The following is a 143661-nucleotide window of genomic DNA, read 5'->3' as shown; positions in this document are numbered from 1 at the left end:
AATTTTTTACCCCATATCTTCCGGATAGGGCTGTGCATTATTCGGTTAAAACCGAATTAACCGCCCGAACCGAATTGGTTCGGTTAATTCGGTTCGGTTTCTGGATCAAACGGTTCGGTTTCGGTTTTTGGACTCTCATGATTTTGGTTTTTGGTTTCGGTTTCGGTTTCCGACGGAAATTAAAACGGTTTAACCTAAAAACCGAAGTTGGATTTTAAGGGTAAACAAATCGGTTTTCGGTTTCGGTTTTAAACCGAAATTATGTTATATTTATAACTTTAAAAGGGAAATGATATATACACTCTTTTTTTACCTGGGACAGCCCTCGCTAGAGTAAAAGATTAGGGTTTGTTGTTCTTTACTTCTTTCTTCTGTCTTTACTCTTTAGGGTTTTGGGTTTGTTCTGCAGTGCCCCCGCTTCCTCAACTCCGGCGAAAGCTACCGGCAACCACCACAAACCCACGACCATCATCCACCTCAGCCCCTTCTCCACCAAATCGAAAGGCACATAAAAAGGGTTTGATCTGTGAAGCCTATTACTCTGAATCTGTGATTTTCTTGGACTTTACTTTGAATCCTATTCTCGTTTTGGCCATCCAATTGTCATTCTCCTCATCTTTTTCTTGTTCTTCTTCTTCACAACCCAAAACCCAAATCCGACCAAACCCGCCCATCTGGCCATCTCCTTCAATCCAACCCTTCGATTGCTTCAAATGTAAATCTCTTCTTCTTTTCTTTCATTTCTTATCAACAGAGCATAAAACTTGCTTAGATTATGATTTTTTTATCGATTTATTTTGATTATGATCCATTTTTCTTTGTATTTTGCAGTGCGTTGCTCATCCGGAGAAGCTAAATACCTGGTTTTGATTTGCTCTCAGGTTTTTCTCTCCCCCCCCCCCCCCCCCCCCTCCTGTATTTGTATGTTATACATTTTTTCTGGTGGATTTAGAGAATGGTTTTTTTATATTGTTGTGATTTAGGGTTTTTTTTTTTTTTTTTTTTATTGTTTTAGGGCTTTGACCTCTCTTCTTTTATTAGGGTTGTTTCACTGTTCGTTATTGGGTTCTAACCGAACTAACCGGGGTGTTGGTATGATATGACTTATTCCCTTGATTAGGAATCGTGTCTCTTGTGTTATTGTTTAAATTTCTACGAAAACCAAAATGAAATGGCCAAAGTGCTTCATTTCCATCCCCAGTGAAATGCATACCGAGACTGCAACACATACTCAACTCACCAAAGCCTTTTGTCCCAAACTAGTTGGGGTCGGCCCACACCAAAATCGTAAGCGTACCAGCGGTATACCACAACAAAAGGGAAAGGAATTTTTTGACAATGAATAGACCGAACCCGTTTGGAGGGCTGCCTACATATCCGGCGAGGGAAATCAGGTCAAACATAGTTCAGGAAAATGTTCAAAGACTGCGGCAGATTTCTTGGGGCGAATGCATTAGGACTGCAGCTCTATAAGTAAGTGTTACATAATTATATTTACATTATTTGCATGTAAAATGTGGTGTATGTATTTATGTATGAATATTTATGTGAATTGATCTTGTGGAATATCTCCTTCCTTGCAGTGATTTGGGTGTTATGGAAGGAGAGAAATGCTAGATTATTCAAAGGGGTGGCGAAGAGTACTTCTTATCTATCTTTTAAGGTGTTGGCGTTGTCCATTTTTTGGGCCAAGTCCCTTCCTAGCTTTAAGTTTTTCTGCCTTTGAATTATGGCATGAGTGGCGTGAAGTCTGTTTTAGACTAGAGTTGAGAGCGACGGTGGTTCAGGATTGGGAGCCTCCCGATAGTGGGTTTTTAAAGCTTAATTTCGACAGGTCAAGCTTGGGCAAACCAGGTCCGGCAGGGATTGGGGTGTTTTAAGAGATGAGGTTGGCTTAGTTAGGTGGGGTTTCTCGGGCCCTATTGGTCCGGCGGATTCCAATGAGGAGGAAGTGCGCACAGTACATCAAGGGATTACGCTTCTTATGGATCTAGATTTAGACAAAGTCGTGGTGGAAGGTGACTCCCTCAATGTGATTCGGTGGATGTCAGGATCTCATCTTCCTCCTTGGAGATTCACTGGCTTTTTTAATGAGATTAATTACATCGTTGCCTCATCGAGTATTTCTTTTCGCCACATCAGGAGATCGGCTAATGGGGCAGCGGATAGGGCTTGCTAGGGTTGAGGCTCGTAAGAAGGCTTTTGTGATGTTTGAGTATCTTCCCCCTTGACCTTTCTTTTGTGTTCTCTATTTTTTCTTATTGTTTATTGTATATTCCTTGTCTGTTTTTTGTATTTTTGACCATTTCAGTCATTCTTAATGAAATTTTCTATCATTCAAAAAATAAAAAAATTTATGTGAATTGATGTGAAATGCGGTATGTACTGAATTACCAGACATGTGCAACAAGTCAACAACACATCACCTGGTGTTCGATATTGTTAACCATAATGAGTGATTGTCTTGCTTATGTTATCTGATGGTTTTTAAGTGTGTATTCGTGCTTATTGTAGCATTTCATGTAGTTTCACTTTAAAATTCAATCATGTGCTTATGCTCCTTATGTTTCCATCATTTTACAGTATTTCTACTGAAATATCCGACTGAAACCAAAACATTTCCGTTTCCATGGTTATCGAAATTGAAACCAAAACAGAAATGTTCTGTTTAGTAGTTGCAATTTCTTCCAAATTTCTTAGGGTTGTCCTGCACATCTAGTCACACCTTCTCGGGGCCCAGACACAACGATCTCTAGGACTACGCTACCAACCCACTCACCTATGTTGAGGCTTGTAATCTATGTTAGGTCTTGATGGCTCCTCTGTTAGGTCTACCTGCCCAACTTACACACGGATTTTAGTAGCTCGTGGTTAGAGCTAAAGTTTGAAAATTTGTTTTCTTTTTTCGCAGTCCTTTGAAACATAGTTATAAATTTCGGCCAAAATATTTCGTTTCAGCCGAAATATTTCGATTCCGGTTGCTATTGAAACAAAATCCACTTTTTTTTTTCATAAAATACAAGATTTTGCCTGAAATTTCTGGGTTTGATCCGAAACATGTAAGTTTTCAGATAAAAAGGCATAGTTTATGTCGACATTTCGACTGTTTTTTTTTTTTAAAATCCTGATTAAAATAAACTCCACCCACAGAAAAGAGAAAAAAATGAGATTCTTTAAGTTATTTAAAAAAAAAACGAAAAAATAGCGGTGAAGAATCTTACCTGGATTTCGGTCGTGATTTTGTATCGAAATGTTTTTTTTACAAGATTTTTGCTGAAATTTCGCACCGAAACCAAATTGTTTCCATTTTGCGATGGCCGAAACCAAAACTGAAATTTAAAACCTTGCTTTGAAACTCCTTTACTTTCTAATTTTTTAAGGATTTCATCCTAATGCTCTGTTTGGTTGCTTGTTTTGGGGAGATTGTAGGAGTTTCAAATGCATGAGATCTCCCAGAGATCTCCCCAAAGCATGTTTGGTTGTCATTTACACCTTTGACCACTAAACAACTTCTAGACATCATTATTGGTTTTTATCTTAGGTGGCGCCTACGTGGTGGAGATGTTCCCCTCCATAATCTTCTCCCTTTTTTTCACCAAAATGGAGAAATTTATTGGGGGAATTAGGAGAAATTCTTGTCTTATTCTTTCTCTCTTTCTCTCTTACTTTCTCTCTCTTCCACCTATATTTTGATAATGACACCCTACATCTTCCGCTAATTTCCTCGCGCAACCAAACACTACTCGCAAATCTCCCTCCTAATATTCTCCCCTCTTCCATTCTTGTCTAATTCTCTTTGACTTATTTTTCTCCTATTCTCCCACCCATCTACAAGCAACCAAACAGAGCATAAAGGAAATCTCTTACATAACACTTGAGATTAGTTTGAGAACTTTCGAAATTTCTCATAGAAATTCCCAGTCATACACAATTACAGACCTGTGAATTTGTAGCTCTCGGTTCATCCTTGTGATAATGATTTGGAATAGCAACACTCTCCTTTGCATATGTTAGTCATTTTTTGAGTATAATATAGCTCTAAAACTGTAAGATCTATCTCCTTGCCTCTACAAATTGAAGAGAATTCAAGCCATATAGCTCACGGTTCTCAGGCCTTGTGACAAAAGTCACAAAACCTGCAGAACTCATTTTCAGTTTCAGTTGGAGCTAGATTTCGTAGATCCGATTGGATTTTATCAGATCCATCTCATTCTAGTTGAGTTCTATGAATTTTAATATCAATGTCTATTGATCTTCTGTGAGCTTAATTCGAAATTGGTTGAGACTTAGTCATGGCTGAGACACGTGTGGCTGTGATCGAGCTCAGTTCATGCATTTTACATCTTTCTTGCTTAAGTTCGTTTGATATCTCTGGTTAGATCGCCTCTTGCTTTGTGTTTGTCACTATTCTCTTCACTATTCCCTTCTGCTTTGCGTACTCCACATCAACTTAAAACCTTCTAGAGCTGTCCATTTGGCAGCCAGCTTATAGATAGCTGTCATGCCATCTGTTGACAGCTCATAGGTGATTAGGTGGCAACAATTGACACCTAAATGACAGTTATGGTCCCAGCTTGCAACTTGATGCTGTGGCAACACACAATTCAGCGCACACATCAGCCACATATGCATACTTACACCTTTGTGAACACACACACACACATCTCTATGATGTGGCACCACACAAAATTTACAATTATATACATATGTTACAAGATTTATCATATGCCAAGTCAAAGCTTCCTTGTCCTTCAAGGCTTCTTTGTTGCCAACACCATGTATGCCAAGTCATTGTCTTCCACTATATTGGAAGCCTTTGATAGCCCTTTATTCCAAAAGGAAATCTACCTACTCTACTCTATGCCCAAACTTCCTTGGTCATGTTCCATGTCCACATCAGACTCAGCCACATGAATACAACCCATTCTCTTCCCCTTCTTCCCTGGATGGCTAACAGCCTGTATTCTCCAACAACGTCAAAGTGAAACCATGCCACAAAATATCGATTCTCCTTTTATTTCAGTAGCATGTAGCTCTTTTTCATCAGTTTTTCCATTTACTTATTGGATCAAAAGATATCAATCTTTTTTCAAACAAATTTCCCTTTCTTGTATATATGTTCTATGATGTTGTTATTTTGGAAATATGAATAATTCCGAGATTTAAAGCGAAAAAATGAGGAGATTACAAGTAGAGACCGATTGTTCCATTGGGCAAGACTGGTGTTTGATCCCTTCTAGTCCCGTTACCAGGTTTACTTATCCAATGTGGAATTTGCAGACCTCAGTAGTCAAAGTCATCGTACGGGCCGTAGAACCCTGAAAGATTCTTGATGGTGACTCTTAAAGAGCATGGATTACCCATTCCTATGGACCATCCATGTTCTCTAGCAACAATGAAAGTGCCAGAACACCATTTTCTCACTTGGTGGGCCAGTATTTCATCAGGAGTGCCAAAAGGAACAAATGCAAATCCCTATTCTCCTGAAGGAAGTATAATGCAATTGATTCAAAATAAAAAACAATAAGAGTGGAGGAGGAGGCCATAGGATGCCATTTGGGGCTATCCACAATACCCATGTATGGTGGAAATGACAAAATATTTATCTCATGGAAATCGACCAAACTATCCCTATCTCACTGTAAAAGGGCAAAGTACCCATATATCTTAAAATGACTAAAATACCCCTATCTCATAGAAAATGATAAAAACACCCATATTTTATAGAAAATGACCGAAATACTTTTATATCATGGAAAATGACCATAACACCAATAGCGCATAGAAAATGAATAAAATAGTCATATCTCGGAAAAAACTTTATCCCTTGCCACATAATGTCATTGGAATACTGAAAATTGAGTTTCGTCTTATTTACCCTGCAGGTTAGAACAACGGAAAATTAATTGAAAACAAGATTATCCTTAAATTTTTCACCTGCTCGTACGTGGTAAAAGGTGCAAATGCTTCTCTTCGGAGAATAGACCTAAACCCATTTTTGCTTCTAGATATCGTTGGTGCTGCTGTGAGGCGTGGGTGCTCCTGCGGCCTTGGATACCTCAAGAACTCTAAGATCCATTTCTCCTCTCCTCTCGAGTTTGTGAAAGCCTAATTGTCATCTCAAGAAACCAGGACAGGTAAAAATCCATCTCCTTTTGATTATTTCATTTTTCATTCTCTTTTGACATTTTCAGCTGTTCCCTCACATATGTGATCTTCTTAAGCTCAAGTCATATGAAATTTTACTTCACATTCTATTTTGGTCGCTTTTTTCTTTGCCCTTTTGGTCGTCTCCATTTTTCTTGGATTCGTTGTTTCTTTTTCAGGGTTAGGGTTTGTGGCCATGTATTTATGGTTCGTGTCATCTTACAAATGGTTGGGTTCATGTGATCTTAAAAACGAGATATTTTTCCTAGTCTATGTTTGTGGGGTTTAGCTGTTTAGGTATGTACTACGATTAGGGATTGTTTGCTATCTTTCTTCTCATGTTTCTATGTCCTCTTATTGTCTCCTTGAAATGAAGGAGCTATCAATGTTTTCTTGCAACCGTCTTTTGTCCTTCAGGATTAGGGTTTGTGGCTATGGTTTTATTGTTTGGGCAGGTCTTGAAAACAGATGTTTTTCCTAGGTTATGTAACAGGTTCTTAGGGTTTAGCTTTTATGGCTAGGGTTTGTATCTATTGAATTTTGTTGTTTCATTGCAATGAATTTCTTTTGATCCGATTCTGTATTTTATTGAGCCCTCTTCTCATCTCCGATTCTTCAGCTTCCTATTACTGTTTTTTTTGAATGGTTCAAATAAAAAATTTCCATAGAAAGAAAACAAATGACAATGGAAAGAAACATGGTTCAGCTTCCTATTACTGTTAGCAGTTAAAAATTTGTGAATTATAATGCTCTGTAGAGGTTTTGGCCTTGTTTTTTGGGATTGGATAGATATTTAGTTTTGAGTTTGTGTTTTTCTAAGATTAGTTTTTGCAATTAGGTTTGGAATTTTGGATTGGTAGTACTATTTGTCCACTGGCATATAAGTTACATGTCAATCCATTCTTCCTTTTTTTGCGTAGGTAAGTTGTGATCGAACCTTCGACCTCAGGGTTGAAGAACATTGTCTTTACCAATTGAGCTAGAGGTTCAACCTCAAAATGTTGGTTGCTGTAGGACCATCAGATTTGGTATTCCACTTTAATCTCAGATTTACAAGTTGAATGGTGCTACTTCTCATTCACAGGGCACCACCCAATCATTACAGTGGTGACCCTAGTGTCTTGCGCTGGACTTCTGCTTCCTGATGTGAATCATATACTATTCTCATATTAGCTTTTAATTTATAGTCTGCCAATCATTATGGCCGAGAGCATGTGACTGTGAGATTTATCTAGGGACAAAGGGCAGAACTACTTTGGTAGTGAGTGTGCTACCGACTAAACCAGGCCTCAGTTCGTCTGATTTTCTACTCTGTTATTTATAAGGCTTTAGGGTTTGCAAATTTTGGTTTAGTTCAATATGGATCATTCTTTTTAAAAAATAAAAAAAAAAAAAAAATCTTGTTTTAAGTTCCTTTAGTTGTGTTTATTAGATGGTTTAGTATTGAAATGATTTCCCCCCTATTTATAGACTCTATTACATTTACTTGCCAGACTCTTCCACTTGTTCTGTATTATTCGGTACTGTTACGACTGTCAATTAGAATTGGTATGTAGTTGTGGTTTTGAGTTGATATATCTTATTGTGTTTAAGTTCTTGAAATGGTGAACCACATATACATTTTTCTTCCATTTTTATTAGCATATGCATATGGTTACATTATACTTTTGGTTTCATTCCTGTGTTCCATGGAGACTGGTATGTGTTCGAATACATCAAATATTCGAGGTGTCAGATTTGGCAAACCCAGAAAATAGGATCTATGGATTTGGCATTTTAATTAAATATTAAATATTAAATATTTTAAAATAATAAAAAACTGTATATCATAGAAAATTAGAGCAAGAACAAATGCAAATAATCATTCAATTAATATAGAGACTTATATAGCAAATAAAAAAATTAAAAAGAACCACAAAACTCATAAACACACTCGAATTTAATAAATTGATTCAAAATTTTAAAAACTAAAAGCACACCTCGCAAATCATAATTGTAGACATGTTGAGGTAGTGGCATTTTTGTGTAGGACTTTTGCAGTTTGCTCATAAGTTTATTGCTTCTATTTTATAATTTAAACTCGGACTATTTACAACTTTCTATGATTGAACCATCATATTGAAGCTGAATTTTCGAACAATTGATATATTATCAAGGAAAAGATAATTATGGATATTACTATTTGATCCACATATAATAAATCCCAACTTCTGTTGCCAAATTTTCGTAATGTACGCACACATCTTCATTTTATTTATTATCAATTTGTTATGGTCTCATTTTTCATCAAGTCAAATACATGAAAGTATTGTTATTTGTGATATTTCTTATACCACACTCAACTGATATCATGTTCAACTTGTATGGTCTATCTTAGTGACTTCTTTTCCTGGTCATTTTGCAGAAAGTTGCACTACAAAAAAGGAAGTATACACTCTAGCAAGTCTAGTCATTTTTGCTTTCAAAATCCGAATTCAAGGTAAAGATCCATATGGCTGGACTGTTACCGGGGGATCCTTCACACCATGGAATAGTGGAAAGTGGGCCATATAGTCTTTCTCATGACAAGCTGGAGGAACTTGATCATTCTAGTTCTAAATGGTATTTCTGTAGGAAGGAAATTGAAGAAAATTCCCCATCTAGAAGGGACGGCATTGATTTGAAGAAAGAAACATATTTTCGCAAATCATACTGCACATTTCTGCAGGATTTGGGCATGAGACTTAAAGTGTAAGTTCCATTTCATATTTCTTGGTTGTTGCAGATTGCTAGTTTATCTTCTTTTAAGTTACACGAGGTCCTTGCCTTTAGCACAAGATCTGAAGTGAAAGTTCCAGCTCGAGTACTCTGCCCATTTCAAATTTATTCTATTATCTTTCTCGTCCACATGCATCCTTTTATCTTTTGTTATTTTGAGTTCGAGGTCATTATTTATTGCCCACTGATATATATATACACACACACACACACACACACACACACACACACACACACACACACACACACACACACCTGATTTTGACTGCTGCCTTATGTGCTACTTTTCACCCTTTATCCTTTTAATACTCTAATGGTCTGTGGAATACAAATAGGATACAATTGTCTGAAAGTTCCGTTAAAACTAGTGTTAAAAAAACCGTTTCTTAGTCATAAAAGATCGTAGCATTGGGCTTTACAAAGCATGTTCACTTTCCTTTTTTAACAAAATAATTGATTTCCATATTGAGTGGCCTAATTGTTCTATTGTAATTCTTTTGTTTCTTACGTTAGTGGACAAATAGGGGTGATTTTAAGGAATTGATTTGCCTATATTTTCTTTGGACCGTTTTTCTTTGCTAGCGTGCTATTGATTTCAATAAGACAGTTAGATATCAATTGTGTACATTTTTGGTGAATGATTGGGTTTGAACATAGAGATTTGATTCCTTGGAAGTTTGCTTTTTAAGTCTATTTATGCTCCGTTTGGTTGCCGGAATTTTTTTGGTTCTTGGGATTTTTGTGGAACAAAAAACTTCCTGGGAGATTGGTGGGAAAAAAAACTCCATGGAACTATCCCGGTAAAATAAAAATCCCATGTTTGGTTGATCGGACTATGGTAGGAAAAAAAAATGCTTTGTTTGGTTGCTTGAACTGTTGGGAAGAAAAAAAATTCTTCTGCAAGCTTATTTTTGGTTCCTGGGAGTATTGTTTTTTCCTTCTTGGGGTTTCGTGCAGGGTTATTTTGGTTCCTGGGATTATTTTGGGCCCACCAACCAAACGTGGGTTTCCTGCGGAAATTCCACAAAAGTCTCAAGAACCAAAAAAAATTCCGGCAACCAAACGTAGCATAAGGAACTGATTCAATTTAGTTTCTTCTTGTCAGGAGTATTCTAATACATCATTTAATAATAGAAGATCTTTAGAAAACTATAAATTTTATATTTTGAGCCGACTAAATCTTTTCTATAGATCTTTTAGCTTGTTTTCCATATTCTTACTTGACGTTACTCCCATTTTATTATTTTTGTAAATTTTATTATCTTTTTTATATCCTTCCAACAATCATATTAATGTCTAGGGAAATGATATTGCGATCCCCTTTTCTAGCATGTCCACCCTGTCTTGTTTGTCCTTTCCTAAAAATGTCTGCATTTCAACCTCCTTTTGTTTGTCTTTTCCTGAATTCCATTTTCAGCAAAAGACAAACAAAAGGGGGTGGAAATATCATTTTTCTAATCTGTAAAAAATATCATTTTTCTAATTTTTATTCTACGGAGGCCTTAAAAGTTTTTCCGATCTTCTAGCATTTTTTTTATCTTTTGGATTGCTTGAATATATTTCATAATAAAAGAGGCATGGGAAGAAAAAGTTACACATTTGTGATGTATTGGCGGATCCAACCAATTCTCGGCAGATTCAAGAAAGCCTTGATTTTGACCCTTTGTAAAAAACACGTATTTGTACTTCAGAGGTTGGTATTGGAAATGCTATTATGCCTGATGGGGATTGAAATTTCTAGGCCTTGCATGCTCATCATCACACACATGGCCATTGCTCTGATGCATGCCTACTGGCTGTGATGGAATGATCCTAAATTGTTTGATCAGAAAAAAAAAGGCTTGCTCTGATGGTGCATGTCTACTGGCTGTGGTGGAATGATCCTAAATTGTTTGATCAGAAAAAAAAGACTCCCCATTGAATGGTGAGTGGTGTCCATTGGGAGGGCAAGATCATCCAATTGTCACCATTTTGGGGATACTAACCATGCACGTGGTAGACCAACATATCAATGACCCTGATCCGTATAAATGGTGGGGATGCCAATGCTAAAGTGGATAGCCCTTTATGGCTTCCTAGTAAAGCTCATCTAATATCATCTTATGACAATTTATTTCACTGCAAGTCTTCCTTGCTTGTACATGCTCCTTTTTTTTTTACCTTTGTTGTGAATGTTGATGCCAGTTTGTTTGCTTTAAACATACATTACAATGGTTATCTTCAACTTTTTTATTCTATTTTTATCATCCATTTGAATGACAAAAGATCTTCAATTTATACTATTGCGAGTATTTAACATGGTTTGTATTTTAAAGTTATCATGCATTGTTTATTGTACTTTTTTTCTACTTTGCAGTTGGTTTGATACACACACACACACACACACATATATATATATATATATATATATATATATATATATATATATTCCTGTAAATATCCATTTTATGTTTAAATTTAGTTTGTATTTTAAAGTCATGACGTGTTGCTGTTTTTGTATGTTTTTTTGCTTTGCATTTGGTGTGATACTTGTATATTCTTGTATATAAATCCTATAATTATTCATATTTATGTTTACATTTATGACTGAAGTGTTGTCGAATTATTTATGTGCACATGCAAGTAATGTACAATGGTTTTCGATGCAGACCTCAGGTAACCATAGCTACTGCGATAATATTTTGTCATCGTTTTTTCCTTCGCCAATCTCATGCGAAGAATGATAGGAGGGTGAGTATTTCTCTTTGTGTAGATTTATTTATTATTTTATTTCGGCAAGTTACAATTACTCATCATATGCTTTATTTCTCGTAGTTGGAATTGTAGCTAACATTTTTTGCAAGGATAAATGGTGGCATATGTTTGGTTTTATGATCTAAGAAAATTGGATATGGGTGCTGTTGTAATTATCATTCAACGCACGGGGTTCAAAATTTGGACTCGATGAGAACTTGACCTAAGTAAAATTGAGTCAACTCAGCCTATTCAAACGATTATTTTGACTGTTTCAGTTCGTCAAACTTGGAAGAGTGCTTGGGCAAGGTAAAATGAAGATGACTTAAGGCGAGTCAATGATTGACTCTGGAGACTTTAAAAAGTGGTTTGAACAATAGACATTTTGTTCTTATATTTAATTTTTTTATTGTTCTCTAGATTTCCCTTGATACCAGCACTCACCTACCCCCAACAATTTGCTTATCATTGGGAATGAGAGAATGCCAGTTCTGTTGTCTTAAAAGTGGTCAATCTTATAGTGTTAATTAAAGAACTTACTGTATTGTTTAGTTTAAAATTCTGTTCTCTTAAAAGTGGACTATATTCTAGTGTTATTTAAAGAACTTACTGTATTATATAATAGAAAATGTATGTATTTTCTATAATGCTCAGATCCTTCAAAGCTTGAAATCTCCTAGTACAGGACGAGTATGCTCGGGTAATGGCAGGGGATATGCTTTGGATACTCACAATTCGTATCTTTTTTTATTTTTTATTGATTTAAATAAGACTATTTCCAGATCCTTTTATTGTTGCATAGTATGCGACACATTAGATCCTTTTTGCCTTGGGAAAAAGAGAAGGGGTTTTTACATAATCCTCCTTATAAGGCGATTGAATTTCACTGCATACTTGCTGTAAAATATCTTCAATCTCCCCACTTTATTAGCCTACTTACTTTCACTGCAGTTTTTTTTCCTTCCACCAATCACAAATATTTATCATTCTCAAATACCCCCTGTGAAATGCTCTTTCTTTCTCTGTCTACTGTAACAACCTTATGTAGACAGAATATGGAGCTTAACAATAAATGCTAATGGTAGTTTCTACAAAGGATTCTTGTATTGAGAAATAATCTTCTTGTTCTGGTTTGTTGTATGTCGATATTTTGTGTAATGGATAGAACCAGGGAAAGCCCTAACAAAGATGGTGGTTTCATTTGTGTTTGAAATATCTAAGAAAGATGGTGGTGATGTTGTTGCCCTCAGGCGTGATCAGGTTTTTGGGTTTTTTTCATCACCAGTTGTTGTGTGAGCTTAATTATTCGCTCTGTTCTTTTTTTTTTGGCCGGATTGTGGAGTTTAGCACTCAAGAATTCTATGTTTGGGGTTTTCTTCTAGTTTTCATGCTTTATACCATGGTCGACTACACACCCCTCTCTTTCTCTCTACATTTTTTCTTACTTTCTCAAACCTCAATATTCAAGTGATTTAGATTTTATTGCTGATTGATCCTCGACTCTTGATTGTGATTTTCTTGTGAGGGAATTTCCCATTCTTTTCAAATGCGTCTTCATTTATTAAAGGCCTTTGTGAAAACATATGATCTGTGGGATTTAACAGAGCATTGGCATGCTCTATTAGGACTGGAATTGTATCAAAACACATGTTCTAGGTGGTGGATCTTGGTTTTTTTTTTTTTTTTTTGCTTGCCACGTGATTGAATGGAAGCCTTGAAATCCTAGCAAGAAAACATGACTCTTTACCATCTTAGTGTTCAAATTCTATGAATAAACAGACGATGGGTATGAATCAGAAGCTCTAAATATTATAGAAGAAAGGGGTGGTTGTTGTGGAAATGGAAATGGGTTCTTCATATGAAGCAGTGACTTTTGTGTGGAGAAAAGGATTTTGGAAATAAGGTTCTAGGATTTTTGACAAAATAGATAAAGTACTAGTGAGGTTCTCAACGATCTTCCTTCAGAGTGAGCTATCCATTACAACGCTTGATAATTGAGGAACGGATTGCTGTCATATGTGTTGTCGATCGTGGATCTTAGGATTGGATAACAATCATGATTAGAGTGGAATGACTAATGGGATCACTTCCCTGTATGTCTTCTTTTACATTGGAATTTTGAACATATTTTTTCCTCATTGTAGAAGCTTGTCAATTCGCTTGACTATGTAATTGGTTGTAGATTTGGTTCCTAACCTTAAAACCATGCCAGGTTCAACGAAGTTGGATGCCTTGTAGGGCTAGATTCGTGTCTGTTGCCTTGATGAGAATCGACTAAGGTGGAGATGAGAGAGGAGGAATGTGCCATGACTATAGTATCACTTTCTTCACTGCCAATTACTTCGAGTAAAGAAAATGTGGGAAAGGAACCACCATTCTTGATGGTTCAACAAGCCTTTTGGATTCTCATCTAGTTTTTTGAAAAAAAAAACAGTTATCTCTTGCCTTTATCTCAAAATCCAGAATGCATGTTTGGAAAAGGGAGAGACAAAGGGGAGAGAAGAGGTGGTGGGCAAGAACACTTAGTATGTGTATTTTGGAAAATAACAAATCCATAGTAGGGGGGAGAAAAGGACTGCGTTGAAAGTAAAGTAATAAATTTAGGGAGGTTGATGATATTTGGAGCAAGGGATTGTATTGTATTTTAAGTGCTTTATAAGGAGAACCATGTAAAACTTCCAAAAAGAAACACAGGGAATTCATTTTTTTTCAAAAAAAGAAAGAAAGAAACACAGGGAATTGTGTTTTAATTTAGTATCATAATGTTTTCGACTATGCTATGTCCCTAACTTCTTACTAAACAAATTATGTTCCATTAGTGACGGTCTCCAGAGAGTAGATAACTAAGTCAACATTACTATTCTTGTTGCAACCTAACCTATGGTATTTGCAGCCACATTATCTGATAAAAAGCCAAATTTAAGACTAATATAATTTAAAATACATATTGTTGAAATGCGTAATGTGCCGGGTTAGTTCTTTGTTGGATCAGTTGAGGAGACCAAGGTTTTTTTCATCTCCCTAGAACTGCAGGATGTACAAGAATATTCCCCTGCCAAAAGTACAACAAAGTACTTCTAGGATGGACAGGAAGATGTCGAGGTTGGAGTTCAATGTGAATTAGTGGCAGGTTAAGGTAGAAATTACTTAAGCAACTGAGCCTCTTTCGGTGGAATTCTACCCTACAATCGAGGATGGCTTGAGGTTGTGACAGAAACATCAAATGAACCACCCAACAATGAACGAAATCAGTCCATGGGAGTCTTGGAAATCATTTTTTTTTCAGTTCGTGGGAATCTTGGAACTCATTACACATACAATTCTGTAACAGAAACTTGTAGAGGAGTTTGTCTAGTCGGTTCATGCATCCAATTCCAGCACCATAAAGAGCATGCACCAATTTTCAGCTAAATAGCATTGAGCTCAAAAGTTCCAATAACAAGAGTTAACCAAGCATCTAATTAATACTGAAATGCCTTTAGAAAATGGAGCCTAGAATGACGATTTTGGTCAAGGAGGCCCCCAGAACTAGAATGATGAAAAGGCCACTTATCTCTTAGAAATAATCAAAAGATCAGAAACGTAAGTGTCCTTGCTTGTAAGTCAACAAGGTAAAGATACCTTTTGGATCTGAACCGAAATTGTGCAGGAATGCTTGATTTCTTCACTGGTGTGCAGTGCTGCCTTATTTATCTCAGTCAAACAGAAATTTCAAAGGTAGCAATTGGATCCAAGAGAAAACAAACACCGGCAACGAAATCACTATATAAGCATGGAGATCCAAAAGGCATAGGGGCTAGGAAATAGAAGGATAAAAGAAGTCAACCAAGCACTATTAGGAAAATGGTTATGGAGATATAGGGAGGAGACATCACAGCTTTGGGTTAAAGTTATCGACATCTAGTATGAACACAAGTGGGGCATTGGGAGTCAGGAGATTGGTTCTGGCAATCTGGGCGGACTATGTGAAAGGACATTCTGAGCTATAAACAACTCTTTCTTCAAGGCACCATATTCAGAGTTCAATCAGGCGGTAGAGTAAGGTTTTGGTATGATAAGTGGTGCTTACCTGTTGCTCTAAAGGATATGTTTCCAGAGTTGTTTGTGGTGTCCTCATCAAGAGAGGCCTTAGTTAAAGATTGGTTCGAGGGAAGAGGGGATTGGGTGGTGTGGATGCCAGCTTTCAGGAGGAATTTCTTTGATAGAGAACTTCAATCGGTTAATCGACTCTTTGAAATGTTGGAGGGATGCTGCATCAAGGGAAACATATCAGATAAAAGGGTATGGGTATGGAACACTTTCGGGAATTCTCCGTAAAATCTTTCTACCATGACCTCGTGCCTAGCCCTCCAGCCCCCAGTTTAGCAAGAGTTTGGTCCATTGAAGTCCCCCAAGAGTGGGAATCTTTGAGTGGGCCTCACTTCGCAAGCGCAGTCAGACGGTGGATTTTCTACGGGAGCGGAAAGTGTTGATAGTTGATCATTTCACCTTATGTATTAAAGAGGGTGAATCGTGGACCACCTATTTATACATTGCTTCGTAGCGAGGCAGATATGGATTATGGAGTGGTATATTGCAACTTTTTGGGATCTCTTTGGTATTCCCTAAGGATTTTAGCGCCCTCTTGAAACGTTGGCAAGTTAGCCCTTGGAGGATAAAAAGGCAAGATTCTATGGAAAACATCCTTCCTAGCAGTCATTTGGGTGTTATGGAAGGAGAGAAGCACTAGTCTCCAAAGGATTCGCTAGGAACCCCCTTTCCTATTCAACAAGGTTATTATAGCCCACACAATTTCCTGGGTAAGAACCCTTCCAAGCTTTAAATTTGTTTTTGCCTTTTTGTCGTGGCATGGATGGAGAGAGGTGTGTGAAAGCTCGGAGATGAGAATTTCTATAGTACAGGAATGGGAGCCACCACCTCTGGGTTTCTTGAAGCTTAATTTCGATGGATCAAGTCTTGGTTATCCGGGATTGGCAGGTATAGGGGGGGAGTTCTTAGGACGATGGAGGGGTCATTTCCAGCCCCCAGTTTAGCAAGAGTTTGGTCCATTGAAGTCCCCCAAGAGTGGGAATCTTTGAGTGGGCCTCACTTCGCAAGCGCAGTCAGACGGTGGATTTTTTACGGGAGCGGAAAGTGTTGATAGTTGATCATTTCACCTTATGTATTAAAGAGGGTGAATCGTGGACCACCTATTTATACATTGCTTCGTAGCGAGGCAGATATGGATTATGGAGTGGTATATTGCAACTTTTTGGGATCTCTTTGGTATTCCCTAAGGATTTTAGCGCCCTCTTGAAACGTTGGCAAGTTAGCCCTTGGAGGATAAAAAGGCAAGATTCTATGGAAAACATCCTTCCTAGCAGTCATTTGGGTGTTATGGAAGGAGAGAAGCACTAGTCTCCAAAGGATTCGCTAGGAACCCCCTTTCCTATTCAACAAGGTTATTATAGCCCACACAATTTCCTGGGTAAGAACCCTTCCAAGCTTTAAATTTGTTTTTGCCTTTTTGTCGTGGCATGGATGGAGAGAGGTGTGTGAAAGCTCGGAGATGAGAATTTCTATAGTACAGGAATGGGAGCCACCACCTCTGGGTTTCTTGAAGCTTAATTTCGATGGATCAAGTCTTGGTTATCCGGGATTGGCAGGTATAGGGGGGGAGTTCTTAGGACGATGGAGGGGTCATTTCCAGCCCCCAGTTTAGCAAGAGTTTGGTCCATTGAAGTCCCCCAAGAGTGGGAATCTTTGAGTGGGCCTCACTTCGCAAGCGCAGTCAGACGGTGGATTTTTTACGGGAGCGGAAAGTGTTGATAGTTGATCATTTCACCTTATGTATTAAAGAGGGTGAATCGTGGACCACCTATTTATACATTGCTTCGTAGCGAGGCAGATATGGATTATGGAGTGGTATATTGCAACTTTTTGGGATCTCTTTGGTATTCCCTAAGGATTTTAGCGCCCTCTTGAAACGTTGGCAAGTTAGCCCTTGGAGGATAAAAAGGCAAGATTCTATGGAAAACATCCTTCCTAGCAGTCATTTGGGTGTTATGGAAGGAGAGAAGCACTAGTCTCCAAAGGATTCGCTAGGAACCCCCTTTCCTATTCAACAAGGTTATTATAGCCCACACAATTTCCTGGGTAAGAACCCTTCCAAGCTTTAAATTTGTTTTTGCCTTTTTGTCGTGGCATGGATGGAGAGAGGTGTGTGAAAGCTCGGAGATGAGAATTTCTATAGTACAGGAATGGGAGCCACCACCTCTGGGTTTCTTGAAGCTTAATTTCGATGGATCAAGTCTTGGTTATCCGGGATTGGCAGGTATAGGGGGGAGTTCTTAGGACGATGGAGGGGTCATTTCCAGCCCCCAGTTTAGCAAGAGTTTGGTCCATTGAAGTCCCCCAAGAGTGGGAATCTTTGAGTGGGCCTCACTTCGCAAGCGCAGTCAGACGGTGGATTTTTTACGGGAGCGGAAAGTGTTGATAGTTGATCATTTCACCTTATGTATTAAAGAGGGTGAATCGTGGACCACCTATTTATACATTGCTTCGTAGCGAGGCAGATATGGATTATGGAGTGGTATATTGCAACTTTTTGGGATCTCTTTGGTATTCCCTAAGGATTTTAGCGCCCTCTTGAAACGTTGGCAAGTTAGCCCTTGGAGGATAAAAAGGCAAGATTCTATGGAAAACATCCTTCCTAGCAGTCATTTGGGTGTTATGGAAGGAGAGAAGCACTAGTCTCCAAAGGATTCGCTAGGAACCCCCTTTCCTATTCAACAAGGTTATTATAGCCCACACAATTTCCTGGGTAAGAACCCTTCCAAGCTTTAAATTTGTTTTTGCCTTTTTGTCGTGGCATGGATGGAGAGAGGTGTGTGAAAGCTCGGAGATGAGAATTTCTATAGTACAGGAATGGGAGCCACCACCTCTGGGTTTCTTGAAGCTTAATTTCGATGGATCAAGTCTTGGTTATCCGGGATTGGCAGGTATAGGGGGGGAGTTCTTAGGACGATGGAGGGGTCATTTCCAGCCCCCAGTTTAGCAAGAGTTTGGTCCATTGAAGTCCCCCAAGAGTGGGAATCTTTGAGTGGGCCTCACTTCGCAAGCGCAGTCAGACGGTGGATTTTTTACGGGAGCGGAAAGTGTTGATAGTTGATCATTTCACCTTATGTATTAAAGAGGGTGAATCGTGGACCACCTATTTATACATTGCTTCGTAGCGAGGCAGATATGGATTATGGAGTGGTATATTGCAACTTTTTGGGATCTCTTTGGTATTCCCTAAGGATTTTAGCGCCCTCTTGAAACGTTGGCAAGTTAGCCCTTGGAGGATAAAAAGGCAAGATTCTATGGAAAACATCCTTCCTAGCAGTCATTTGGGTGTTATGGAAGGAGAGAAGCACTAGTCTCCAAAGGATTCGCTAGGAACCCCCTTTCCTATTCAACAAGGTTATTATAGCCCACACAATTTCCTGGGTAAGAACCCTTCCAAGCTTTAAATTTGTTTTTGCCTTTTTGTCGTGGCATGGATGGAGAGAGGTGTGTGAAAGCTCGGAGATGAGAATTTCTATAGTACAGGAATGGGAGCCACCACCTCTGGGTTTCTTGAAGCTTAATTTCGATGGATCAAGTCTTGGTTATCCGGGATTGGCAGGTATAGGGGGGGAGTTCTTAGGACGATGGAGGGGTCATTTCCAGCCCCCAGTTTAGCAAGAGTTTGGTCCATTGAAGTCCCCCAAGAGTGGGAATCTTTGAGTGGGCCTCACTTCGCAAGCGCAGTCAGACGGTGGATTTTTTACGGGAGCGGAAAGTGTTGATAGTTGATCATTTCACCTTATGTATTAAAGAGGGTGAATCGTGGACCACCTATTTATACATTGCTTCGTAGCGAGGCAGATATGGATTATGGAGTGGTATATTGCAACTTTTTGGGATCTCTTTGGTATTCCCTAAGGATTTTAGCGCCCTCTTGAAACGTTGGCAAGTTAGCCCTTGGAGGATAAAAAGGCAAGATTCTATGGAAAACATCCTTCCTAGCAGTCATTTGGGTGTTATGGAAGGAGAGAAGCACTAGTCTCCAAAGGATTCGCTAGGAACCCCCTTTCCTATTCAACAAGGTTATTATAGCCCACACAATTTCCTGGGTAAGAACCCTTCCAAGCTTTAAATTTGTTTTTGCCTTTTTGTCGTGGCATGGATGGAGAGAGGTGTGTGAAAGCTCGGAGATGAGAATTTCTATAGTACAGGAATGGGAGCCACCACCTCTGGGTTTCTTGAAGCTTAATTTCGATGGATCAAGTCTTGGTTATCCGGGATTGGCAGGTATAGGGGGGGAGTTCTTAGGACGATGGAGGGGTCATTTCCAGCCCCCAGTTTAGCAAGAGTTTGGTCCATTGAAGTCCCCCAAGAGTGGGAATCTTTGAGTGGGCCTCACTTCGCAAGCGCAGTCAGACGGTGGATTTTTTACGGGAGCGGAAAGTGTTGATAGTTGATCATTTCACCTTATGTATTAAAGAGGGTGAATCGTGGACCACCTATTTATACATTGCTTCGTAGCGAGGCAGATATGGATTATGGAGTGGTATATTGCAACTTTTTGGGATCTCTTTGGTATTCCCTAAGGATTTTAGCGCCCTCTTGAAACGTTGGCAAGTTAGCCCTTGGAGGATAAAAAGGCAAGATTCTATGGAAAACATCCTTCCTAGCAGTCATTTGGGTGTTATGGAAGGAGAGAAGCACTAGTCTCCAAAGGATTCGCTAGGAACCCCCTTTCCTATTCAACAAGGTTATTATAGCCCACACAATTTCCTGGGTAAGAACCCTTCCAAGCTTTAAATTTGTTTTTGCCTTTTTGTCGTGGCATGGATGGAGAGAGGTGTGTGAAAGCTCGGAGATGAGAATTTCTATAGTACAGGAATGGGAGCCACCACCTCTGGGTTTCTTGAAGCTTAATTTCGATGGATCAAGTCTTGGTTATCCGGGATTGGCAGGTATAGGGGGGGAGTTCTTAGGACGATGGAGGGGTCATTTCCAGCCCCCAGTTTAGCAAGAGTTTGGTCCATTGAAGTCCCCCAAGAGTGGGAATCTTTGAGTGGGCCTCACTTCGCAAGCGCAGTCAGACGGTGGATTTTTTACGGGAGCGGAAAGTGTTGATAGTTGATCATTTCACCTTATGTATTAAAGAGGGTGAATCGTGGACCACCTATTTATACATTGCTTCGTAGCGAGGCAGATATGGATTATGGAGTGGTATATTGCAACTTTTTGGGATCTCTTTGGTATTCCCTAAGGATTTTAGCGCCCTCTTGAAACGTTGGCAAGTTAGCCCTTGGAGGATAAAAAGGCAAGATTCTATGGAAAACATCCTTCCTAGCAGTCATTTGGGTGTTATGGAAGGAGAGAAGCACTAGTCTCCAAAGGATTCGCTAGGAACCCCCTTTCCTATTCAACAAGGTTATTATAGCCCACACAATTTCCTGGGTAAGAACCCTTCCAAGCTTTAAATTTGTTTTTGCCTTTTTGTCGTGGCATGGATGGAGAGAGGTGTGTGAAAGCTCGGAGATGAGAATTTCTATAGTACAGGAATGGGAGCCACCACCTCTGGGTTTCTTGAAGCTTAATTTCGATGGATCAAGTCTTGGTTATCCGGGATTGGCAGGTATAGGGGGGGAGTTCTTAGGACGATGGAGGGGTCATTTCCAGCCCCCAGTTTAGCAAGAGTTTGGTCCATTCAAGTCCCCCAAGAGTGGGAATCTTTGAGTGGGCCTCACTTCGCAAGCGCAGTCAGACGGTGGATTTTTTACGGGAGCGGAAAGTGTTGATAGTTGATCATTTCACCTTATGTATTAAAGAGGGTGAATCGTGGACCACCTATTTATACATTGCTTCGTAGCGAGGCAGATATGGATTATGGAGTGGTATATTGCAACTTTTTGGGATCTCTTTGGTATTCCCTAAGGATTTTAGCGCCCTCTTGAAACGTTGGCAAGTTAGCCCTTGGAGGATAAAAAGGCAAGATTCTATGGAAAACATCCTTCCTAGCAGTCATTTGGGTGTTATGGAAGGAGAGAAGCACTAGTCTCCAAAGGATTCGCTAGGAACCCCCTTTCCTATTCAACAAGGTTATTATAGCACACACAATTTCCTGGGTAAGAACCCTTCCAAGCTTTAAATTTGTTTTTGCCTTTTTGTCGTGGCATGGATGGAGAGAGGTGTGTGAAAGCTCGGAGATGAGAATTTCTATAGTACAGGAATGGGAGCCACCACCTCTGGGTTTCTTGAAGCTTAATTTCGATGGATCAAGTCTTGGTTATCCGGGATTGGCAGGTATAGGGGGGGAGTTCTTAGGACGATGGAGGGGTCATTTCCAGCCCCCAGTTTAGCAAGAGTTTGGTCCATTGAAGTCCCCCAAGAGTGGGAATCTTTGAGTGGGCCTCACTTCGCAAGCGCAGTCAGACGGTGGATTTTTTACGGGAGCGGAAAGTGTTGATAGTTGATCATTTCACCTTATGTATTAAAGAGGGTGAATCGTGGACCACCTATTTATACATTGCTTCGTAGCGAGGCAGATATGGATTATGGAGTGGTATATTGCAACTTTTTGGGATCTCTTTGGTATTCCCTAAGGATTTTAGCGCCCTCTTGAAACGTTGGCAAGTTAGCCCTTGGAGGATAAAAAGGCAAGATTCTATGGAAAACATCCTTCCTAGCAGTCATTTGGGTGTTATGGAAGGAGAGAAGCACTAGTCTCCAAAGGATTCGCTAGGAACCCCCTTTCCTATTCAACAAGGTTATTATAGCCCACACAATTTCCTGGGTAAGAACCCTTCCAAGCTTTAAATTTGTTTTTGCCTTTTTGTCGTGGCATGGATGGAGAGAGGTGTGTGAAAGCTCGGAGATGAGAATTTCTATAGTACAGGAATGGGAGCCACCACCTCTGGGTTTCTTGAAGCTTAATTTCGATGGATCAAGTCTTGGTTATCCGGGATTGGCAGGTATAGGGGGGGAGTTCTTAGGACGATGGAGGGGTCATTTCCAGCCCCCAGTTTAGCAAGAGTTTGGTCCATTGAAGTCCCCCAAGAGTGGGAATCTTTGAGTGGGCCTCACTTCGCAAGCGCAGTCAGACGGTGGATTTTTTACGGGAGCGGAAAGTGTTGATAGTTGATCATTTCACCTTATGTATTAAAGAGGGTGAATCGTGGACCACCTATTTATACATTGCTTCGTAGCGAGGCAGATATGGATTATGGAGTGGTATATTGCAACTTTTTGGGATCTCTTTGGTATTCCCTAAGGATTTTAGCGCCCTCTTGAAACGTTGGCAAGTTAGCCCTTGGAGGATAAAAAGGCAAGATTCTATGGAAAACATCCTTCCTAGCAGTCATTTGGGTGTTATGGAAGGAGAGAAGCACTAGTCTCCAAAGGATTCGCTAGGAACCCCCTTTCCTATTCAACAAGGTTATTATAGCCCACACAATTTCCTGGGTAAGAACCCTTCCAAGCTTTAAATTTGTTTTTGCCTTTTTGTCGTGGCATGGATGGAGAGAGGTGTGTGAAAGCTCGGAGATGAGAATTTCTATAGTACAGGAATGGGAGCCACCACCTCTGGGTTTCTTGAAGCTTAATTTCGATGGATCAAGTCTTGGTTATCCGGGATTGGCAGGTATAGGGGGGGAGTTCTTAGGACGATGGAGGGGTCATTTCCAGCCCCCAGTTTAGCAAGAGTTTGGTCCATTCAAGTCCCCCAAGAGTGGGAATCTTTGAGTGGGCCTCACTTCGCAAGCGCAGTCAGACGGTGGATTTTTTACGGGAGCGGAAAGTGTTGATAGTTGATCATTTCACCTTATGTATTAAAGAGGGTGAATCGTGGACCACCTATTTATACATTGCTTCGTAGCGAGGCAGATATGGATTATGGAGTGGTATATTGCAACTTTTTGGGATCTCTTTGGTATTCCCTAAGGATTTTAGCGCCCTCTTGAAACGTTGGCAAGTTAGCCCTTGGAGGATAAAAAGGCAAGATTCTATGGAAAACATCCTTCCTAGCAGTCATTTGGGTGTTATGGAAGGAGAGAAGCACTAGTCTCCAAAGGATTCGCTAGGAACCCCCTTTCCTATTCAACAAGGTTATTATAGCCCACACAATTTCCTGGGTAAGAACCCTTCCAAGCTTTAAATTTGTTTTTGCCTTTTTGTCGTGGCATGGATGGAGAGAGGTGTGTGAAAGCTCGGAGATGAGAATTTCTATAGTACAGGAATGGGAGCCACCACCTCTGGGTTTCTTGAAGCTTAATTTCGATGGATCAAGTCTTGGTTATCCGGGATTGGCAGGTATAGGGGGGGAGTTCTTAGGACGATGGAGGGGTCATTTCCAGCCCCCAGTTTAGCAAGAGTTTGGTCCATTGAAGTCCCCCAAGAGTGGGAATCTTTGAGTGGGCCTCACTTCGCAAGCGCAGTCAGACGGTGGATTTTTTACGGGAGCGGAAAGTGTTGATAGTTGATCATTTCACCTTATGTATTAAAGAGGGTGAATCGTGGACCACCTATTTATACATTGCTTCGTAGCGAGGCAGATATGGATTATGGAGTGGTATATTGCAACTTTTTGGGATCTCTTTGGTATTCCCTAAGGATTTTAGCGCCCTCTTGAAACGTTGGCAAGTTAGCCCTTGGAGGATAAAAAGGCAAGATTCTATGGAAAACATCCTTCCTAGCAGTCATTTGGGTGTTATGGAAGGAGAGAAGCACTAGTCTCCAAAGGATTCGCTAGGAACCCCCTTTCCTATTCAACAAGGTTATTATAGCCCACACAATTTCCTGGGTAAGAACCCTTCCAAGCTTTAAATTTGTTTTTGCCTTTTTGTCGTGGCATGGATGGAGAGAGGTGTGTGAAAGCTCGGAGATGAGAATTTCTATAGTACAGGAATGGGAGCCACCACCTCTGGGTTTCTTGAAGCTTAATTTCGATGGATCAAGTCTTGGTTATCCGGGATTGGCAGGTATAGGGGGGGAGTTCTTAGGACGATGGAGGGGTCATTTCCAGCCCCCAGTTTAGCAAGAGTTTGGTCCATTCAAGTCCCCCAAGAGTGGGAATCTTTGAGTGGGCCTCACTTCGCAAGCGCAGTCAGACGGTGGATTTTTTACGGGAGCGGAAAGTGTTGATAGTTGATCATTTCACCTTATGTATTAAAGAGGGTGAATCGTGGACCACCTATTTATACATTGCTTCGTAGCGAGGCAGATATGGATTATGGAGTGGTATATTGCAACTTTTTGGGATCTCTTTGGTATTCCCTAAGGATTTTAGCGCCCTCTTGAAACGTTGGCAAGTTAGCCCTTGGAGGATAAAAAGGCAAGATTCTATGGAAAACATCCTTCCTAGCAGTCATTTGGGTGTTATGGAAGGAGAGAAGCACTAGTCTCCAAAGGATTCGCTAGGAACCCCCTTTCCTATTCAACAAGGTTATTATAGCCCACACAATTTCCTGGGTAAGAACCCTTCCAAGCTTTAAATTTGTTTTTGCCTTTTTGTCGTGGCATGGATGGAGAGAGGTGTGTGAAAGCTCGGACATGAGAATTTCTATAGTACAGGAATGGGAGCCACCACCTCTGGGTTTCTTGAAGCTTAATTTCGATGGATCAAGTCTTGGTTATCCGGGATTGGCAGGTATAGGGGGGGAGTTCTTAGGACGATGGAGGGGTCATTTCCAGCCCCCAGTTTAGCAAGAGTTTGGTCCATTCAAGTCCCCCAAGAGTGGGAATCTTTGAGTGGGCCTCACTTCGCAAGCGCAGTCAGACGGTGGATTTTTTACGGGAGCGGAAAGTGTTGATAGTTGATCATTTCACCTTATGTATTAAAGAGGGTGAATCGTGGACCACCTATTTATACATTGCTTCGTAGCGAGGCAGATATGGATTATGGAGTGGTATATTGCAACTTTTTGGGATCTCTTTGGTATTCCCTAAGGATTTTAGCGCCCTCTTGAAACGTTGGCAAGTTAGCCCTTGGAGGATAAAAAGGCAAGATTCTATGGAAAACATCCTTCCTAGCAGTCATTTGGGTGTTATGGAAGGAGAGAAGCACTAGTCTCCAAAGGATTCGCTAGGAACCCCCTTTCCTATTCAACAAGGTTATTATAGCCCACACAATTTCCTGGGTAAGAACCCTTCCAAGCTTTAAATTTGTTTTTGCCTTTTTGTCGTGGCATGGATGGAGAGAGGTGTGTGAAAGCTCGGAGATGAGAATTTCTATAGTACAGGAATGGGAGCCACCACCTCTGGGTTTCTTGAAGCTTAATTTCGATGGATCAAGTCTTGGTTATCCGGGATTGGCAGGTATAGGGGGGGAGTTCTTAGGACGATGGAGGGGTCATTTCCAGCCCCCAGTTTAGCAAGAGTTTGGTCCATTGAAGTCCCCCAAGAGTGGGAATCTTTGAGTGGGCCTCACTTCGCAAGCGCAGTCAGACGGTGGATTTTTTACGGGAGCGGAAAGTGTTGATAGTTGATCATTTCACCTTATGTATTAAAGAGGGTGAATCGTGGACCACCTATTTATACATTGCTTCGTAGCGAGGCAGATATGGATTATGGAGTGGTATATTGCAACTTTTTGGGATCTCTTTGGTATTCCCTAAGGATTTTAGCGCCCTCTTGAAACGTTGGCAAGTTAGCCCTTGGAGGATAAAAAGGCAAGATTCTATGGAAAACATCCTTCCTAGCAGTCATTTGGGTGTTATGGAAGGAGAGAAGCACTAGTCTCCAAAGGATTCGCTAGGAACCCCCTTTCCTATTCAACAAGGTTATTATAGCCCACACAATTTCCTGGGTAAGAACCCTTCCAAGCTTTAAATTTGTTTTTGCCTTTTTGTCGTGGCATGGATGGAGAGAGGTGTGTGAAAGCTCGGAGATGAGAATTTCTATAGTACAGGAATGGGAGCCACCACCTCTGGGTTTCTTGAAGCTTAATTTCGATGGATCAAGTCTTGGTTATCCGGGATTGGCAGGTATAGGGGGGGAGTTCTTAGGACGATGGAGGGGTCATTTCCAGCCCCCAGTTTAGCAAGAGTTTGGTCCATTGAAGTCCCCCAAGAGTGGGAATCTTTGAGTGGGCCTCACTTCGCAAGCGCAGTCAGACGGTGGATTTTTTACGGGAGCGGAAAGTGTTGATAGTTGATCATTTCACCTTATGTATTAAAGAGGGTGAATCGTGGACCACCTATTTATACATTGCTTCGTAGCGAGGCAGATATGGATTATGGAGTGGTATATTGCAACTTTTTGGGATCTCTTTGGTATTCCCTAAGGATTTTAGCGCCCTCTTGAAACGTTGGCAAGTTAGCCCTTGGAGGATAAAAAGGCAAGATTCTATGGAAAACATCCTTCCTAGCAGTCATTTGGGTGTTATGGAAGGAGAGAAGCACTAGTCTCCAAAGGATTCGCTAGGAACCCCCTTTCCTATTCAACAAGGTTATTATAGCCCACACAATTTCCTGGGTAAGAACCCTTCCAAGCTTTAAATTTGTTTTTGCCTTTTTGTCGTGGCATGGATGGAGAGAGGTGTGTGAAAGCTCGGAGATGAGAATTTCTATAGTACAGGAATGGGAGCCACCACCTCTGGGTTTCTTGAAGCTTAATTTCGATGGATCAAGTCTTGGTTATCCGGGATTGGCAGGTATAGGGGGGGAGTTCTTAGGACGATGGAGGGGTCATTTCCAGCCCCCAGTTTAGCAAGAGTTTGGTCCATTGAAGTCCCCCAAGAGTGGGAATCTTTGAGTGGGCCTCACTTCGCAAGCGCAGTCAGACGGTGGATTTTTTACGGGAGCGGAAAGTGTTGATAGTTGATCATTTCACCTTATGTATTAAAGAGGGTGAATCGTGGACCACCTATTTATACATTGCTTCGTAGCGAGGCAGATATGGATTATGGAGTGGTATATTGCAACTTTTTGGGATCTCTTTGGTATTCCCTAAGGATTTTAGCGCCCTCTTGAAACGTTGGCAAGTTAGCCCTTGGAGGATAAAAAGGCAAGATTCTATGGAAAACATCCTTCCTAGCAGTCATTTGGGTGTTATGGAAGGAGAGAAGCACTAGTCTCCAAAGGATTCGCTAGGAACCCCCTTTCCTATTCAACAAGGTTATTATAGCACACACAATTTCCTGGGTAAGAACCCTTCCAAGCTTTAAATTTGTTTTTGCCTTTTTGTCGTGGCATGGATGGAGAGAGGTGTGTGAAAGCTCGGAGATGAGAATTTCTATAGTACAGGAATGGGAGCCACCACCTCTGGGTTTCTTGAAGCTTAATTTCGATGGATCAAGTCTTGGTTATCCGGGATTGGCAGGTATAGGGGGGAGTTCTTAGGACGATGGAGGGGTCATTTCCAGCCCCCAGTTTAGCAAGAGTTTGGTCCATTGAAGTCCCCCAAGAGTGGGAATCTTTGAGTGGGCCTCACTTCGCAAGCGCAGTCAGACGGTGGATTTTTTACGGGAGCGGAAAGTGTTGATAGTTGATCATTTCACCTTATGTATTAAAGAGGGTGAATCGTGGACCACCTATTTATACATTGCTTCGTAGCGAGGCAGATATGGATTATGGAGTGGTATATTGCAACTTTTTGGGATCTCTTTGGTATTCCCTAAGGATTTTAGCGCCCTCTTGAAACGTTGGCAAGTTAGCCCTTGGAGGATAAAAAGGCAAGATTCTATGGAAAACATCCTTCCTAGCAGTCATTTGGGTGTTATGGAAGGAGAGAAGCACTAGTCTCCAAAGGATTCGCTAGGAACCCCCTTTCCTATTCAACAAGGTTATTATAGCCCACACAATTTCCTGGGTAAGAACCCTTCCAAGCTTTAAATTTGTTTTTGCCTTTTTGTCGTGGCATGGATGGAGAGAGGTGTGTGAAAGCTCGGAGATGAGAATTTCTATAGTACAGGAATGGGAGCCACCACCTCTGGGTTTCTTGAAGCTTAATTTCGATGGATCAAGTCTTGGTTATCCGGGATTGGCAGGTATAGGGGGGGAGTTCTTAGGACGATGGAGGGGTCATTTCCAGCCCCCAGTTTAGCAAGAGTTTGGTCCATTCAAGTCCCCCAAGAGTGGGAATCTTTGAGTGGGCCTCACTTCGCAAGCGCAGTCAGACGGTGGATTTTTTACGGGAGCGGAAAGTGTTGATAGTTGATCATTTCACCTTATGTATTAAAGAGGGTGAATCGTGGACCACCTATTTATACATTGCTTCGTAGCGAGGCAGATATGGATTATGGAGTGGTATATTGCAACTTTTTGGGATCTCTTTGGTATTCCCTAAGGATTTTAGCGCCCTCTTGAAACGTTGGCAAGTTAGCCCTTGGAGGATAAAAAGGCAAGATTCTATGGAAAACATCCTTCCTAGCAGTCATTTGGGTGTTATGGAAGGAGAGAAGCACTAGTCTCCAAAGGATTCGCTAGGAACCCCCTTTCCTATTCAACAAGGTTATTATAGCCCACACAATTTCCTGGGTAAGAACCCTTCCAAGCTTTAAATTTGTTTTTGCCTTTTTGTCGTGGCATGGATGGAGAGAGGTGTGTGAAAGCTCGGAGATGAGAATTTCTATAGTACAGGAATGGGAGCCACCACCTCTGGGTTTCTTGAAGCTTAATTTCGATGGATCAAGTCTTGGTTATCCGGGATTGGCAGGTATAGGGGGGGAGTTCTTAGGACGATGGAGGGGTCATTTCCAGCCCCCAGTTTAGCAAGAGTTTGGTCCATTGAAGTCCCCCAAGAGTGGGAATCTTTGAGTGGGCCTCACTTCGCAAGCGCAGTCAGACGGTGGATTTTTTACGGGAGCGGAAAGTGTTGATAGTTGATCATTTCACCTTATGTATTAAAGAGGGTGAATCGTGGACCACCTATTTATACATTGCTTCGTAGCGAGGCAGATATGGATTATGGAGTGGTATATTGCAACTTTTTGGGATCTCTTTGGTATTCCCTAAGGATTTTAGCGCCCTCTTGAAACGTTGGCAAGTTAGCCCTTGGAGGATAAAAAGGCAAGATTCTATGGAAAACATCCTTCCTAGCAGTCATTTGGGTGTTATGGAAGGAGAGAAGCACTAGTCTCCAAAGGATTCGCTAGGAACCCCCTTTCCTATTCAACAAGGTTATTATAGCCCACACAATTTCCTGGGTAAGAACCCTTCCAAGCTTTAAATTTGTTTTTGCCTTTTTGTCGTGGCATGGATGGAGAGAGGTGTGTGAAAGCTCGGAGATGAGAATTTCTATAGTACAGGAATGGGAGCCACCACCTCTGGGTTTCTTGAAGCTTAATTTCGATGGATCAAGTCTTGGTTATCCGGGATTGGCAGGTATAGGGGGGAGTTCTTAGGACGATGGAGGGGTCATTTCCAGCCCCCAGTTTAGCAAGAGTTTGGTCCATTGAAGTCCCCCAAGAGTGGGAATCTTTGAGTGGGCCTCACTTCGCAAGCGCAGTCAGACGGTGGATTTTTTACGGGAGCGGAAAGTGTTGATAGTTGATCATTTCACCTTATGTATTAAAGAGGGTGAATCGTGGACCACCTATTTATACATTGCTTCGTAGCGAGGCAGATATGGATTATGGAGTGGTATATTGCAACTTTTTGGGATCTCTTTGGTATTCCCTAAGGATTTTAGCGCCCTCTTGAAACGTTGGCAAGTTAGCCCTTGGAGGATAAAAAGGCAAGATTCTATGGAAAACATCCTTCCTAGCAGTCATTTGGGTGTTATGGAAGGAGAGAAGCACTAGTCTCCAAAGGATTCGCTAGGAACCCCCTTTCCTATTCAACAAGGTTATTATAGCCCACACAATTTCCTGGGTAAGAACCCTTCCAAGCTTTAAATTTGTTTTTGCCTTTTTGTCGTGGCATGGATGGAGAGAGGTGTGTGAAAGCTCGGAGATGAGAATTTCTATAGTACAGGAATGGGAGCCACCACCTCTGGGTTTCTTGAAGCTTAATTTCGATGGATCAAGTCTTGGTTATCCGGGATTGGCAGGTATAGGGGGGGAGTTCTTAGGACGATGGAGGGGTCATTTCCAGCCCCCAGTTTAGCAAGAGTTTGGTCCATTCAAGTCCCCCAAGAGTGGGAATCTTTGAGTGGGCCTCACTTCGCAAGCGCAGTCAGACGGTGGATTTTTTACGGGAGCGGAAAGTGTTGATAGTTGATCATTTCACCTTATGTATTAAAGAGGGTGAATCGTGGACCACCTATTTATACATTGCTTCGTAGCGAGGCAGATATGGATTATGGAGTGGTATATTGCAACTTTTTGGGATCTCTTTGGTATTCCCTAAGGATTTTAGCGCCCTCTTGAAACGTTGGCAAGTTAGCCCTTGGAGGATAAAAAGGCAAGATTCTATGGAAAACATCCTTCCTAGCAGTCATTTGGGTGTTATGGAAGGAGAGAAGCACTAGTCTCCAAAGGATTCGCTAGGAACCCCCTTTCCTATTCAACAAGGTTATTATAGCACACACAATTTCCTGGGTAAGAACCCTTCCAAGCTTTAAATTTGTTTTTGCCTTTTTGTCGTGGCATGGATGGAGAGAGGTGTGTGAAAGCTCGGAGATGAGAATTTCTATAGTACAGGAATGGGAGCCACCACCTCTGGGTTTCTTGAAGCTTAATTTCGATGGATCAAGTCTTGGTTATCCGGGATTGGCAGGTATAGGGGGGAGTTCTTAGGACGATGGAGGGGTCATTTCCAGCCCCCAGTTTAGCAAGAGTTTGGTCCATTGAAGTCCCCCAAGAGTGGGAATCTTTGAGTGGGCCTCACTTCGCAAGCGCAGTCAGACGGTGGATTTTTTACGGGAGCGGAAAGTGTTGATAGTTGATCATTTCACCTTATGTATTAAAGAGGGTGAATCGTGGACCACCTATTTATACATTGCTTCGTAGCGAGGCAGATATGGATTATGGAGTGGTATATTGCAACTTTTTGGGATCTCTTTGGTATTCCCTAAGGATTTTAGCGCCCTCTTGAAACGTTGGCAAGTTAGCCCTTGGAGGATAAAAAGGCAAGATTCTATGGAAAACATCCTTCCTAGCAGTCATTTGGGTGTTATGGAAGGAGAGAAGCACTAGTCTCCAAAGGATTCGCTAGGAACCCCCTTTCCTATTCAACAAGGTTATTATAGCCCACACAATTTCCTGGGTAAGAACCCTTCCAAGCTTTAAATTTGTTTTTGCCTTTTTGTCGTGGCATGGATGGAGAGAGGTGTGTGAAAGCTCGGAGATGAGAATTTCTATAGTACAGGAATGGGAGCCACCACCTCTGGGTTTCTTGAAGCTTAATTTCGATGGATCAAGTCTTGGTTATCCGGGATTGGCAGGTATAGGGGGGGAGTTCTTAGGACGATGGAGGGGTCATTTCCAGCCCCCAGTTTAGCAAGAGTTTGGTCCATTCAAGTCCCCCAAGAGTGGGAATCTTTGAGTGGGCCTCACTTCGCAAGCGCAGTCAGACGGTGGATTTTTTACGGGAGCGGAAAGTGTTGATAGTTGATCATTTCACCTTATGTATTAAAGAGGGTGAATCGTGGACCACCTATTTATACATTGCTTCGTAGCGAGGCAGATATGGATTATGGAGTGGTATATTGCAACTTTTTGGGATCTCTTTGGTATTCCCTAAGGATTTTAGCGCCCTCTTGAAACGTTGGCAAGTTAGCCCTTGGAGGATAAAAAGGCAAGATTCTATGGAAAACATCCTTCCTAGCAGTCATTTGGGTGTTATGGAAGGAGAGAAGCACTAGTCTCCAAAGGATTCGCTAGGAACCCCCTTTCCTATTCAACAAGGTTATTATAGCCCACACAATTTCCTGGGTAAGAACCCTTCCAAGCTTTAAATTTGTTTTTGCCTTTTTGTCGTGGCATGGATGGAGAGAGGTGTGTGAAAGCTCGGAGATGAGAATTTCTATAGTACAGGAATGGGAGCCACCACCTCTGGGTTTCTTGAAGCTTAATTTCGATGGATCAAGTCTTGGTTATCCGGGATTGGCAGGTATAGGGGGGGAGTTCTTAGGACGATGGAGGGGTCATTTCCAGCCCCCAGTTTAGCAAGAGTTTGGTCCATTGAAGTCCCCCAAGAGTGGGAATCTTTGAGTGGGCCTCACTTCGCAAGCGCAGTCAGACGGTGGATTTTTTACGGGAGCGGAAAGTGTTGATAGTTGATCATTTCACCTTATGTATTAAAGAGGGTGAATCGTGGACCACCTATTTATACATTGCTTCGTAGCGAGGCAGATATGGATTATGGAGTGGTATATTGCAACTTTTTGGGATCTCTTTGGTATTCCCTAAGGATTTTAGCGCCCTCTTGAAACGTTGGCAAGTTAGCCCTTGGAGGATAAAAAGGCAAGATTCTATGGAAAACATCCTTCCTAGCAGTCATTTGGGTGTTATGGAAGGAGAGAAGCACTAGTCTCCAAAGGATTCGCTAGGAACCCCCTTTCCTATTCAACAAGGTTATTATAGCCCACACAATTTCCTGGGTAAGAACCCTTCCAAGCTTTAAATTTGTTTTTGCCTTTTTGTCGTGGCATGGATGGAGAGAGGTGTGTGAAAGCTCGGAGATGAGAATTTCTATAGTACAGGAATGGGAGCCACCACCTCTGGGTTTCTTGAAGCTTAATTTCGATGGATCAAGTCTTGGTTATCCGGGATTGGCAGGTATAGGGGGGGAGTTCTTAGGACGATGGAGGGGTCATTTCCAGCCCCCAGTTTAGCAAGAGTTTGGTCCATTGAAGTCCCCCAAGAGTGGGAATCTTTGAGTGGGCCTCACTTCGCAAGCGCAGTCAGACGGTGGATTTTTTACGGGAGCGGAAAGTGTTGATAGTTGATCATTTCACCTTATGTATTAAAGAGGGTGAATCGTGGACCACCTATTTATACATTGCTTCGTAGCGAGGCAGATATGGATTATGGAGTGGTATATTGCAACTTTTTGGGATCTCTTTGGTATTCCCTAAGGATTTTAGCGCCCTCTTGAAACGTTGGCAAGTTAGCCCTTGGAGGATAAAAAGGCAAGATTCTATGGAAAACATCCTTCCTAGCAGTCATTTGGGTGTTATGGAAGGAGAGAAGCACTAGTCTCCAAAGGATTCGCTAGGAACCCCCTTTCCTATTCAACAAGGTTATTATAGCCCACACAATTTCCTGGGTAAGAACCCTTCCAAGCTTTAAATTTGTTTTTGCCTTTTTGTCGTGGCATGGATGGAGAGAGGTGTGTGAAAGCTCGGAGATGAGAATTTCTATAGTACAGGAATGGGAGCCACCACCTCTGGGTTTCTTGAAGCTTAATTTCGATGGATCAAGTCTTGGTTATCCGGGATTGGCAGGTATAGGGGGGGAGTTCTTAGGACGATGGAGGGGTCATTTCCAGCCCCCAGTTTAGCAAGAGTTTGGTCCATTGAAGTCCCCCAAGAGTGGGAATCTTTGAGTGGGCCTCACTTCGCAAGCGCAGTCAGACGGTGGATTTTTTACGGGAGCGGAAAGTGTTGATAGTTGATCATTTCACCTTATGTATTAAAGAGGGTGAATCGTGGACCACCTATTTATACATTGCTTCGTAGCGAGGCAGATATGGATTATGGAGTGGTATATTGCAACTTTTTGGGATCTCTTTGGTATTCCCTAAGGATTTTAGCGCCCTCTTGAAACGTTGGCAAGTTAGCCCTTGGAGGATAAAAAGGCAAGATTCTATGGAAAACATCCTTCCTAGCAGTCATTTGGGTGTTATGGAAGGAGAGAAGCACTAGTCTCCAAAGGATTCGCTAGGAACCCCCTTTCCTATTCAACAAGGTTATTATAGCCCACACAATTTCCTGGGTAAGAACCCTTCCAAGCTTTAAATTTGTTTTTGCCTTTTTGTCGTGGCATGGATGGAGAGAGGTGTGTGAAAGCTCGGAGATGAGAATTTCTATAGTACAGGAATGGGAGCCACCACCTCTGGGTTTCTTGAAGCTTAATTTCGATGGATCAAGTCTTGGTTATCCGGGATTGGCAGGTATAGGGGGGGAGTTCTTAGGACGATGGAGGGGTCATTTCCAGCCCCCAGTTTAGCAAGAGTTTGGTCCATTCAAGTCCCCCAAGAGTGGGAATCTTTGAGTGGGCCTCACTTCGCAAGCGCAGTCAGACGGTGGATTTTTTACGGGAGCGGAAAGTGTTGATAGTTGATCATTTCACCTTATGTATTAAAGAGGGTGAATCGTGGACCACCTATTTATACATTGCTTCGTAGCGAGGCAGATATGGATTATGGAGTGGTATATTGCAACTTTTTGGGATCTCTTTGGTATTCCCTAAGGATTTTAGCGCCCTCTTGAAACGTTGGCAAGTTAGCCCTTGGAGGATAAAAAGGCAAGATTCTATGGAAAACATCCTTCCTAGCAGTCATTTGGGTGTTATGGAAGGAGAGAAGCACTAGTCTCCAAAGGATTCGCTAGGAACCCCCTTTCCTATTCAACAAGGTTATTATAGCCCACACAATTTCCTGGGTAAGAACCCTTCCAAGCTTTAAATTTGTTTTTGCCTTTTTGTCGTGGCATGGATGGAGAGAGGTGTGTGAAAGCTCGGAGATGAGAATTTCTATAGTACAGGAATGGGAGCCACCACCTCTGGGTTTCTTGAAGCTTAATTTCGATGGATCAAGTCTTGGTTATCCGGGATTGGCAGGTATAGGGGGGGAGTTCTTAGGACGATGGAGGGGTCATTTCCAGCCCCCAGTTTAGCAAGAGTTTGGTCCATTCAAGTCCCCCAAGAGTGGGAATCTTTGAGTGGGCCTCACTTCGCAAGCGCAGTCAGACGGTGGATTTTTTACGGGAGCGGAAAGTGTTGATAGTTGATCATTTCACCTTATGTATTAAAGAGGGTGAATCGTGGACCACCTATTTATACATTGCTTCGTAGCGAGGCAGATATGGATTATGGAGTGGTATATTGCAACTTTTTGGGATCTCTTTGGTATTCCCTAAGGATTTTAGCGCCCTCTTGAAACGTTGGCAAGTTAGCCCTTGGAGGATAAAAAGGCAAGATTCTATGGAAAACATCCTTCCTAGCAGTCATTTGGGTGTTATGGAAGGAGAGAAGCACTAGTCTCCAAAGGATTCGCTAGGAACCCCCTTTCCTATTCAACAAGGTTATTATAGCCCACACAATTTCCTGGGTAAGAACCCTTCCAAGCTTTAAATTTGTTTTTGCCTTTTTGTCGTGGCATGGATGGAGAGAGGTGTGTGAAAGCTCGGAGATGAGAATTTCTATAGTACAGGAATGGGAGCCACCACCTCTGGGTTTCTTGAAGCTTAATTTCGATGGATCAAGTCTTGGTTATCCGGGATTGGCAGGTATAGGGGGGGAGTTCTTAGGACGATGGAGGGGTCATTTCCAGCCCCCAGTTTAGCAAGAGTTTGGTCCATTCAAGTCCCCCAAGAGTGGGAATCTTTGAGTGGGCCTCACTTCGCAAGCGCAGTCAGACGGTGGATTTTTTACGGGAGCGGAAAGTGTTGATAGTTGATCATTTCACCTTATGTATTAAAGAGGGTGAATCGTGGACCACCTATTTATACATTGCTTCGTAGCGAGGCAGATATGGATTATGGAGTGGTATATTGCAACTTTTTGGGATCTCTTTGGTATTCCCTAAGGATTTTAGCGCCCTCTTGAAACGTTGGCAAGTTAGCCCTTGGAGGATAAAAAGGCAAGATTCTATGGAAAACATCCTTCCTAGCAGTCATTTGGGTGTTATGGAAGGAGAGAAGCACTAGTCTCCAAAGGATTCGCTAGGAACCCCCTTTCCTATTCAACAAGGTTATTATAGCCCACACAATTTCCTGGGTAAGAACCCTTCCAAGCTTTAAATTTGTTTTTGCCTTTTTGTCGTGGCATGGATGGAGAGAGGTGTGTGAAAGCTCGGAGATGAGAATTTCTATAGTACAGGAATGGGAGCCACCACCTCTGGGTTTCTTGAAGCTTAATTTCGATGGATCAAGTCTTGGTTATCCGGGATTGGCAGGTATAGGGGGGGAGTTCTTAGGACGATGGAGGGGTCATTTCCAGCCCCCAGTTTAGCAAGAGTTTGGTCCATTGAAGTCCCCCAAGAGTGGGAATCTTTGAGTGGGCCTCACTTCGCAAGCGCAGTCAGACGGTGGATTTTTTACGGGAGCGGAAAGTGTTGATAGTTGATCATTTCACCTTATGTATTAAAGAGGGTGAATCGTGGACCACCTATTTATACATTGCTTCGTAGCGAGGCAGATATGGATTATGGAGTGGTATATTGCAACTTTTTGGGATCTCTTTGGTATTCCCTAAGGATTTTAGCGCCCTCTTGAAACGTTGGCAAGTTAGCCCTTGGAGGATAAAAAGGCAAGATTCTATGGAAAACATCCTTCCTAGCAGTCATTTGGGTGTTATGGAAGGAGAGAAGCACTAGTCTCCAAAGGATTCGCTAGGAACCCCCTTTCCTATTCAACAAGGTTATTATAGCCCACACAATTTCCTGGGTAAGAACCCTTCCAAGCTTTAAATTTGTTTTTGCCTTTTTGTCGTGGCATGGATGGAGAGAGGTGTGTGAAAGCTCGGAGATGAGAATTTCTATAGTACAGGAATGGGAGCCACCACCTCTGGGTTTCTTGAAGCTTAATTTCGATGGATCAAGTCTTGGTTATCCGGGATTGGCAGGTATAGGGGGGAGTTCTTAGGACGATGGAGGGGTCATTTCCAGCCCCCAGTTTAGCAAGAGTTTGGTCCATTGAAGTCCCCCAAGAGTGGGAATCTTTGAGTGGGCCTCACTTCGCAAGCGCAGTCAGACGGTGGATTTTTTACGGGAGCGGAAAGTGTTGATAGTTGATCATTTCACCTTATGTATTAAAGAGGGTGAATCGTGGACCACCTATTTATACATTGCTTCGTAGCGAGGCAGATATGGATTATGGAGTGGTATATTGCAACTTTTTGGGATCTCTTTGGTATTCCCTAAGGATTTTAGCGCCCTCTTGAAACGTTGGCAAGTTAGCCCTTGGAGGATAAAAAGGCAAGATTCTATGGAAAACATCCTTCCTAGCAGTCATTTGGGTGTTATGGAAGGAGAGAAGCACTAGTCTCCAAAGGATTCGCTAGGAACCCCCTTTCCTATTCAACAAGGTTATTATAGCCCACACAATTTCCTGGGTAAGAACCCTTCCAAGCTTTAAATTTGTTTTTGCCTTTTTGTCGTGGCATGGATGGAGAGAGGTGTGTGAAAGCTCGGAGATGAGAATTTCTATAGTACAGGAATGGGAGCCACCACCTCTGGGTTTCTTGAAGCTTAATTTCGATGGATCAAGTCTTGGTTATCCGGGATTGGCAGGTATAGGGGGGGAGTTCTTAGGACGATGGAGGGGTCATTTCCAGCCCCCAGTTTAGCAAGAGTTTGGTCCATTCAAGTCCCCCAAGAGTGGGAATCTTTGAGTGGGCCTCACTTCGCAAGCGCAGTCAGACGGTGGATTTTTTACGGGAGCGGAAAGTGTTGATAGTTGATCATTTCACCTTATGTATTAAAGAGGGTGAATCGTGGACCACCTATTTATACATTGCTTCGTAGCGAGGCAGATATGGATTATGGAGTGGTATATTGCAACTTTTTGGGATCTCTTTGGTATTCCCTAAGGATTTTAGCGCCCTCTTGAAACGTTGGCAAGTTAGCCCTTGGAGGATAAAAAGGCAAGATTCTATGGAAAACATCCTTCCTAGCAGTCATTTGGGTGTTATGGAAGGAGAGAAGCACTAGTCTCCAAAGGATTCGCTAGGAACCCCCTTTCCTATTCAACAAGGTTATTATAGCACACACAATTTCCTGGGTAAGAACCCTTCCAAGCTTTAAATTTGTTTTTGCCTTTTTGTCGTGGCATGGATGGAGAGAGGTGTGTGAAAGCTCGGAGATGAGAATTTCTATAGTACAGGAATGGGAGCCACCACCTCTGGGTTTCTTGAAGCTTAATTTCGATGGATCAAGTCTTGGTTATCCGGGATTGGCAGGTATAGGGGGGGAGTTCTTAGGACGATGGAGGGGTCATTTCCAGCCCCCAGTTTAGCAAGAGTTTGGTCCATTCAAGTCCCCCAAGAGTGGGAATCTTTGAGTGGGCCTCACTTCGCAAGCGCAGTCAGACGGTGGATTTTTTACGGGAGCGGAAAGTGTTGATAGTTGATCATTTCACCTTATGTATTAAAGAGGGTGAATCGTGGACCACCTATTTATACATTGCTTCGTAGCGAGGCAGATATGGATTATGGAGTGGTATATTGCAACTTTTTGGGATCTCTTTGGTATTCCCTAAGGATTTTAGCGCCCTCTTGAAACGTTGGCAAGTTAGCCCTTGGAGGATAAAAAGGCAAGATTCTATGGAAAACATCCTTCCTAGCAGTCATTTGGGTGTTATGGAAGGAGAGAAGCACTAGTCTCCAAAGGATTCGCTAGGAACCCCCTTTCCTATTCAACAAGGTTATTATAGCCCACACAATTTCCTGGGTAAGAACCCTTCCAAGCTTTAAATTTGTTTTTGCCTTTTTGTCGTGGCATGGATGGAGAGAGGTGTGTGAAAGCTCGGAGATGAGAATTTCTATAGTACAGGAATGGGAGCCACCACCTCTGGGTTTCTTGAAGCTTAATTTCGATGGATCAAGTCTTGGTTATCCGGGATTGGCAGGTATAGGGGGGGAGTTCTTAGGACGATGGAGGGGTCATTTCCAGCCCCCAGTTTAGCAAGAGTTTGGTCCATTCAAGTCCCCCAAGAGTGGGAATCTTTGAGTGGGCCTCACTTCGCAAGCGCAGTCAGACGGTGGATTTTTTACGGGAGCGGAAAGTGTTGATAGTTGATCATTTCACCTTATGTATTAAAGAGGGTGAATCGTGGACCACCTATTTATACATTGCTTCGTAGCGAGGCAGATATGGATTATGGAGTGGTATATTGCAACTTTTTGGGATCTCTTTGGTATTCCCTAAGGATTTTAGCGCCCTCTTGAAACGTTGGCAAGTTAGCCCTTGGAGGATAAAAAGGCAAGATTCTATGGAAAACATCCTTCCTAGCAGTCATTTGGGTGTTATGGAAGGAGAGAAGCACTAGTCTCCAAAGGATTCGCTAGGAACCCCCTTTCCTATTCAACAAGGTTATTATAGCCCACACAATTTCCTGGGTAAGAACCCTTCCAAGCTTTAAATTTGTTTTTGCCTTTTTGTCGTGGCATGGATGGAGAGAGGTGTGTGAAAGCTCGGAGATGAGAATTTCTATAGTACAGGAATGGGAGCCACCACCTCTGGGTTTCTTGAAGCTTAATTTCGATGGATCAAGTCTTGGTTATCCGGGATTGGCAGGTATAGGGGGGGAGTTCTTAGGACGATGGAGGGGTCATTTCCAGCCCCCAGTTTAGCAAGAGTTTGGTCCATTGAAGTCCCCCAAGAGTGGGAATCTTTGAGTGGGCCTCACTTCGCAAGCGCAGTCAGACGGTGGATTTTTTACGGGAGCGGAAAGTGTTGATAGTTGATCATTTCACCTTATGTATTAAAGAGGGTGAATCGTGGACCACCTATTTATACATTGCTTCGTAGCGAGGCAGATATGGATTATGGAGTGGTATATTGCAACTTTTTGGGATCTCTTTGGTATTCCCTAAGGATTTTAGCGCCCTCTTGAAACGTTGGCAAGTTAGCCCTTGGAGGATAAAAAGGCAAGATTCTATGGAAAACATCCTTCCTAGCAGTCATTTGGGTGTTATGGAAGGAGAGAAGCACTAGTCTCCAAAGGATTCGCTAGGAACCCCCTTTCCTATTCAACAAGGTTATTATAGCCCACACAATTTCCTGGGTAAGAACCCTTCCAAGCTTTAAATTTGTTTTTGCCTTTTTGTCGTGGCATGGATGGAGAGAGGTGTGTGAAAGCTCGGAGATGAGAATTTCTATAGTACAGGAATGGGAGCCACCACCTCTGGGTTTCTTGAAGCTTAATTTCGATGGATCAAGTCTTGGTTATCCGGGATTGGCAGGTATAGGGGGGGAGTTCTTAGGACGATGGAGGGGTCATTTCCAGCCCCCAGTTTAGCAAGAGTTTGGTCCATTCAAGTCCCCCAAGAGTGGGAATCTTTGAGTGGGCCTCACTTCGCAAGCGCAGTCAGACGGTGGATTTTTTACGGGAGCGGAAAGTGTTGATAGTTGATCATTTCACCTTATGTATTAAAGAGGGTGAATCGTGGACCACCTATTTATACATTGCTTCGTAGCGAGGCAGATATGGATTATGGAGTGGTATATTGCAACTTTTTGGGATCTCTTTGGTATTCCCTAAGGATTTTAGCGCCCTCTTGAAACGTTGGCAAGTTAGCCCTTGGAGGATAAAAAGGCAAGATTCTATGGAAAACATCCTTCCTAGCAGTCATTTGGGTGTTATGGAAGGAGAGAAGCACTAGTCTCCAAAGGATTCGCTAGGAACCCCCTTTCCTATTCAACAAGGTTATTATAGCCCACACAATTTCCTGGGTAAGAACCCTTCCAAGCTTTAAATTTGTTTTTGCCTTTTTGTCGTGGCATGGATGGAGAGAGGTGTGTGAAAGCTCGGAGATGAGAATTTCTATAGTACAGGAATGGGAGCCACCACCTCTGGGTTTCTTGAAGCTTAATTTCGATGGATCAAGTCTTGGTTATCCGGGATTGGCAGGTATAGGGGGGGAGTTCTTAGGACGATGGAGGGGTCATTTCCAGCCCCCAGTTTAGCAAGAGTTTGGTCCATTCAAGTCCCCCAAGAGTGGGAATCTTTGAGTGGGCCTCACTTCGCAAGCGCAGTCAGACGGTGGATTTTTTACGGGAGCGGAAAGTGTTGATAGTTGATCATTTCACCTTATGTATTAAAGAGGGTGAATCGTGGACCACCTATTTATACATTGCTTCGTAGCGAGGCAGATATGGATTATGGAGTGGTATATTGCAACTTTTTGGGATCTCTTTGGTATTCCCTAAGGATTTTAGCGCCCTCTTGAAACGTTGGCAAGTTAGCCCTTGGAGGATAAAATGGCCTTTTGTAGGACCAATTGAGGTCGTAGATTCAAATGAGGCTGAGGTGCATGCAGTTCACCAAGGATTCAAATTCTTAGAGGGTGAAAATTTAGATAAAGCGATGATTGAAGGGGATCCCTGAATGTCATCCAATGGCTAAGGGGATCCCACGTTTTCTCTTGGAGATTCGCCGAATTTTTTGAGGAGATTAAGGATATCTCAGGTAACTCACTCATCTGTTTGTTTGCCACATAAGATCCGCGAATGGTGCGGCGGATAGGCTTGCTAGGGATGGGGCGCATAAGGAGGACCTTGAGCAGTTTGATTTTTCTTACCTCGATTTTTTTGTGGCCCGTAGTGCCCCTTCTCTTTGTCCAAATGTACTTATATGTTCTTTGTTTTCCTTTTCTTTTTTCTTCTATATTTTGACCAGGTTGGTCTTTCTTTCTTGAAATTCTAGCCATTCAAAAAAAAGAAAGAAACCATGGAGATCCAACACATTTATGTGGAATTATCATAGAGAAATCAACATGCAAAGCAACGATGAACAAATCGACTAGTCCTCTTTGAATCGCCAACACGAATTCAAAGGATTTTCATTCCAAAATATCTCAATCGAAGGAGCTTACCTATCATGGAAAGAGCAAAAGCATCTGTAAGTGAATTCTCCAAGAGCATTGTCCAGAATAGCAACAAACATCTCGGATAGGACCTTGCAGAAATTCTGGACTTTCTTGAACTGAATTCTCTCACAAGCGTTGGCTGGGCATTGTGACATTCAGCTTGTTTTACAAACACAATAGAACCTTTTGTGAGCACGAGGTTAAAGAAGAACAAAGAAAAAGAAGAGCTTAGAAATTAGCTCAATCAATCCTCTTCCTTGCTACTTGTACAAAATCACACCAAAACTAGCCCCCCACTCCCTAAAAGAAAACTTAGAAGTTTCAAATGAAAATTTTCGAGTTCTGAAATGAAAATGTGGAGTGAAAGGTATTTATACCCCCCCCTACAGTCAAATTCAAATGAAATGAAATTCCTAAACTAAGTTAAATGAGATTTAAATTGGTGCAAGTGCATAAATTGCACTTAAGTCCTAATGGATCATTAACATGACAACTAAGTTGCTTTTCATGGCAAGTTCTTCTTAGCCCTTAGATTGGCCTTGGCCCACCACCATGTATTTGAAGGGTAGATGCTAGGCTGCCTTGCATCACTCTCCCCTTTCTTTGAAAACCTCGCCCACATTCTCTTCAAATTCCACCTTCCTATTTACTCTCTTCTTAGCAAACCTCATTTCAGACAAAGAAGACTTTCTCGTGTTCTTGCTGCCCTTGAACACGTCTCCAGCACTTGTAGTCAAATGGAAGAGCTTTCTCCAAAAAGCAAGACAAAAGCAAAGCGAAGGTTGTGTATAGAAAACAGTCCATGTGTCCTCTGAAGTGGGTACACTTCATAGAATTTGTCTAGAAGTGTTCCAGTTGCCTTGGGGAGTACCATAAGGCTTTCAACCCTTGTATCATCGTTCTTTTGCACATCTAAATCATTGCCCATAGTTCCCACTTGCAACTTGTCAAGGCCATGGTCGATGTCTTCTTTGCTTAGGCTAGGATCAAATACAACCACCCCAGCACTAGGTGCTTGCCACTTTTCTTCCACTTTCCTTCTTGAAAGTGTCATGATTCCTTTCATCTTGTCGCTTGTACTAAGCCTCTTATCATTCTTAGAAGAAACCAAAACGAATTTCTTATTGTTAAATTCTCGAAAAGCTTAAGCTATTGGAGAAAGGCGTTATTTATCTTTTATACTTTAACACTCCCCCGCACGTGTGACCCACTTGATAAACTCTTGGCACATGTGGTCCCACTTTGGGCCGACCATCGCATGTGGATTTTTGCAATCCGGGAGGTTTGAACTCGAGACCTGTGGCTCTGATACCATGTTAACACTTATTATCAACATGGAATGTGTAGGTGTTGGCAAATCCATCATAGATTGCCTGCCTATCATATTGCCACAGCCCTCCTAAAAGGAGATTGCATGCCTCCATGGCTATGATATCACACCACACATTGTCTTCATATCTATGATTTAGCTGACACGCGTGTCCTGCCGTGTCCGACACGACACGCGTGTCCACACGTGTCCACACTCCTTTGTACACTTTCAAATGTACTACTATGAGTGTTAGAGTTAAGGTGGTCGTGTGCACACATTTTTGTGTAATAATCAATAATTTTATGTGTATGTACATGTCACTTTTCTAGATTTTTAGATATTTCCATGTCAGACAACTCGTATCTGTGTAGAAACTGGACACGCGAATCCATATCGACAAATCATGATTATATATACTTTCTATTTTAGCCGTGCCCTCGTTTCTAAATTTTTGGGGTTTGTCGTGTCTGACACTCCGTGTCAGTGTCGACATGCGACACTCGTGTCCGTGTCCACAAATCATAGCTCCATATGTATTTCCTAAAGAAAATGAAACCAAGCATCGGTTAGAGACTTTTTCTTCACCCGAGTCATTGAGCCAAACCATAGAGTAAGGAGAAGGATGGGGAATGGCTTGTAAACTGAGCTGACGAACTGCATCATCGACCACCATATTGTTACAACTTCTGGAGTCAATTATAACCTTGCATAGCAGCCCGTCGATGTTACATTTAGTGGTGAAAATGTTTTTTTTAGTGTTTTTAGTGGTGAAAATGTTGTGGCAAAGTTAATCATTCCAAAAAAAAAATGTTGTGGCGATGTTGCTCCTCTTCTCTTTGCTTTGGTGTCAGATACACCCGCCTTGTCACCAAACTTGATCCCATTTCATACGGCTCTAGTATGTATATTTCCTCACCTTCAAAGTTCACTTCATGGCCTTGTTGGTCTTCACCACTAACTAAAAGTGTCTCTTCTTCTTGTATAAGCATTTGATGACGTTTCTTTGGGCTGTCCCTTAGGTAACGGTCAACTTCCCCACATCCAAGACACTTAAATGGTGGCCTAGATGTTGAAACTTGCCCTTGAGGGCCTTGATTTGCTTGAGACCGTGTGAAAGCCCTATTAGGGTATGTGGCTGCACTATGGACAACACCTTGCACTTTTGTGGGAGCGGAGGGTGGGGAGATAACTTGTTTCACTTGTGGTGAAACAGTCCCTTGGCCGGTTGGACCTAGAAAGATTCTGTGATAAGCGTATGGGGAAAACCGTCTTTGGATTTTCCTAAGATATTTGGAATTCATTTCTTTCTCTCATTGGTGTCTGATTTTTATTCATTTTATAGTTTTCTCTTTTGGGAGTTATTTTGTGGAATATGATTTGGAGGAATTTAGTTTCTTTGGTGGCTGATATCTTAAGGTTAACATTTAAAAAAAAAAAAATCCTTGCTGTGTTTGATGATCTGTGATCTGTTTATGCTGATTTGGAGATGCATGTTGTTGTTTTAGATAAAACCCATATATTGCTCCTAAATTTCCAGAAATTCATTGCTCCTAAATTTCCAGAAATTCATCCGTGAACATATATGTTTGCACCAAGTTGGTTTATTAGCATATAGCTTCAGTTCATCTCTATCTTAACCAATAAAGGTTGTTTCATCTAGCAACCTTAAGATTTTTGAATATTTTAATGTTGCAGACCATTGCAACGGTGTGCATGTTTCTTGCGGGGAAGGTCGAAGAAACTCCTCGCCCCCTAAAAGATGTCATTCTTGTGTCCTATGAAATCATACATAAAAAAGATCCCGCTGCTGTCCAGAGAATCAAACAGAAGGTAGAACCACGTGTTCCAAGTTAACACACACACACACACACACACACACACACACACACACACACACACACATATATATATATATATATATATATATATATATATATATATAGAGAGAGAGAGAGAGAGAGAGAGAGAGAGAGAGAGAGAGAGAGAAAACATTTCCTACACACTTGTGTAGGTAAGTTACCTACACACTAGCTTAAAATACAGTGGGGGCCCACATTGTTTGGGTGATCCAAACCATTCATTTGAATGGTCCTCACATAGATAGGGTGTCCACAAAAACTCAGATCCATAGGATCATCCCAACCATTCAAACTATGGAGGCAAAAAATGGACTAATTTGTGAAGGTTTATACACGTCCATTTTACCTCCACAAATCGTAGGGTTGGGATGATCCTATGGATCTGATTTTTTGTGGACACCCTATCTCTGTGAGTACCATTCAAATGAATGGTTTGGATCACCCAAACAATGTGGGCCCCCACTGTATTTTAAGCTAGTGTGTAGGTAACTTATCTACACAAGTGTGTAGGAAATGTTTTCTCATATATATATATATATATATATATATATATATATATATATATATATAGAGAGAGAGAGAGAGAGAGAGAGAAAGAGAGAGAGAGAGAGAGAGAGAGAGAAGGGTTGCTGCGCTCGAGCACAGAAACTGGGGCGTGGGGCCATTGGGGTGGTGATCCTAAGCATTCATTTGGGAGGCCCCATCATGGATGGGGGGCCTACAAAAAATCAGCTCCATTGGATCACCAATGGGTGTCCATTTGTGGGGCCAAAAATGGACAGATACTGTTTGTCCACAAATCTGTCCATTTTGGCCCTACAAATGGACACCCTAAGGTGATCCAATGGAGCTGATTTTTGGTGGACACCCTACCTCTGAAATGGCTCATCAAATGAATGCTTTGGATCCCGCCCAAAATGTGGCCCCACCCTGTTTCTGTGCTCGAGCGCAGCAAATGCATGCTCATATATATATATATATATGAGAAAACGGTTCCTACACATATGTGTAGAGAGTTCTCTACACACTAGTTTAAAATACAGTGGGGGCCCACATTGTTTGGGTGATCCAAGCCATCCATTTTAAAGGCCCTCACATAGATAGGGTGTCTACAAAAAATCAGATCCATAGGATCATCCCAACCCTACGATTTGTGGAGGTAAAATGGATGTCTTTAAACCTTCACAAATTAGTCCATTTTTTGCCTCCACAGTTCGAATTGTTAGGATGATCCTATGGATCTGATTTTTTGTGGACACCTTATCTATGTGAGGGCCTTAAAAATGAATGGTTTGGATCACCCAAATAATGTGGGCCCCTCTGTATTTTAAGCTAGTGTGTAGATAACTTATCTACACATATGTGTAGGAATCGTTCTCTCTATATATATATATATATATATATATATATATATATATATATATATAAGAGAACATTTCCTACACACTTGTGTAGGTAAGTTACCTACACACTACCTTAAAATACAGTGGGGGCCCACATTGTTTGGGTGATCCAAACCATTCATTTGAATGGTCCTCACATAGATAGGGTGTCCACAAAAAATCAGATCCATAGGATCATCCTAACCATTCAAACTATGGAGGCAAAAAATGGACTAATTTGTGAAGGTTTATACACGTCCATTTTACCTCCACAAATCGTAGGGTTGGGATGATCCTATGGATCTGATTTTTTGTGGACACCCTATCTATGTGAGGACCATTCAAATGAATTGTCTGGATCACCCAAACAATGTGGGCCCCCACTGTATTTTAAGGTAGTGTGTAGGTAACTTACCTACACAAGTGTGTAGGAAATGTTCTCTCTCTCTCTATATATATATATATATTACTTATTTATATATATATACACATATGAGAAAAGTGTAGCTACACATACGTGTAGCTAACTTAGCTACACCAACGGCTTAAAATACAGTGGGCCCCACATTGTTTGGGTGATGCAAACCATTCATTTGATGGGCCCTCATATAGATAGAGTGTGCCCAAAAAATCAGCTCTATAGGATTATCCCAACCCTACAATTTGTGGAGGCAAAATTGGACGCGTAAAAACCTTCACAAATCTGTCCATTTTTGCCTCGACAGTTTGAAGGGTGGGGATGATCCTATGGAGCTGATTTTTTTGGCACACCCTATCAATGTGAGGGTCTATCAAATGAATGGTTTGGATCACCCAAACAATGTGGGCCCACTGTATTTTAAGCCGTTGGTGTAGCTAGGTTAGCTAGACGTATGTGTAGCTTCACTTAACTCTATATATATATATATATATATATATATATATATATATATATATATATATATATATAGATTACTTATTTCTTGTGCATTTAGTGGCTTTAATGTATATTTCTTTCTCAGGAAACATACGAGCAGCAAAAAGAGCTTATTTTACTCGGGGAGCGGGTTGTACTTGCAACTCTAGGTTTCGATCTTAACGTGCACCACCCGTACAAACCCCTTGTCGAAGCAATAAAGAAATTCAAGGTTGCCCAGAATGCCCTTGCTCAAGTCGCATGGAATTTTGTCAATGACGGGTATGCCCAAGCCATTATTTTTCTTTCTTTCCAGTTCCAGTTGTCAATCCTGTGGATTCCATGGGCTTTCTTCCTTTAGTTCTTTATACACTGGAAAGGGGTATGCAGGCTGCGGACATCGCTCTGCTTGCAATTTAAGCCCTATCACATTGCAGCGGGTGCCATCTTTCTCGCTGCTAAATTTCTGAAGGTTAAGCTGCCATCTGACGGCGAAAAAGTCTGGTGGCAAGAGTTTGATGTCACCCCTCGACAGTTGGAAGGTTCATGTTTATATGCTAACACTTTCTACAAGCATTTATGAAAGGTGGTCGGATGCTTTTTTTTGCTCATGTTTAACATTTATTTCTTGCAGAGGTTAGCAATCAGATGTTGGAACTTTACGAACAAAACCGTACAGTACAATCTTCCCATGGGAGTGAAATTGAAGGGAGCATGGGCGGTGGGTCTAATCATCAAGCTCCAGCAAAAACACCGGCCATTGTTGAGGAATCGGTCTCAGGAAATGGTTATTCTCAAACTTCAGCTCGGCCAGTGGTGGATCAATCATATCCTGATAACCAAAGTGCACCTCAGAGAACTTTGCAAAATCCAAGTAATGAATATCCAAGTGAAGAAACAAGGAGCGGGGGTTGGGACCATGAGGTGAAGAAAGGTGGGAGCAAGGACCTTCGGCATCATGAAGCTGAACAGTTTTTGACAGAAACTACAAACAGGTCCAAATCCAGGCCTGAGCGACCTGTGGAAAATGCCGAGAGGAATGAGAGCGGGGAAGCAGTGGAAGCAAGGGAATTGAAAGATGGGGGACGTAATTCTGGTTACTGCCCACCAGATGTCATCACAAAGATTGACAAGGACAAGGTGAAGGCCGCTCTAGAGAAACGCAAGAAATTCCGTAGTGACCCAACCAGGAAGACTGACTTGATGGACGAAGATGATCTCATCGAGAGAGAGCTCGAAAATGGCATTGAATTGGCAGCAGAGGATGAGAAAACCAAGCAGCAATCAAGAAGGCAGAGCTGGTCTAAGCCCCTGTATAGGCTTCCAGATCTTGAGGACCCAATTTCAGGAATTGAGGGTGACAATGATACTGGGGTTAAAAGTTATCCTATGATGAAAGAGGAGCAATCATCACAGAGTAAGAAGAGGTCAAGATCTTTCGATACGGAAGAATTGGGGGGTCATAGAACTGTGATGGTGAACCATGCGGAAGAAGGTGAGCTTTCAGAGGAATTTCGTTCGCCCAAGCTGAGCAGCAGTCCTCTCGCAGAGACAATAATCAAGCAACGGCACGATGATCGACCTTTTTCTCATGCCTCGTACCATAATCGTCCGAGTGGGAGAGGGCCTCTTGATTATGGGGAAAGAGATCATCATAAGAGGCACAAAGAAGGTCATGTGTGAGCAAGTGAACAGTAATGATATTGGTTGGTTTTCCATTCTTAAGATAATTTAAGGTCTCTTTAATCTACGTTCTTTCCTGCGACTTTTGGATGATATATAAAGAATTGGCAGTGGGGTGGCGGGTTGGCTGATATGCCCTCGAGCTTTTGTATACAACATTATATGTTGAACATTGTCTTCAAGTTTTTTATTCAGATCCTCTAACTTGCAAGTCATCCAATTCTAACAGAAGAGACAAACTTCTTTCTAATTATCATTTTGAAAAAAAAAAAAAAAAAACACAAGTTTTGTGAACATCTAGTTAAAATAGACAGAGTTAGCATTTGTTCTGTAAGTTATATCTTCCACCAGAACCTATCACTACCCAGCAAAAGATGTTTGATGAAAGAAAATTATATGATGAAAGGCCTTATGAACACTTAAAAAAGGCAGTAAGATTGAACTACGGCCCTTGATATTGATCCAACAGCAGCTGGATGAGATGATGACTGATGAGTACGTGTCTATACGGCCATTCATCATATAATTTCTCATATAATGTTTGAACAAGGTAACGAGAACCGGGAGTGAAGGTCCTGTGACTCCATCTCACAGCGACTCTGTAAGTGAAGTCGGTGGATTTATTTGTTCGTTGTTGAAAAAACATGGGCATCCATCATTTAACTATTCCATATAGACAAATCTGTATTCTTTTGTTGTGAAGATGAAAAAGAATAAAATTGCAGACCAAATTCAAAACCGGAAGGAGAAAAAAAATTAAGAGTTCTGTACTGATCTCTTTCTAGAAAACAAATCAGAAATGCCTGAACAAAATATCTGATTCCTGTTTCAATGAATTTATTTACACTTCCCATCACTTCACTCTTAAACTTGATTTCTTGGTAAAGACTAGCTGCAAATTAATACAAGTTTTTTACTTGAATGTGGTAGCGGACTTGGTCCTCCTACTTGGAATGTATGATCAATATTTTCACCACCAATCAGATGACTGTGTTCTGCTGATAATCATATACGTCCAAGGAGAAATAGACATCAACATAAGTTCCCAGAATGTATAATGAATTGAGCACTGCAACATCGATTCTACTGGAAACAAGCCTTTGGGTGTTGCTCTTTCTGCTATATTTCTGTGGAGTAGATCACTATGTCCCCATTTGCTACAGTGGGTATGCTGTAAGAAGACAAAAAAAAATGCAGTTCAGAGACTTTACAAAGACTAATGTAATACTGAATCAAATGTTAATTCGGCTTCTGGGGCAAAACCTGGCTATATTGTTCTATATTTTATGCTATATTAGCACATATATAAACATCAAATAATATAGAGATGCCAGCATGTTGGGTTTTCTCTCCGACATGTTCCGTGACTGAGTCCAATGACAGCTTTTGAGCAAGATGGTCGCATATGTCAAGAATCTGACATAGGCTTGGAGATGGGTCCACAACAATATTAGAGGTTCCACGCGAAAGTAAAGATCCCAAATTCGGAAAGCTTTACACGGTCTTCTTATGGGTGAAGACCAAACCGTTACGAGCTTTACAAGCTCCAGGGTTGATCTGGTGCCCTCCCACCAACCAAGGCTTTATCCACAAGCCTTGAGACCTTCCAGGATTGCTTCGGTGCCCTTACCACCAATTACTTGAAGGAAAAACAAAAATAAAAACCTTCTCCCAAAGATGAATTTACAACTTGAAGCTCACTACTACCTTTCACAAAAATTTATAAAGAATTCCTAAACTATTCTCTCAAAGTGTATGCAACTAATGACACAAGGCTTATATACTAGTTTAATGTTCAATGATATGGCCAAGTGTCATGTTATTGGGTTTAGGAACCAAAAGACCACTTTTATAGAGGTTTGGGACAAAAACTAGCTGTTATAGGCTCCAAACTATCACCACAGATGATCCATGGATGAACCACGGTTGTCCGTCGGACTAGCCATTGGGAACTGGGGCCAGTTTCTTGGACAGTCAACCATTCCTTGTGCACGGTCAACCGTGGACTGTCCACTGTCGTCCGTCAAGGGTTCTGTTCTGGTTTGCACAAATTGCATAATTTCAGGGCATGGTCATTCGTCCAAAGTGCAGAATGTGTCTTCAAGTATTCAGACTCCACTCTGACTTTCCGGACTTGTGTGCAACTTGTTTTATGTTGAATTTAAGCTCAATTACCCTTGTTTTAGTTTAACCGTAGTGCCATTATGCCACACAAACAATGAGGGACTAGTATATACAATCTATGGACTCTCTAAGACTTGACTTTTCAATTCTACTTCTTCAAGTCTTCAGCCCTCATCTTCTTCTCCATGGATTTTCTCCTTCCTTTGGCTCCACACTCCAAGCTTAGTTCCTTGATCCATGCTTCTATATGATCCAATTTGATCTAAGAAGAGGGATTCTTAAAGCACACATAAACACCGGTATCATAACTAAAATCTAATGACATATTGTGTTTGTTGTCATCAAAACATGGCGTGGGAAAGTGACCAAGGTTGAACCCTTAGTCTAACGAGTCTCACATGGAATTTGTTAGTTTCGTTTTTTGCACCGACAGAACTCAGAAGTATCCCTTAATGACTCGAAATGATCAATGGTCTCACTTGCAGAGCTTCCAAGACCATTCCTATGGTGGCCAAGATTACTGAAACGAAGCATTGGAGAATGAATAAACCAGTTGTCCTAAAAAACAGGGATCATTACTTCATTACAACATCAACAGGACTGTGAAACCCACTCAAAATAGAGCATGCCAACAGACTACCAGGTAAATAAGCCGTGGAAATTCACACCGATGGACATTTTTCCAAGGGGGTGAATAATGTCGTTCTCTTTGAAAAATATTTTCCATGACTACAAAAAAACATTCATCCTTTATGAAAGGAGTCTTAAAAAAGAAGCATCAAAGAAACTCGGGTTAATTGTTAAGTGATTCTAAAAAAATGACACAGACAGTTGAAACCAGAACAATGGAAAGTGGCAAGCAGAGAAGTATGGATTCTGTAAACCAGAAGCTATAAGTTCCACGTACATGAAAATGTGGACGGCGTACTTCTGTCTAGCATTTCAACATCAATCCAGAACTATGTATTTGTGCTGCATTACTACCATAAACATGTCGCGCCAGACAACATAGATAAAAAGGAGCTGGAGAAAAAGGTTCTATGGAGATTCTCAACATCGGCAATGGAGGAACACCAATAAGGGATGATGGTTTTGGTCCATTTGCAAAATTGCATTCAATTGATGGATAGTTTGATGTGGAAAGATAAAGGACATATGGATGGAAGCACAGTGTCATTGACAGAAAGAAAATTGTCATGCTAAGTAATGACACTAACTATTTTAAGGGAACATATGGGGATTCTGTTTTTAGGAAACTTGTCAGCAAGAGACTCTTGAACCAGGATCCAAGATGGTGAAGGTGGTTATCCCTATTAATTTTTACCCTTGGTAAGCAAGCTGGGGTTTGACGTACACCTAGCAGCTTTATTGATAAGCAGAAATATTAGAATGTAGAGAATAAGTGAGAAGAATTGAGAAGAAGTGACTCGTGCCAAGTTGATGGAGTAAAAAGCGGTAGGGGCAGATTGAAAACGACTTGGGTAGAAACAGTGAGGAAAGACTTGATGTCTAGGAACATACCAAAGAACATGGCCTGGATAGGAGAGAATGAAAGAAAATGATCCACGTAGACAAACCCAACTAGTGCCAGGATTGGACTAGGTCAATTTGAGCTGGGTAGATTCCTTTCACCTTCTTCATGAAATTGTTCTAAAGGATTCATTTAGCCGACCCCAACTAGTTTGGGACAAAGACTTTGTTGAGTTGATTTGAGAAATGTAAGGATGTAGAGAATTACACCGCATTACAGTCATCAGATAAGATATCAAGAAGATGGTTGCGTTGGGGATGGTAACAATTTTAATATTACAGTCTTCAACAGAAACAAGAAAACCACAATTCCAATCAGAGAAATAAGAGATTAAAGTTGTAGTAGGGCAAACATTGTGTCACAAATATATGTAAAAGAACAATAGTCTATGAGGAAGAAGGAAAAGTCTAAAAAACAAGGCAATGCAATACAAGTGCTTCTGTTATCGAATGCTGAAATAAGTTGCCAGAGTAGCCATTTGAAAAGTGACGATGAATATCAATGTTTGGGCCAATACTAGAATAGGAGATAATTTTCAAAGAAGAATGAAAGGTTATGATCCTTTTTGTGTGTTTAACATTCAGGTCTCCAGCTCTCCTTCCGAATCTCTAAGTAAGCAAAGACAAGGAGTTGATGGCGCCATGTGGCTTGGGGGCAAGACGGCCAATCTCTACAAATGCCTCGAGCAATATTTGCTGCTGGGGCATTCTAGAAAGGAGTTTAAGAGCTATTCCCTTCAAGATTTTAACCAGAATTTGATGGTTATTGCCCAAGATAGAGCCACCAAAGGCAAAAAGAAAACAAGATGGAAACCTCACAGCCTTAGTAATATCGAACTGAACTATGATGGTGTTGCTATTGGCAACCTAGGCCTGGTGGGAATAGGTCAAGTTATCAGGAACCAGCAAGGGGAAATCATATTCTCATTCTATGCGCTGATTGGTTGGAAAGATTAGAACGAGGCTGAAGCATTGGCTTTGCTCACTGCGGCATGGAAATTTGGAAGTTGAAGGGGGCTCTAGCAATGTGAATTCCTAGGCATCCAGGAAGTTGTTTGTTAAGCATGTTACCGAAACTCCAAAAGCTCTAGAGCTGATGGATGCATTAGGCAAAGCCCTTTAAACCTGTCCCATACCAGGCTAGGTCCCACCCAGTCCCATACCTAGGAAGGCCCCCATTCAGGACCGTAACATTGTTTGGCACATGGAGGCTCACTTGTATGGTTAATGAGATTATCTGTGCATATTATATCCTTCACCAGGCCTTCGTTTCTTTCCACTGTAGACTCCTGGAATTGAAATCAAGGATGGCTGAAATTTTGGAATGTGAGAACCATGAGAGAGGATGCCTCACTAATCAAGACGAAAAATCGGCCACATCTTCCATCCTTCTCTGAGGAAGATTTTAGAGATCTTACATATGAGAGCTTATGCTCCATGGTAGATATTCATATAGATCACCTTTTTGCTGATTTTTTTAATCTGTTGTTTATTTTCCTTTCTACAAGCATCTATTGCAGGTCCACTTACCATATGGGATGGAGAAGTTTCAAATCTAGAAAGTCTATCCAAAATTGGAAAAGGATATTGGAATTGGACCAATGAACACTATTTAATCAAAATAAAGAAAAAATAATAAATAGGATGTATAAGTGTTCACATCCCATTGTTTGCACCCAAATTTTAACTCTGGGCTAAACTTACTAACAAAACTAATCACGTAGTTCTATTCCAATTTAACTTTCCACTAGATAATCAATCACTCGAGTTGTAAATCCAGATGCTATTGGCATATCTTTTGTTGGCCTTGTGAAAATCCAGAGTATTGGACTCTGTGTCCATGGAGTAGAACAAACAACTGCCCATCAAATCATGGTGATACGTAGGAAAATATATCTTGTTCTCCATTCCTCTTTTCACTGCAGCTACAGAAAGGGATCTTCCATGGCTGACAAATTGCGTTCGATTTCTCAAGTCTTTTGCTGCCACTCACCGCATCCAACAACGGTCTAACCCGAAAAACATGAATTGAACCTTTGAATTCATCTGTGAATACTGATATTAGCTCTCCATTGGACTCTACCATATAGTTTTCACCTGTAAACAACTCTGAGGTCTCAGATTTGACCCCTTGCATGTTAAGAACTGTCCAAGCAGAGCTGCTAGGATCAAACACCCCTAACTTCCCCTCCAAAGCCAAGCAATAGAAAAGCCCATCATGGTAAACAGGATTGGTATGACCTGCCTGGAAAGGCAAATGATTTTTGTGTTCTTTTTTAGTCCATGTTTTGTCACCATGACGATAGATGTAGATATGGACATAAGAAAGTTATGAATGAAGAAAGAAATGAAGTTTGGAGACATGGGCCGAGAGGAGAATGAGAAGCCCAAAGGCTTATAATATGTAAAATTGTCATCGACATTCTTAAAATCCGGAAGATCGATCTTTTCCTTTGTAAAGGGATTAAACAAAAAAAAAGAAAAATCCGGAAGTGGTCGAGCTAGTAGCAACCAGCCGTCAATGGAGAAATGGAATGTTGGGAGATGAAATAGTCATAAATCTTGTTATGCAACGGATCAAAGAACTTGCACAAACCATCTCTTTTGTGGGTAAACAAGAGCAGTGGTCTCCTAGATAAATGTACCAGAGAGTGACTCAGCCTCCATCTCTTACAGACATCACTGAAATGGATGTGGTCTCTGCTTAGAAACAAACGTGATCTAATCAACTTTATAATGCCATCTTCAAGCTCTGACCAATTTCTCTCTTTCACATCCATCTTCTCCACCTCTTTTCTGGTGATGGTGGATGTAGTGGTGGTGTGTTTTGTCTCCTTACTGTTTGCATTTTCTTCATCTGAACTTTCTTGCGAGACCTTCAAGCACAACAAAGACTAGATTAGATCATTATTTTATCAGCATCTATATTAACTAAAATTCTCACCCTTCTCTAAGCAATTCTACTAAATTATATAACTGCCCTTTGTGAAAATAGTATTAAAATTAATGGTGAGCACAAACAGCAAAAAAAAGAAGAAAGAAGGTAAGTTCCCAATTAGTATTGACTTACATATCCAGAAGAGATGGCTGGCAGTAGCCAAAATGGTGTGCCACTAAGAGTGTTAGCAACTTTGTTATAACACCGATTAATAGAGATACTTCCGTCTTCTAAGTCGAATGCATGAAAGGCTTTCTCACCGTAGTTGAAGAAGTAGATAACGTCACCCTTAACCCCTCTTGGCTGTGTGGTCGTCATGTAAGCAGCACAATCACCACCAATACCTAACAGGAAGATACAATCAGCACTGATGCTTTCCACCTTCATCCACTCCATTCTAGAAAAATCCATCTTGAAAACCATTACACTGTGGAATGTTTTGGTATGGGTATAATACTGCTTGAAAACAAGAAAGAGCTCACCCCGAGCTTCCAAAAGATAATTATCAACTCTTTGTTCAAATGGCACTTGTTGGAACACCTGCTTTACTTCCAACAAGGTAACTCTAGGACTAAGGAGGAAAACGTCAATAACTGCAACCTTACTTCCAGAGGTATAGGCATAAAACTTTCCCTTGCAGCTAACTATTCTCTCGATCCAGCACCCATCAATATCATATTTATGTTTACTCCATCTAATATTACGGTTCTTCCAATTCCACCCTCTAATATCACTTAGCTTAAAAAACAGAAAGAAGGGACTATTGTGGCTACAAAAAAATAGCACGCAGTTAGGATCAGCTGCAGGCAATGGAAGAACACAGAAGAAAAAACCATCATAGCTTTCCAAACTTGGTGAAGGTATCTTGATCCTTTTCATGGAGATAGGCTCTAGAAGAAGTAAAAGCCCGTCATACCTTACACGAATAACCAACCATCCATGAGAGGATTGCCATACCGTATTCCCATCCCCATAAATCTCTAGTATGTTTCTCACAGAAGATTTACCTTCTGATAAGCTGAAAAATGTTTGACATTCTTTGTGAGGAAAGAGAAGCCAAGGGGCTGAACGAGATGTCGGGAAGCAATCACCCAAATTCCAATTCCATGATTTCCTCTTTGGATGCCAAGAGTAGTCGACCTTCAATATAAAGAATAGTAGAAGAATGTACAGACTTATAATACTTTTGAATCCTCCGCTGTACTTCGCTCCTCAACATTGTAGTTTGGGCAAGTAAGTTTTGAAAAAGGTAATGATATATTCGTCCCCTTTTCTTCCTTGGGCCAGCCCACTACAATGTATCTATGACTACCCTTTTACACTACAAGAGGGTGGCCCAAGCAAGAAAAAAGGGCAAATTTATGAATTCTCGTTTTTCTTTTGTAAATCACAATGGACACGTTTGGCCACAAGGAAAAAAATTTTAAGGATTTTTTTCTTTTTCCTAGAAAGCTTTTACAAGGAAAGTCGGAGAGGAGAAAGATTGAAGGCCGAAGAGGAATCGAGAAGGAAGGAGAAAAGAAGGCATAAAAAGAAACCATAATAGGGCAAAGGGTACGATTGTCCTAAAAAAAAGTTAAATATTTTTAGTGTAAAGAGTGGAGGCTGCGTTAAAGGGTTTATGGGTACTATTGTCCTCGCGAAAGATAAATTTTTTTCGCAAGTGTGGCTGTGTTAAAGGGTTTAGGGGTAGTATGGTCCTCATGAAGAATCTTACTCGCCAACGTAGAATTGGGGAGCAGTTTCCTCCTCAACGTTGAAGAGGGAAGTTTTGTTCCCCAATTAGATTTCTAGCCCTAAATTCTCGTGAAAGACTTCCTAATTACTGTAAAATACGAAAATAACCATTTTAGCACACAAAAGTTACCTACACGTCCGCCCATCCTACAATATCTCTCCCACGCTATAAGGATGAGGTGGATAAACATTGAGTGTAAAATGGTAGGCCCCACCTAATGCATGTGGCTTTGGTGGAGATGGTGAGCCACACCTAGGGTATTGATAAATTCACCCCCTGTATGATCACTGCTCTCTCTTTCTCTCTATAGTCTCTACAACCAGCACTCACTCTCTCGACGAGAACTTTTGGTGGGCCTAGACTCTCTCTTATCTCCTCTCTCTTTGAGTGCAAACCCTTGGTGGGCCCAGCAATAAATGGTTTAGATTATTGGAGGTGGACCTCATAAAAACTATATTTAAAAAAAAAAAAAATCACATGGGGCTGCTTGGTTGGGCCTTAACTTAAAGAGGCCTGGCACATAAAATCATCTCCATGGGATGATTCAAACCCTCGGATCAACCATTACAAATTGGAGAGCTAGGATCATCATATGGAGATGATTTTTCAGGATAGGCCCATTTACAAAGGGAGCCCATCAATTGTGGATATTAGAATAATGTGGGCCACAGTGAATTTTTTGATAAATATGTGTGCACGTATTTTTTAAAAATAGTGGACCCAACTTGTTCAAAGATATAATACGTCAACACTGTTATTTAGTGATTGAGTTTCTTCGTTTAATGGATTTAGTTTGGTGAAATTACAAAGATGTGTAGCCTCAGTCCAATTCAAGATCACATCATATAATTTTGTTACTAGCATGAAACTGATGCTGCAAAAATCTAATGTAATTGCAGGAAATCTTTTTCCTTATCCTTTGTAGGAGTGAGCTAGAATAATGTTTGTTACAATCTGGTCATTTGCATTCATTAGAGAGAATTATTAATACAAAATGTGTGTTGGACACATTGGTTACACAAAGTCACAAACATGGTTTTCTTCATTTTCTACTTTCCATTCTATTTTCTTCTCGATTTGGTATAGAGTAAACACTAGATCTAAGGTATTTTTGGCCAAAACTTGGCTGACTAAACCCATGAAATCCTTGATGGAGCGAAAACATCTTGCAGGAATAGGGATCATAGGGCACTATATAGTATATACAGCCCACGCTAGGAGGTTTCCATCACACCTCCTTGCCCAAAACAGGTTAATGTTGCCTTCTACGTTTCATCTTAACAATAACTTAGCTTGTTGCTAAGTTTAATTCAAGGCCTTTGCAAGGCCACTAATAAAATGGGAAACATTCTAACCCCTTCATCATTTTCATCTCCAATTCGCAGTTTTTAAGTAGATGATCTGAAACCATTTCAGAAAAAAGGTTGATGGTCTAAAAACAAGGGTACAAGTGGAAATAGAGCAAAATTTATAAGTCAGTTCTCTGTCTCTTTGAAGGCATTCTTTGTACCATATTTGTTGCGCTCATTCTGTAATGATATGATGAATAGAATTGGGTATTTGGAGGAAAAGTAAAAGTTGAATGAGAACAAAAATCTCTAATCAAAAGGCCAAAAGCATTGAGTAGTACATGATACATGATACCAGCAAAAAAACTTAAAAACTATTACATAAATTTTGCATAAACTAATCGCCTTAGTTCTCTTCCAATTTCACTTTCCACTAAGATAATCAATGACTCTAGTTGTAAATCCATATGCTATTGCCATAACTCTTGGAGCGGTGAAAATCTAGTGTACAGGACTCTGTTTCCATAGAGTAGAATAAGCAACTGTTAGTAAAATCACTGCGATACATACTGCGATGCATCGGAAAATATATCTTGTTCTCCATCCCTCTTAGCGTTACAGAAAGAGATTGCGTGAGGCTGACAAATAGTGTTTGCTTTCTCAAGTCTTTTGTTGTTACCCACTGCATCTCATGACAGTCCAACTGGAAAACATGAATTGAATGCTTTAGATGGTCTGTGAACACTGATAACAGCTCTCCATTGGACTCTACCATATAGTTCTGAGCCTTAGTGGCTTTGAATCCTTTAGGCTTTTCAAGAACAGTCCAAATATCTTTCCTGGGATCAAAAGCACCCAACTTCCCGTCCTGACTCAAGCAATAGAAAAGCCCATCATAGTAAACAGGGTGGTTATGACCAACAAGGAAAGGCAGATGATTTTGGTATACTTTTTTTGTCCATGTTTTGTCACCATTACGATATAGGTAGATATGGACATAAGAATCATCCAAGTTTTGAATGCAGAAAATAATGAAATCTGGAGACATGGGCCGAGATGCGAATGAGAAGCCAAAAGGCTTATAATGTGTAGAATTGTCATCTTTGTTCTGCCAATTTGGGAGATCAACCTTTTCCATCGTAAAGGGATTAAACAAGAAAAAGGAAAAATCACCGAGAGGGCGTTGAGCTAGTAGCAACCAGCCATCCTTGGAGAAATGGAATGTAGTATCCTTTAGGTGTGAGATGGCATAGTCATAAATCTTGTTATATTTCGGATCGAAGAACTTGCATAGACCATCTCGTTTGTGGTTGAACAAGAGCAGTGGTCTCCCAGATAAATGCACTAGAGGATTGGTCAATTTCCAGCTCTTAGATACCTCATTGAAATGGATGTGATCTCTGCTTAGAGATAAATGTGATCTGATCAACTCTATGATGCCATCTTGAAGGTCTGACCAATTTCTCTCTTTCCCATCCATCTCTGCATTTCCTTCCACCGTGCTATCTCGCTCATTGTCGCTTGATGGAACCTTCAATCACAACAAAGACAAGATATTAAATTACATAGTAAATAGTAAAAATAAAGGAATGCATATATCTATATCTATATGCGACAATGAGCGAGATAGCATGGTGGATTTCTTAATATGTTTGGTTTGTTTGCATGAAGATAACAATTCCATGAAGAACCAACATCTTACATTCTATTGATGATATGTTTGGTTTGTTTGCTTGTTGTGTATCTCATTTGTTAACAGGTTTTGTGGATTTCTTTGTTTACAGGTTTTGTGGTTTATATCCTAATCTTCTGGAATTCTTTATTCTAATTTTATTTACTGTGTGTGTTGCTATCGTTGCTTCGACATGATTTCAGCATGCGAGGATAAAAACGGGGAAAAGGATGATAAATGGAAGTGTTGGAAAATTTCAATTAGAAACATCTGGTTTGTGGAACTTGAAATTCAAGTCCTATGTTTTAGCGTATCATGTTGTTATAATTTTTTTCCCGTCCGATCATGTCTTTTCAAGCCCTGAACCCTTCTCTGCTGTTCTGTATCTATTATTGTACCTCATTACTCATTTCGCTGCTCTACAAAATGCATATCTTCTTCTATAATATTTTATTTGTGAACCTGTTCAAATGGAGTGACTTGGTTTACAGGATGAAGTTGTTATCACCTCATGTGCATGCTATAAGAGATATGGAGGATGAGGAGCAGCTGAGTTTCTTCTTTGAGATGTCATCATGATAAGTAATATCCAATGATTGCTTTGATTTCAGCCAACTAATCATTATTGCAAGTTCCGTTGGCGAGGAGGTTTGTCCTTATAAATGATGATCTTGGATTGCTTTTAAAATTTGTAAACACTTATTTATTAGTTATTTATTTATAACAATAGTAGAAAGATCTAGAATAAATAAAATTTACAGGAGGGACAGAACGAGCTCGATTGCTGTTCTTGCATTGTACAACATGCCCTGCTAATCCATAATGCTCGGCTATAGAGATGGATAGATGTATATTCATAATGTTTTGATGCTTTCTTAGTATATATGTAATTTTGTATTGTTTCAGTTTTGGGTTTTATTTGTCCAGTCAATGTATTAGGATTATGTTTTATGATGTCTTTATAGCATGGTGATTCTTAAGCTCTCCTGTCTCGTTCATTTTTTTCAATGTAAATTTTTTATTAAGATTATAATTAGAGGAATGGTAGACCCAAAGGAGCCCTTGCAAAAAAAGGGGACAAGAGCTCTCCCATTGGTCAATTTCCATTTTTGAGTCTAGCATTCCTCTTATAATTATGATATTTTTACTTAATATGGTCTATTTTACAGCCCTATGGTTTTTTTACTAGTTGCTATATATAATAATAAAACTTGGTCGGCACCGAGGTCTTAAAAACTGAAATTTCTTTGGACTATTAAATGTCTTTGTTACGGTCCTAAGTGGAGCCCGCCTAGGCATGGGACTGGGTGGGACCCAGCCTGGTATGGGACAGGTTTAAAGGGCCTTGCCTAACGCGTTCCATCAGCTCTGGAGCTTTTGGCGTTTCGGAAAAAAGGTACCTAACAGTCTTACACTTTTAAACTTGTTTACCACATAATTTTGAGGTAAAAGCAGGAATTATTTTCTTCTTCCTCCCAATGGAATTTTCTAGGCTACCATAGGAATTTCTTTACTTGTTCCCTAGAATCTCTTTTATAAAGAATTCTTCAAAATTATAAAACTAGTGTAATGACAGTAAGTATCAAAATAAAATTAACTTTTAGCACAGTATCTCAAACAAAAAAAAGGAAGTTCTATGTGAGTATTGACTTACATGTCGAAAAGAGGGCACCAGCCAAAATGGGTTGTCACACATATCATTGCCAACTTTGTTGTTACATGACAAATCAATCGAGAGACTTCTGTCTTCTAAGTCGAATGCGTAAAGGGCTTTATCGTCGGCTTCATCGTCGTCAGTGAAGTAGTGGAAGAAGTAGATAGTGTTTCCTTTAAGTCCTCCTGGCTGTGTGGTTGTGGCGTAACAATCACAATGACAATTAACACCTAAGAAGAAGATACGATCATCACCGATGTTTTCCACCTTAACCCACACCATTTTAGTCAAATCCATTCGGAAAACCATTAAGCTATGTAATGTTGTTGTACTGCGACAGTAATTCTTGAAAATAAGAAACACGTCTCCACGAGATTCCAATAAAAAAGTAGTAACTTCATGTTCAATTGGCACACAACTCAATCTCTCTACTTCCAGCAAGGTAATTCTAGGAGGAGTAGAGGGCATTCTCCTTCCCTTCCTTCCCTTTCCCTTCCTTCCCTTCATCATTGGTTTGGGCATTTTAACAACTGCAACCGTAAGTTTATTAGTATAGGCATACAACTTTCTCTTGCAGCTGACAAGATGACGAACCAGGCACCCTTCTCCCACATCATACTCATGTTTCGTCCATGTAGTATCACCTGATCGAAAAAAAAGAAAGAATGGACTATTGACACTGATAAAAAAGATGACGAAGTTGGGATGAGTTGGGGGAAAGGGAAGAAAGCAATTGAATTCGCCATCATCGTTTTCGACTATTGGTGGTGGTGGTGGTAATGGTATCTTGATAGTTTGCATGGATATAGACTCTAGAAGCAGTAAAAACTCTTCATCAGACTCATCCTCAATCACCAACCATCCGTGAGAGGAATTCCACACACGATTCCCACAAATCTCTGATATGCTTTTAACATCATATTTACCTTTGGATATACTGAAGAATGTTTGGCTCTCTTCCGACGGAAATACAAGCCAAGGGCTTGTTTCAGGGAAGCATCGGCCGTCAAATTCCATCACAACTCGATAGAGGGTTCACTTTTTCGTTTCCTTATCTATCTAATGCTTCCTACCCTCTCTTTCTATTACGTCTTACCCAGCAAAAGAGAGATGTAAGAGTGAGGGACTCGTTTTTATAGAAGTGTGACCATGTTTTCTACACCCACTAGGAAAACCTATACCCACTAGGAAAACCATGTTTTCTACACCAATTATGGCAACTTGCCATGTAGAGGGTTGTTTTCTACGTCCCCATGTGGCAGCCGTAGGATTACTTATGTGGTCAAGATTTATTAGCTTTGAAAAGCACATCAAAAGGTATCCGGTTTACCCTTCATTTTATTTTTGCTACAGGTCTGTCCATGCCAAGAAGACAGGTAGGGGAGAGCAGAGATGCCTACACATAAACTCAGGGCTTATGATAATAGATCTTGGTTGGATTCTACCATATAGTTTTCTCCAATTAAAACCTCAGAGGTCTCAGATTTGATCCCTTTAGGCTTATCAAGAACCGTCCAAGTGGACCTGCTTGGATCATAAACCCCTAACTTAACGTCCAGAGCCAAGCAATAAAAAAGCCTATCATGGAAAACAGGGTTGTTATGACCTACTAGGAAAGGCAAATGATTCATGTATTCTTTTTTTGTCCATTTTTTGTCACCATGACGATAGATGTAGATGTGGACATAGGAAGAATCAAAGTTATGGATGTAGAAAGCAATGAAGTCTGGAGACATGGGCCGAGAGGAGAATGCGAAGCCCAAGGGCTTACAGTACGTAACACCATCATCCATGTTCTTAAAATCTGTTTCTTCTTTCTTATTTTTGTTCTCTGGGTTGCCCCTTCTCGGGTGCTCCCTTGTCTTTTTTTCTTATTGATGCAAATCGCTAGTTCAAAAAAAAAAAAAAAAGAAAACGGAAAAATCAGGAAGGGGTCGAGCTAGTAGCAACCAGCCATCCTTGAAGAAATGGAATGTAGCATCCTTTAGGTGGGAGATGACATAGTCATAAATCTCATTACGCAATGGATCAAAGAACTTGGACAAACCATCTTGTTTGTGGGTAAACAAGAGCAATGGTCCCCTAGATAAAAATACTAGAGGGATGGTCAATCTCCAACTCTAACAGACGTCACTGGAATGGATGTGGTCTCTGCCTAGAATAAACGTGATCTGATCAACTCTAGAATGCCATCTTGAAGCTCCGACCAATTTCTCTCTTTCACATCCATCTTCTCCACTTCTTTTCTAGTGATGCCGGCGGTAGTGGTGGTGGAGGAGGATCCTAGCTTAATCTTCTTCCCGTTTCCATTTTCTTCATATGTGTTTTCTAGCTCATTGTAGCTGGGTGGGACCTTCAAGCACAACAAAGACTAGATTAGATTATTATTTTATCAGCATCTATACTAACTAAAATTCTCACCCTTTTCTAAAGAATTATACTAAATTATAAAAAGAATTCTACTCAATTATAAAATTGCTCTTGTGACAATAGTGCCAAAATTAATAGTTACCAAAATATCTCAAACAGCAATAAGAGTAAGTTCCCAGTAAGTATTGACTTACATATTCAAGAGAGATGGGTGGTAGTAGCCAAAATGGGGTGTCACTAAGAGCGTCACCAACTTTGTTGCAACACCAATTAACGGAGATACTTCCATCCTCTAAGTTGAATGCGTAAAAGTGTTTATCATCGAAGTTGAAGAAGTAGATAACATCACCCTTAACTCCTCTTCGTTGTGTAGTCATCGTGTAAGAAACACAATCCCTAGCAATATCTAAGAAGAAGATACGATCAGCACCGATGCTTTCCACCTTCACCTACTCCATTCTAGAAAAATCATCTTGAAAACCATTAAACTGTGGAATGTCAGGGTATTGAAATAATACTGCTTGAAAACAAGAAAGATCTCTCCAAGAGATTCCAATAAAAAAGTATAAACATTATGTTCAAATGGAACTCGTTCAAACACTGTCTCTACTTCCAGCAATGTAATCCTAGGACTGGGAGAAAGTTCAATAACTGCAACCTTATGTCCAGTCATATAGGCATACAACTTTCCCTTACAGCTAACTATATGCTTGATACGGCACCCTTCAACAGCATAATCATGTTTAGTCCATGTAATATCACCTAGCCGAAAAAATAGAAAGAATGGACTAGCTTACTAGTAAAAAAAGGTGACCCAGTTGGGATCAGTTGGGGGCAATGGTAGGAAACAAAAGAATAGGCCATCATATCTATCCAATCTTGGTGAAGATATCTTAATCTTCTGCATAGAGATAGGCTCGAGTAGAACTAAAAGGTGATCGGACTCTACCTCAATCACCAACGTACCATCCATGAGAGGATTGCCATACCGTATTCCCATAAATTTCTGATGTGTTTCTCACAAAAGATTTACCTTCTGATAAGCTGAAAAATGTTTGACATTCTTTGTGAGGAAAGACAAGCCAAGGGGCTGAAAGAGGTGACGGGAAGCAATCTCCCAATTCCATGAGTTCAGATACTAAGCCAGAGAGCAAACGGAGATTTAAAGAAACTAACTTAAACCTAGTAGGGCTATTACACAAGACTTAAGAGAACCTTTTTGAAACCGAGGAGGAAACCGCCCTAACTTAGAATTTAGGGAACGAAACTTCGCTCAGGTCGGGATCTGAGGAAGATCATTCACCCCCTCTACGTGGCCCAATAAATTTTATTTTAGAAAACACATACGCAAACTCATAGTGAGCCTATGTGGCTGCTCTCACATGCAACAGAAGCCCGCAAAATGCCTTCTGCGATGGTCCTTAGCAGGTCCCGAATTCAAAAGAATAAAGAATTTCATATGGAGAATGTTGCCGAGTCTTTCACTAGTAACTTGGATAAATGAATACAATTTGGATATAGAGGGAGGGATAGAGAGAGACCCCGTCTAGTCTAGTATTTTTTCAAGAAGTACTGTATAGCTTACACCATAAGATGTCCAAACCGTCCGTTTGATGGGGAGCGACGAAGTAGATTGTGCCCCAGGATGATCTAAACCGTCCATTTGATGGACAACTACATAAATAGATTGTGCCCAAAAATTATTTCCAATGGATAATCTCAACATTGATTTATAGAGGTTTCCAAAATATCCGGTTTCCAAATTATTTATAAACCGTCCATTTGATAACCAACAACGTAAATAGATTGTGCCTAAAAATTATGTAGATGTGTCTAAAATATACAATTCCTCTATAGATCGTAGGGCTAAGATCATCCTATAAAAATGATTTTTGGGGTAGAATGTATTTTGGCTATAGCCCGTCAAACGGACAGTTTGGATCATCCTATGGTGTAAGCGCTCTTTTTGAAGCATACTGGCTTACACTATCATGTAATTGAAGAGGCAGGGACAAAATGGTCATTTCATCAATAGACTGCGGCAGAATTGCTTGAAGAAACTTTCCCACGTAGAGGGGATGAACGATCTTCCTCAGACCCTGACCAGAGCAAAGTTTCGTTGGAATTTAGGAACTCCTTTAATCGAGCTTTAAAAGAGTTTGCACGGATGTGGACCCCATCTTGGACAATAATAAACCACCTGTCCTCGGGATTCTCCCTAATCCAATGGTTAGAATTGTAATGAAACGAATCTTTTGTCCTAGTCGATTAAGATCTTTTTATTTTATAATATTAAAGGGTATTAATTTTTCATCTTAATTAGATATCTATTTCCATATGGTGGCCTCTTAAGGGTGTGTTTGGCATACCGTTTGAAATAGTGTTTAAAACGCCGTTTTGCAAAACGGTGTTTTAGTTCAAAACGGCATTTTTCCAAACGGCGTTTTCATGTTTGGTTCGCCAGATCAAAACGACATTTTAAACGGCAAACGGAGGTATTGTGTGTTTGGTTGCAAATGCCCCAAAACGGAGTTTTAGTTGTAAAATGACCAAAAAGGGCATTGTTTGGTTGGCCTCAATGTAACTCAACTACTCTCTCATTTGGCCCAATATTAAAAGGTCATTAGGATCTCATTCAAACACTATTAAAATTAAACATCATTGCCAAAACAAAAAAAAAGGCTATACCTTTAGAGTTCTTCTCCTTCTTCTTCTTAACGGCCGGATTTGACGGATGAGTGGAAGCGCTGAGGCAGTGAGGCAGACGAGTGGGTTTGCAACTTTGCAAAGTAGATGAAGAAAGTAAGAAACTAGGGTTTCTTTTAATTCTTTTGTCTTTAAAAAATCAAAATTAAAAGATCATATAATGATATCAGCAGCCCCATTGTTTTGAATTAAATTTAACAATTTAACAAATTTGTGTCCTCAAGAATGATATTAATACCCCCACTTTTTTGGTATTTGACGTAACGCATAAAGTCGCACGCATATATGTAAAAATGGGTTTTGGTGAGGGCAAACACATAAAAACCCACAGCCCAAAAACTCCGTTCAAAACGGCGTTTTGCAAACGAACCTCCCCCCTCCGTTTGCAAAACGCTGTTTTGAGGGTTCAAAACGGTGTTTCAAACCGTGGCTGCGCACCCAAACACTCCCAAACGGCCGTTTGGCCGCAAAACGGTGTTTCAAACGCCAAACGGTGTTTTAAACGGTACGCCAAACACGCACTAAATCTCCTTAACAAATTGTTCCACATTGAGAGAGTGTAGAGTTGGAGCAAAACTAGGAGACTAATATCCTTTTTGAGTTTTATTTGGTTTCCCACTCCCTCAAGGAGTCCCACCAAATTAGTAATCCATTTCCTCTTTGACCACTCTTTGCAACAACCAAATTCTAAATTTCTTTGTTTTCATGTGAATGTCCTTCAATGTAGTGAGAACCAAATTCTAAATTTCTTTGTTTTCATTTGAATGTCCTTCAATGTAGTGAGATTTCCTACAATATGGGATTGAAATATTTCCCAAAATCCCTTCCTACAAAATGCAAGGAGTATGGACTACCTGCAAAACATCCCCTTCTATAACTGGAACTTTCACTCCAACTATCTACCTGCATATTTATAATAGTGAACTGGTAGTGTCCATCGAAAAAGGCATTTCGCGGGTGGTCTGTCGCATGTCAAACCACCCACCTCATGAATGGAGACAAAAGCTGTTGTCTCCATTCACGATGTGGCTTGTCTGACATGGACAAACCAGCTGCGAAATGCCTCTTGCGATGGACTCTAGCAAATCCCTTTATAATAACCATGTTTCTTTCTATTGTCATTCATTTATTTTCCAATAAAAAAATTATTGAAAAACTTTTTCCCTCAATAAAATCTGTTTTCCCACGTATGACGTCTCTTCTATATATGAGATTTCCCCGTTCATTTATTTTCCAAGAAAAAAACTGGTTGGAAAACTCTTTCTCTCAATAAAATCTGCCACTTCTCTTCTACATACGAGATTTCCTTATTTCAACTAGGTGTGCAACTTGGGTCGGGTTCAACCCGATTTTGGCTCTTGTTGGGTTGGCATTTCCTTGGGTTGGGTTGGCTCAGGGTTGGGAAAAGCCAACCCGATTTAATTCCAGGTTGGGTTAGGGTTGAGGCCTTGACAACCCGAATCGACCGAACCCGACCTCCGTCCTCTAATTTTATATTGATTTTCTTCGGGTTATCGTATTTTTCTGTTTGGCCCAAGGTAAACCCGAACCAACCTGACTTAACCCGACCCGATTTCAGGCTAGATGGGTTGGATTAGGGTTGAGATATTTAGAGGCGGGTTGGGTTAGTGTTGACCATCCTCAACCTGAGGCACGGGTTGCGTTGGGTTAGGGTTGAGAGAATGCTATCTCAGGTTGGGTTTGGGTTGACCTCAACCTGATCCAACCCAACCTGAGTTGCACCCCTAATTTAGACCGTCTCTACTACCCTTTACCTGTAACGATTCTACTTTTTTGGATTTTTCTTTCCTCTATAATAAAAAAAAATAGAAAACAACTAAAATTATCCTAAAACACTTTATTTCGTATAAAATTACTAAGATACCCTTATTTAATAGAAAATGAGCAAAATGTCCAAAATACTCAGAATGACAGGAATACCCATTTCTGATAGAAAATGACAAAAATACCCTTATACAATTTGTGCATTAATAATAAATTTGAAAAGATTTTATTTTTATTTATTTAATTTTTTTTAAAGAGTAATTCTAAACTGAATGGCGCCCTTGCATAAATAAGGTGAAAGGGCGCCGCCATTGATTGTAGTGCACTTTCAACCAATGGGGGAGCCCTTTCACCTTATTTATGCAAGGGCACCCTTCAGTTTAGACTACCTCTAAAAAAAATAGTTAAAAATCTAAAAAAAACAAGTAAGAAATCACAGAACCCCTATTTCATAAGAATTGACCAAAATAGTTGTATCTCGTGAAGAATAACAAAATGTCTTTATCTCATCAAAAATGACTAAAACACTAGTTATCATAAAATGACCAAAATACCCTTATCTCTTAGAAAATAACTTAAATACACCTATCTTGCAAAAATGATCAAAATACCATCAACTCTTAGAAAATTGACTAAAATAACTCTTTCTTATGGGAAATTACTAGAGTACCCCTACCTCACACGAATTAAGGGTATTTTAGTAATTTTTTAGATATCTTACTTTGGTTATTTTCATTAGATAGGGTCATTTTTGTCATTTTCATGGGATAGGATAGTTTGGCCCTTTTCAGTGAGAAGGGGCGACTTTACCGTCGTTGCAGTGACTAACGTGATCTAAGGGGGTGACTTTTGTCTCTCTCTCTCTCTCTTCTCCCCTTTTCCTAGTGGGTTCTAGGGTTGTTCTTCTTCTTCCTAGTGGATTCTAGGACAATTATCGGATCGTATGCTTCGGGTGCGATTCCACGATAATTTGATTTGCTGCGTTAGTTGGTATCAGAGCGAGGTCTCTCCTCGGATCGGACCATCTTGCTTCAACGGCAAACACCACCATCAAGGAGGCTTGGATTTACGATGTGGATTTACCGCACAAGCAAGTTTTCCTCATATTTATCCAGGTTCTGTTCTTCAATCTCATATTCCATCTCCACCCACCATCCACCACAAAAAAAAAAAAAAAAACTGCACTTTCTTCTTCCAAACAATCCCATTGTTTTCTTCTCTTTACAGCCACCTTAGTTAACCATTCCATCGCTCTTTTAAACCAAAGATCCAATTCCTTCATCCGACCACCCATCTCAACCCTTGCATCATGTTTTTTGGATCAATCCTTGCACTCATTTGAATCCATAGATTATAGGCTATCAAACCACTTCCCAAAACAACATACTGCCCCATATCCCACTTTTCATTCACCAGATCTTTTCATTCTTTTGTTTTTCCCCTTAATTGTGGCATTGCTGCTTTTTAGAAACCCAAAACCTTTGCAATTCACTGCCCTTAATTTTCAGCCCAATAATTCCCATAATATAGTCGATTCCCACCTCTTTCCTTCCTACTTTTAGGCGCCATATATTCCTTCCATAATAGTACCCAAAATGCCTGTTAGTTAGCTGATTAATAGCATAATGTTAGTCGTATTTTACAACCATTTGTTTCCCATTGTAGCCTTTCCAATAATACCAAAATCACGTACCTTTTGGTTGTGTGTGTCCGGTTAAATCCCAACCCATTTTAGATAGTAAAATCAGCCGATCTCCCTCTCATTCTTAAAATAAATCCAGACCATACAAAACTCTAAGCCTCTAACCCAACCCTTGTAACATCCTTCCTCACTAGAAGCCAACCTTTCAAGACCAGCCACCTTTCACCAATTACTTTCAAATAGTAACAGCCAAATTAACCCCTTATTCCCACAATCAAAATTTTCCCTTCCCCTTGCACCAATAATCCTAACCTTCAATCAACATCCTAGATCATACAAAGTGCATTATTTGTGTCAATCCATTTCCTTAACCATCCATGAATCTATCTATGATTCCGCCCTTCTTCGGGTATGGAGATTGCGAGGCCGCATGTTTGACATGGATTGATTGCATTGAAGATTGTATATATAAATATGGCCAAAGCCATGCCGAGGCAATTAAGTGCGCAAAAGTGACCATTGGCCTTCATGCGAAATCTTTCTTGAAAAAAATGGAACAAAAACGGTATAGATTGGGACAATCACCGTTCAACTGTTGGTATGAATTACGTGATTTGTTTATAAAAGAATTCGCGCCAGTTGCATATCAAGAGTCTTTGATGATCCAGGCTAAAGTGAGGCGAGAGAAAGGCCAAAATGCCAAGGACCGTGCCAAGAAGAAAGTCGTGTGTCTCCTAATCCAAAAGACTTGGCGCATGTATTGGGCCAGAAGCTCATTTAAGAGGTACGTCAGCTCTGTAATCAAGATTCAAAGCTTGTGGCGTCAAAAGATCGCCCGAGTTGATTACTCGTGCACAAAATATGCCACCAATATCATTCAAAAAGCCTAGAGAGCGCGAATTATTCGTCGGAACGCTGTGATGAAATTCTTAGTTGAACCGCATGAATCAGTGATGACAGACGAAGATTTTCCCCATCTCTATGACAATGCCATTCATACCGAGCAAAGTGATGGGTACTTTCTACCTCAACTACCCTGGATCAAAGAGTTTATAGATGCCTTGATGTCTAGTCGAATCAAGTCCAACCTTCTACGAGGCAGATGGAAGTATTTGGTTCGATGGGACAGATTTCAATTCGAGGTTGAAGCGAACAGTTCATCCGTACAAATCTATTATACATCGGGTCTAAATTTAAGTTTGTTCCCTTCCTTTTGTCTAAACTCGAGGTCAAGTTTCTATCAAGTGGGAGGGACTGATGTAGGACATTAGTGGTAGATTAGGAACTTTCTTTTTATTTTTTTACTAGGATTAGTATGAGTTGTTAGCCACCATGATTACACTTCTAATTGTAGTTGCCTTCGTATTGTGATAGGATTCTAGATCTTTCTTTGACTTATTTAGGAATTGATTTTATTTTATATAAGGGGTTGTATTATGTAAGTTTCAATCAATCAATGGAATAATATCAAAGACTTTTGTCTCTCTATCTCTCTCTTCTCACCTTTTCCTAGTGGATTCTAGGGTTCTTCTTCTTCCTAGTGGATTCTAGGACAATTATCTGATCGTACGCCTTGGGTGCGATTCCACGTTTGATCCGCTGCGTTAGAACAGGGCCTAAGTGTTTAGATCTTTGAACAAGGAAGCGCCACTATTTTAAAAAAATTAAAAAAACATGCACCTATATGTAGGCACCTATGTGCGAACACCGTATAAAGTGTTAAAAAAATCACTTGGGCCTACCTTGTTAGAAGATCCAAACTGTTCATTTGTCGGGCCCCAACATAAATAGGCCTTGCCTATATCATCTCTATGGGGTAATCCTGAACTACCGAACATTAGACAGATGATGCCATATATAATCCACTACGTATCCGAGAGTTAGGATCATCCTATGGAGATGTTTTATTGGGGAAAGGCCTATTTAGGTTGGGGCCCAACAAATGAATGGTTTGAATCTGCAAACAAGGTGGGTACCAATGAATTTTCAGGTCAGGATCTTCTCCACTGGGAAATACTAATGCACGTTGGGGAGCAGCGCCACAAGGAAATACAAACGTGGGTTGGGATGCTTCAGCAGGAAATGCAAGCTCGTGGAGAGTCAACAAAATTACAATGGAGAATGGTTTTCTGGTCAGGAGGACCCAGGCTTTCAGACCAACAATTCTGGGCAAGATAGTGGACGACGACAATGGTAGGTCATCCTCCTTTGAGGAGTGGTTCATCTAGACCATCTTCTAGAGCGCAGGGAGTCTACAAGTTACATGAGAGTGGGTGCCATAAGAAGGGAACCTCGGGTGACTACTGCTCGCATGCATGGTGGGAGAGGAAGACCACAGTAGAACAATTTGATTTTGTGTACAGGCATTTTTGTTCTAAGAGCTTTGCTTATTATTAGGCTAGTTGGTTTTGATTAGTCATGTAAAACTTCTTTAGTTGGCCACATATAACTCTTCCTCCAATTTTGCTTTGTTTTGTTTTTCCCTTTCGTTTTGCATTATGCAATGTTGTTTTCTAAGCCTATGGTTGCGTGGGGATCGCTCGGAGAGTAGTGGAATAACAAGTGAAAAGGGAGGACACATGCATAGAATATGTCTAGAATTACCACTTGGAGAATAGTGGAATAGTAGTAAGTAGTGTTTGGTTGTGCAACAGTCCTCTCGGAGAATTCTGGAAAAAAGTAGGGGTGTCATCGAGAGTAAGACAAAACCTTTTTAACTACTCTTCTACCAAAATTTTAACATTTTTGTAGAATTTGGTTGGAAGATGAGGAGGGGGGACATCTATGCTATATGAGCGCCACATGGGGAAAAAAGCAATGATGATGTCCCAAACATGTTAGGGAGTTGAGTCGAGTTTCAATGAAAAAAAAACCCTCATCCCATGGAAAACAACGAAAATATTCCTACCTCATCGAAAATACCTTTTTCTCTTAGAAAATTATCAAAAGAACCATATCATATAAAATTAACAAAACAGCCCTATTTCATATAAATACAACTACTTTAAAAAATGACCAAAATGCCCTCATTTTTCATTCACCCGTACCTCATACGTATTAGGGGTTTTTTTTTTTTTTTTTTATCATTTTTTATGATTACAATTTAGTAATTTACTATGAGGTAGCGATATTTTGATTATTTTTCAAAACATAAGAATTTTGGTTATTTTCGATGAGATAATGGCATTTTGACCATTTTCTGTGAGATAGGATTATTTTCGTTATTTTTTGAGGTGGGGTTGCTCCATTTGCTGTGAGTGATGTGGATCTAATGGGGCACCCTACCATTGGGCTATTGCAATGGTGAGTCACTTCATTTTCCTCTAGGACAAGAATAATTCTAGTAGGGTTGAGCCTCTAGCTCGTTGATTAAGGGTTTGTCCTTTGACCTTGAGGTCGGAGGTTCAATTCCAGCATACCTAACCAAAAAAAAAAAAAACAGAATAATTCTAGGATAGGAAACAAAGTAAACAAATAAAAGGTAAAGTAATTCCGGATAAGCTATCCATGACAACAAGAAATCCCGGGCCAGGTTTTATTCAGGGTTAGATTATTCCGCAATCAATCATCCCCTTAGAGGTGTAAAAAGATACCATAAACAAATGTATACCAATATGTTACCATAGAAAATATGCACCAATATGTTACCATAGAAACGAATAAGAAAAACAACCACAGAGAATAATAATATGCCCAGGAAAATAGCCAATGTAATGAAGGGAATGAAGCAGTCAAAAAGACAAAAAAGACATAGGCAGCAGACAAAGTCCTAAAACAACAATACAGACTTCTATAAGAAAACCAATCTAAATCTAAAACCATCATATATCATTCTTCTAAAAACAGTAGATCCCTGTAGCATGCATAACAGAAACCATCAAAACACCCATAAAACCACGTCCAAAGTAGCAAATTCAAAACACCCATCTCCTCCCTCTCCACGTAAAACCAAGAAGTTCAATTAGTTCACCTACCACTATTTCTACTACTTATACTACTACTACTACTACTTACCAGCATAGTTACTCGCCATTGAAACCCTGAAAAGAGAAAGAAGAAGGGTCAAGAAGCCCAATGGCCGGCGTAGCAAGGCGAGGCTCAAACGCAAACCCATTAAAAAACCCTCCATCTTCACCCAGAAACGGGCACCGAGCGACCCAATTCCAGACTTTACGGTAGAAATCAAACAGCAAAAGATCATCAGATCCACGAATTGTTATCACAATGAAATCCCCATTTCCAATACATTCAAAACCACGGCCACTTTCCGCCTCTGTAAATTGTACGTAAACCGCCGGCGGCATTCTCTCTATCTCCACCCAAGTCCTCCCACAACCCTGCAATCCCCACATCCGAACGCTTTTCGGAACATTGAGCTTACTCTTCTCCACAGCAGCCACCAAAACCAACCTCCCTCGGCACTCGATCAAGCTCGGTGACCGGAGAAACCTGTTCGATTATAAATGATTAAATAACACAAACTCTAAGGCTCTGTTCATTTAAGATTATGACAACCGATTGCGAGTGCCAAACCAATAATTGGACTCAAATTTAAATGTAATTTTGAGTCCAATAACCAGTTTGGGGCTCAAATTTAAATGTTATTTTGGACTAACAATCGGTTGTCATAATCTTAAACGAACATGGCCTAAAAAGCTTAAGCTTTTAAAGTAATTGGTTGTTTCACATGGTATCAGAGCTATTGCCTTGCGGCAATGTCCTTGTTCAAAACTCAACAACTCCTTAATATTATAAATCTGCATGTACAGCCTACTCAAAAGAGGGGCAACAGGTGCTGAGGTGTAAGGCTAACCTAAAAAAGAGAAGCCACGAGGGGGAGTGTTGAACTATAAATGATTAAATAAAACTAACTCTTAACAGTTTAAGCTTTTGAAGTAATTGGTTGTTTCACAAAACCTTCGCATTGGCGCCTGAATCTTACACCACTCGTTGGACGACAATTCATAAGATAAAATACTGAAAGGACTGTAATTCATGCTATAGAACTTCCCATCCACAAAAACCATCCGACCCGATTCGAAGCTGCAAAGCCTCGGTAAAGGGCACGTCGTGTTCCAGAGCGAGTAGAACCCGCCACCATCAACGTGGAAGCTTTCCGTCGTGAGGTTTTTGACGGCAAAGGGAGAGATGAGATCGTCCCCAGCAATGACAACAGAGAGGGCAGTGTGGGACACAGTGAGACCTATGGTGGGACAAAGTCTAGGGTTTGAAGTGGGTGGTAATTGGGTGAGAGATTTGGAGAGTGGGTTATAAAGGATGAGATATTTGGGGCCCGCGTCGTCGGAGGAGAAACAAAGGAGGCCACCGGAGGAGGCCACCGGGGAGAATCCGGTGGGGATGAGAGTGAAGGAAATTTTGTACCAAGTGTTTTCATGAGGATCTAGAATGAAACCTTGGAGGGTTTGTAGGGAGGGATTTTGGTGTTTGATATAGTGGTGGGTATTTGTGGAGGTTTTTTTGTTCTTGAAGAAAATGAACCAATGAAGATTGGTTGAGAGATGAAGGTGCATTTCAAGAAAGCTGTCGGAAAAGAGGAGAGAGTACCATCTTTTACAAACTGAGCGGGCTAGGAAAAATGAAGGAGGGGGGAGGAAAGAAAGAACTCGGTCTACTAAACGGTGAGGGAGTTTGCTCCATATTCTACTATCCATCCATGGACTGGTTCTACTAGTACTAGACATGGTGGTGGTGCTGAAAACCTCCATGGGTGAGAAAATAGATTTTTGGTGTAGAACTAGCTAGAGTTTTTATATGGTGTAAGCCCGTACATTACTTTATGAAAAATACTGGACTACACCATAGGATGATCCAAACCGTCCATTTGACGGGCCATAGTGTATATAAGCTGTGCCCTCACTAAATAATTTGCATAGAATGATCCTAGCCCTATGATGTATAGAGGAATTGCATATTATGAAGACCACTCTTAATAGGAGGGCTAGGTTCACCAAATAATTTGCATAGAATGATCCTAGCCCTCTGATGTATAGAGGAATTGCATATTATGAAGATCACTGTTGATAGGAGGGCTAGGTTCACCAAATAATTTGCATAGAATGATCCTAGCCCTCTGATGTATAGAGGAATTGCATATTATGAAGACCACTGTTGATAGGAGGGCTAGGTTCACCAAATAATTTGCATAGAACGATCCTAGCCCTCTGATGTATAGAGGAATTGCATATTATGAAGACCACTGTTGATAGGTGGGCTAGGTTCATCCTATGGAAATGATTCTTGGGGCATAGCTTATATACAGTATGGCCTATCATATGGACTGTTTGGATCATCCTATAGTGTTAGTCATCGTACAGTACTTCTTGAAAAATACTGGATAATACGTGCTTACACCATATAAAATAGAGTAGAACTAGGACTAAAACTGATAAATCTCATCTGGGTTTTTGTCTTTCTTGAAGAATGGAGGTGGGTTTTGATGGATCCATCTATCAATTCAGCATTCTCTCGTCAAGGCCGAGGAAGGACGGACAAACACAGAGACTGAAAGAAAGTGCAATTTCAGATAGATAGAGAAAGAGACTTGGCAGTAAGAAGTGCCAGCAAATCGGCTGTACTTTCTTTAGTCACATACAAGATGGAAACAAACTGAACCCAAAACTCAAACCCTAGTTTTCTTTTTATGTATATGGGGAGGAGTTTTATATACTTGTCAAACTAGGCTTCGGATTTGGTTTTTCTACACCGTGTCCCAATGCAAGCAACACTGAGTTCATACGTCCAATCCCAGTGATGGCATGTATCGGCGTGAAAGAAAGAGAAAAATAAAAATACAGAAGGTATAGGACTAGAGATATAGGGGAGCTCTTAGAAAAGCTTACACAACTTTTATTTTCTCTTACTTTCCTCTTATGAACGAAACGATGTATTGTCTTTTGCTTGTAAATGGGTAGTAAAACAAAAAACGTCATACTGTAATGGAGATCACGTGAGCCCTGTCTTCTAAATGTGTCAACGTTGAGATCTTAATGTTACTGACCGGTCACCCAAAAAAAGCAGGGAAAAAAAGCATGGGAAACTTCTTCTCATGTATTTTTTTTAATGGTTGAAGAGGGGTTTTGTTTTTTTTTGTTTTTTTTCTAGCGTAATAATAGTACTTCTAAAGGCTATGTTGACTAGGTTGACTAAGTTGACTAGGCTAGGGTTTCTTGTAAAACACTTGACTGTGTTACTTGTTGGGGTTTTCTTGTAGAACACTACGATGCAATGGCCTCAAAATTATTTGCATATAATCTTCTATACAAAATGGTTTGGAGCTATTGATAGAAAATTTGCAAATAATGGTTATAGAAGTTAACTATATCATAATAGGTAGGAACTATTATGCAGCTAGGAACTCTTATGCATGATAGTATGACTTGCTTTGAAATAGGTCAACATTTGTTGAACTACTTAGGCCTTGTTTGTTTTGGATTTTGAGAATTGAAGGTCCTACTTCTTCTATAAGCAGGCCTGTCCTTACAAACTACTAACAAACGGAATGCTAAAAAACTGTACATTGGAATCACCAAAGTCCAATAATCAGTTTTGGACTAAAAATCAATTCTCAAAGTCAAAAACAAGCAGGGCCTAAAGCAGCAACGGTTCAGCCCACCAACAAAGAAGGATGGTCACAACCCCCGGTTGAAAGTGTGTTTGTTCTGCTGTAGAATCTCACATTAACTAACTAATGGCCTAAGTAGTTTCTAAAATGAGGCCCTGTTTTGTCTTCTTTTCTTAAAATGAGAAAAACACCCCTTTTCTATGCCATGTGGCTCTCAGTTAGGATACATGCCGGTTTCCATAGCAGTAATAAAAATATACGTATCAAGTGAACTGTTTAGATCAATCAGATAGGGGACCCACTATGCCTCCCCATATTACAATGAAGTCACCACCTACTCAAGCATTCATACTCAATATAGTATCCTTGTCGTCTAATTCATTTTTTTTCTAAGGTAATTAAGCATAATTTTATTAGAGAAAAAGAAAATCCAATCCCAAGCCCATTATGCAGGACTGCGCCTAAGCTACCCAACCAACTTCCAAACAATGTGTTAGAAAATAGGGATGCTAAACTGAATAGGGATGCCAACTTACAAAAACACAGCCCAGGGGAACCCCATTGATCTATACCACCCAACTTTATTTATTATTCTTTTAATTTTGTATTTTCAGTACACAGTTGGGCAACGTGGATCCAATAGGGCACCATTGAGGATGTGGTTTTAAAAGGGAGCCCCTCACTTTAGCATTCCTAGTTACTAAAATTGGAAATGCTTAGCTTACAAGAGTCAACTTTTATGCTACTTAATTTCAAAAAGATACTTATTGGGCTCCACTAGCTGTCTTGTTTACGTGATCAGAACAGTATTATCCAAATGCCTTTGAGAACACCTTGATCAGATGATTTGGGCCCTAGATCCAGCTTTGTTTTAATGTTCTCTGCCAAGAAAAGCTGAACCATTGATTTTTTGTAGTTCGGTGAGCCCTTAAAGGTGGTTCAAGTTACTTTTATTGGAAAAGCAAGAAATTCTAAAAAAAAATAAAAGGGAGATCTCTCTCAAAAATCTTAAAACCTAAAAAAGGCTTCTTTTTAAATGATTAAAAGGTCCCTATTTTTTGTACAGATGGCAACATTGAGGTGGCTGTTAGGAGCATTCTTAAACAAGCGTGTCTTTGTATTGCTTTATTACCGGAGAGGAGACAGCCTCTGATTGTCAATTGAAGGAGATATTTGGTTTGTGATCCATCCATTGTAGGGCCCAACAGAGGTTTGGGATCACCAAATCGTTGGATGCAAACACTGTATTTCTGAAATGAAGATAAACAATATATAGTCGCATCATTTTCTTCCCTTGTAGTGTAAAAAGAGTAGTCACAAGACTCATGACTCATAAGTTTGTCATTACTCACTCGGGATTTGGTAGCGTCCATCGCAGAAGCCATTTCGCAGACCGTCCTGTTGCATGAGGGAGCAGCCACCTCAGATGAATTAAATGAATAAGACATAATCTGAGCCTATGTGGCTGCTCCTTCATGCAACAGATGCGGGTATGTGAAATGCCTTCTGGGATGGACGCTAGCAAATCCTGAGTGGAGCAGCCACATAGGCTCGGATTTTGTCTTATTCATTTAATTCATCTGAGGTGGCTGCTCCCTCATGCAACAGATGCTCTACGAAATGCCTACTGCGATGGATGCTAGCAAATCCCTACTCATAAACAGTTAAAGAGTTAAAACACACAGGAGAGAGTGGACTGAAGAAGAAAGGGGGCAAATTTATCACTTCCAAGAAAATAGAAACCTGGGGTGTAGAATCCCCACACGAGGATAACAGAAAACACAAAATCAAATTTAATGTCACCCTAAACTAGATAGAATTTCTGTAATAAAAATCAGCTTAAAATCCAATTGTAAAAGAATAAAATTACAACATAAAAAGAACTAATTTTGTTAATTTCCTCAGAAAAGTGGCAGCTTAATCTGCAAGGAAGATCCCTTCTGCTTCTTAAAACGTTTTGTGGCAGCTCTTAACATCTTACTCCATCCCTGGAAAAACCCAAAAAAAAATAAAATAATAAGAAGAATTTAATAAGGAAAGTGAAATGGGAATTTAAATAAATTCTCTAATCAAGCCATGTATACTAAACAATAACAACCCTCCCCTAAAAAAGCGGAGTTTCTTGATGGGGTTTTCTCAATTCCCACAACAAAATCATTGATAGTATTTATAAGTTTAATTGATGAAGGATCTAAAATCTTCAATAAAAAAAATCTAGGGAAATTACCTTTCTAGGGGCTGATTTCTGAACAGGACTCTCAGAAAAATCCAAGCCCTTCTTCTTCGTGAAACTCTTTTTGATTTTCATATTCACCATCTTGAACTTATCTTCCAATATTTTCTCTAACCCATCAGCCACTTTTCTTCGTTTTCCCACCGGGGTAGCAGAAATCGAGCAGTGCCCGTGACGGACTAAGGGAGACCAGATCCCGCTCTGCGAGTGATCGAAATCGAAGAGCGGACTCCCGCTATTGAGACTCTTTTTTAGCTTCATATTCACTTTCTTAAACTCATCTTCCAACATTTTTTCTGACTCTTTTTCGAGTCTTCTTCGTTTTCGGACAGGAGAATTGGGAGTCGAACAGTTTCCGTGAGGGAGTAATGGGGACCAGATTCCGCTCTGGGAGTAATCGAAATCGAAGGCTGAATTATCTGGGAATTTGGAGAGGAGACCTCGAGACATTGATGGATCGAGATACTCCACTATTATTACTCGTTCCACTATCATTTTCTTTTGTTCTTCTCTTCTTTCAGGGAAATTTGGCAAGAGAGAAAGAGAGAGAGAGAGATTGAAGTATGGAGAAAAGGGAGAGGAAAAATAGTTAAAAAGGGAGAAGAGGAAGAAGGGAGAGAGAAAGGAAACAATTAACGGTACATTTTTCAGTTCTGCTTTTGTTTCCTTTTTGTAAAAAAGAGACCGTTGTAAATTCAAATGTGTTTGGAGTATTCGTTGACCATACTCTCACCTACACGTGGCATCTCTATGTTCTGATTCGAGTCGTTGATTATAGTCCTAGTGAAATGATCGTAACCCCTCGAACAAAGAGGAATTTTTGAGGCCTTTGCAAAGAAAGATAAACGCCTGTGACCCTTGTTGGTGCCCACCAGATCAACGGTTCATTTGTGATCCAAATGGAACTGCTAAAGTGATTTGGTTGGTCAGGATTTTTAATTGTTATCAAACCATAGTGGGGCCTATTTATTATAGGAGAATTTATATGATGGGTGGTCGTGAAAACACGTGAAGTCTAAAAAAGTAGATACGGCCCACTTTTTTTTTTATGATCTAAACCGTTCATCTGTTTGGGCACAACGTAAATAGGGTATGCCCAATTATCATTTCCATAGGATGATCCTAACCCTCCGATCTGAACTGATATGAAAATGGAGATTTCCAAAAATCATTTATGGAATCTTCTACAGATCGGAGGGTTAGGATCATCCTATGGAAATGATTTTTGGGGCACAACCTATTTACGTGTTGCGCTTTTTTCAGGCTTCACGTGCTTTCAAGGCCACCCATCGTATAAATTCTCTTATTATAGAGTCCACCAAACAAAATAAAGAGTCTGAGAGCTTCTCCTTTTGCTTCTTTTGCCCCGTACGCCTTTTATCCATGTTTACTAGTTTTCTACCTTCTTCATTGTCCAACTTTTTCATTTAATTCTTGTTCAGTTGCCTTGAACACACACTACCACTTTTGATAATAACAACCAAAAGCCTCGCACCTTAAATGTCACCCCACCTTACTTTAAGACACCCAAAACTCTATACTTTATCTTCCTTTTCATTCGACCAATGCTCCCTTTCGCTTTCATTTTTCTATTCGTTACTTCGTATTCTGAGGATTCCATCCCTTTCCCAACATCCAAACTCATCATTGGTTTCTAAAATGGCACCAGTAAGCCCCACAAAAACCCCTCATGAGCCCCTCTCCTTCCCACTCAAGATAGGGAATTATTATATCCTCACTCCCAAGATAGGAAGTGAACAAGGTTTTAAATTTCGACCGAAATCCGAAATTTTGGTCCGAAATTTCAGGTTTCTTCACGCGAGTTTAGCTGCCTTCCTTACGATGGTAGCTCAGCAGCTCAGTAGCTTTGTAGCTCCGTAGCTCATTCGCTTATTAGCGAGTAGCTCTTTTATGATATGAGAATTGCTTTCTAACGCGCATAGGAAGCAGGCAAAAGAATAGGTATCAATTCACACATTACACTATATAACCGTACAGTAACGCTATTACGCACTAATACGCGCTAAACTAGTCACTAATAGAGCAATACGCGCTATAGTCACGAATATAGCAATACACACTAATCGAGTAATCGCACTAACCCGATTGGTCCAAGTAGGGGTGCAAATTTGGCCTTGTCAGCCCTGACCCGCACTGAGCCCGAACAGGGTCAGGGTTGGATTTTCCAACCCTGAGGACAGGTCAGGGTTCATTTTTTTAGACCCTGACTCAGGTCAGGTTGGGTTCTAGGTTAATGCCTCGGGTACCTTGACCCGGCCTGACCCTAAGTTTTCTATTATAGAATTGAACCATTTGTGCATGTTTCTTTTGCTAATGTTTTCTATTATCTTGGATTGATGTTTCTTTAGATTATTATTATCAATTGTCTCTGTTGCCCGTCATGTTGTTGAATTCATATTGTCTTATTTTGTTCCCTTTCTCTGTTTATTGATCATTTTGTTCTATATGATAAGTGGTTACTTTATTTTTGGCACTCTTAACAGGTATTTGCATTAGGGCCAATTAGGGCCAGGCCGGCCCTGCCCAATTAGGGCCAATCAGGGCGGGCCAGGGCCAGTACTGAGCCCTGTAGGGCAAGCAATGGGTTGAGGTTTTTCGGCCCTGACTCAGGGTCAGGGCAGGTCAAGGCTGAGACAATGGGATACAGGGTTGGGCTAGGGTTTTGAAACCCGACCCTGTTGCAGCCCTAGGCCCAAGCACCCAATGCGTCTCTGTCGCGCCTATCGTACAATTGTCTGATTGACCGAAATTGGGTGAAGTCGAAAGTTACAAAAATTCGATCGAATTTCGTTTTCCCGAAATTTCGGGCAAATTTAAGGAATATCTCCAAAAATTCAGTTTTTTATTCATTATTTAATATTATCCCGAAATTTCAGCCAAAATTTCGCCTAATTTTATACATAATAAAATATTACTTTACTGTATTTCGATAGATTTCATCTTAAATTTCGGTTTCGGTCAGGGTCGAAACGCATTCAACTCAACTCAACAAAGCCTTTGTCCCAAACTATTTGGGGTTGGCTAAATGAATCCTTTAGAAAAATTTCATGAAGAAGGTGAAAGGAATCTACCTGGCTCTAATCCTGACTCTGTTGGGTTCTTCTGCATGGATCATTTTCTTCCATTCTATCATATCCAAGGTCATGTTCTTTGTTATGTTCCTAGCTAGCAAGTCTTTCCTCATTGTTTCTACCCAAGTTGTTTTTGGTTTGCCCCTACCTCTTTTTACTCCATCAATTTGGCACAAGTTGCCTCTTCTCACCCGAACATCCAAAGGCCTACGTTGGATATGTCCAAACCATCTTAAGAAGTGTTCTCTCATCTTCTCCTCAATTGGTGCCACCCTCACCTTTTTACGAATGTCTTCATTTTTAATTCTATCTAACCATATGTGGCCGCACATCCATCTAAGCATTCGCATCTCCTCTACACCCATCTTATGCACATGCTGCTTCTTGGTGGCCCAACATTTTGAGTCGTACAGCATGGCTAGCCTCATAGGTGTCTTATAAAACTTTCCATTCAACTTGAAACACATGGGTTGCCAAAACGCATTCCCAAACCAAAATTTAAAACCTTGGGAGTGATAATCTGCGTAATGTGGCCTATTATATAATATTCTCGGATTTGGTAGGGAATCTCACTGAAAGGCAATTCGCGCTTTCCATGAGATAACAGCAACCTCACATGAATTAAATGAAGACAAAACCTGTTTAAAAGTGAGCCTCTGTGGTTGTTCTCTCATGCAAAAGTCAGCCTTGAAATGACTTTCCGCGAAGTTCCCTAGCAAATCCCTGATTAATTATGGTGCATATAGAATAAATTAAAATGGGTGCAACTCAGGTCAGGTTCAACCTAGAAAAAATTCGGGTTGAGTTCGGGACGGGGACGGGGTCGTGTTGAGTTTCCCAAACCAGGTTGAGTTCGGGTCGGGTTCAAGCAACCTGACATTTTGAATTTTTATTTGGGAAAAATACACTTAGACGCCCTTGGGGTTTATGACACATTCAACTTAACCCCTAATGTTTAAAAAGTTACAAGTAGACCCCCTGTGGTTTCAATTTGTATAAGGTAGGCCCGTTCCTCCACAGATTGAAGGGTTAGGATGATCCGATGGAGCTGATTTTTTGGGCACACCCTATCTATGTCAGGGCTCATCAAATAAACGCTTTGGATCTTCCAAACAAATCCAAACAATGTGGGGCCATACCCAAATCCAAAACACTACCAAAAACACAGTGGGCCCACATTGTTTGGATGATCCAAAGCGTTCATTTGATGGGCCCTGACATAGATAGGGTGTGCCTAAAAAATTAGCTCCATCATATCATCCTAACCCTTCAATCTATGGACGATTCGTCAACTGAGGGGGTCTACCTTACACAAATTGAAACCACAGGGGGTCTATGTGTATTTTTCCCATTTTATTTTATAAGCATAAAAACTCGGGTTGGATCGGGTTGAACTCGGGTCCGGTTGGAAAAAAGGGTTCCTCGGGTTGGGTCGGTTCCGGACTCGACCCAAGTTGCACCCCTTACTTAAAAATCTGGATGAAATGTGAGGGTGTGATTGCGATTAGGGGTGCAACTCGGGTGGGTCGGGTTCAGGTGGATGCCAACCCTAACCCGACCCAAGCAACCATTTGGTCAACCCGATCCGACCCTTTTTGCCAACCCGAACCCGACCCAACCCGAGATTTTTAGCTTAAAAAAATTAAAAAAAAATTAAAAAGTCGGGTTCACCCGGGTTGGGTTGCCCAAGCCCTTAACCGGAACCCGACCGGAACTCAACCCAACCCGATTTTTTCCCGGGTTGAGCCCGCCCAAGTTGCACCCTATTTATTTGCGATACAAAGTAACCTGTCGTCGTGGCTCATTTTAGATCGACTTCTTTATCTTTTCTATAATACGCATCCTTTTTGTCCCGCCCCTGTGTTAAAATGTGTTGAGTTTGCTTGGGAGGGAAGGAAAATCTCAAGGGCAGAGGGAGAGAGAGAGGGATGCCAGTAGCCCGGCCAGAGTCTCGCGATGATCGCATCATCGCCCACATCGACATGGATTGCTTCTACGTTCAAGGTCATCTCTCTTTCTCTCCCCTTTTATTTCCAATCTTCATCTTATTGGTTTCTGGATTATTAGGAAATCAGTGAACCTTCAATTCGGATTGCATTTAAACTGATACCCACATGCCCATTATCTTTTCTGATATACAGTGTGTTTCTAATGTACGTTCAAGTCACAATTTGGCCATTCTTAGATTGCAGTTTACACATAAGCTGCAACCTAAAAAGGACCAAAATATTGCACCCAAATTCCAATTTTTCTCTACATCCAAGCACACCATATAATATCATGCCTATTTGGTTTTCCCAATTGACAACGCTGAATTGGTAGTGCAATTAGTATTTGGTTTGCAAGTTGGGAATTGTGGTTCCAAAGGGTGTGGAGAGTGTATTAGCCATAGTTAGAAGTTTGAAAAGTTCAAAGTAATCAAGAAAATATAACAGTGCCAGGGAATTAACCTATCTGGATTCCTCAATTAGCTATGGTAACCATCACAAGATGGGAGGGGTTAGAATGAAAGTCTCTCAATTCTCAACGACGGGTTTTTCATGGAAAGCTTGAGTGTTAGTGTTACAACTTGCCATGTTGCCTTTTGATGTGTGCATATTATTATTGTGTTTATGGGGGTAGTTGTAATGTAGTTATTATGTGGTTATAGCTTGTGTGTTTTAGGGGAGTGGGTGTTAGTTGTTGATGATGAGTCTTTTAAGTGGGCAAATTGATTGATAATGTGTAACTACCTCTGTTCATGTATTTAAATAGTTGTATTATAATGGAAATGTATTAAGTGGGGTAGTTGTAAACCGCTGGTTCTCCCATACGCAGTTAAGGGTTTCTGATGGGTTTTTTGGGGTCTTTGTGGGACAGCTTGTTGCCTATGTAATTGTAAAATCTTTTCTTTTTGGAGTAATAAACTTTTACCTTTAAAAAAAAAGATGAAAATAAACAATGGAAATGTAGAGAAGTTTGCAACCAAGAAAGAAACTTTGTTCAACAGAGTCATGGTTCCTCTCAAATTGAACCTTTAGGAGGTCCAGTTGCCTTGAATCAACCTTTTCCCCCTCTTTTTTCTATTTTTTTATATTTGTGTTATGTCACACGTAACATCTTTTTCTTTTTTTAAAAAATATGTTGTCCCTTGATAAGAAAACAAGGTAATTCAATATTCCGCTTAAAAGAAAAATAAAAGTAATTTATACGTCTTTTTTATCATGTTTAGATGGAGAGGTTGTAGTTTGATCTTAAGTCTCACATATGTTTCATGAATTTACATTCCAAATTAAATGTAGGTATCATTATTAGTAAACCTTAGGGGTGCTCTTTACAGATGGAAGTTATTCAAGAACATTTTGGCATTTCATTTTAAATTTCTCCACATCGCGGGTGATGGTCAAGAATTATCTGCCACATTTGGTCTAACCTAATTCTTTTCTTGTAGTGGAGCAAAGGAAACAGCCAGATTTAAGAGGTTTACCATCTGCTGTTGTACAGTATAATTCCTGGAAAGGTGGTGGCCTGATTGCTGTTAGTTATGAAGCTCGCAAGTATGGTGTGAAGCGGTTAGTAGAATATTCTCATTGGAATCCATGTATTGTTTCTTTGGTATCAATTTTATGAATATCTTATGAGCTAATATCTATTTTTCAGCTCAATGCGAGGAGATGAGGCCAAAAAAGTTTGCCCAAATATCCAATTGATTAAGGTTCCGGTGGCCCGTGGCAAAGCTGACTTAAGTTTGTATCGTCATGCAGGTTCAGAGGTTTGTTGGGTGCAAATGACATGCCTCAATGATTTGGAATCACCTTTTCCCCTAATTATGAGGCATGTTATGTGTTTATTTTGATCGACTTTTGTGATGGACTTTAAACTTGCAGGTAGTCTCTGTGCTTGCAAGCAAGGGGCGGTGTGAGAGGGCATCAATTGATGAAGTTTATCTCGACCTTACCGATGCAGCTGAATCTATGCTATCTGAAAATCCTCCAGAGATCTTGGAAATGATTGACGAGGAGACTCTCAAGTCACATATTCTTGGGCTTAATGAGGCAAGTGATACATTTCTGTTTTTTTTTTTCTATTTGTACAGATGGGAGTTGCTAACTCACCCTCCCTCCAGTGGTAAGCTCTTATGACTCATCTTCAGTAACTCCCTGAGTTAGATATGAGTGTGTGCAGGGTTAAAGTATGGATTTTCCTATTGAACTTTAGTCCTTTCTAAGTTTCTACTTCGCTTGATCTCTCCATAACATACATTATGTATTAAACTTCCTTTTGACAATATGCCCTTTGAGTAAATCCACAAGCACGAAGTTCTTCGCCCAAAACTTTTGTTTTTATATTCTCATGAAAACTTCAAATTGCTTTTAATGTGATAAACCTAAAGACTATGAAAAATTTAGGAAAAAGGACATGATTTAAGAATTGCATAAAGAGTGTTTTAAGTAATCAAAAGAACTTTGATTTAGCACTTGGGGACTTTTTGGAAATATTTTTCATGAAGTTTTGCCATTTACTATTTTGATGACTGATGGGGATATGCCTTGCAAATGAGGGATATAAGCAAAACTTCCAAAGATTAATTTTTGGCTGAAATTGAGTGAAATTCGAGACAACACAAAATATAGCGGCCATTTTGGGAAAAATAACAAAATAAAAATGGAACCTAAATGGTGAGCCCCTTCAGGGTTTGGAATAGAAATGTGAGATGAAGAGGAAAGGTAATTGTAAATGGCTCTTTTTGATAACATTGAGACATAGAATGGAAAAGTACATGATATAATTACGTTTTCTGAGAAGAAGAAAAACATTACCATTCAAAGAAGAAGAAGAAGAAGAAGAAGAAGAAGAACATCTTTCCTATAAACAGATACATACTGGGAACCAGAGCTCCTTTAGATTAATTATAGTTTATTAATGAAATATCAATTGCAAAATCTCACATGCATAATTATTTACAGGGTGAAATAGAGATTCTGCCCAAGGTGGGTGATGAGCTGTTCACTCCTTCAGGTTGGGATAGCAGCTACCTACATGCATATTTGTTTTGTCATCTGGTTTTTAATAGCTCTAGGAGGAGAAAACATGTTGGTGGGGGATAACTTTAATCAGCATCATCATATCCTGTTTAATGCTATATTTCGAGTTCTGGAACCCCTGAAGTATTTTGATATAAAGTTAGAGGAGTCATGTTCTCCCTTCCATTTTTATTCTAAAAATGTTCAGGAAGCAACCTATTATGATGTGCTTTGGGATTTGTTCATATTAGTTCCACATTGAAATTAATAGTAAACAGGGAATTGCCTCCAGGGTAGTGGTGACAAGGAAAAGCTTGTGAAAGAGTGGCTCTGTAGGAGTAATGCCGGTCATCGAGATAAATTGTTAGCTTGTGGAGCCATTATTGTGGCGGGACTTCGGATGGAAGTCTTGAGGGAGACTACCTTTACATGTTCTGCTGGCATTGCTCACAACAAGGTATCGGCACGGTGAAAGTATAAAGGAGAAGTCAGCTTCTTGTCTTTTGTTCTTTCTCTGATAAGTGATGTTAAAACTTGATAAATTTTGAGGGAATGTGGTCTGGCAATTCAATATGACCTCTATTAAAACACATGGTTATTGTTTCCAAGTGCAAACCTGCTTGTTTTTTTCATTAATTTGCATTACATTAGAATTTTATCAATAATACTGGAGCCATCCGATCTTGTTCACAGATGCTAGCGAAACTTGCAAGTGCAATGAATAAACCTGCCCAACAAACTGTTGTGCCCTCCTCATCCGTGAAAGATTTGCTGGCTTCCTTGCCAGTAAAGAAAATGTAACTTCTTTTCTTATTTATGACTCTTTGGAATGAAGAAATAATGACTTTTACTGTATTGTTTTGCATCTTTTAAATTTTGAGTCAACGATCATCATTTTCTCTTCTTTTTTGTTTTTTTTTTAAAATCTTCAGTTTCCTCTGCAGAAAAGTTGGATTTGACCTTCTGTGATGTCGGGTGTTATATATACTCTTTCAAACGGAATGTTTTGCAGGAAACAACTTGGAGGAAAGCTAGGGAGCTCGTTACAAAGTGATCTTGGTGTAAACACTGTTGGAGATATATTGCAGTTTTCCGAGGAAAAGCTACAAGAGCATTATGGCATAAATACGGGGTCTGCACTGCTATCTATTATCTTTGGGTTTAATTAATATATTTTACCCCTTGTACTAAATCGTTAAGGTTATTGTAGCAAGTTCTTAGATAGTTTTGATTTATGTTTCTTATTATAAAGAACATTTGTGAATTTTATTGTCATTCTGTGCTGCAGTGCATGCAGTTTTTTTTAGATTAATGAGATCTGTTTGATTTTTTATTTTTTATTTTTAAATTCTGGTCAATCTTTTTCTGCCATGCATGATTGCCCAAATGGTACCTACCAGGACGTGTATTTGGTCGAACTCTGCTTCGCTACTATTCTGAAGAAGTCTTGGCTTCCAAAAATTCAAAACAATGAATTTCAAACCAATAGTTGGGACTGTTTCAATTCTGATTGCAGGGGTGGTTTGTTGTTGCAAGGGAAAACGTCTACCCAGTTTAGGGAATATAATCTGAAAGAAGGAAAATCATGACGTATATTTATTATGGTCATTGGGTTCTTCAAAACATACATAGAAATGACATGGCTAATAAACATTCTTCCAAATGTCTGCATCCAGTTTATTGTAAAGGCTTCCCAAGAATTACAATCCGAAAGAAGCAGTCATGTTTTTGGCTAGCATACATTATTCCTAATTATGTTATAAGGGAATATTAGTTCCCCAGTAAACTAACAGAAAGGTGAAAAGTGAACAGCCAACTAAGACAAAAATTGACCCATAAGGAATCATAAACATGAAATGAATAAGTACCTTTTCCAAAACATATACCAGTTCCATCAACTAGGAAGCTCATTTGAATGACATAAGGGATTGGGAAGTTCTAAAGGATCTTTGCAGCATTGTCTTTTTTCTTTATTGAATGGCAACGAGATTTTATTTAGAAGATAAGGGCAATGCCGGGGACCAAGATGGTCAGATACAAGCCAAGCCAAGCCAAGCCAAATGTCTAGCCATAATGTCTCATGTTCCTGGGAGCCTCTTGAGTTCATTTCTTTTTCAGACCATCTAAGTATCTAACACGGGATGACAAGTCATTATGACTATTCTTGTGCTCAATTCATCATTGAATAGGCTGCATACCTTTGGGTTTGCAATTTATATCGTTTTTTGCTCATAATATCTTCCATGCTACTCTAAATCATTTACTCCTGACCAAAATGCCATTAAAGATCCATGAGCATATACAACACTAGCTGTGCCTTCTCTAGATTTGTTAAGCATTGATGCTCCCATTCTGTGTCATGTCTGCTGCTGTCTGTAGACAATATTCTCCTTTAGCATTAGTTGAACTCAACAGAACTCTACATTAGATGTTATATCCTCATTTATCATTAGCTGCATTCTGTCTGGAATGTATTATTTGTATTACTGTCGAATGCGTACTGTAACGCACTATTTTCTGATTTGACTGGGAAGTATTCATTCATTTGATCGCAGCAAACTTGTATTGGTGATGGAATAACAATAACAGACTAACAGTGATTTAGTATTTGACTCCTATTAGTCGGCATAAATTTTAATGATCATTTTCTAGCTCTTGATATATAGAATGGTTGGCTGCTGAATGATCTATCCTAGTTTTGGTTTCCACTCCAGCACATGGTTATGGAATATTGCAAGGGGCATCAGCGGGGAGGAAGTTGAGGGCCGTCTGCTTCCTAAGAGCCATGGCTGTGCGAAGACGTTTCCAGGCCCACGAGCATTGAAAACAGCAGCTTCGGTGAGGCACCCCTTTCTGACAAATGGTATCTTTACAATGTTGGTTGTGCATTACTTTTTTATGAGCTCAAAATGTTTTTGTGCTAGTAATATGTAATTTTATTAGATATTACTAAGATTCCAATAACAATCATTCTAACATTTATTAGATTGTTAAATGAATACCATATTTATATTGTTGCAAATTATGATAGTAATATGTAATTTTATATGTGTGTATGTGTATGGGCGTGTCACCATTTTTAAATTTTTAGGAGTTGCCATTGTCAGGCACCTTGTATTCATGTTGAAACTCGGCACACGAATCCGTGTCTACAAATCATGATCATATATACTTTCTATTTTAGTAGTGTCCCCTCTCTAAAATTTGGGAGTTTGCCATGTCCGACACGTCGTGTCCTTGTCGACACGTGAGACTCCTGTCCGTGTCCACAAATCATAGGTATCAACTAATTTTCTTTTAGTGAAACCAATAACTTCTGTTATAATACAAAATTATGTGTAAGAACTCTAGGTTGTATATATTTTATTAAACTTTCCATTCATTGGATTTGCATGTTATCAGTGTGGCGACTTAGTTCAACAATTGCTAATGGTTTCAAAATAATTCTTCTGTACCAGCATTGAAGTATTTATCTGATCTTTCTGACTGATCTTCATCTAGGTTGAACACTGGCTCAATGAGCTCTGTGAAGAACTGAGTGAACGTATTCAATCTGACTTGGACCAAAACAAGCGGGTAGCACACACACTAACCCTACATGCTAGAGCATACAAGGTACATATTGTATTTACTACTTGCTTTTCACATTTCTTCCCCCCCTGTTCTCTAGCTCTCATCAAGCAGTTCTGTGAAATTTTGACCCCTGTAATTGATTTTTGTGCTGATTGTGTGATCCTACAGTCCAATGATGTGGAATCGCACAAGAAATTTCCTTCCAAGTCATGCCCATTGAGATATGGGACAGCAAAAATTCAAGAAGACGCATTGAAACTATTTGACTCTGCGCTACGTGAATTTTTGGAGTCACACAGATTTGAAATGCAAGGAAATTCACAAAACACATGGGGAGTAACATCTCTGTCTGTTTCAGCAAGTAAAATACTAGCTACACCGCCTGTAAGCTCTGAGTTACTTGATTTAGCACTTTTTTATAATCTACAAATGTACTTCATGCTTCCCTCTGACTAAATGAGCTTTTTCTTATTTATCTTTTCATTATTTCCAATAAATGATTTGCCGCCCATATCATCTTCTGCTGTGCACATCTAGACTCTGCGGATGTTTGCTGAAAATATGAATTCCACCTGATTAAGTCTTGGATGAACTCAATTCAGGTTCATGCCAAAAAAGTCAAGGAATGATCAAGGATGGTTGGAGAGTAAATAATTGTGTCTTGAATCTTTCACAAGCTTTTCCTTTCAAAATTACATTATCAGGTTGCAAACATATAATATGTTTATTCCCTAGTGCTGTCGTCTTGTTTCCAATAAGAAAGCAAGACATTTTTCGGCCAAACAAACAATAACTGAAGGGGGACAAAGTAAAAAGAGTTGGAAAAGAAGACAGCCATGTCAAACCATTTCCGAGAATAAAATCCCACATGCCCAAACATTATTTCCTCAGTTCTTCTTGAACCCATCCAAACTGGAAAGCATCAAACCTTAACTTTTCAACAATTAAGTACAGTAATTTATAGAGCAAAGACTTCTTCGAATTAAAACAATCTTGGAAGCCTGGCGAAAGAAGATGAATACAAAACCTAATTTTATGTACCTTTGTTTCTGAAAATGAAGTCCAAAAATTGCTAAACTAAACATGGCTACATCACATTATGAAAGCAAAAGAAAATGTCTACCTGTAGCTTTCATTTTCATGTGCTGAGAGTAGGCAAGTTCTGTCATTAGTCATTACCAACCCATGCATTGTCTAGTTCAGCCAAAACATCTTCTGAAAACCTTTATACCAGTAAAATTTGAACGAAAAAAAACTTTGGGGAGACATTGCATGAAAAGGCTGATCATTGAGTATTATAATATGGGATTTGCTAGCGGCCATCGCAGAAGGCATTTCGCGGATGGCCTGCTGCATGTGACAGCAGCCACCTCATGAATGAATACAAAATCTTCTGAAAAGTGAGCCTGTTTGGCTGCCACCTCATGAATGAATACAAACTCTTCTGAAAAGTGTGCCTGTGTGGCTGCTTTCACATGCAGCAGGCCATCCGCGAAATGCCTTCTGCGATGGTTGGTAGCAAATTCCTTATAATATATATCTGACATAGTTAGAACTACTGATATGTGAAATGGGATTTAACTGATTTTTTGCAGAGAAGCATTGACCAGCTTCCTCAACTTTGCTGCATTTGGGGTCAAGACCACTTTTTCACTGTATTTGCCGAGTACTTGGCTTCATTACACATCGCCACATCTAGAAACACACATAACATGTATAAGCCTCACGAATTTTCTGAACTTAAAAAGAAAAAATTAATAAAAATACCAAAAAATATATTAAAAAATTAGAAAAACGTATGCTTCATTTGCAACCAAATATCATCATCCAACCATCAATACACTAACAAAATAAAGTATCAACCCAAATGTTTGTGAAAGAAAAAAACTTTTGAATGGATATAGGAAGGACAAAACCCACAAAAATAAGAATTTCTGCTCACCATTCGGAGTGATCAGGCACACTCAAATCCACCAGTAATAGCCTTGTTTTGGTGATAGAAATCCACAAGGATTGACAGTTCTTGATTTTGGTGAACGGTTGTGGAGGAATCACTAAAACAAAAAATTGAGAAAAAAAAAATCCCTAAAGCCTCTTAACTCTCTAAATTCACCAAATATATGATGTTAGAATAGGAAATAAGTCTTAGAAGACCTTCCTCCACTTAAAACTTAAGAGGGTTTTAAGGCAAAATATGACTCGGATTGCATTTTACCTATTTGAGCATGACATACCTATGAGCCGTACACCTCTCATCAGAGGCATATTCTTTGCCTTTTTACACCTTACATGCGTCTTCTGAAAAAACTTTCACCTTTGATGTGAAACACATTTTTTACTGCATTTTAAGGTGTTTCTCAGGCGCCTCGCCTTGAGGCGTGCCTCAGGGTGTACTCCTTCCATGCCTTCTAAAATATCTGTATATATTTACAATTGCATGCATGCATGCATTTGCATATGTATATTTCAAAGTTGTAATGTCAAACAGTCTTTGTCAATTGTCATGCCTTGGATTATCTTTCTTGATACTGTGTGTTTGAATATGTGGGAAATCGTGCTTCCTGTAGGGGACATGTTCAATTTTAAGGTTCTTTCGTGGAAGCAATCCTTCTTGCTCTTCATCAACGCAGGCATGTGATGGATTTATTGAAGACGATGTTCCACCATCACCCTCAGGTATTTCCCCACCATATTGATACTGAACCTTTTTAAGTTGTCTATCATCTCTAGGGCACTGGTCTAAGGAAAAGTCTTCATTCAGGAAGTGAAAGCTGTTCGGGGATGAATCAAGGTGAGCAACAAAGAGAGTCTCCACACAAAGAAATGATCACTGAGAAGACCATGCCTAGTTTGGATCGATTTGTACGGAAAAGTGAAATAAGGGAGCACAAGGTTGAAAAGGTCTGCCTTACTTTTATGCTTGAACTCTTTCTTCCGTTTTCTCTCTGTACTTCTCATAACACTTTAGGCCAATATATAGACTCATTGAATTTATCTTCTCAGTTTTTCCTAAAACTACTTCTGAAAGAGGCACTCTTGCCAAAGAGACTTTTTAAAATAAATTTTGCTATTTTCTAAATAAATGGTTACTAAATTTATATAAAAAAACAAAAAGAAACCCTTCCATCTTTCAATGTCTCGTGCTAGTAGCTTTCTAGGTTTTCCCCAGCTTCAAATTAATGCCAATAAATTCTGACCAAAATCTTTTTTTTTGCATTAAGTAACTCATGCGACTGCTTTTGTTGAAATGGTGCTAAAAGGTTTCTCCTGTCATGCTTGCTCAAGTCCAAGCATATTGAACACATCCATCTCTATATTTGCATCCTGCAGCCATAAGTACACCCAATGACCTGTTTGAAGCAGTTTCATACTTTGTTTGGGTTTAGAATGCATGACAGTTCCATCCAAATGAGACAAAAGTCAAAATATAAAAGGTTTCATTTTTACTGGGTAAACGAATACAAAGTAAGAAAGAGTGGTGATAAGGAAGACTCCATAAAGCTACTTCAAAGAAAAAAGTCTCACACTCCCAAACAATACAACTACACCCCGGTTCTCTAACTCATCCAAAATATGAAAAACATCTCACTTTTTCCAACCACAAAATTATGTTTTACAGAAAGACCCCTTCTTCAAACAATCTTGGAAGCCAAGGAGAAACAAGATGAAAACTAGATCTAAATTATCTGAAAACTTAATTTCTTAGGAAAAAAAGGGTAGCCCGGTGCACGAGGCTCCCTCCATTGCGGGGTCTGGGGAGGGCGAGATGTATGCTTTTCATCTTTGCTAAATTTAAATATGCCTACTACACACAAGCATTGAATACATTTTTCATCTTTGCTGCACTTAAGGTAGTAGCAACCCTCTTATTCTGTCTGCGCCTGGTCTTGGATCCAATACACATGCCACACACAATATGTACACAGTATGCAGGCATGCCCCTAGTTCTGGGAAGGTGCTTTGTGTTGCAACCATGAAGTTGTGGATTCAAGTTCGTTTACCTATAAAAAAATGAATGACTGTATGTATGCATGCATGTGCATACTTCTCCATGACTCCATCCAATTTCTAATGTTTACTGTTTCTAAGTATTTGTGCCCTGCATTTTTTTTTTAATAATTGGAATGTTTGAATGTATGGTTTACCCATGATTCTCGTAGGGAAATTGTTCAATTTTAAGATTCTTTCATGGCGGCAATCCTTCTTGCTCTCCATCAAAGCGGAAACATGATGGGTTTATCCCAGATACTCTTCCGTTATCACCCTCAGGTATTTTCTAATCGAACAGGTCCCGACCATCAGGAAATTTTCTTGTCTCTACCAGGTATTGAACTGAAGCAACATGTTAATTCAGGAAGTGAAAGTAATTCAGGAGTGAATCGAATTGTGCAACAAAGAATCTCTTCTCATGAAGAGGTGGTCACTGACAATGCCACACCTAGTTTGGATCGAGTCGCACGAACAAATGAGATATGGGAATACAAGGTCGAAGAGATTGACCCCAATGTAATTGATGAGCTGCCATTGGAAATCCAGGAGGAAGTCCGAGGCTGGTTTCGCCCGCTGAAGCGCGCTAATACAGTGAAGCGAGGTTCTAGCATATCTCATTACTTTTTACCTGCCAAAAAATCTTAGGACGTAAAAATTCTTAAGTTATTTGCCCCCGAAGATCCCTTCCCAGAGACTTTGCTGCCAATTCTTTCTTTTAGTACTTAAGCTGAAAAGAAAATTCCAAAAATCTCATATCGAGAATCAGTACGGAGGCTCTAGGTTGACATCAATTGGTTTATTGTCGTTCACATAGCAGCTGTTAGAAACCTCTTGTTTCAATCAACATGATCTTGATTCGTAAGTGTGATATTTCACTATCATACTAATCTCAATATCTTGGCATTGAAAGCTTACTCTTTTTTTTGCCATTGAGTTCCCATTGATGTTCCTTTGAGTTTCTCCGTGTTGCTCTTGGAGTCTAGCCCTCTTATCCAAATAGCTATCTGTAGCTTGAGTACAATCACATCCACATGCCATGGAATTGTATTATGTATGTACAGGTCCTTCCGCCTAGAGTCTGTAAATTAATTGCCAGTACTTTGGTTTGTAAGCAGGCAATAACAGAAACCCAAGTGAGTTATATAGGAGAAATGTTTATAAGCAAGTTCATTAGATATTTCTTTTTGTTCTGGTCTTGTGAAATATGTTCTTTTCCATGATTACAAAACGCGTACTCATGTTTGATTTTTATAGCAATGCTAATTTCAGGTGTAATTCAATTTTTAGGAAACATGCATTCTGAAATTTTGCTGCAAGTCGATATTACTGTATTGATTAGGAGCATGGTTTTAAATTTCGGTTTCGGCTAAAATTTTGGACTTATCTAAAACCAAAATTTCAGTTGAAATCCTGAAATTCCGGGCGAAATTTGGTATTGGCGTACGAAACACCGGATTTTTGAGATGAAATTTCAATCGAAATTCTTTAACGAAATTTCTGAAATTTTGAACGAAATTTGGTAAATTTCGGTTTTGGTCCCTTTTCGTTTCGGTCCTAACCGAATGATATTTCGGTCGAAATTTAAAGGGAAAAATGCACTCCCGTTGTGGTTTCTGACACATTCAACTTAAACCCAAAAGTTTAAAAAGTTACAAGTAGACCCCATGAGGTTTCAAAACGTGACAAGTACACCCACAACGTCCACTGTCTGTCAGTTTAACCTGACGGAAAGACTAAAACTAACCATGGTTAATATTTTGAGGATAGAAATACCCTCATTTGCAGAGGGATTAGGGTTACGCCATTTCCCACCGCCGACGTCGCCCCTCCGGCCGCCGCCTTCGTCTCCACCTTCGGCCACCGCCGTCACCTCCACCACAGACAATCGAACCTCACCCCATGGCTACATCAAACCAACATTTCAAGAAAAAAACTTTGATAAAAACAAAAAATAAAGCGCTAAAACATTAGGGTTTTTGTGCAAATCATTATAATGATGTGAATGAAGACAAATAAAACTCATAAATGGAGGGTTTATGTTGATAAATCAACAAGGGTTTGAATCAAATCCCAAATTTTAGTTTTCAAGTATGAAAATCCTAATTTTCAGTTGGGGAAGACGAAGGCATTTTGGTCTTTTCCCCCACGCCGCCAGCTCCGTCCAGTTAAAAAAATCCAAAGAAACCACAGGGGGTCTACTTGTAACTTTTTAAACATTTGGGGTTAAGTTGAATGTGTAGGAGTGGGCTGGGTGTATTTTTCCCAAATTTAAAACCATGTGTAGGAGTGGGCATTTATACTAGTAGTGTATGTTTTCAAGAAGCATTAATTGGTAGAAGAAGAATAATCTAGTGTATGTGTATACACTGAACATTTGGTGTTTATACTATGCACCATCCACTTGCCATAGGCGATGATGACCTGGGAAAACTAGGATCCTTCTTGAACTCTCAGTCTCCTCTGTGTCCTTTTCGGGTTCTGTTTCCCCTTTTTCCCTTTCCCTCTTGAGTCATGATTGAGCTCTTTTAATTGATGAAATTCATTAAAATGGTGAGATCTTAGTGCAATCTGAGACGTAAAGCTTTAGATGCAGAATAAAAAGTGTTGAAATGTTTGAATTTGTATCTATGCTGGGGCTGACATTCACTCTCTCTTCTAATGATATTAGCACTCATCTCTTCACTTTAGTTTTTCCATATTTCTTGTTACATTTAAAAACAAGTTATTAGAAACTAATCAGCAACTACTATTCAAGAAAAAAAAAACTACTCAGCAAGTTTGTTTGTTTGTTTTCCTGCTAAATTAGCATTGAATTGAAAGGAAAAAAAAGAATAACATAACAAACATCTGGGAAGATCCAACAGCGACTAACAAACCCAAGCTAAGAGAGAAGATCCAGAGCGAAGAAAATAATAGGAGAAAAAACAAGCTTAACAAATTCATAACTGCGAATAACTAGAAGCTTCATCTACAAGAAATCGATGGTTTTTTTTCGGAGGGGAGTTGAAAATGCAATCAGTTAAAATCCCATTGCAGGCTAGCCAGTCTACACAACAGTTAAATCCGATTTTGTTATGAATAAAAGATTACCATAACAAAATCGGTGAACAGAAGATAAGATAATTTCAGGGTAAAATTATCCAAGCAGAATAGCTAATCCCAGGAACAGCTCTTATGCAGTAGAACATTCAAAATAGCTAATCAAGTATGCAGTAAAATATTCAATATATATATATATATATATGAGGAAACTGTTGGTGAGCTCAACCAAACTTATGGTGAGCTAGCTTGCCCAATCACATGGGTCCCACATTTTGGGGAGTGATCCAAACCATTCATTTGCAAGGCCTTATCATAGATAGGGGGTGTACCAAAAATCAGCTCCATAGGATCATCCTAACCCCTCCATTTGTGGAGGACAAAAATGGGGCAGATTTGTGTCTGTCCATTTTTGTCCTCCACAAATGGAGGGGTTAGGATGATCCTATGGAGCTGATTTTTGGTACACCCCCCATCTATGTAACAGACTTTCAAATGAATGGTTTGGATCATCCTAACAAAGTGGGCCCCCATGTGATTGGGCAAGCTAGCTCACCATAAGTTTGGTGAGCTTAAGCTCACCAACAGTTTCCTCTATATATATATATATATATATATATATATATATATATATGAGGAAACTCACCAAACTTATGGTGAGCTAGCTTGCCCAATCACATGAGTCCCACATTTTGGGGAGTGATCCAAACCATTCATTTGCAAGGCCTTATCATAGATAGGGGGTGTACCAAAAATCAGCTCCATAGGATCATCCTAACCCCTCCATTTGTGGAGGACAAAAAAGGACAGACACAAATCTGCCCCATTTTTGTCCTCCACAAATGGAGGGGTTAGGATGATCCTATGGAGCTGCTTTTTGGTACACCCCCTATCTATGATAAGGCCTTGCAAATGAATGATTTGGATCACTCCCCAAAATGTGGGACCCATGTGATTGGGCAAGCTAGCTCACCAATATATATATATATATATATATATATATATATATATATATATTTTTTTTTTTTGCACATGTAAAATGTAATCTTGCAAGAAAGAACGAGGCCTTTTTATATCAGATATCATCTCGTTGTGGACATGCATAACAAATTCTTGATTCCTGGCAACATACTATACTGTCTACGATAAAAACACAGTGATGACGCCCAAACTCCGACTACATATACTAGCTTGGTCGAGCCTGTGATCCTGCGCTCACAGAAAAAGCGTCAGTGGACCAAGAGTTGTGAGGGCCAGGACAAGTTACCAGCGATGAAGAAAAGATTGGATCGAATCCCTTTGCTTGAGTGCGTAGATGTCCTTTTATAGGGGAAGAGACTCACGATGTCCATGACGCCAGTCATGTCCTTGATTTTGTCCGCGTGGGGCGTAATTATGGTTTTAAATTTTGACCAAAATCCAATATTTCAGTAATTTCGATCGAAATTTTGCCCTAAAAATCCAGAATTAGTGCGCGTCTACCAAATTTCGCCCGAAATTTCAATTTCGGATAAGTCCAAAATTTAAAACCATGGGCGTAATGGCAGCAGTTACAATCGTGGGGCATGATTCCCTGAAATTCTAGGCGGAGATGGAGGGTGGTACCCTTGGCGGGAATCTTTGAATTTGTACAGGGTGTATTTAGCGCAACGGTCATCCGGATTGGTCGCTTGATGGCGGGATATTCGCTGTTGTGTCCGATGTGCTTGAGAGTCGGTACCGATGGTGGGAGAGGTGGTTTTGGCGAGACTCCTAGTACGGATTTGGCGGGAGAGCTAGGTCGGTGCCGATCCGATTTTCCCGACAATGAGTCTATGTTAAGCGGGTCTTGTTCATGGGGTTGAGGCAATTTTACCCCTAACACATAGCAACTAAAAACAGATAGGGAAATGATAATCCCACACCCTTGATTCAATAATGGCTAGTACAGTAGTACTAGTTTTTCTGTCTGAGATAGTTGAATCGTCGAAGACATGGTGATGTGAAAAGATTTTAAGGAGGGACTAGGTAGAGTTATTAGAAAGCAACCTCGAAAAAGAGCAAGCTCCAACACAGCTTCTTTATAGCTTCGAAGAAACTGATGTGAAAGGTTCATTTACGAAGCGAATCAAGAAAATATCTCTGTACTTTTTTTGAAAAAAAAAAATCCTGGACTAAGGAAGCTCTGTGCCCTCAGCATGTAGTACATTACAGGACAACATAAGTCAGATGGTCTGCATTCGTTCTTAAAGTGAGGTTCGGAGGATGCAAAATAGTCGGTCATTGTTTTGTTTAGTCCCACATCGAATTAGAAAAAACCTTTCACAAGTTATATTACTAGAGATACTAAATATTGATTAGTGTGGTGGGAAATATATATAAAATGCTGCAGTTAATATCAGATACCAACTGACGCAGTTAAATATATTTCTCTCTTTTTTTTAATCTTGTTTAGCAAGCTATTTATAGATAAATCATATTTGCACCTCCTTTTTCCTATCTGTTTCTAAAAATCACAAGAAAGGTGTTAGAAAGTCAGTGCAAGTAACACACTTGAAGCAAAACTCTCCATTTTCTCTCTTATCCAATTACTTCCCTAGAACTACTTATTGCACAACACAGATTTGTTTTTTGTGCATATGGGCGCCGTGGACCAACCATCGTTTTCTAATTTCTTGCCCTTCTTTCCGTTAGCAAGAGAGTAGCAGATCATTCCATGTTTCTAGGTTTTAGAAATCTCAGGATGAATGAGAGCTTTCTAGAACCTTGATTTCTTACTTAAAATCCAAGAAACGCTTTCAAGACAGCATACAACAACTTGATCATGAACCCTCTTTTACACTATTTTCAAACTACAACCTGGTTTCTAAAATCCGTGTATCCAAACGGCCCCTAAGTGAGTACACAATCCCTCTCTCTAACAGGAAAATGCGTTTGTTAAATTTTGAAAACATGTTTCCTTGATTTTTGTGAAATGATCAATTACTCTAAAAGCTGTAAGCTGTTGCGTTGTGCTTTTTATTCATTTAAACCTCAACACTCCCTTTTGTGTGGCCCCTCATTTTTTGGGTTGGTACATGTGAATAGAGTAATTGGTTGTTTCACTAGCTAAGTTCTAAACCCAAAAGTGAGGGCCACATGTGCCACGTGTAGGCCAACTCAAAGAAAGAGGGGTCACACGTGAGGCGGAGTGTTAAAGTATGAAAGATTAAATAACGCCTTCTCCAACAGCTTAAGCTTTTGGAGTAACTGGTAGTTTCACAGCTCAAATCGGGCATAAAGATAAACTTTTAACTAAACTTTATATAATAAGACAATACTTCTACAGATCGGAAAGTTAGGATCATCCTATGGAGATACAGCCTATTTATGTTGTGGCCCAACAAATGAACGGTTTTGATCATCCTAAGTGAGCCCCACTTTACTTTTTGGAAAATACTGAACTTCACACACACAGCATTAAAAAAATCGTTGGCATATATTACTTCGTTTCTTTGCAAGACAAAGTGAGAGCCCTCTCATTGTCAAACCATGGTCGTAGGGATACGAGGGGAATGCCTACCCTTGCAAAGATCAGCAGCAAGGACGCCCCCATTGGATCCAGGTCATCAAGAGCTCCCAAGAGCTCCCCCATACATAAAAAATTTACCCCTTTTCTAGAAAATTTTCAATCCTATTGGCCCTCATAATATTTCCTACAGCAGCTTTAATCTCACATCCAAAGGGCCCCCCTAAGGCTTTTACTTAACAAGAGAAAAAAAAGTTAAGTGCTGTCAGCAGTGAAGTGATAGCCATGTAGAAGTGGGCGACTCTAAAGCCATGTTTGGCAACCTTGAATTTTTTTTTCACGGAATATTACATTACAAAATGGTAAGAGAGGGGGCATAAGGTGAGTGGGAAAGGGAGAGAATTGTGAGGGCATGAGTGAGGAGATGGTTCCAAGTGGCTGAAAAATAAAGAAAAAACTCTATTTTGAGTAGAGTTTTTTTTTTTTTTTTCCTTATTTTTAAGCTACTCCACACCCTCTTACCAATCATGCTCTCTATATTCTCTTGCCCCTCCCACCCTCCTTGCCCCTCTTCCACAATTTGACAAGCTTATATTCCATGGAAAAAAAAATTCATGGCTGCCAAACAAGTCCTAAGTATCTTTTATTTGTATTACAAACATAGGACTAACATGTCAGATAGGCAGAGAGTCATATTACTACTCATGTTAGTGTAGACACTCAAATGAAGCAGCAACACCCATCTTGTAAGAAGCAACTTTTTGGATATCAAATCTGACCATATCCCAAGCTATCTTTTGTCAATCCTTGTGTCTGTTCATTACAGAGAAATGTTAACTCAAATTGACCTCTTGATTGCTCTTGTAAAGATGCTAACCTTCAGATTCTTGATGGTCTCTAATCAAATTGGATGGGTGCAAAAGTCACAAGCTTTGTTCTTTCTAATGCATACCCACAGTTGTTCCTAATTCATTTGGCTTTTCCAAGTGATAAAATTTCCTATTTTATATCTTTTCCGGATGTCATCTTGGGGAAGTCCTAGCTAAATTAGCTACAGTAGTCTGTCTTCCTAAGCCTTCTGGTTATCTTCCCTTGTTCCTTTGCAAGCATTCACCATTAGCTCTCTCGAGGGTTCAGAGAACCGTTTTCAAATGACCAAAATATCCTTCCAATAATCTCAATATATTCTCGTTAGACACAGTGGTGAATTGTTCAAAAGAAACAGCAGCTGATATCGCATTTGGATCTCTACACTGTCTTCAGTTGTTTATTAGTTTGAAGTAGAATGAGGTAAATAGGATGCCATAGTTTATGATGCCTTTCACATACCTGGGAATCCATTTTGCTGCTTTGAAGTGAGATTTTTATGTGAGCATGAAGTTCAATAAGGTGAATTTCTGGTGTAGACCACTCACAGAGATTATCAAGCTCAATTTGATTCTTGATTTCTTAGGGAACTTGTTGCACTAACATGTCAGTGCCATTATTAGGTCTTTTTATGAGCAAGTTTGTTTGGAGTTTGGACAGATTAAGAAGTATTTATAAACTATTAATAGAGAGTATTTAGAAATTAATGTTATGTATAGCAAGTTGGTTTGGATAAATTTAGTACTTTTAGATGGTTGTTCTCAGCATATTTGTTTGACCAAAACCTAACTACCCTTCCCTCAACCCCAAGGTTTTAGTTTTCTGGACAACTAACATCCTCCCAAAACCTACATGACTCAGCAGACTTAATATATTAAAATACTAGCTTATATGATCCATTGCGATTGACAAGTGAGCACTGTTAAAGTATAAAAGATAATAATGCCTTTCTCCAACAACTTAAGCTTTTGGAGACGTTGGTTAGTTAACATGGTATCAGAGCCATTGATCCGGCACTGACCACAAAACAACCACTTCCGCTTTCCGGCGGATGGCGATCTTGCCGTCCGCCTGGCCACAAACTCTCCCTCCTATTCGCTGTAAATACGGCCATAGTTGCGCCATTTTTTTAAACGTCTACTTGCAAAATCTACTTGCACCCGCTGTTGCACGACTAATTCTTAGTGCTCTGTCTAGAATTTCTTCTTGGCTTTAACACATGTGGGCTGCAATTTTTGTCCTAAAGCCATCTGTAATTACTTGCATGCCACATGGCCTTCTCAGTTTCTATGCACAATGAAGAGAAATGGTAAGCAATAAAAAGGTAGTCCATCAAATCATCAATATCCATCTGAGTCAAAGCACTAAAGTATAAAAGATAATAACACCTTCTCCAAAAGCTTAAGCTTTTGGAGAAGTTGGTAAGTTAACAAGCACCAAATGAGAGTCACTCTCAATCCAAATGAGGGCAAGAGGGAACAAGGTGGTGAACAATTGGAGATCATAGAGGACAGCAAGCATTTCAAGTTTTCAACAACCATGTTACTCATAGGATCAAGCTCAACACAAGACCCTCCAAGAAACTAGGCAGAAGAGTTTTTTATGAGGCTTCCACAGCCTACTTGCTTAGGATTAAGCTTTGTAGCGCATCGAAGTTGAGTTTGAGACATTGAGCAGCGTAGGGGCAGACCAGATAACCAGTAGTATTCGCGGAGCCATTGAAACAAGGTGAATGAACAGCGTCTTGCTGACTAATCATGGTAAGTATCAGGAAGATACTTCCAATACCAATTCACTTGCTTGATAATTTGATGTCTTGAGATACATTGATTGTGGAATTTGGCATCTAATCTCGTATTCCAAATCAGGCCAATCAAGTAAGCATCGAGTCGCAGATAGGAAAAACATAGGGTGCTTGTTAAATTTGCAACTACCAAACCAGTTTGCAAAGAGATCTTGGAAGTAGTTCGTGGAGCCACTGAAATTTGAACCAAGATTCAATGAATGCTCATAATGCTTCACTTAGAACAGGTGAAGATTTTTCACTGCGCTTACCAAAAATTACATCAAAAGGCGAGGGAGAAATGTCGAGCTTTGAGTATAAGGTAATGAAATCACAGAGAGAACATGCTTTATGAGGATTGATTTGCCAACATAAGAGAAGTGGTTCCTACACCACCCTATAATGTGATTTTTGTCAGCTGAAAAGGGGCGAAGCAATTTTCTTTGGATGATCTGAATGAAGAGGACCTCCAAGATAATGAAGGGAATCTTTGTTTGGGGTTTTTAAAAAAATCAGCATATCAATCTTATTAAATCCAGTTGTTGTGTTAACCTTGAGAAAGGGAAAGGATTTCCCGGCATCCCGTGGATACAGTTATAGACACTCCGCTCTTTCTTTCTTTTTCTGAAAAAGGTGACAATTTATTGCTAAAAGATCAAGTGATACAAAGGGGACAAGCAGTCCCCAGAAGGCAGGAATCCAGCCACAATAAAGTAGAAAAGAAAATTTACAGAGACAAATCCCGACTACAAATATACTCAGCCCATCCCTCTAAATAGACACTCCGCTCTAAATATATAGCTACCATAAATCATAGGATTGTTAAAGTATGGAATTGCTATTAGCTTTATTTCCTTTTCCATTACCTATACAACTAGGACTCTTAGGGGCCGTTTGGATACACGGATTTTAGAATTCTGATTTTTAGTTTGAAAACAGTGTAAAACAGGCTTCATGATCTGGCTGTTGCATGCTTTCCTAGTAGCTTTTCTTGAATTTTAAGTGACAAAACCAGGTTTTAAAACCTGAAAATATGGGAGGATCTGCTACTCTCTTGCTGACGAAAAGAAGGGCGAGAAGCCAAAAATGAGTAAAAAATGATGGCTGATCCACTTCTTCTCTTTTCCCTTAGCTACAATTTTGAAGAAATTCCAGATTCTAAAATCCGTGTACCCAAACGGCCCCTTAAACTATGGATTGCTGTATAAGCCAAATATAAATTAATCTTGAAAACACCCGTGTGGCTGTTACAATTTCCAAAAGGATCTATGAACAGTGATGAGTGCCATTGAAAACAAAAAACCATGTAAGTCTCTAGTGGAGTGTTGTGTTGAGAAAAGTGTGGTTTCTCAAAATAACACCCCTCCTCTTTGATTTCGGAAAGCATGATTAAAAAAAATAGAAAACATTTAAAACATCACCCTAGAAGCTTCTCCAATGGGAAGAAGGGCTCTTCAAAACTCAACCTTTTAGTCTCCCCTCCCCCTTCATTTCGATCTCCAGCTTATTATCCTCTTGCTACTACCTGTGGTGTGCAACTGAGGACCAGTGAAAGCCTCCGCAACCCCTTGCAAGGCAAATGCTATCAGAGATTAAGCGGCCTCTTTTCCAAGTAGGGATTTTTCGTGACTCGAACATTTGACGTGATGGCTGTTCTAATACCAAATGTTAGGTACCTAACCAATACGCCAAAAGCCCCAAAGCTGATGGAATGCGTTAATTTTGGCCGAAATTACAAAAAACTCAACCCAAAAAAACCGACTTTTGAGCGTCTTTACCTAATTTCGGCCAAAATGATATTGCCCCCCACCAATGCCTCAACCAGGAACCAATCTCACAAAAACCGTTAGAGGGGGGTAGTCATTACAAATTCTTTATTCCGTGCAAAATATTATATTGTCTGTGATAAAAACATAGCAAATATAAATAGATAGAGAAATGATATTTCCCCACCCTTGAATCAATAATGGCTAGTGTTTCTCTCTGAGATAATTGAATCCGCCGATGCAGGATGTACCAGGTCGAAGGCACGGTGATGTGAAAAACTTTAGAACTGACTAAGTAGAGTTTTAGAAAGCAACCTCGAAAAAAGAGCAAGCTGCAACCCAACTTCTTTTCAGCCTGGAAGAAACATTGATGTGAAAGGCTCATTTACAACGAAAACTCCTCAGAAAGCGAAGCATGGCTTCTTAATGACGAGAGAGAGAGGGAGAGATTTTCTATAGAGAAAAGTACGGATGTGGGCCAATGTTAGTGAAAATACGGATTACGGGCACCTTTTAAAACAAGAATAAAAAAATGAATTAATTTCAAAATCGGGTGGTGAAAAGACCCTGATACTCTTCTGACATTGACAGAGTCCTCATTTTTCATTACTGCCTATTAACTTGGCACTCTTCACGAGGATTCTTTTGGTTTGTTTGAATGGGTATTTGAACCGAAAGAACCTTGGGTTCGTTTTATCTTGGCCGTCGGAAATAACTAGAGACGGATCGATGTGTGACACATTTTGAAAAAAAATTTGAGACGCTGACGTTATTGAATATTTTTTGGAATGCTGCCGTTATCTTTTCTCACTTCTCTTGGTAACGTTATTTAATACATCTCTTTTGGCTTAGAATATTTTCCCTTCTCTTTTGCTCCTAATTATTTACGTCACCGGCGTACCCATTATTTCTGCCGGTGTACCCACTTTTGGCTTAGAATCTTTTCCCTTCTCTTTTGGTCCTCATTATTTACGCCGGCATACCCATTATTTCGGCTGGAATATCAAAGGGTACCCGGCGGAAATAATGGTTACAAAGAGGGGAATAGGAATAATGGTACGCCGATGGAAATAATAGTTACAGATAGGGGATGGGTACGCCGGCGGAAATAATGGGTACGCCGGGGAAAATAATGGGTTCGCCGATGGAAATAATGGTTACAGATAGGGGATGGGTACGCCGGCAAAAATAATTGATATGCCGGCAAAAATAATGGGTTCGCCGATGGAAATAATGGTTACAGAGAAGGGAATACGAATAATGGTACGCCGATGGAAATAATGGTTACTGATAGGGGATAGGTACGCCGACGAAAATAATGGGTACGCTGGCGGAAATAATGGAAATAATGGTTACAGAGAGGAGAATAGGAATAATGGTACGCCGATGGAAAAAATGGTTACAGATAGGGGATGGGTACACCGGCGGAAATAATGAGTTCGTCAATGGAAATAATGGTTACGCCAATGGAAATAATGGTTACAGAGAGGGGAATAATTGGTACAGAGAGGGGTATTATTAGAAAATGCCACCGTTTCATATTGATGTCCACATGTCGTGGATCCGATTGTCTATTCATATTGGCGACGGTCAAGATTTAAAGGAACCCAAGGACTCTGGGTTCACAAAAAGATTTCAAATCCAAACCAAACCGGTTATGTATAGAGCCGCTAGCATTCCAAAAACTTTTTCAACACGTGTCAGGCATCCATCCGTCTCTAGGTTTTTTCTACGGCCAAGATAGAAACGAACCCAAGGTTCTTCGGTTCAAATACCAGACGAACCAAAAGAACCTCGTGAAACACACCAGTAATGAAAAAGGAAGCTGGATGATGTTTATGTGGATGTCAGAAGGGTATCATGGTCTTTTTCTAACCTGATTTTGAAGTTTAGCCCTTTTTTGATTCTTGTTTTAAAAGGTGCCTGTAATCCGTATTTTCACTAAACATCGGCCCACATTCTGTACTTTTCTCTTTTCTATAAATTTTGTCATGATGAGAGAGAGAGAGAGAGAGATTTTCTATATACTGTGCCATGATTATTTTATTCTACACATGCAAAATATAATATACGACGAGGGGTCATTCAAAGCAGGTCAAGAATATATCTCACAGAGAATTTGTGTGTGTGATGTGGGCCTCATTGTACTCTTTGAGAAAAAAATTTATGGACTTAGGGATCTTGCGCCCTCGGCATATCATAGGTAGGATATTGCTTTCGGTTCTTTTAAAATAAGTATCTAGGATGCCCAATAGTCAATTGATCATTGTCTTGTTTAGTCCCACATCGAATTAGAAAAGAGCATTCACATGTTACTTTAGTAGAGGTAGTTAATATCGATTAATGTAATGGGAAATATATATAAAATGCTGCCGTTGATATTAGAGCACGTTCTTTAATTAAAGAACTTGCTCTTATACCAACTGTTGCAAATAAATATATTTCTTATTCTTTTAATCTTTTTTTAAAAATTATTTGTATGTAAATGACATCCACACCCCTTTTGTCGGTCTTTTTCTACCACTAATTTCAAAATACGGATTTGATGTCTTCGCCTATTTTTTTTTTAAGTAAAATTCATAAAAGTGCATATATGGTCGCCCCTTGTTTGACAATCTAAATTGCTTATCGTTGCACCCGTTTTTTTAAAATCGTACCCCAAGTGAGTACACAACCCATTTCTCGTATTGGAAAATGCGTTTCTTAAACTTTGAAAACATATTTCCTTGATTTTTGTGAAGTGATCAATTACTCCAAAAGCTTAAGCTCTTAGAGGTTGCGTTATTTGAGATTTTATATGGTGCCCGGCAGTGAAATCTCGCGTGGGCGGTAAAAAAAGTATTCTGCTGTTGGATCAAACACTAAGGGTGGTACTTGTAATCTTGTATCATACCACCTACACTTGACTTCACTGTCGGGCACCGTATACTTTACCAAGAGCATTAATCATAGAATATTAGTATCATATACAACTTTAACTTTCAAATGGCATAAGAGTATTAATATCATAAGCAGTGAGGAACATTGGTGTGCGACGACAATGAGGGAACAACGGCTTTGGGGGGGGGGGGGAGAGAGAGAGAGAGAGAGAGATCTTCATCCTTTTTGTTTCGTTTTCAAACCAAAATCTGCTTGCAGAAGAAAGACTATAGATGGAAGCTGTCAGCCCCCTAAATTCGAAAGCATAGGCTTTGGTGTGTGGTGGCACCTTGCACCCTTTCCAATAGCTAAGTGGGCCTAGGGAGATAGGCCAAAAGAGCAAACAAGGTAGAAGAAAGGGCATGACATGAGGCAAATGGCATGGAAAGTCCAAGTGTGGAAGGGCTTGGCAAAGAGGCGTGGCAAAGACCTTGGCCGCGCAGCACAAGCGTGCAAGGCTTAGACTGTACTTCAGAAACATCTGTAAAACTAGCACACATAGGAACCAACAACTCACAATATAAAACAGGCATGAAAGCATTGTTTTATCTGAGAAAACTCATCAAAAATGAGAACATTGGTGTGCAACGACAATGAGGGAACAACGGCTTGGGGGGGAGAGAGAGAGAGAGAGAGAGAGAGATCTTCATCCTTTTTGTTTCGTTTTCAAACCAAAATCTGCTCGCAGAAGAAAGACTATAGATGGAAGCTGTCAGCCCCCTAAATTCGATGGCATAGGCTTTGGTGTGTGGTGGCACCTTGCACCCTTTCCAATAGCTAAGTGGGCCTAGGGAGATAGGCCAAAAGAGCAAACAAGGTAGAAGAAAGGACATGACATGAGGCAAATGGCATGGAAAGTCCAAGTGTGGAAGGGCTTGGCAAAGAGGCGTGGCAAAGACCTTGGCCGCGCAGCACAAGCGTGCAAGGCATAGACTGTACTTCAGAAACATCTGTAAAACTAGCACACATAGAAACCAACAACTCACAATATAAAACAGGCATGAAAGCATTGTTTTATCTGAGACAACTCATCTAAAATGAGAACATTGGTGTGCAACGACAATGAGGGAACAACGGCTTGGGGGGGGGAGAGAGAGAGAGAGAGAGAGAGAGAGAGAGAGAGAGAGAGAGAGAGAGATCTTCATCCTTTTTGTTTCGTTTTCAAACCAAAATCTGCTCGCAGAAGAAAGACTATAGATGGAAGCTGTCAGCCCCCTAAATTCGATGGCATAGGCTTTGGTGTGTGGTGGCACCTTGCACCCATTCCAATAGCTAAGTGGGCCTAGGGAGATAGGCCAAAATAGCAAACAAGGTAGAAGAAAGGGCATGGCATGAGGCAAATAGCATGGAAAGTCCAAGTGTGGAAAGGCTTGGCAAAGAGGCGTGGCAAAGACCTTGGCCGCGCAGCACAAGCGTGCAAGGCATAGACTGTACTTCAGAAACATCTGTAAAACTAGCACACATAGAAACCAACAACTCACAATATAAAACAGGCATGAAAGCATTGTTTTATCTGAGACAACTCATCTAAAATGAGAACATTGGTGTGCAACGACAATGAGGGAACAACGGCTTGGGGGAGAGAGAGAGAGAGAGAGAGAGAGAGAGAGAGAGAGAGAGAGAGAGATCTTCATCCTTTTTGTTTCGTTTTCAAACCAAAATCTGCTCGCAGAAGAAAGACTATAGATGGAAGCTGTCAGCCCCCTAAATTCGATGGCATAGGCTTTGGTGTGTGGTGGCACCTTGCACCCATTCCAATAGCTAAGTGGGCCTAGGGAGATAGGCCAAAATAGCAAACAAGGTAGAAGAAAGGGCATGGCATGAGGCAAATAGCATGGAAAGTCCAAGTGTGGAAAGGCTTGGCAAAGAGGCATGGCAAAGACCTTGGCCGCGCAGCACAAGCGTGCAAGGCATAGACTGTACTTCAGAAACATCTGTAAAACTAGCACACATAGAAACCAACAACTCACAATATAAAACAGGCATGAATGCATTGTTTTATCTGAGAAAACTCATCTAAAATGTATTAAAACAGACAGGAAGTAAAGCCATCAATATTTGCCTACCTTGAGCTGATAATAATAATAATATATTTTCTTTTAAACCTAAAACCCGCAAGAGGTTACCACAACTTAATCCAGTAAACCTTTGTCATGTAATTGCAACTTGAACAGATGAAGAGACATTCCCAAGAAAAGAGGCCTCATAACCAAACCTCTAACAATTTCCTTGGCTCCATGGATCTAACTCCTACTAAACCCCAAATCCAGCAATGAATAACCCACTATTTGGATTGTAAATCAAAATCTAAGACAGCCAATCCGGATAACAAAGAAAAAGTACACTGCACCAACATAAACAGCTTAATGTATGCAACCATGATTTGTTTACAAAACCAAGTAACAGATCATTTAAATCCTGTGCTTCAGCCATTCCAATCTATGAAATTCATGTGCAAGCATCTGAATACCAAGTTATTTTCCAACAAAACATCCAATAGAACACATGAAGAAAACTATCCAATATGTGCCCAAACATAACATACCAAGATCCAAACAGAAAGAAACCTCTAAATGCAACTAACTCAAGAAGCCTCAGCAACAGGTTGGGTCACCCCAGATTTCACCAGCAACTTACTAAGCACCTCCGGCGAGCAAACCTGGTACCTCACCGACCCAGAAGGCAATAAGAACACCTCCGCCAAATCAAGCTTATCCCAAGGAAGACCCGAACTGTCTATCGTTTTACTAAGCACCTTCAACGCAAGCTGAACCGCCTCCTCCCGTGTAATCTCATCCTTATAATACTGCTCAAGCATAGACTGGGCCGCCAGACTGTTCGCCCCAATTGCTGCAGCCTGGAAACCACCGTAACTCCCACTTGGGTCACTCTTATACAACTGAAAACCGAAATTCCTGTCCCAACCCGCGAACAAAAATGAGACCCCGAAAGGGCGGAGACCGCCGAATTGGGTGTAGCCCTGTTGATATAACACAGTTCTATCAAAACAGAAAATGAAGAAGAAGATTGATAGAATGAGAGAAAAAGGGAGAAGACAATGGGGTCTTTCGGATAGAAGGATTTTGTAATTCAGGATTGTAAAACCCTGGATTTACAAGCTAAAACCTGGATTTTATAAGCCAAAACCAGATTTTACAATCCTGAAAATGTACAACCCAGGTTTTAGCTAATGAAATCTGGGTTTTAGCTTTACAATCCTAGATTATAAAATCCTGGTATCCAAACTGCCACAATGAGTTAATTCAAGGAAACTCAGCCTCTAATCTGCTAGCTGCACTAATTGTGATTATTCCTTGCCAAATTGACATTCAGCATCTACATCATATACAAATGGGGGAAAACAAAATAGGAAAAAGAAATTAAGGAGACCCAATATAATATAAAAATAAAGAAAGCAAATGTAACCTGTTTGGTATCACATATAGATTGGACTAGTTGTTCTACAGGCATTGGTTCTTGGTACGTGAAAGTGTAGCGTTGGGCTTGAACTCTGGCATTGTTGATTAGAATGTTGGCATCAGGTATGAGTCCGGCCATGGCACAAACCATGTGATCCTCGATTTTGAAAAATTTTTGAGTGGATTTTGATTTTTGGAGGAGTTTTGAGGTCTCCTTTCTTTCGCCCAAGAGGACTACGCCATCTTTTGACAAAATGCCGATGGCAGTTCCGGCATTTCCTGTGGCTTCAATTGCGTATTCTACCTGGTAGAGTCGTCCTTCTGGGGAGAAGATTGTTGTTCTAGTATCGAATCTTCGAGACATTTTTTAGAATCACTGAAAAAATAGAGAGCAAATGTGTTTGATACAGTAATTTACAGACTATTAGGGTAAATATAGGTCAATGAATTAGAAATCAAGCATGTTTGGGATTGAGAGATTTAGGGTTTTGTTAAAGGGGAAGAGGAGCAATAAATTATTACCTGAAATACTGATAATGCTTTTCTTCTTGTCACAACGAGAGAGATTTTGGGAGAGAAGAGGGAGGTAGAAGAAAGGCTCCTTTTTCTTTTCATATAGGCTCCCGCTACTTCTTCATCAAGTAAAGCGCATTGTAGACACGTGCCAGCGCATGTTAGCAAGAAGTCCAATATACCAAAAAACCTCAAACAAATTGGTGGGTTCTACTTCTCACAAGAGACCACCTCTAGTTTTGTCATATTCGTAGAACCCCCCATCGTTAAGCTCCTTTCTTTGAGTTGCTTCCATCTCCTTCGCTAAGAAGAAGAAATAGAAGAAAGGGTGAGTTCTTTTCTTTTCTCCCCCCCCCCCCCCCTGTATTATGGCATCCGATTGTGAGTGCCAAAGTGATTATTGGACTCCAATTCAAACGTAGTTTTGACTCCGATAATTGATTTGGCACTCACAATCAGTCGTCATAATCTTAAACAAACAGGGCTTTGGAGTTGGAGGCGCCAGTTTATCATTAAAAAAAATTCGTGGTATATCGACTGTTTTAGTTTATTCAATTTCAATAAGAAGGGAAATGATATATTCAATTTCATTAGGAATTCCCAAGAAGTGTAGCTCAGCCAGAGTTTTGGATATCGTATGCAAGAGCCAATGTTTTAGCCCTGACTATTTTTTATTTTGAGGATCAATCTTGAGTCCTAAATTAATGCTCGGCAAAATTATGGCTCTGTTGGTTTTGGATTTTTAGATGAAAACTGATTATTGGACTCAATTTCTATTCACCAAAATCCAAAACAACCATAGCCTAAGTTTGCAATGTGGAGTTGATTTTGGACTCAATTTGAGCCTACAACTTCGTACCAAATACCCAATGTTGACAAGAATGGATTTTGGACTCAAAAATCAAAATCCAAAACAAACAGGGCATTTGGCTTTTCTAGGGTGTCGCAATATTATTTCCCAATAATAATGCTAAAAAAATTATTGCTGTTATGCTCTTTCCTAACAACTTTTTGGGTCCCACGATATGTGGACCGGCAAATGTTACCTTGATCTTGATCCAGAAGTTTTTTTCACCGATTAGAATATTCTATGAAAGGATATATATATATATATATATATATAGGGCGATGATATTTTCACCCCCACTGCAGTACGCATGCGCCCCACTTATAACGTGAAAAGTGGGATACTTTAACGTCAAATCACGTTATAAAGGGGCATACGTACCGCACGGGGTGAAAATATCATCTTCCTTTATTTATTTTTTACAATTAGTCCGGCCCCCCCAAGTGTAAATTCCTGGCTCCGCCCCTGATTGAAGGAATCTCCCCTCACGTTTGCAAGCGTCACACATGATGATAACTCCTCATTGCCATAACATCTGCTCTTGAAGAATCTATGACACTCCCTCCCCCTTGTCAAAAAAAGAAAAAAACTAGGCTTTCCCAAATTATGACCGTGTCAACCGAGTACTCAGCCGCATCGTGCCGAGTCGACTATGATTTTCTTCGGCCGCATTCCATGCCGCATCCCTATTTTAAACACTAAATGAGACTTTTTGCCCTTGCCTATTGATTAATGTCAAGGAACCCCACTTCAATCTTTGTAGAGTATTGGCGGATAAACTTCACTTGGATGACCATCAACTAGTGTCAAGACTATCTATTCTCCTTGTTCTAGAGAAGCGTTGGAACTATACGATTTTCTCCCCCTCATGTCTTTGTTCTATCCTTCCCCTTTTTTTTGAATAGTGGAAATTTTCATTAATAAAAAAAGACTGAGGTGGTCAATACAAATAAAAAATGATGAAATCATCATTTATTTGGTGATCTCAGATCCATATCAAAGACAAGACTTGTATGGAGTCACAGAATTATCTGTCTGTGACTCACTAGTCACTAGGGACTAGGGAAAACAAAGAGAAGATGTGTACGGACCAGATATCCAGCAACAATAAGGAACAGCTCTGGCTAATTGGTTCTTGCAAGCATTTGGTGATCTCAAATCTATATCAATAGAACAGTCATTTGCAAACATTTTTTTGTACCCTCTCCTTGAGGCTTTCTCACTGGTTGATGATCCCCATCACCAAGTAGCAATCGAATGATCCCCTTGAATTTTAGTCGTTTAACCTTTCTTGAAAGTCAGTAAGGTTCTTTTTACCCCTGCTGTTTTGTCTTTTTTCCTTTTTCTTTTTTATGTTGCTGATTCTTCCTTATGGATCCAGCATGAAAATTTAGTTTAGTTACACCTATCCTGATTCAAATGTTGTTTTGAATTATCTTTGTAGGATCAGGAGCTTCCCATTTATAGTCTCTTTGAAATTGTATGATACTTCAGTCAGTGCCATGCTGGGGTATCATAGTCGAATGATCTACTTGAAAAGAGACTGCCACCCACTCTGGATTTGTCCATCCCATACGCTACCAAAAGACTACTTATGCAGTTTATATCATCTTGATCCAATAATCCTAAAGCCCTTGATCAACATATAAGATTATATCTACACTTATTTTGATATTAGCAACCCTTTCTTTGTTTTGCTTTTATAATTCGAGAAAGGCTTTAACAATCAATCAGAGAAGTTTAACTCAGAAGGAAAAGACAATATTAAAACACATAAGGTGAAAGTGGACATCATCTGTCCTTCAAAAAACCCAAAGTCAAAGTTCTTTTTCATCAGGGAGATAAAAAACAGCTGAGGATCACTCAATGGTAGTAAGATGGAAAAAAAAATGAACTTGTCTATGATGTTCATCAATTCAACTCTGCTGATCAACATGTGTATGCCGAACCCGAATTTTGTCATTGGTAAGGACGATAGTATATGTCTCTCTTGATTATTATTCAATGATTATATATAGAATTCTGGTAAGAAGGTATGGATGAGAAGGCAAAATTTAGTTGTTCTAGTTTTTCTTGAAATGATCAAAATACCCCCACGATTATGAAACTTGTGATACAAAAGGGATGGGCTTTGAATTGTAGAGTGAGGTTTTTCATGAGTTTGCATCAAAGTATTGGATTAGGCTATTGCTCGGCTCAGATCAATGCTAAAGATCAATTTTTAGGGGTCCCACACGCGGACATGTATATGTAATTGAAACTGTTGATCTTTTAATTTTCAACTTTCTTCTCTGAGCAAGTTATCTTTATTTCTTTCTATTTTTTTTTTTCCTTTTTGCTTGTACTTTTCTTGTTGTTCGATGTTTTTTATCTGAGATTTTTCCGATCCACCTGTCGATGGGAAAGAAAGTGAAAATAGACAGATTGTCTTTTTATTATTTACACAAATAATGAAACAAAATTCCATGTAAAAGTTATTTCCTGAAAGATAAATTTTATAAAAATAGTTAAAGAAGTTGAACTAATGGAAAAATTGTAAAATCCATCATTTTTTAACTTTCCATTCCCCCGATGGAAGGAACCTGATGGAGTCTTAGTGAAACCCTAAACATGATTTGGTGGGTAAATAGGATAAAATCATGCATCCAATCAAGATAGTCTCAAGGGCAATTGGCAATAAATCCAATCACGGCCACATGGCTCACGTGGAGAAGTTACCTTAAGAAAGAGCCTAAAAACCATTCTCATTTTAGCCTTTTTCATTGTAATAATAGATGAGTCTGACTAGGTGGACAGTTAATTTTTGGGTCCCACATTGGGACATGAATTTGTAATTGTGGCCGTTGATTTGCTTAAGATTAAGGCCTACAAAAAGCAAGGGTATACTCTTATTATAAAGTGGGTGTCTTTTTAGGGATAAAGAAGCTTGGTATCTGCCAAAAAAAATGGCACCCCACTTGACCCATAACAGATCCAGAAATCCTACACATTTGTTGGTTAGGATTTTCTAAATTCCAAGTAGTGTAATCTTAGGCATATATATTCCATCCACAGAGGATTTTTTTGTTTTTTTGAATGGCAATCCCATCCACAAAGATGACTACAACAGAGGGTCTGGATCTTTCGTACGTGTCAAATGTATGGCTTTAGATTTAGGAACACCGACAGTTTCTCCATAAAGATTTATTCCATCTCTCCCAAGATCTACAAACTCTGTAGCATAGAACTTCAGTCACAGTCCTATATAGAGGTATTAAAGTGGAAAAAAAAAAAAAAACAAGAAAAACTACTACATTTCAACACAAATAACTAAACCAAAATATTATAAAACAACCCACCATTAATGGGATGAAGAACCATGTCTGTCCATACTTTTGAACCCCTCATGGCTTATACATCTATATGTGAAAGTGCAGCAAAGACGAGAAGAGATGAGTAGCTTTAGCTTAGGCAGGACACTGGAATCCTTGAGGTGGGGTCTTTCCACAGTCAATGAGAAGCTCAAGAGCAATGGGTAGGAAGATATTGATGTTTAGAAGCTTGAGCTTGATAGTGGTGCAAAGACAGAGTGCAGCATCAAGGTCAGCGAGTCCTTGAATCAGTGGGCAACAAGTGCTTTGAGTACTACTGCCTATTCCAATGTGAATTAGACCTCCAAGCAAGTCTACACAAGCTCCAAGTTTGAGAGTGTCTATGGGGCAAGTTTGTTGTGTTGGAGGTGGGGCATACACTGGAGGAGAAGGTGGAAGGATTGGTGGGCTTGGCTTGACAATAGGAGGTGTAGGTATAACCACTGGGGGTGGTGGGCTTGGCTTTATAATGGGAGGTGTAGGTATAACCACTGGGGGTGGTGGGCTTGGCTTTATAATGGGAGGTGTAGGTATAACCACTGGGGGGGGTGGGCTTGGCTTTATAATGGGAGGTGTAGGTATAACCACTGGGGGTGGTGGGCTTGGCTTTATAATGGGAGGTGTAGGTATAACCACTGGGGGTGGTGGGCTTGGCTTTATAATGGGAGGTGTAGGTATAACCACTGGGGGTGGTGGGCTTGGCTTTATAACGGGAGGTGTAGGTATAACCACTGGGGGTGGTGGGCTTGGCTTTATAATGGGAGGTGTAGGTATAACCACTGGGGGTGGTGGGCTTGGCTTTATAATGGGAGGTGTAGGTATAACCACTGGGGGTGGTGGGCTTGGCTTTATAATGGGAGGTGTAGGTATAACCACTGGGGGTGGTGGGCTTGGCTTTATAATGGGAGGTGTAGGTATAACCACTGGGGGTGGTGGGCTTGGCTTTATAACGGGAGGTGTAGGTATAACCACTGGGGGTGGTGGGCTTGGCTTTATAATGGGAGGTGTAGGTATAACCACTGGGGGTGGGGGCTTAGGTACGATTTTAGGAGGGGGAGGTGGGCATGGCTTGACAAGGGGTGGGGGCTTAGGTACGATTTTAGGAGGGGGAGGTGGGCATGGCTTGACAAGGGGTGGGGGCTTTGGGGAAGATGGAGGCTTGACATAAGGTGGCTTGGAATGAGCAGGGGGGGGAGGTGAATACATGGGTGGTGGAGACTTAGGTGGTTTTGGTGGTGGCAATGGCTTTACCTTTGGAGGGTGTTTAGGGGGTAATTTGGGTGGCAACTTTGGAGGGTGAGATGGAGGAGTCGGGTAGGGGCAGTAGGGACATGCAAGAGATGGTAGGATAACTGCCGCTAAATTAATAATTAGCACCAAAACCTTAGCTAAAACAAGCTTCCCCATGCTTAGGAGAGAGAGAGAGAGAGAGAGAGAGAGAGAGAGAGAGAGAGCTCCAACACTTACAACTTTTTGTGAATGAAAGCTTTAACACATGGGTCTCTTATAGAAGTGAGTGAAGGTGTGGATAGGATTACCACACCATATTTCAGTGTTCTTGATTTAAGTTCTTTGGCAGTTTCCATTGACTTAAGGCTTTGGAATAACATCACAAATGGGTAGTAGGGTTTTGTCCTTTGTAATCTTTCTTCTATGAAGGCAACTAGGGTGATATTGCTCTATATATGACAAGATTCAACCCAGGAGGCTATGGACCCGGTTTGTTTTTTTTAACTTATAGTGGCTGCAAGCTTGTGACTGCTGCTAAAAAAAGGCTCTGAAAACGCGTTTAACTCTATTCAAGGATAAGGTACTCCACAAGATATTCCATTTTATATATATGTATCTGATTAGTCATAGCATCGTCCATCCGAGACACCAGCTCTATTGTCGGTCATTCATCGTCCCCATGCCAACGAGAATATCTTCAATCTCTAGTCTTAGATGTCGGCTGAAATGTTCTGTCCCTTACCGATACGCCAAAAGCTCCAAAGCTGATGGATCGCGTTAGGCAAGGCCCTTTAAACTTGTCCCATACCAGGTTGGGTCCCAACCAGTTCCATACCTAGGCGGGCCCCACTCAAGACAGTAACAAGAAATGACATCCATCACCCTGGATTCCCTTTGGGGGGATTTTATTTTAGAAGCAAATGCACCATCCCCTCTGCCACTATTTTCTTCTTTGCTCCCATTTCAAAGAAGCTTGGGAAATGATATTCTCACACTTCTCTTTATTTTGCACTCGTCTGATTAGTTATTAAGGGTTTATTTGGTTTCCACTCCCTAGCAAAGGGGTGGAAAATAACGTCATTTTTTTTTCTTTTCTCTACCCAGGCTAGTAAGGCTAGTGATGATTGGTGTGAAGTCAATTCTTCAATAGTACTTTACTAATAGGGCTAATAGGAGTTTACCCCGCCTGAAAGGAAAAACTGGTAATCCAGGAGAGTGCAACTCTTTACAACGACAAGTCATGTTAAGAAAAAAGACAAATTAAAGGATATGAAAATCTTAGTATAAATATTAATTTTCTACTCCTCATGATTGATGTGGATATTTTTCTTTGTAAAATCTCTGTCGGCAAGAAGCACAAGGGGGATTACAGGTGAAAAACAAGTAAAAAAAGAGGAAATGCCAATGTAGAAAGGCCAATACCAGATCGAGGTTCGAAGGATCAGGCTTCTTGGAACACACAAGGCCATGCTCATTTTGTTTTGTTATTTTTAGAAACGATTTTGAGTCCAAAACTGATTATTAGACTTAAAATTAAGGCTCTCTTTGTTTTGCATTTTGATATCCGATTGTGAACTGTAGATCTTTTTAATTTTCAATAAGAATAATTGGCCCACATCATAAGATGATCCAAACTGTTCATTTGTTAGGCCACAATATAAATACATCATGAATTACATCGCGGTAATAGGCTGTACCCCATATTTATTTTCTCAAAAATTACGTCGCGGTAATTCACAAAACGATTATACTTTTTGGCTAATCAAGTTGATGCCCATTTTGAATTAGGAAGTATAGGAATATAAAATCTCTTTGCTTAACTTAATTTAAATCGGGGTTTAAAAAATGTATTTGATTGGGAAACTATCAGAAGGTGACGCATACTTTGGCTTTTTAAGAGCACCAACGGATGATGGCTAAGTTGGTGATTAAAAATACTAGTTATAGGATAGGCAGATTACAATTACTTTGGCTTTTCCTATTCCTGTCTTAAACACCCTTACAATTACTTATGTCATTTGATACATGATTTTCCTAACATAACAAGATTATGAATGTATGGGTTGAGTATCTAGAAGCTACCTCATTCTTGCTATTAAACTTTAGACGGATACTACACCTGTTGCGAACTGCATGGAGGATTTCAATCCTTTCTATCTGGTTAGTCATTTGGTTTTATAAGCAGTAAGCAGTTACAAATGGACTCTCTTCTTCTGAAATATGATGCTTGCAACAAGGTCTGTTTTCATTTTGCTGGTTAACATTTTGTTCCGTTAACTCAAAAGAATGTTGACTTCTGGGACCATTAAAAAAAATGTTTTGAATTCTGTGACGCATAGTGAGGGAGTTTCTTAATATTCATTTGCTAGAGAAACCTTATCTTCTGGCTGTCCTATGGTGGTTATGAGGTCATGCAGCGTTTTTTAATTAACACGGATTGAAGGCATAAGCAGTTTGAGCCCCTACTATTTGCCAGAGGGTATGGACTGCAGCGTTTTTTAATTAACATGGATTGAAGGCATAAGCAGTTTGAGCCCCAACTCTTTGCCATTTTGTATGGACTGCAATGTATGTCAAATCAAACCAGTTGGCCAAAGTTTGGATTCAGACATGATTTTGCAAACTTTAGGATCCTGGTTGCTTTTTACATTTATTTTATTAATTCTGAAAACAAACTGTCATGCTGTCTTATTTTATGAATGGCTAAGGGCCTGACTGTTAGATGTAAAATGCTTTGATCTATTGATATAGGGATAAAGTTTCAGCAAATAAAGGAACACCGCAGGTAATTTTGAGCGACAATAAATTTCCACAGGAACCCTGAATTCCAGCTATGTGACCCCTATATTTCCCTTCTAAATTTACAACTTAAATTTTCAGCAAGTATTATCTTATATCCAAACCTCTATCTGTTTGCACTTTTCTCTTTTCAAACTCCAGCACATAAAAAACCAGCAATAATTTAATTATATTACAATAACCCACTTTGTGTTTCAATAATTAAATTACTCTTTGCAAAAAATGGACTAATTTGTGAAGGTTTAAAGACATCCATTTTACCTCCACAAATCGTAGGGTTGGGATGATCCTATGGATCTGATTTTTTGTAGACACTCTATCTATGTGAGGGCCTTTAAAATGGATGGCTTGGATCACCCAAACAATGTGTGCCCCCACTGTATTTTAAGCTAGTGTGTAGAGAACTCTCTACACATATGTGTAGGAACCGTTTTCTCATATATATATATATATATATATATATATATATATGAGGAAAGTGAAGCTACACCGCCGGTGTAGCTAACTTAGCTACACTGCCGGCTTAAAATACAATGGGCCCACATTGTTTTGGTGATCCAAACCATTCATTTGATTGGCCCTCACATAGATAGGGTGTCCACCAAAAATCAGCTTCATAGGATCATCCTAACCCTACGATTTGTGGAGGCAAAAATGAACGTGTAAAAACCTTCACAAATTTGTCCATTTTTGCCTCCACAGTTTGAAGGGTTGGGATGATCCTATGGAGCTGATTTTTGGTAGACACCCTATCTATGTGAGTGCCAATCAAATGAATGGTTTGGATCACCAAAACAATGTGGGCCCATTGTATTTTAAGCCGGCGGTGTAGCTAAGTTAGCTACACCGGCGGTGTAGCTTCACTTTCCTCTATATATATATATATATATATATATAGAGAGAGAGAGAGAGAGAGAGAGAAAACGGTTCCTACACATATGTGTAGATAAGTTATCTACACACTAGCTTAAAATACAGTGGGGGCCACATTATTTGGGTGATCCAAACCATTCATTTTTAAGGCCCTCACATAGATAGGGTGTCCACAAAAAATCAGATCCATAGGATCATCCTAACCATTTGAACTGTGGAGGCAAAAAATGGACTAATTTGTGAAAGTTTAAAGACATCCATTTTACCTCCACAAATCGTAGGGTTGGGATGATCCTATAGATCTGATTTTTTGTAGACACCCTATCTATGTGGGGGCCTTTAAAATAGATGGCTTGGATCACCCAAACAATGTGGGCCCCCACTGTGTTTTAAGCTAGTGTGTAGAGAACTCTCTACACATATGTGTAGGAACCGTTTTCTCATATATATATATATATATATATATATATATATATATATATATATATATATATAGAGCATTTCCTACACACTTGTGTAGGTAAGTTACCTACACACTAGCTTAAAATACAGTGGGGGCCCACAATGTTTGGGTGATCCAAACAATTCATTTGAATGGTCCTCACATAGATAGGGTGTCCACAAAAAATTAGATCCATAGGATCATCCCAACCCTACGATTTGTGGAGGTAAAATGGACGTGTATAAACCTTAACAAATTAGTCCATTTTTTGCCTCCATAGTTTGAATGGTTAGGATGATCCTATGGATCTAATTTTTTGTGGACACCCTATCTATATGAGGATCATTCAAATGAATGGTTTGGATCACCCAAACAATGTGGGCCCTCACTGTATTTTAAGCTAGTGTGTAGGTAACTTACCTACACAAGTGTGTAGGAAATGTTCTCTCATATATATATATATATCTAGTGTGTAGGTAACTTACCTACACAAGTGTGTAGGAAATGTTCTCTCATATATATATATATATATATATATATATATATATATATATGAGAGAACATTTCCTACACACTTGTGTAGGTAAGTTACCTACACACTAGCTTAAAATACAGTGAGGGCCCACATTGTTTGGGTGATCCAAACAATTCATTTGAAAGGCCCTCACATAGATAGGGTGTCTACAAAAAATCAGATCCATAGGATCATCCCAACCCTACGATTTGTGGAGGTAAAATGGACGTGTATAAACCTTCACAAATTAGTCCATTTTTTGCCTCCATAGTTTGAATGGTTAGGATGATCCTATGGATCTGATTTTTTGAGGACACCCTATCTATGTGAGGACCATTCAAATGAATGGTTTGGATCACCCAAACAATGTGGGCCCCAACTGTATTTTAAGGTAGTGTGTAGGTAACTTACCTACACAAGTGTGTAGGAAATGTTCTCTCTCTCTCCCCCTTATGTCTTTGTTCTATCCTTCACCTTTTTTTTGAATAGTGGAAAATTTCATTAATAAAAAAGACTGAGGTGGTCAATACAAATAAAAAATGATGAAATCATCATTTATTTGGTGATATCAGATCCATATCAAAGAGAAGATTTGTATGGAGTCACAGAATTATCTGTCTGTGACTCACTAGTCACTAGGGACTAGGGAAAACAAAGAGAAGATGTGTATGGACCAGATATCCAGCAACAATAAGGAACAGGTCTGGCTAATTGGTTCTTGCAAGCATTTGATGATCTCAAATCTATATCAATAGAACAGTCATTCTTTCGATGAATCATCTTTGGACAGAAAATATTCTTTAAACCTTGAAACACTGATTCAAAATACTTGAAATCTCTCTTATCTGATTTCATTGTAGAAGAATCGCTGGCAATTTCTTAGGAATTGGCCTTGATCTGATCCATGCAATAGCAAAATCTCATACAAAATTTCCTCTGTCATTTGTTCAATAAATTGTTTTCTAAAAGCAGAAGTTTCAAAAACAAGCAGCACGTGTGCCCTCTTTTCCTCAATTACCAGAACTACATTCCAAAACTTGCAACCTTGCAGATCTTATGTTCCACCGCACTGGAGTTTGCACCGTTTGTGGCAGTCTGGCAGATGCTTAGGGTTTAATGGACCTGTTTTCTGGAGGCTTATGCCTCGAGGTTTTGTTGTTGAGGTTTCAACTGATAGGTTGGCATGACATGATTGCCTTGTGGGTTTTCTTTCTGATTGTTAGCTTCAGTTTCGGTACTTCATTTCAGAAAATATTGCTTCTATTGGATGATCTAGTGTATTTTTTGAAGCAATAAACACTTGTTGTGAGTTGTGGGAAACAGAGACTTGATTTCCAACATTGTTTTCTTTTAGCTGCATAAGTGTACAGTTCCTTCATATTATGATAGTTACAGATGAATATACTGGATTACCATTTCTTCTTTTCGAGGTAATGGCTTTATTCTATTTTGATGCTCATACGAATCGATCTTTTTTTTGTGTGTGTGTGTGTGTGTGTTGTACAGGAAACTACTATTTCAAGTCTTAAAGAGTGGTTAAGTGATGCTGCTGTAGGAAGCAATCCCATTCTACCGCTGATTGCGGGTATCATATACATGCACGAGCAGGACTACAATGAGGCTCTGAAACATACTAATTCTGGAGGGACTATGGAGCTGTTAGTCTATTTTACGTTTTCCTATTCCTGTCTTAAACACCCTTAGAATTACTTATGTCATTTGATACATGATTTTCCTAACATAACAAGATTATGAATGTATGGGTTGAGTATCTAGAAGCTACCTCATTCTTGCTATTAAACTATAGACGGATACTACACCTGTTGCGAACTGCATGGAGGATTTCTATCCTTTCTATCTGGTTAGTCATTTGGTTTTATAAGCAGTAAGCAGTTACAAATGGACTCTCTTCTTCTGAAATATGATGCTTGCAACAAGGTCTGTTTTCATTTTGCTGGTTAACATTTTGTTCCGTTAACCCAAAAGAATGTTGATTTCTGGGACCATTAAAAAAAATGTTTTGAATTCTGTGACGCATAGTGAGGGAGTTTCTTAATATTCATTTGCTAGAGAAACCTTATCTTCTGGCTGTCCTATGGTGGTTATGAGGTCATGCAGCGTTTTTTAATTAACACGGATTGAAGGCATAAGCAGTTTGAGCCCCTACTCTTTGCCAGAGGGTATGGACTACAGCGTTTTTTAATTAACACGGATTGAAGGCATAAGCAGTTTGAGCCCCAACTCTTTGCCATTTTGCATGGACTGCAATGTATGTCAAATCAAACCAGTTGGCCAAAGTTTGGATTCAGACATGATTTTGCAAACTTTAGGATCCTGGTTGCTTTTTACATTAATTTTATTAATTCTGAAAACAAACTGTCATGCTGTCTTATTTTATGAATGGCTAAGGGCCTGAGGAACCCTGAATTCCAGCTATGTGACCCCTATATTTCCCTTCGAAATTTACAACTTAAATTTTCAGCAAGTATTATCTTATATCCAAACCTCTATCTGTTTGCACTTTTCTCTTTTCAAAACTCCAGCACATAAAAAACCAGCAATAATTTAATTATATTACAATAACCCACTTTGTGTTTCAATAATTAAATTACTCTTTGGTAAACATGTTTGTGCATTCTCTGGTAAACGTCATAGATACAGCTCTTGGAGTCAATGGCCCTTTTTCAAGATCTCCTCTTTTTCAGAGTGGTCTTATATTCCAGCTCCTTGCAGAGCAGCATTGCTGCCATTACCTCATGGGGACTGGCTATTAGGCTGACATTCCATTTGTCCAACCCTCTTCATATTTCATTAAAATAAAAAATTAAATTACTCTATTAAAAGAAATAATGCCATGTTGTTTGATTGGTAAAACAAAATGCAAAGTTGATATGACAGTCAAGAATGCTAATACAAAAAGGTGACAAATATTATCACACTATTATGTGCTTGTAAAATCCCTCAATAATGGATTGCAGCATCACAAATTCACAATACAGCAATATCTCGATTTTCGTGGTAAAAAACAAGAATTCTCATTCCATGTAAAAAAAATATTTACACTTTCAGCAGAAGAGCCCTATAAAGCTTCCCTAACTCATAATACCCTAATTTCACCCAAACTTGATCTCTTACTTTTATCATATACTATTAAGAACAATATAGCATACAAGAAAAACCCTAGAACCCTTAAAAAGTCCACTCTTAGAAACCCAGTAACCCTTCGTGTGTTGCAACTTTACCTCCTCCTACCGTTGCAACTTTCATGGGTGTGTTTCTTTCTTTCTTTTTTTAAAAAAGAATCTTTTCTAAAGCTTTGAAAATCCCCCCCATGATTATTTTTTCTTCATTCTTAAAGTGATCAAGTGAATTGTAAAGGAGATCCTTAAAATAACCCCATGACAAGAAACAGCCCAGAAACTATCCCTAATATGAAAAGACCTGCTAGTAATTCTAAAGACACTTTTGGAAGTAACAGCCCTAGAACACTAGAAAACATTCTTAATACTAAGCGCGTTCATTTAACTTGACGTGTTCACCATAATTATGAAATTTGAATATGTTCACCATAATTTGTATTTTTTTTTTCTTTTTGTTGTATTTCTCTTTGTATTTTTGGTTGGGGTCCATCTCGGCCCTCTTCCTTTTTAATGAAATCATTCTGCCATTTCAAAAAAAAATTATGAAATTTGAATAAAATTGATGAGATTATCACTATAAAATAAATCTAGTAAGAAGCATGTCATGTTAGCTAATCAAATTACCGTTTCTCAAAAAAATGTCATGTTAGCTAATCAAATGATCCAATACTGAACTGTCTAAGCTTACCAGCTGTACTGGGTTCAATAAAATATTTAGAGAACTGTGAGCCATAACCTGTACCTGTACCAAGCATACAGTAAGAACCAGGTGACTATGGTTAGAACTAGAAATTTCTATTCTCATTTATCAGAACTGTTATCGTCCCATGCTGTAAATCTGTATACTTTTTTTTTCTCTAATAAAAGTGTACTGTTTCTGTTCAAAATATGTCTTCCTAAATCCATTCACTCTGAACTTGGCATTGCAATTTATAACAATAAATCAGCTGAGATGCTATATTAATGCATCAGATTGATCATTTGACTTTGACTATCTATGTCATTCCATGCAAAGACATGTCATGTCATAATGTAATGATTTCTTTGGTTACTCAATCTGTGGTTGTAGTTCCTGCTTCCTACACAGCTTTTTGACATCTCTAGCTGTATGTAATTTCTTCCTGTAATGTGGTTGTTCGTATAACCCTCCATTTAACACATGAAAGTATACATGCATAGGTGATTTCCAACGAGAAAACCTTTAGTTTGAAGTTTATAATGTGAGCGGAGCATCACCATACAAATCCTAATAACAATTTTTTTCTGAATGATAATGAAACAGCCTCTGCAAAGCAGGGGTAAGGCTGCATACATCTAGCCCTCCCCAGACCCCGCAATGGAGGGAGCCTTGTGCACTGGGCTGCCCTCTTTTTTTTTATAATGAATTGATAATAGAGAAAGAGATCAGTACAGAAAAAGAGGGCTGAGATAGCTCTTAAAACAAAAAACAGCAATGAAAAAGATAGTACAAGATTATTATTATTTTTGAAATGGTAAAGATAGTTCAAGATTACAAATGTAAAGGTGTCACTATTACATAACAACTTCCTCTATTGCTTCTCTACCCAAACCATCCACCGTCCCTCTCACACTATCAATATATAGTGCATATTAATATAAAATATACGACTAATTCTAGGAGTTAAACTATCTAGCTGCGATTGGATCAAATGGAGCTTCTCAAGATACAATCAAGTGCTATATCCACCACTGAAATGGCACACAAGCACGATTTAAGTGATCGTTCATTTCTCAGATCTGACATAAGCTACTTCTGCTTGCAGGCATGCATTGAATGTTCAAATATACATTAAAATGCACCAGACGGATTATGCAGAGAAACAACTAAAGGTCATGCAACAGATTGATGAAGACCACACACTTAACACAACTTGCAAATGCATGGGTAAATTTGGCAGTGGTAAGCCTATTATCTGCATCTTATATTAAATTGAGATGCATGCACGTTTTACCCACTTGGCCATATTGTTCTGTGACGCCAGGGTGGTTCAAAGATACAGGAAGCGTATCTTATTTTCCAAGATTTCTCTGAGAAGTATCAGTTGACAGCGATGATCCTGAATGGGAAGGCCGTCTGTTGCGTGCACATGGGAAACTTTGATGAAGCTGAGTCACTATTGCTCGAATCATTGAACAATGCAAGTTTCAAACATTAGGGGCCGTTTGGATACATGGATTTTATATTCTAGGATTTCCTCAAAATCCTGGATGGGAGACAAGAGAAGAAGGAGATCGTTCGTTTCTGATTTCTCACCCTTCTTTCCGTGAGCAAGAGTAGGAGATCGTCCCTTGTTTTTTCAGGTTTTAGAAATCCAGAATTTTACACTTCTTACAAACTACAACCTGGATTCTAAAATCCATGTATCCAAACAGCATCTAATGGAATTAGCTTTTGTAGAGCTCTAGGTGGTACTTTAGTGAAGCAGAGTGTTTGCGTTGAACAACAGAGATCATGCATTATTTTTTATCTGTCAAACTGAAGAGAAAACTTATTTTGTGATTGGTTCAGGATGCAAAGGATGCTGAAACCCTAGCCAATCTATTTGTATGTAGTCTTCACCTTCGTAAATCGTCCTCTTGTTACCTGAGGTAAATGATTAAGCATTCTATCTTCTCCAGATTGTGTGACTACCATCTTCGAGTGCTTTTAACTTTTAACATGGTTTTTTTTTTTTTTAATTGTTAAGTTTTAACATGGTTGTTTGATAAAGTCTAGCACTTAGCTGTGTAACTATCTCCATGAACTCTGGCAAGAATCCATCCAGGAACTTGTGCTGAGTTATCTTCATTCCCAATGCTTTGTTGGTTGTTCCCATTATTTGCATTGAAAATCAGACATGTGGCCGTGCAATTATCCACTGATTATCTCAAGGGACAACTTAATTCTGCCTTCATTGTACCTGCATATAGGATCACGAGAAATGACAGTTCTGGTATAACATAGACATCTTGGTAATACTTCTAAATGTAGAGAAAAGTATAAAAATTATTGGTTTCTTGTGGGCTGCCTTCGGTATTGGGCTGCTGTTTTCAGGAGTCCAAGTGCTGTAGGAAAACTCGGAAGGGATGCTTTGATACCAATTTGATGTAGAATAATTTGTAAATGGGGAATATCAAAATGAAAGAAAGTAGGAATGAATATGAACATGGAAATTTTGATCAGAAATCAAGAAATAAAATAATCGCAGTAAAGAGAGGTTTAATGCATAGTTACCTGAATCTTCTTAGTCAGGTGGAAAGCTCACTTCAGAAGCTAAATTCTGTTTTCTCTTTTCAAATTTAGGGGAAGCATGTTAAAGTATAAAAATAATAATAACGCCTTCTCCAATAGCTTAAGCTTTTGGAGTACTAGTTGTCTCACATGGTATCAAAGCAAAAGGTCCTGAGTTCAAACCTCCTTGATATAAAAAAATCCACATACAATGGCAACCCAAAAGTGGGGCCACATGTGCCACGTGTAGGCCAACCCAAAGAAAGAGGGGCCACGCGTGAGGGCCGAGGGGGATCGTTAAAGTATAAAAGAATAAATAACGCCTTCTCCAATAGCTTAAGCTTTTGGAGTAACTGGTTTTTTCACAAAGCATCAAGTAAGAAGTTTAATTCTTTCTTGATCATGGGTTTTTTCCCATGCTGTAAATCTGTATACTTTTTTTTCTCTAATAAAAGTGTACTGTTTCTGTTCAAAATATGTCTTCCTAAATCCATTCACTCTGAACTTGGCATTGCAATTTATAACAATAAATCAGCTGAGATGCTAGATTAATGCATCAGATTGATCATTTGACTTTGACTATCTATGTCATTCCATGCAAAGACATGTCATGTCATAATGTAATGATTTCTTTGGTTACTCAATCTGTGGTTGTAGTTCCTGCTTCCTACACAGCTTTTTGACATGCTCTAGCTGTATGTAATTTCTTCCTGTAATGTGGTTGTTCGTATAACCCTCCATTTAACACATGAAAGTATACATGCATAGGTGATTTCCAACGAGAAAACCTCTAGTTTGAAGTATATAATGTGAGCGGAGCATCACCATACAAATCCTAATAACAATTTTTTTCTGAATGATAATGAAACAGCCTCTGCAAAGCAGGGGTAAGGCTGCATACATCTAGCCCTCCCCAGACCCCGCAATGGAGGGAGCCTTGTGCACTGGGGTGCCCTCTTTTTTTTTATAATGAATTGATAATAGAGAAAGAGATCAGGCTGAGATAGCTCTTAAAACAAAAAACAGCAATGAAAAAGATAGTACAAGATTTTATTTTTTTTGAAATGGTAAAGATAGTTCAAGATTACAAATGTAAAGGTGTCACTATTACATAACAACTTCCTCTATTGCTTCTCTACCCAAACCATCCACCGTCCCTTTCACACTATCAATATATAGTGCATATTAATTTAAAATATACGACTAGTTCTAGGAGTTAAACTAGCTAGCTGCGATTGGATCAAATGGAGCTTCTCAAGATACAATCAAGTGCTATATCCACCACTGAAATGGCACACAAGCACGATTTTGGTGCTTGGCATTAGCAATAACTGAGTGAAACTTTAAGTGATCTTTCATTTCTCAGATCTGACATAATCTACTTCTGCTTGCAGGCATGCATTGAATGTTCAAATATTCTTTAAAATGCACCGGACGGATTATGCAGAGAAACAACTAAAGGTCATGCAACAGATTGATGAAGACCACACACTTAACACAACTTGCAAATGCATGGGTAAATTTGGCAGTGGTAAGCCTATTATCTGCATCTTATATTAAATTGAGATGCATGCACGTTTTACCCACTAGGCCATATTGTTCTGTGACGCCAGGGTGGTTCAAAGATACAGGAAGCGTATCTTATTTTCCAAGATTTCTCTGAGAAGTATCAGTTGACAGCGATGATCCTGAATGGGAAGGCCGTCTGTTGCGTGCACATGGGAAACTTTGATGAAACTGAGTCACTATTGCTCGAATCATTGAACAAGGCAAGTTTCAAACATTAGGGGCCGTTTGGATACATGGATTTTATATTCTAGGATTTCCTCAAAATCCTGGATGGGAGACAAGAGAAGAAGGAGATCGTTCGTTTCTGATTTCTCACCCTTCTTTCTGTGAGCAAGAGTAGGAGATCGTCCCTTGTTTTTTTAGGTTTTAGAAATCCAGAATTTTACACTTCTTACAAACTACGACCTGGATTCTAAATTCCACGTATCCAAACAGCATCTAATGGAATTAGCTTTTGTAGAGCTCTAGGTGGTACTTTAGTGAAGCAGAGTGTTTTTTTTTATCTGTCAAACTGAAGAGAAAACTTATTTTGTGATTGGTTCAGGATGCAAAGGATGCTGAAACCCTAGCCAACCTATTTGTATGTAGTCTTCACCTTCGTAAATCGTCCTCTCGTTACCTGAGGTAAATGATTAAGCATTCTATCTTCTCCAGATTGTGTAACTACCATCTTTGGGTGCTTTTAACTTTTAACATGGTTTTTTTTTTTTTTTGAATTGTTAAGTTTTAACATGGTTGTTTGATAAAGTCTAGCACTTAGCTGTGTAACTATCTCCATGAACTCTGGCAAGAATCCATCCAGGAACTTGTGCTGAATTATCTTCATTCCCAATGCTTTGTTGGTTGTTCCCATTATTTGCATTGAAAATCACACATGTGGCAGTGCAATTATCCACTGATTATCTCAAGGGACAACTTAATTCTGCCTTCATTGTACCTGTATATAGGATCACGAGAAATGACAGTTCTGGTATAACATAGACATCTTGGTAATACTTCTAAATGTAGAGAAAAGTATAAAAATTATTGGTTTCTTGTGGGCTGCCTTAGGTATTGGGCTGCTGTTTTCAGGAGTCCAAGTGCTGTAGGAAAACTCGGAAGGGATGCTTTGATACCAATTTGATGTAGAATAATTTGTAAATGGGGAATATCAAAATGAAAGAAAGTAGGAATGAATATGATCATGGAAATTATGATCAGAAATCAAGAAATAAAATAATCGCAGTAAAGAGAGGTTTAATGCATAGTTACCTGAAGCTTCCTAGTCAGGTGGAAAGCTCGCTTCGGAAGCTAAATTCTGTTTTCTCTTTTCAAATTTAGGGGAAGCATGTTAAAGTATAAAAATAATAATAACGCCTTCTCCAATAGCTTAAGCTTTTGGAGTAACTGGTTGTTGTCTCACATGGTATCAAAGCAAAAGGTCCTGAGTTCAAACCTCCTTGATATAAAAAAAAATCCACATACAATGGCAACCCAAAAGTGGGGCCACATGTGCCACGTGTAGGCCAACCCAAAGAAAGAGGGGCCACGCATCAGGGCCGAGGGGGAGCGTTAAAGTATAAAAGAATAAATAACGCCTTCTCCAATAGCTTAAGCTTTTGGAGTAACTGGTTTTTTCACAAAGCATCAAGTAAGAAGTTTAATTCTTTCTTGATCATGGGTTTTTGAAACAGAAATTTTGCACTTCAGAATAAAATACAAGGTCCACCTAGTCCCAGGATACATAGATTTAAATTTCCATTGAAATTGACATGAAATGACAGAAATGTTTTAATTTCCATCTCATCAGAACACATAGCGAAACCGAAATGAATAGCGGAACCAAACCCGTATGTGTATTAGTGCTATACTAAATCAACATGTGTTACATGTGATTTGGCACTCGAGCGCACAATCCTTTTCCTCTATATATATATATATATATATATATATATATATATATATATATATATATATATATATATATATATATATTGCATGTGAAATGTGGCATTTACTTAATTATCAAACTTGCACGACAACACATGTCACTCTCTGTTCGATGTTTTTAAACCATTATGTGTGTATTTGTGCTTATTCTGGTACTTCCTTAGTTTCTTCTTAAATGTTCATCATTATGCTTTTTGTAATTTTATTAAATTTCCATTTGAAACCTATATGTTTTCATTTCCATCATGACCGAAATGCACACTAAAACAAAAACCTAAAACCTTGCCATGATATAAATATAAAAGCAGAAACATTAATGTACTCAGAAAAACCAACAATATAACACATATTTGGGGAAAAAAAAACTCATCAATATCCAGAAGATTGAAGAAAAAGAACAAAGGGGCAAGGAGTTAGGTTCTAAAATAAGTATTAAGTATATGGTTGCACAACAATTTGTGCAGTCAACATGCAGAACGGATCATTACAGAAGAAAGAAAAGATTACGGGAGGAATAAAAGAGCTTTAGAGACTTGAAGAAGAAGAATCAGAACCTAAACCTTTTCGTGACAACTGAAATGGAATATTAGAAGTAAGAGAGGAAGAAATAATTACCCAATGAATTAGGGGTGCAACTCGGGTCGGGTTGGATTGGGTTGAGGCCAACCCTAACCCAACCCGAGATAGCATTCCCTCAACCCTAACCCAACCCAACCTGAGCGTCGGGTTGAGATGCTCAACCCTAACCCAACCCGCCTCTAGATCTCTCAACCCTAACCCAACCCATCTAACCTGAAATCGGGTCAGGTTTTCGGGTTGAGTCGGGTTCACCTTGGGCCAAACAGAAAAAATACAATAACTCAAAGAAAATCAAGATAAAATTAGAGGATGGAGGTCAGGTCGGGTTGCCAAGGCCTCAACCCTAACCCAACCTGAAATTAAATCGCATTGGCATTTCCCAACCCTAACCCAACCAAAGGAAATGCCAACCCAACCCGAGCCAAAATCTGGCTGAACCTGTCGGGTTCAGGTTGAGCCCGACCCAAGTTGCACCCCTACAAGGAATCCACCCAGACTGCACACTAAGAAGCCACCTGGAAAAAGGAGCTAACTTCATTCTTAAAATTTTGGTAATAATGACATGTACAATCCAAACTCCTCTTTAAATAAATCCACTTAAAGCTTTAATCCTTTTAGACCTTGGAGATGTGATACTTCAGGTCTCCTAACTAAATTCAACAATTATTCAAGTAATAAACCCATGAGAAGTACACCCTATTTTGTAATTTCGCAATGCGAGGCTTCTTTAAAACACCTGTAAACTCAATTGTTTTAGATGGGAAAAGACTACTCGTCCTATTGACTTAAAGTCACTTAAAATCCTCAACTAAACCCTATAACTAAAAGAAGAAGAAAAAATCTTTGGACCTCTCTAATTGGCGTTGGCCCCTGAGGCTTTCTCATTGGTTGATGGTCCCCTTCACCAAGTAACAACCATATCCTGCTCATTATGGGATTTGGCCCCTGGAGGCTTCCTTATTGTTCAAAAAAAAAAAAACTAAAAGACATTTTTTTGTACCCTCTCCTTGAGGCTTTCTCACTGGTTGATGATCCCCATCACCAAGTAGCAATCGAATGATCACCTTGAATTTTAGTCGTTTAACCTTTCTTGAAAGTCGGTAAGGTTCTTTTTACCCCTGCTGTTTTGTCTTTTTTCCTTTTTCTTTTTTATGTTGCTGATTCTTCCTTATGGATCCAGCATGAAAATTTAGTTTAGTTACACCTATCCTGATTCAAATGTTGTTTTGAATTATCTTTGTAGGATCAGGAGCTTCCCATTTATAGTCTCTTTGAAATTGTATGATACTTCAGTCAGTGCCATGCTGGGGTATCATAGTCGAATGATCTACTTGAAAAGAGACTGCCACCCACTCTGGATTTGTCCATCCCATACGCTACCAAAAGACTACTTATGCAGTTTATATCATCTTGATCCAATAATCCTAAAGCCCTTGATCAACATATAAGATTATATCTACACTTATTTTGATATTAGCAACCCTTTCTTTGTTTTGCTTTTATAATTCGAGAAAGGCTTTAACAATCAATCAGAGAAGTTTAACTCAGAAGGAAAAGACAATATTAAAACACATAAGGTGAAAGTGGACATCATCTGTCCTTCAAAAAACCCAAAGTCAAAGTTCTTTTTCATCAGGGAGATAAAAATCGGCTGAGGATCACCCAATGGTAGTAAGATGGAAAACAAAATGAACTTGTCTATGATGTTCATCAATTCAACTCTGCTGATCACCATGTGTATGCCGAAGCTGAATTTTGTCATTGGTAAGGACGATAGTATATGTCTCTCTTGATTATTATTCAATGGTTATATATAGAATTCTGGTAAGAAGGTATGGATGAGAAGGCAAAATTTAGTTGTTCTAGTTTTTCTTGAAATGATCAAAATACCCCCATGATTATGAAACTTGTGATACAAAAGGGATGGGCTTCTTCTCTGAGCAAGTTATCTTTATTTCTTTCTATTTTTTTTTCCTTTTTCCTTGTACTTTTCTTGTTGTTCGATGTTTTTTATCTGAGATTTTTCCGATCCACATGTCGATGGGAAAGAAAGTGAAAATAGACAGATTGTCTTTTTATTATTTACACAAATAATGAAACAAAATTCCATGTAAAAGTTATTTCCTGAAAGATAAATTTTATAAAAATAGTTAAAGAAGTTGAACTAATGGAAAAATTGTAAAATCCATCATTTTTTAACTTTCCATTCCACCGATGGAAGGAACCTGATGGAGTCTTAGTGAAACCCTAAACATGATTTGGTGGGTAAATAGGATAAAATCATGCATCCAATCAAGATAGTCTCAAGGGCAATTGGCAATAAATCCAATCACGGCCACATGGCTCACGTGGAGAAGTTACCTTAAGAAAGAGCCTAAAAACCATTCTCATTTTAGCCTTTTTCATTGTAATAATAGATGAGTCTGACTAGGTGGACAGTTAATTTTTGGGTCCCACATTGGGACATGAATTTGTAATTGTGGCCGTTGATTTGCTTAAGATTAAGGCCTACAAAAAGCAAGGGTATACTCTTATTATAAAGTGGGTGTCTTTTTAGGGATAAAGAAGCTTGGTATCTGCCAAAAAAAATGGCACCCCACTTGACCCATAACAGATCCAGAAATCCTACACATTTGTTGGTTAGGATTTTCTAAATTCCAAGTAGTGTAATCTTAGGCATATATATTCCATCCACAGAGGATTTTTTTGTTTTTTTGAATGGCAATCCCATCCACAAAGATGACTACAACAGAGGGTCTGGATCTTTCGTACGTGTCAAATGTATGGCTTTAGATTTAGGAACACCGACAGTTTCTCCATAAAGATTTATTCCATCTCTCCCAAGATCTACAAACTCTGTAGCATAGAACTTCAGTCACAGTCCTATATAGAGGTATTAAAGTGAAAAAAAAAAAAAACAAGAAAAACTACTACATTTCAACACAAATAACTAAACCAGAATATTATAAAACAACCCACCATTAATGGGATGAAGAACCATGTCTGTCCATACTTTTGAACCCCTCATGGCTTATACATCTATATGTGAAAGTGCAGCAAAGACAAGAAGAGATGAGTAGCTTTAGCTTAGGCAGGACACTGGAATCCTTGAGGTGGGGTCTTTCCACAGTCAATGAGAAGCTCAAGAGCAATGGGTAGGAAGATATTGATGTTTAGAAGCTTGAGCTTGATAGTGGTGCAAAGACAGAGTGCAGCATCAAGGTCAGCGAGTCCTTGAATCAGTGGGCAACAAGTGCTTTGAGTACTACTGCCTATTCCAATGTGAATTAGACCTCCAAGCAAGTCTACACAAGCTCCAAGTTTGAGAGTGTCTATGGGGCAAGTTTGTTGTGTTGGAGGTGGGGCATACACTGGAGGAGAAGGTGGAAGGATTGGTGGGCTTGGCTTGACAATAGGAGGTGTAGGTATAACCACTGGGGGTGGTGGGCTTGGCTTTATAATGGGAGGTGTAGGTATAACCACTGGGGGTGGGGGCTTAGGTACGATTTTAGGAGGGGGAGGTGGGCATGGCTTGACAAGGGGTGGGGGCTTTGGGGAAGATGGAGGCTTGACATAAGGTGGCTTGGAATGAGCAGGGGGGGGAGGTGAATACATGGGTGGTGGAGGTGGTGGAGACTTGGGTGGTGGAAGTGGTGGAGACTTGGGTGGTTTTGGTGGTGGCAATGGCTTTACCTTTGGAGGGTGTTTAGGGGGTAATTTGGGTGGGAACTTTGGAGGGTGAGATGGAGGAGTCGGGTATGGGCAGTAGGGACATGCAAGAGATGGTAGGATAACTGCCCCTAAATTAATAATGAGCACCAAAACCTTAGCTAAAACAAGCTTCCCCATGCTTAGGGGAGAGAGAGAGAGAGAGAGAGAGCTCCAACACTTACAACTTTTTGTGAATGAAAGCTTTAACACATGGGTCTCTTATAGAAGTGAGTGAAGGTGTGGATAGGATTACGACACCCATATTTCAGTGTTCTTGATTTAAGTTCTTTGGCAGTTTCCATTGACTTAAGGCTTTGGAATAACACCACAAATGGGTAGTAGGGTTTTGTCCTTTGTAATCTTTCTTCTATGAAGGCAACTAGGGTGATATTGCTCTATATATGACAAGATTCAACCCAGGAGGCTATGGACGCGGTTTGTTTTTTTTAACTTATAGTGGCTGCAAGCTTGTGACTGCTGCTAAAAAAATGCCTCTGAAAACGCGTTTAACTCTATTCAAGGATAAGGTACCCCACAAGATATTCCATTTTATATATATGTATCTGATTAGTCATAGCATCGTCCATCCGAGACACCAGCTCTATTCTCGGTCATCCATCGTCCCCATGCCAACGACAATATCTTCAATCTCTAGTCTTAGATGTCCTGAAATGTTCATTCCCTTACCGATACGCCAAAAGCTCCAGAGCTGATGGATCGCGTTAGGCAAGGCCCTTTAAACTTGTCCCATACCAGGCTGGGTCCCAACCAGTTCCATACCTAGGCGGGCCCCACTCAAGACCTTAACAAGAAATGACATCCATCACCCTGGATTCCCTTTGGCCATTCCATGATTTCCATGTATGTTCCTGAGCTTGTGAGACTAGTAAATCGTCAAAAACTCCCCGACTCACAGCTGCTTAAGGTTGAACCCCATAATCTCTTAATCTACCTTGCTTATTTCTTATTTAGCTTTGGAGTGCTTGTAGTAAGATCTTACCCAATTTTTAATAGGGACGATAACTGTTGAACCATATCACCTGTAGAGGTACAACTTCTCTTGATGAATGAAATATTCCTTGTTCGATTCTAGATTATATAAAATCTAGAATATTTACTTCCTGGTGATCTATTTTACAAGGCCATACCTGCACATGTGCCTAAGAGAGAACACACGTGTATACTTGCTCTAGCATACAGAAAAAAAAAAGTGGGGGGATTTTATTTTAGAAGCAAATGCACCATCCCCTTTGCCACTATTTTCTTCTTTGCTCCCATTTCAAAGAAGCTTGGGAAATGATATTCTCACACTTCTCTTTATTTTGCACTTGTCTGATTAGTTATTAAGGGTTTATTTGGTTTCCACTCCCTAGCAAAGGGGTGGAAAATAACGTCATTTTTTTTTCTTTTCGCTACCCAGGCTAGTAAGGCTAGTGATGATTGGTGTGAAGTCAATTCTTCAATAATAGGGCTAATAGGAGTTTGCCCCGCCTGAAAGGAAAAACTGGTATCCAGGAAAGTGCAACTCTTTACAACGACAAGTCATGTTAAGAAAAAAGACAAATTAAAGGATATGAAAATCTTAGTAGAAATATTAATTTTCTACTCCTCATGTTGGATGTGGATATTTTTCTTTGTAAAATCTCTGTCGGCAAGAAGTACATGGGGGATTACAGGTGAAAAACGAGTTAAAAAAGAGGAAATGCCAATGCAGAAAGGCCATGCTCATTTTGTTTTGTTATTTTTAGAACCGATTTTGAGTCCAAAACTGATTATTGGACTTAAAATTAGGGCTCTCTTTGTTTTGTATTTTGATATCCGATTGTGAACTGTAGATCTTTTTAATTTTCAATAAGTATAATGGGCCCACATCATAAGATGATCCAAACTGTTCATCTGTTAGGCCACAACATAAATACGTCATGAATTACATCGCGGTAATAGGCTGTACCCCATATTTATTTTCTCAAAAATTACGTCGCGGTAATTCACAAGACGATTATACTTTTTGGCTAATCAAGTTGATGCGCCCATTTTGAATTAGGAAGTATAGGAATATAAAATCTCTTTGGTTAACTTAATTTAAATCGGGGTTTAAAAAATGTATTTGATTGGGAAACTATCAGAAGGTGACGCATACTTTGGCTTTTTTCAAAACCATGCAATTTCTGAAATTTGGAAATTGGAAGAGGTTGGGCTCAAAGCTGAATAGGGAGTAGATTGAATTGTGTGAGAGAGAGAGTAGGCCTTTCGTGTGGGTAAGGAGTCACATGTTTTTATGGAACGTAGTGGAGGGAGAAGCATCTATATCTTACTTTTTAGTACTAATTGGGGCAATTCTTCTCTTTCTTGTGACCGTGTGGGTCTCACAATAACTTAATTTCTTGCTGTCTTTTCTCCCTTTGTCCATTTTATTCCCTCCCTTGGACGCCATACAGCTTTTAATAAATTTGGAGACATCGTTGATTACATACAGAGAATGACACAGATAAATACAAAATGAAGGAAAGCGAAGGTAACATGCAAAAATACAAAAAACCATGGAAATGTACAGAAATCCATTCCTGTTATCGAGAGTCGAACGGGAATTTTTTTTGTTTGAAAGCTTCATCATACATGACGCACTCAGCAAATTTGATAGACAAGATTCATGACTATTTTTTAGTAAAAACAATGCTCATTGTAAACGTTTTTTCTGAAAGTTTGATTGTCTCTATTTTACCTTGGGTCTGCGGGTTGCGCGGCATAGACTCAGGGAGTAGTGGAATAAGTAGGGAAGGAGACGAGCGTTGGATTTGATTGGAACTTACCTTGGAGAATAGTGGTAAATAGTGTTTGGTTGTCAACCTCGTAGAGTAATAGTAGGGGGTATCATTACCATTTACCAATATATAGAGAGAGAGAGAGAGAGAGAGAGAGAGATCCAATCAAAATTATTCGTTTTTTTGTTGTTGAATTTGGCTTGGATATCATAGGGAGGGGACATGGGGGACACATCGCTGGACATGCAATTATTAGCCAGTAGAAATTCCTGCTAGTCACTGGGATGTCAATGCTGTATTGCCTATAAAACAAGGGGTTTTGCTGATGTGCCACCCTAAAGCCAAGCAAAATTCCTAGGCCATCCTGGCTTTTATGCAACAAAACACGCCTGTTGGTGGCTATGGGTGCAACTTGAGTTGGGCACAACCGAACCCAGCCGACGTTTCAACTTGATTCTGGCTCGTGTTTGTTTTGGCCTCTCCACTGATTGGGTTGGGTTAGCGTTGGATAAGGAAGGACAACCCGGTTTAGTTTTGGGTTAGGTTAGAGGCCTTGAGCAACTCGAACTCAACCCAGAACCCAATATCCATTTCTTGAATTTTTATTTTATTTTTTTATTTTTTTTGCCGTGGGCCTGTCCAACCCCAACCTGACCCGATTTGAAAAATCAAGTTTGACAGGATGGGTTGGGTTAGGCTTGACCCTCCTCAACCCGGGTTGGGGTTGAGGTGATGTTACCTCGGATTCGGTCAGGGTTGGCCTCAACTGGATCCAACCCGGACCTATGGTTTAGGCACAGCTACCTTAGATATTACATTTTATGTCACGACTGATTTATTTTTTCAAGGGATAGAAAGACTTGGTAGGCAGGTCCAAGCTGATGGGCCGACCATAAGAGAAGAAGGTTCTCATAGAATGGGAATCATACCCGATATTTTTTTTTTCGGGGCCGGATAAAAAGACTTGATAGATAGGTCCAAGCTGATGGGGTCCACCATAAGAGAAGGTTATCATAGATTGGGGACCAACGCGCAAATGGAGCAATCAAAGTAGCTGGCATTATAAGCCCAGAAAAAAACAAAAGCTTTAAGAATAAACCTTTGCTTGTTTTGGACCTGTCCAGTTAAGGTCATGGCAGTGAGTGCCAAACTGATTATTGGACCTAAATTTAAACGTAATTTTTAACATTTCTTTGTCTTGCAAAATCATTCTTCCCTAATGGGTCCATGATGTTGAGTAACCTGTTGCGAAAAATCCAATCAGATCGTTCACAAATTAAAAAATAGAATAATAAAAATAAATAAATCACAAGATGAATACCAAGATTTTGCATGGTTTGGCCAGGATGTCTATGTCCATAGGCGAGAGCACTTGAGAGAGAGGTAGGGAGAATGCGAGAGGAAGAGAATTGAGAAGGCACGAGTGAGGAGATGGTGCGAAGTGGATGAAAAAGAAGGAAGACAAAAGCTCGATTTTAAGTGTCGTTTTTCTTTTCCATGTCATTTAGCCACTTCTCACCCTCTCGGCCTCTCCTCACTCATGACCTCTTATTTTTGTCCATTTTATTCCCTCCCTTGGACGCCATACCACTTTAAATCAATTTGGAAACATTGGTGTTTCTATACGCAGAATCACACACATAGATACAAAATGCATGAAAGCAAAGGCAACATAGAAAGTGCAGAAATTCATGGAAATGTACATGAATCCGTTCTTGTATGGAGTGTTGAATGGGAATTTTCCGTTTGAAAGCTTCGTCATACATGACGTACTGTGCAACTTTCATAGACGAGATTCGTATACCCTAATCTATATTCTATAGCAAGACGAGATAGAAAATGTCTCACCATGACTATTTTCTAGTGAAAATAATGCCCATTCAAAACGATTTTCTGAAAGTTTGAATGTCTATTTTACTTGTTGGTTGGTAGAGTACAACTTGGGTTGGGCTTAACCCAAACCGGTTCAACCGGACTTTGGCTTGGTGGCTAGGGTGCAACTTGGGTCGGGCTCAACCCAACTTTGGCTCAGGTTGAGTTGGGTTGGCCTTTCCACTGGTTGGGTTGGGTTACAATTGGAAAAGGGCAACCCGAAATAATTTTGGGTTAGGTTAAGGTTGAGGCCTTGGGCAACAAAACCTAATATTTTTATTTATTTGTATATTTTTCTATTTTTGTCCCGGACCCATCCAACCCAACTTGAAAATTCAAGTTTGACAGGATGGGTTGGGTTAGGATTGAGCCTCCTCGACCAAGGTTGGGGTTGAGGTGATGTCACCACGGGTTCAGTTATGGTTGGCCTCAACTAGATCCAACCCAGCCCTAATTGGACCTCTATTGGTGGGCATTGGATAAGCCTCCAACAGCTCATGATTTAGATATGGCTATCATAGATGTCACATTTTCACATTTTACATCATACTGATACATTGATGGTAAGACTTGATAGACAGGTCCAAGCTAATGGAGCCCACCCTAAGAGAAGGTCCTCATAGAATGGGGACCAATGTGCAAATGGAGCTAGGGCTGGCAAAGGGGTGGGGCCGGATGTTGCAT

At 39.7% G+C, this 143661-nt stretch overlaps 7 protein-coding genes, 1 long non-coding RNA gene and 1 pseudogene across 15 annotated transcripts; 4 read left to right on the top strand and 5 right to left on the bottom strand.

The window, feature by feature from the left end:
* Positions 1 to 826: 826 nt before the first annotated feature.
* Positions 827 to 49612, top strand: LOC143884632 (cyclin-T1-3-like). 4 transcript variants are annotated; one of them, XM_077388295.1, is made up of 7 exons: positions 827 to 881; positions 8552 to 8877; positions 11553 to 11634; positions 45291 to 45425; positions 47838 to 48013; positions 48122 to 48273; positions 48366 to 49612. In XM_077388295.1, the coding sequence occupies exons 2-7, from the start codon at positions 8639 to 8641 to the stop codon at positions 49412 to 49414; spliced, it is 1833 nt and encodes a 610-aa protein (XP_077244410.1). In that variant the 5' UTR covers positions 827 to 881; positions 8552 to 8638; the 3' UTR covers positions 49415 to 49612. The 4 variants fall into 4 exon arrangements, with proteins under 4 accessions (XP_077244410.1, XP_077244411.1, XP_077244409.1 ...); XM_077388296.1 differs by lacking the exon at positions 827 to 881 and adding an exon at positions 1412 to 1473; XM_077388294.1 differs by lacking the exon at positions 827 to 881 and adding an exon at positions 5480 to 6137.
* Positions 49613 to 74884: 25272 nt separating this feature from the next.
* Positions 74885 to 76588, bottom strand: UFO (F-box family protein). The gene is made up of 2 exons (XM_077386196.1): positions 75780 to 76588; positions 74885 to 75311 (listed from the first exon to the last, which is right to left on the bottom strand). The coding sequence occupies exons 1-2, from the start codon at positions 76586 to 76588 to the stop codon at positions 74885 to 74887; spliced, it is 1236 nt and encodes a 411-aa protein (XP_077242311.1).
* A 3553-nt stretch (positions 76589 to 80141) lies between these two features.
* On the bottom strand, positions 80142 to 81309 carry LOC143883331 (uncharacterized). Its single transcript, XM_077386689.1, has 2 exons — positions 80672 to 81309; positions 80142 to 80432 (listed from the first exon to the last, which is right to left on the bottom strand). Exons 1-2 carry the CDS (start codon positions 81170 to 81172, stop codon positions 80346 to 80348), a joined length of 588 nt encoding a protein of 195 aa, XP_077242804.1. The 5' UTR covers positions 81173 to 81309; the 3' UTR covers positions 80142 to 80345.
* Positions 81310 to 85615: 4306 nt separating this feature from the next.
* Positions 85616 to 97512, top strand: POLH (Y-family DNA polymerase H). 2 transcript variants are annotated; one of them, XM_077388291.1, is made up of 14 exons: positions 85616 to 85773; positions 87200 to 87320; positions 87409 to 87520; positions 87636 to 87803; positions 89065 to 89229; positions 89466 to 89569; positions 89785 to 89904; positions 91487 to 91610; positions 92274 to 92387; positions 92514 to 92729; positions 94913 to 95021; positions 95107 to 95246; positions 96506 to 96614; positions 96700 to 97512. In XM_077388291.1, exons 1-14 carry the CDS (start codon positions 85698 to 85700, stop codon positions 96978 to 96980), a joined length of 1959 nt encoding a protein of 652 aa, XP_077244406.1. In that variant the 5' UTR covers positions 85616 to 85697; the 3' UTR covers positions 96981 to 97512. The 2 variants fall into 2 exon arrangements, with proteins under 2 accessions (XP_077244406.1, XP_077244407.1); XM_077388292.1 differs by having other exon boundaries at positions 85636 to 85773; positions 87253 to 87320.
* A 14957-nt stretch (positions 97513 to 112469) lies between these two features.
* On the bottom strand, positions 112470 to 114500 carry LOC143883330 (proteasome subunit alpha type-4-like). Its single transcript, XM_077386688.1, has 3 exons — positions 114138 to 114500; positions 113623 to 113991; positions 112470 to 113176 (listed from the first exon to the last, which is right to left on the bottom strand). The coding sequence occupies exons 2-3, from the start codon at positions 113977 to 113979 to the stop codon at positions 112781 to 112783; spliced, it is 753 nt and encodes a 250-aa protein (XP_077242803.1). The 5' UTR covers positions 113980 to 113991; positions 114138 to 114500; the 3' UTR covers positions 112470 to 112780.
* A 3000-nt stretch (positions 114501 to 117500) lies between these two features.
* Positions 117501 to 120061, top strand: LOC143884630 (uncharacterized). The gene is made up of 2 exons (XR_013253018.1): positions 117501 to 119383; positions 119438 to 120061. It is a non-coding gene; the product is annotated as an uncharacterized LOC143884630 (long non-coding RNA).
* LOC143884627 (uncharacterized) lies at positions 118144 to 119804 on the bottom strand. Of its 3 annotated transcripts, none has more exons than XM_077388286.1 (2): positions 118314 to 119804; positions 118144 to 118188 (listed from the first exon to the last, which is right to left on the bottom strand). In XM_077388286.1, exon 1 carries the CDS (start codon positions 119730 to 119732, stop codon positions 118422 to 118424), a length of 1311 nt encoding a protein of 436 aa, XP_077244401.1. In that variant the 5' UTR covers positions 119733 to 119804; the 3' UTR covers positions 118144 to 118188; positions 118314 to 118421. The 3 variants fall into 3 exon arrangements, with proteins under 3 accessions (XP_077244401.1, XP_077244402.1, XP_077244403.1); XM_077388287.1 differs by having other exon boundaries at positions 118144 to 119383; positions 119438 to 119804; XM_077388288.1 differs by having other exon boundaries at positions 118144 to 119258; positions 119409 to 119803.
* A 5504-nt stretch (positions 120062 to 125565) lies between the features above and the next one.
* Positions 125566 to 137560, top strand: LOC143882771 (coatomer subunit epsilon-1-like; annotated as a pseudogene). Its single transcript, XR_013252309.1, has 6 exons — positions 125566 to 125613; positions 125690 to 125841; positions 131950 to 132086; positions 132169 to 132324; positions 132669 to 132748; positions 135876 to 137560. The product of XR_013252309.1 is annotated as a coatomer subunit epsilon-1-like (transcript).
* Positions 137444 to 138548, bottom strand: LOC143884629 (uncharacterized). Its single transcript, XM_077388290.1, has one exon. The coding sequence runs from the start codon at positions 138479 to 138481 to the stop codon at positions 137720 to 137722; it is 762 nt and encodes a 253-aa protein (XP_077244405.1). The 5' UTR covers positions 138482 to 138548; the 3' UTR covers positions 137444 to 137719.
* Between the last annotated feature and the right edge of the window lie 5113 nt (positions 138549 to 143661).

Source organism: Tasmannia lanceolata, unplaced genomic scaffold (genome assembly GCF_043159265.1).
Source record: "Tasmannia lanceolata isolate RefF3 unplaced genomic scaffold, GAP_Taslan_0.1 ptg000008l, whole genome shotgun sequence".
Classification (NCBI taxonomy): Eukaryota; Viridiplantae; Streptophyta; class Magnoliopsida; order Canellales; family Winteraceae; genus Tasmannia; species Tasmannia lanceolata.
The sequence above is the reverse complement of the archived record's forward strand: the minus strand, read 5'-3'. Positions and strand labels throughout refer to the sequence as shown.

Excerpts from the sequence above, each read along its gene's own strand:
- LOC143884632 (XM_077388295.1), top strand. The coding sequence starts at position 8,639 with ATGGCTGGACTGTTACCGGGGGATCCTTCACACCATGGAATAGTGGAA. Across the intron at positions 11,635-45,290 it reads ATGCGAAGAATGATAGGAGG|ACCATTGCAACGGTGTGCAT; the intron begins GTGAGTATTTCT and ends TTAATGTTGCAG. Across the intron at positions 48,014-48,121 it reads TGGAATTTTGTCAATGACGG|GCTGCGGACATCGCTCTGCT; the intron begins GTATGCCCAAGC and ends AGGGGTATGCAG.
- UFO (XM_077386196.1), bottom strand. The coding sequence starts at position 76,588 with ATGGAGGTTTTCAGCACCACCACCATGTCTAGTACTAGTAGAACCAGT. Across the intron at positions 75,312-75,779 it reads ATTCAGGCGCCAATGCGAAG|GTTTCTCCGGTCACCGAGCT; the intron begins GTTTTGTGAAAC and ends ATAATCGAACAG.
- LOC143883331 (XM_077386689.1), bottom strand. The coding sequence starts at position 81,172 with ATGATAGTGGAACGAGTAATAATAGTGGAGTATCTCGATCCATCAATG. Across the intron at positions 80,433-80,671 it reads AGAAATCAGCCCCTAGAAAG|GGATGGAGTAAGATGTTAAG; the intron begins GTAATTTCCCTA and ends GGGTTTTTCCAG.
- POLH (XM_077388291.1), top strand. The coding sequence starts at position 85,698 with ATGCCAGTAGCCCGGCCAGAGTCTCGCGATGATCGCATCATCGCCCAC. Across the intron at positions 89,905-91,486 it reads CATTATGGCATAAATACGGG|CACATGGTTATGGAATATTG; the intron begins GTCTGCACTGCT and ends TTTCCACTCCAG. Across the intron at positions 91,611-92,273 it reads CATTGAAAACAGCAGCTTCG|GTTGAACACTGGCTCAATGA; the intron begins GTGAGGCACCCC and ends ATCTTCATCTAG.
- LOC143883330 (XM_077386688.1), bottom strand. The coding sequence starts at position 113,979 with ATGTCTCGAAGATTCGATACTAGAACAACAATCTTCTCCCCAGAAGGA. Across the intron at positions 113,177-113,622 it reads CTATATGTGATACCAAACAG|GGCTACACCCAATTCGGCGG; the intron begins GTTACATTTGCT and ends TTATATCAACAG.
- LOC143884627 (XM_077388286.1), bottom strand. The coding sequence starts at position 119,732 with ATGGGGAAGCTTGTTTTAGCTAAGGTTTTGGTGCTAATTATTAATTTA.
- LOC143884629 (XM_077388290.1), bottom strand. The coding sequence starts at position 138,481 with ATGGGGAAGCTTGTTTTAGCTAAGGTTTTGGTGCTCATTATTAATTTA.